This window comes from Sinohyriopsis cumingii, chromosome 6 (assembly GCF_028554795.1).
Source record: "Sinohyriopsis cumingii isolate HCF-2022 chromosome 6, ASM2855479v2, whole genome shotgun sequence".
Classification (NCBI taxonomy): domain Eukaryota; kingdom Metazoa; phylum Mollusca; class Bivalvia; order Unionida; family Unionidae; genus Sinohyriopsis; species Sinohyriopsis cumingii.
Window position 1 is genome coordinate 95,254,547 of NC_142966.1, and position 121,896 is coordinate 95,376,442.

The window sequence follows — 121,896 nt, forward strand, 5'->3', positions numbered from 1 at the left end:
TTCTTCTTGTTTTTTTCTTACCTCTTCTTCTTGCTGCTGTTGCTGTAGGAGAAAAGCTTGTTCCGCTTCCTTTTGTCGTTGTATAAATTTCTCCAATTCTTCTTTCTGTCTCTGTCTAAAATTCTCCACTTGCGGTAATGAAGAAGGTGACGAAGGTTCCGGAACAAATTCTTGCGAGGTAAGAAAATCCACAAAATCCCAATTTACCTCTTCTGAAAGTAAGTCCGGGTTCCCTTGGGCGGTCTCCACTGCTGGTGCACCCCAATGGATCGTTTTCTGAGTTTCCGTCATGTTGAATCACTGTCGCATAGATTAACTGCACACAGGCGCTAGCGAATCTATATAGACCACGTGACGTCACAGACTGCTCTCTTCGGATTGGATGCGGGCTGACTGAATTTTGTAACGCGTGTTTGGATTGGTCAACAAACTCAATCCGTTTCAATCCTACCTCTACCTATAAATAAGTGCAGTTCACTGCATTGATTCACCTGTTCTCGGTGCCTCAAGATGTGGACCGATGTGCAGTCTTCTGCGCTTGTGTCTTCAATGATGTTCCGGACGGATATACCCATGTATGTCCGATCCAAGTGGACAGTTGTCCACAGGACAGACACCAGTCTGTGGATACGTAGGATCTACGTAGAAAGACAAGGATGCCTCAAAAGAGTCCTGATTTACGGTCCTACAGTGAGACGCAGCCTAAGGACAAGAAGAAGACCAACGCGGTGCCCTTTATGTTAATGGATACATAAACCTTTTCAGGGCCACTCATAGGTCTCGAAAAGAGAATGACTTTCCATTGCCAACCCTTTTTTTTATTTTTAATTTTAAAAAAAAAATCCCATGTTCATTTCCCATTGTCGCTATATAGTCCCACCCTGTTTAAATTCCCTTGACGCTATACAGTCCCATATTCCCATGTTCAATTCCCCTTGTCGCTCAACAGTCCCAAAATCTATTTCCCATGTTAATTTCCCTTGTCGCTAAACAGTCCCACGATTTTTCTCCATGTTAAATTTACATAGTCGCTAAACAGTCCCGGGGGTGGTGGTCTGTAATGCTAATTCCCATTGTCGCTAGGGTATTCCTATTCACTACTAACGTATTATTCATCAACATACCCTAATCGTTGTGTATTTTATAAGAGTAGGCTTTGATCTGAAACCTTTGCAAATCTGATGAATTTTTAAATAATCATTCGGCCATTACTTAATTACTTTACACAATGGCAGTGTTTCTGTCCACATTTTTCTGTTCAGTGTCCAAACTTGGGGTAGATGTTCAGAAGAATAGCATAAGAAAATGCAGCCCGAATCTGTTCATACTTTTCCGTACTTTTCTACGATGACCAAGCTTGGTGATAGATGTTCAACAATGAGTATCATGAAAAAATGCACGTCAACCTGTTCATACCGATAACAGCCATCTCACTTCTCTCGTGCTTAGCCAATGTGGGTACCGGTATGTGAGAAAGCTGCCAATAGCATTTTGTGTGTCGGTGGTTCTTACAGAGACTTTTCCGGGTTCTAACTCCACTAGTTTTTCCTGCCGCCATGTATAACCTGTCTTGAGCTGAGAAATGCGTTGACCCATCACCCCCAACAACAATAAAACAGCAACCAACCGTTACATATTTTCTATACTTGATTAAGATGGCCAATACTTGTGGATAGATATTCAACAAAGCGAAGCATAAGAAAAATGCACATGAACCTAAGACATTTTTTGTAGCAATTTTGGGTTGCTTGGACCTTTAGCTTAGTAAAATATATATTCTTTGCAATAAGTATCTCTCTTATGTTTGGTCTTTCTTTCGAACCGCTACCTACAGTATGGCCAAGTCGTATCCGAAGGAACCTGTCTGAGACATTTAGTAGAAATGTGAAACTGAGTTTAAGGATGCCTCTTCATAGACATTATATCCTTTGTTACGGCTCTGGTGGCCTAGTGGTTAGGGAGTCCGCCTCGAACGCCGTAGGTCGTGGGTTCAAACCCGGGCCGTGTCATACCAAAGACTTACATAAATGGTAGTAACAGCTGCCTCTCATGGCGCTGAGCATTAAGAGGTTAGTGTTAGGACTGGTCGGCCTGGTGTCGGGATAATGTGACTGGGATGGACATCATGCCACATGTCCCCAATGCTAGACATCACTATAAACTGCCACGCTGCAGACATCGCAGCGATATGACTGATTTTTTAAAATAAAAGTTACGTTAAAATGCAAATTACACACACATCCTTTTTGCAAATGGAGGTCTTTGTGATCTTTATTGCATGCTACAGTGACTTTGTTGCAATTTTGTGTTCAAAATTAAGTTATTAAGTGAGTTTTATGTTCAAATCCGGTAACTGGATTGTAAGATGTATATTTGCTATTATAATGCCTTTAAAACCAAATGTTTGTGACCCTGATTTGTATGTTTGATAACATAGGATTGTGTTTATGGTCACGTCGTTTCGTCCGTGCTAGACCTATATACGTTATAGTCTACTCAGAAGGTCCATTCTGACTAATGCAGTTGCAAGCAGAAATAAATATGTTTATTCAGAGGTAAATGTTGCATACCAAATTCCATATATTATATAGTGTGAAAATCTACCCTCAACAGGTAGAATGTCTTGTACATGTGAATGAGTATACTAATTAGATGAATAGACTGAATGCTGCATGATTTTCGTGTGAATAATCACCTATAATGTTTAATCAAGGTAATTATTGATGCATGAACAGTGTTTGTGCTACTGGCTGTCACTTCAATTCTTCAAAACATGAGAGTTTCATCCAGCAAAATCTGGTTTCTAGATGTGGATAAGATTAATAATTGGTCTTGCAGATATTAAGAACAATAATTTAAAAATGTACTAAAACAACATCAATTTCTTTTTTTTTAAAATTAACTTATTATAATGCTTCTCCTTTGATAGTAGTGTGTTCTTTATATGTTGTATGTATTTTATACCTTGTTACGATAATTAGGAAAGAGGTTGATAGGTAGGTGGTTCTACGATGTCAGCAGATATAGTTCGTAGAACTTTGAAAAACCATTGGCAAGAGGATTGCCCTGAAAACTCCTTAAATAGCAAAACGTTGGTTTTGTCCTTTTAAATGTAGAACATGTTATTTATATGTTGTCCCAAAATAATGAATAAAAATATAAAATTGGATCAAATCTGCTGGATCGAAAATGGCATAAGAATGCCATGGAGAGGGTTTAATTTCCATAGACAGAATATGCCTTGAAAACATTCTGAAGCATTAGAAAATACATTAAAATTGAACTATCCAGAGATATAAGAACTATGGCAAAATACTGGCTAAATAGAACTAATTAAAAGCTTTAGTTTGATGTTTTAAAATAATTTATGTAAATATATAGAAAAGGGTTAAGATCACTTTAATTTGAATTTATTTTCCGCATGAAAATGTTTACCGTACTGGAGACTAACAGAAGTAGAGGTGGACTATGTAATTGCTGATAACACTTTCTTTCTTCTCAAATACCACTGGACCATTTTAAAACAAATTTTGAAGATAGAGTCTGGACATAAAGGCCTTTTAAAGTTTGTGCAAATGATACCAAGCTGCTATCAGATATGGATGCCATTACTAAGAATAGAAAACATTGAAACCGACTTTTTCTCAAAAATGAATGAACAGAGATATCGATCAAATTTAACAGAAAGCTTCCTTGAGTGAAATCCATCCAAGTTTTACTAAAGATTGAGATGCCTTAAAATATGAATGCCATCACTGACAAAAGAAGAAAAAAAGCAAATCTTGAAAATAATCTTTAAATTTCAACAAAAACATCTTTGCATTAAGGCTTTTCAAGTTTATGCAGTTGATACTAATCTGCCATCAAATATAGCCACCATTACTACAAATAGGCAAATATTGAAATGACGACTCGATAACTGATGAACCACAACTGACAGAAGATATCATGGAATGAAGTACATTACAGTTTGTTCAAATGATACCAATATGCCATCAAATATAGCCACCATTACTGAAAATAGGCAAATATTTAAATGACTACTCGGTAACTGATGAACAGAATTTGATAGAAGATATCATGGCATGAATTCTATTACAGTTTGTTCATTTGATACCATTCTGCTATCATTAATGTTTGGAAAACCATTTAACTTTTCTGGGAAAACATTGAAAATAATTTGACTAAATTGGACATGTAGAATGCTGACGAGAAGTCATTAAAGGTTTTACACTAATACATATGTCAAGTATGGCTGCTTTAACAAAAAATTAAGAAAAACCTTGTAGGGACTTATTCTCGAAAGAATCTGGTCGAGCTTGGAGATGTCATTTTTGCAAGAAAGCTCTTACAATTTACATAAATGATGTGATATGGTATTTAAATATGGTCACTGTAACTAAACACAGAAAAACTTTTCTATAACTTTTCAAACACTGCCTTTTGAAATTTAATCAAATGTGACAGAAAATTTCCCAGTACTAAGGCTGTTTGATGCAGATCCAGTATACAGTATCCATGCCCTTTCTTAAAAAATCCTTGAGTGACTTCTCAAAGGTTTGACCAGAATTTGACCAAACTTTAAAGAAAGCATTATGGCAAAACGCCTTTCAAATATGCATGGCTGATCCCAAACCCTGACATCAAAACAATATCATCACACATTCAAATGCATATATAAATACACGCGCTCTAATAATTACAACACACGCAGACATTACATGAACAGTATATTAGGTTTCTCTCTTTAAGATCCGCTGGACAGTAGGAAGTAGATGCACACATTGCTGATCTCGTTAAATCAGGGAGGGTTAAAAGGTGTGATGCATATAGTACGTTTGTAATAATTGCACTCATTTAGAGACTGATTGGTTAATACGATATTGCTGAATGGCTGCTGGATGGTGTTACTGAATGGTTGCTTGGTTGTGTTACTGAATAGTTACTGAGTATTACTGAATGATTGCTTGGTGGTGTTACTGAGTGGTTGCTGGAAGGTGTTACTAAATGGTTGCTGTGGTGTTACTGATTGGTTGCTTGGTGGTGTTACTGAATGGTTGCTGCATGGTGTTACTGAATGCATGATTGGTTGTGTTATTGAATGGTTGCTAAGATATAACTGAACAGTTGCTGAGGTGTTACTGAATGATTACTTGGTGGTGTTAGTGAAAGGTTGCTGAGGTGTTACTGAATGATTACTTGATTGTATTACTGAATGGTTGCTGGATGGTGTTACTGACTGGTTGCCGAGGTGTTACTGAATGAATGGTTGCTGAGATGGTACTGAATGTTGCTGTGGTGTTACTGAATGTTGCTGTGGTGTTATTGAATGATTACTTAGTGGTCTTGCCGAATGGTTGCTGATGTGTTACTGAATGATTACTTGGTTGTGTTACAGAATGGTTGCTGTGTTGTTACTGAATATTCACTTCGTGGTGTTACCAAATGGCTGCTGAGGTGTTACTGAATGATTACTTGGTGGTGTTACTGAATGGTTGATGTTGTGTTACTGAATGATTACTTGTTGGTGTTACTGAATGGTTACTTAGTCGTGTTACCGAGTGCTTGCTGTTGTGTTACTGAATGATCGCTTGGTGGTGTTACTGAAAGGTTGATGGATCTTGTTGGCAGATATCATATACTCCAGAAAGACTTAGGTCAAAATGATGTTTTTTAATCCTCTACAGTTTCTTGTCGTACTGTCATAGATCTTTAATAAACATTTTGAATCATATCCTTTACAAGGTCTTTGTTATTTATGGGGTTTAATTTAATGCTAAATTAGTTTTTGCATTGCTGTTAATTGCTTTTGCGTCCAGTTATGATACTCATTTCATTCGGTAAAACAACATGTAGTTTAATTTTACATTTGAATTTGAGTAGTAATCTAAACTCAATAGCTTGATGAACGTTGTAGTATCAAAACCGACTGTGTAATAGAAGATCAGTTTCGTACCTGCGCATTTACAATAAGGTTATATAAGACGTTGTACCTTGAGCTAACTTTACACTACCTTCGGCTATTAGATCCTTACTCTTTATCGCCTTGTCTGCGCAACTGTTCTCTTTAGAATAGTTGTAAGTTTACAACCATTGATATTTTTGTTTTAGCAATCAGAGATGTTTTTATAAATTTTCCAGTAGAACCTATCATCTATTACTTTGTTTCTTGATGTATGTCCAGTCATGAATCGATGGACATTGTAGTTGGTCAAGTTACCTTGTTGTATGAATGTGTTTATTGTTGGTCAGAGACAAATTCCTTGCCTGGTAAATGTATTTAGCTTTCTTTTAAAAATAATTATTTCTTCTTGAAAGCAAACATTAAACCTCTAAACAGATTTGACAAATTGTTTAACATTTTGATATATTAAATATCAGTGGTAAATCCACAACCTGCTGTTGCCTTCCTCATGCCCAAGTTTAGTTGGCTATGCTAAAGTTTCATATCACCCTGTTCTCAGTATCTGTTAAAGAATCTTCACGTTCTCTTCACTATAAGAGTTTAAAGTATAATTGATTTATTAGTATGTATTTGAAAATTTCGTCTAATAATTAAAAATAAGCAACAAAGTTTCGTATGTTACCTTGTTTAAGGAGAGTTAAATAATAAATTGCATTATATTAAACTACAAAAGAAGGTGCAGCATGTATTTTCATTTAAATCTAATATCCATCATGCTTTACACATATGACAGAACCACAGTCAGACTAGAAGTAGAATCCATTATAAAATAGATCTTGTTGCGATAATAATGCTGTCTTTAGATGGCTTCACTGTAGTATAGATTTAAAACATTTGCACCCTGTCTTGTGCAATTAAACTGGTACAAGTTTGACATGTAATTCTTTGCCGATACGTCCTACTTTTTCATTTCCTGCATTGTAATGCCATTTTAGTCTCATTGATAATACAGATTCGTTGCATCTCTGGTGTTTTAATTTTGTTTTTCCATTTAATTTTCTTATTGCCTTTGTAAAATTTGTACAACTCATCTTATCTACGATACACAGCACAAGGGGTCAGTTTTATCAAAAGAGATCATATATAGTTTGCGAAGTTTAACAGAACAAAATGTTTATTCATTGTCAAAATCATCCATTATGAATGCTGCAACAACTGAGTTTTGTAAACCATATGTGAATTCTTTATTCAGAAATAACCATGAAGACAAAATACTGCTTACAATCAGCACATGTAGATATTAAACTAAAGACAAAATACTACTTACAATCATCACATGTAGATATTGAAGTAAGACACAATACTGCTTATAATCAGCACATGTATATATTGAAGTAAGACAAAATACTGCTTACAATCAGCACATGTAGATATTGAACTATGATGTTTAAAATTAGTAAACGGCACACACTTATAAAGCAGTTTAAACTGGCTAGATTATACAGTTCATTAATATCTTAATTAGCGGATAGATGGTCATTGTTTTGCAAAAGACTCGTCTAGTGATATCAAACATGGCGGAATAAATAAAATGCTTTTCATGTAGGTGAAACAATTGCCTTTTAGCTTAGCTACTAGTTATTTTTAATACAATTACATATTTATAAAAAAATCCGTTCTGTACATGAGCATTTTAAATAACTACATTGAAGTAGCTTTAATCCGGATATCTATTACTATATTAAACTTCATTGCTGTAATTTTAAACCCGTCTACCAGCAGCCTCCCTGTTCAGTCCGTACATATGGAAGTTTTTGAGTGTTAAGGCCGTACTGGTCAGCAAAGGCCAGAAGTTGTCTCTCTATTTCTGGTTCCATCGATGGTTTGCGGGACAAGAGATGGACACAGTAGTTGATGATCCACAACACCTGAGAACAGTCATACTCAATGGCATAATTATCATCCAGGTAGATCACAGTATAAGAAGCCTGTACGGTAAGATGGACAAAAATGATAAACATCCAAGAAAAAGAAATAAAACCTGAACAAAGATGACATCAGATGGTCAATGTAATTAAAAAGCCACTGTAACACACACAGTCTGCACGTTCATAACATAAATACATTAAATGGAGGTGGTTGATACTGTTTGGTTATTCTATTTTTATTTTCGTTTGCAAAATTTTGTTCCCTTGGCTATTTGAACATTTATCAAATCAGGTAGAGTATGACGTCATTTGTTTATTTCATATTTTCAATAGCCGTGTATTAGAAGCAATAATAAACTAAATGAATTTCACACCAGTCTTAAAACATCATTATTATTAAATTATCATCAAAACTGGACATGACATTATAACTAATGAAACTGAAAGGTAACGAAAAAGCATTTTGATATGAAAATAATTTAAGTAATAGATTGGAAGTGATCGTGTCGTTAAAAATTTTTAAGAACAAAGAATTAAAAAAAATTTCAGGATCTATAACTTATGAAATACTTTTTATGGAAAAAATTGCGAACGTTGCAATAATCATAGGGATATCAAAATCATTGACATTATTTCTTTTATTTACGAAATACAATGTATTACTTTAACAAATCATCTTATTTTGAATCATATTACATCCTGTTTTGAATTGTACTGCACCTTGTTATGAATTACAGTACATGATGTTGAATTACAGCATATCTTGGATACCAAGGATAGCCGAGTGGTCTGCTCACCCTTACCTATCACTGTCTTCTTACCTCTGTCTGCGTAGGTTCTAGTCTCGGGCTCGGCCAATGTGGACATGTGAGAAAGCTTCCAGTAGCTTCCCATGGGTCAGTGGTTCTTACTGGAGGTTTCCTCGGGGTTTTCCTCCACCAGTTATACTGGACACTTTTATAGCCTATCATGGACTGAGTAATTGCGTTAAATCCCAAAACAATCACAAAATGTATTTATTTGAATTACATTAAACCTTGTTTTAAGTTACACCACACCTTGTTGCAAAGTCACTTGTTGTTACAAGGTATCAATAACTAAATGTGGATACTCACCTTTGGTGCTAATGGAAAAAATCCTTCTTTCCAGTGCCCCTGGGGTCCTTCTTGCGTGAGGTTTCCTATAACGGAACGTGTGTGGTATTGAATATCATGGAGAATAAATATGTTTGCATGTAACATGCATTTGAACGAACCACGAATTTCTGGATGACAAATTATATCTTGCAATGTTTAGCTTGGTCCAGATCACTGACCATTGATTAGAATGTTGTAACCAAGCCAAATAAACAAAAATAAAACAGGAAAAAAGTACTCAAATAAAAAGTGCTGGTTTTATAATGTATATGATGCATAGGATATCATTACTGAGTCAAAGTCCATTTTAGGACCGCATTTCTTTCAATCTCAATAAAACAATATCTTCTTATTAATAAGTACAGACGAAAGTAATCGATAATAGTCCATATTATAGTGTCAATTAGGAATTTCCTATCCATCTACTTTTAGTGGTCTATCTGATAAAGCGTTTCATTTCGGTGCTAGGGAGAATTATCTTTTGCAACGATATGTTCGGATTTTTGTTTCTCTCACTTTCATCAGTATAAAAGTTATAATTTGTTTGTTGCGAGATTTACATATTGACACACACCGAATCTTTGCTTCACTTTTGGCATTACGCTCTTTGTGCCTCTTTTCCCATAAAAAATGAAGACACAAATCTGCAGATAAAAGTATCAGAATATTTATTAATTACCCTTTCCCTTTATATACCACCCAAACTCCTCGACTGAGTTGAATTATCTAAAATCCATCATCATCGTATATATATATATATATATATATATATATATATATATATATATATATATATATATATATATATATATATATATACTATCTCATTATTAACTGAAACCGCCATGAAGTACATGGCATAAGTCAATGGATCCACTTTTAATCAGATCGATATGTAGACCAACCTAAATGGAATAGCAAGGGGTTGGTCTCTATCTTACACGATATTCTTCGGTATATTTCCAGACAAGATACACGTACCCATCAACGTAAACACCTATATAATTGATGATACGTTCTTTCGCTTCCTTCGAAATGTACTGGACAATTATTACGAAAGGTGTACCAATATATCATTATCATTATGTTAAAGCCCCATTTAGAACCCTATCAGATCGAAAACCGGACCTGTAGCATTAAGAAACTGCCCAGCAGGACTCAACTTTCTACAACTATTGATCGCCTTGGCGTCACCATTAGTTGCTCCTGGAACGGGCTGTATATCGATGGTTGTGCAAACACAGTCCTTCTCAAAGGCGGCACCCCCAGCTGTCTGGTATTTCCCCACCTCATACCACAATCCAGTGTATCTCATGTTGGTAAAATTGCCGGAAGGTGGCGGGCTCTTGCAACCTTCACTATTCACAAGGAAATCATGACTAATACACGTCAACATTATCTAGAAAAAAATGATAAGAAAGGACATTTATTATATATTATCACATAGAAAGTTTCATTCTAGTGCTGTGGTATTTCGTCAATTTAAGTTTATCCACGCGGTATGTAATACAGGGCATATATTTATCGCTATGTTTTTCTGTCTGTCAGTAAGCATTTTTGTTTCCGGAGAATAACACATAAACCACTGTGTGTATTTGAACCAAACATGGTCCACACGTGAATACATTTGTATGCTGTGATTGAAACAAAGGATAGATGTGAAAGGCTAGTTTAAGAGCAGTTCCTTCTTCCACCTATGTCACAGTGACTTGGCCAAACGGCCAGCTATGGCTCACGAAGCTGTCAAATTACTGACTTGCAAATGCTTACCATGCATACTATTTACCCAGCCAGCAGTTCTCTTGAAAAGGGAACTCAAACTGGGAATTTTGTATTAAAGGCAGAGACGCTTGATAATTAGTTGGTTTGTACTGAGACGCTATGCATGCTATTATTTAGATAAATATGTGCAAAAGGGTTTAATGCTTTGCTCAGGTATGTAGGTTAGACGTAAGAAAGTGTGCCTTACTGGAACTTGGGAAATATTTCTGTTTGAGAAGCCTACTCGGGCCTATACTGTGACATGCATATTTCAGAAATGACGACTCGGTGTTGTCGCCGATTATCCGGTCTGCCCGAGATGTGGAGACAATACCGCGGCAAGAAATCTAAAACAAACAGGAACGTATGCAAAAGGGGCACTTTAACGAGTTTTTTTTTTTGTGAACTATGGGCGACGCAACAAACGCGATTATAATGTTGAATGAATGATGAGAAGACTTACCTTTTACATAATTGAAGGATTAAGGTGTTTAACTTTGAAGCCATAGCAATGGTTACTGCCGCCTGCTTAAACAAACTGCTCCTGAGAGGTCCAAAACTCCAAAGTATATAATGACACGCTGCAAGCACTAATGGCGATCAGGGCGTATCAGCCAGTTCCGGCTCCCAGGTGCAGGGTTGAGACTCTAGCCTAACGACCAGTTCCGGATCTAAGACGCAAGGCTGAACCTCCCAGTTGCAAGGTTAAGCCTCTGGCTCTATCAGCTTTTGTAAAGCGACCAAGAAAAGCGATGCTTAGCTTTGTGATGAGGGTGCAGATGGAGAAAGTCGCACCAGGCCAGCAAAGATGTGATCTTTGATCTCAAAGGCGCAAAGTTCGAGCTGATGACAGATATAGAAATGCACATCTACTTCAAAAAGCCAAAGCGTGCAGATATATTTTGATAGCGAGCGAGCTGCAATCGAAATCTAACAAACCGATGTACCGAAGCTATGACTTCAAGCAGCCAAACATCTGGGTAATGTACATCAGAGCGCATAACATTTTGGGTGGCGATGTAGAGCTTGCCAACCAAGGGATTAAAGTGGAACGTCATCCCGAAATGGGAATTTGTCCCTTTATGAAAACTTTGGCGCCAAACACACGAAAAAAGGTTCTTCCATGACGCCGACCTTCATTACCTGGATGAGTTGTAAGACACGCTCAGCGACTACCCGCTTGTGGGGCAGGCGGGTTTGCGCACTGTACTATCGATATGAATGGGTTTTACTGCAGCCGCATCATGGCGCTCTACGAAGAAAAAGCTAGCCTGTCGTTCAAGGACGTTGATAGCCTTCTGCTCAGTAGAGAGACGCATTAACACAGATAGCCAGCAGAAGAATATCCATAAACATCCGGCCGGGTTCAAGCTGCGTCAGATTAGGTCACTAAAGCGGTTTCAGCTTGTAGATACGTGCCAAAGCATCTTCGACCTTGGAGGCCTTGTTTGTTGTCAATGATGATCTAAACCACGACTAGGACATCTATGATGACGGGATTGGGTTAACAAAATAAACCAATGGATCCTTTTCAGCTGACTGTTGCAAAAGAACGCCGAAGTGACGTTCTTGGCTCAGTGCTAACCCCATATACAGAAGGTGATTCAAAAGAACGATAATATAGACCTATCCGTGGAACTCGCATCAACGGTCTGTGGACGGTGTATAAGATATAGTGTGCCGCCAAATAGGACTGACATCATTTTCCTTTGTTTCCTTGGCAAAGCAATCTCTATACACAACATCTTTGCCACCGTAGGCATTACCAGCACCGGCACATATTAGTTTCGAACGGGCGTTACATTATTGCAAAACTTTCAAACCCACTGACATGAGTTCCAAAAAAATGGCAAGTTCTAAAGACAAGATGGGGGAATATTTAGCCCGCCGCAACGCGTTCCACAACTTGCTAAACACTCATCAGTTCGGACAGAATAAAACATCTAGGAGTTTGAGAAAATCATTTGGCTGTTCAAACAGGCATCCAAGGCCACCGTCAAAGCTTGCACCACAAAGGCTGCTCAGGAGATCCTAAATAAAGTCAAATGCATAAAGCGAGTCCTCTGAGAAAGCAGAAGCAAAACCTCATTGGTGTTGGAAAGTCTGTTAGAAGATATCAGTACTGCCATGTCAAAGCTCAAGTTTACGCCAATCATGCTCATATGACGCAGGAAGTTTAATGAACAAGGACTTCAGCTTCTTTTGAATAGAAGCGACGTAGTTGCTCTGATTGCGTAGATCTAAAACCACTCCTCTTGTCGTCGGAAAACCGACTGAAAAGTTTAAAAAAAGTATAATGTTTATGTTGGTATTCCTTTAAATATTTGTAAACAGCATGGATGCAGTCAAGAGTATGCGTGGTCTATGAGTGCAACGTTAAGACCCACACTGGTGAACAACAGTCAGTTTAGGGCAATCCCCATATCTAAGAAGGGTGCGTGAAAGAAAAACCGACGCAGCGTAACATAAGCTGAGGGGTAAACACAACATACAGCAATGATAAAGGCGACTAGAGCATTTGCTGCTCAAATGCAAACAATCAAGTAGGGCAAATCCCTCGCCCCACAGACCTCCAGTAGCTCAAGTGCAATTTCTTTCGCGAAGGGGCTTGCCCTACAGTCATACTGCTACTTGGGCTTGATCCACTAATTCATATTTGGGGACGAGTTGGACGACCGTCAAGAAATGCAAATAGGAGCTTACCGGACCAGAAAGATGTACCTCAAGCTAGTCAACGAGGCAAGTGCCATCTGCTAGAGGCTGATATCATGAATGAGTTACATTTAAAGCGTTAATGCATGGCGAGGGATAGGCTGCTTACTAACTCAAGAGCGAGTCGAAGTGGGTACCCGCAAAAATGACACAGTTGCAAAAATACTTAAGCAGATATGTGAGTAGGTTTTGACCCGCCTGCATTCCATTCAAAAGCATGCACACTCACATGGTGTCGGCAATGTAAATAAAGCCCATGTTTGATGTTATCACTGTATATGTGTTCCATGCGATGCCTGTGGTCGGCTCCTACTTAGAATCAGCTAGTTCCGGCTCCATGCATTATAACTTTACCACTGAACCAGTCTAATAGCCTTGCTAAAGTCATCTCATTTCAAAATTTAGCTTCACATTGGCTTATATGTCCTAGACCATCCCCTCCTTAAATGCATCAAAGTGTAAAGAGTCCCGCTGACGCAGTCCTTGGGTACAGTTAGGTTTCTAGTACGAGTCGACTGCACCCGTTTTCCTGAATTGCATTTACAATGTGGCGGCATAGAGATTGATATTTGTCAGGCTTTAGTCCAGACAGCTTCTGCAGACACTAGATCACTTGCCCGTCGTTTTGCGCTCTGTCCATGCTGTTAAAACAGTCATCGTTAATATAGCACAGGAGGCCCAGATTGCGGCGGTAGAAAGGCAGTGGCCAGTACTATAACTCCCGAGGTGACCTGCTAAAAAGTGCCTGTTCTGGTTCAGGTTGTCGAAGTAAACTTAGTTCAAAGTGCGTGATGCTGTCGTTGCAAAAGCGGTCATGGGCAAAACCGACATTCCACTGCCCTTTGGTCAGCCTTATTAGACGATGACGAAAGGACAACTTTTGCAATGGCATCATTATAAGACATGCATGACCCTGCTATCTGTATGGGGACCCCGAATCAAAGGAGCCGCATGGAGCTAAATGTGCAAGATACCTCGAGCTTCTATCTACCCTTCGTAGACCTTATTGAGGTTGTCTGTAAATTAAAAAAAAAACAGACGGTATAGATTACGCGTCATGGGACAAGTTGGCTCTTCTTAACGACGTTGTGATGCTGCTGTTGGATTACACGCTCTCATCAATAACATAGAAGTTCAGTCCTTCCTTTATAACGTCAATGTTGACAAGAACGTTTTAGACTTTGAAAGGTACAGCGACGACTACACCTGCAACGCTGTACCATTGATGATGTTAACAATTGGCGCAACAGACCATCCTTAAGGTGTCTAGTATACATCGGAAAGCTTACAACAGCTTGGGAGCTGATCGCGTCGAGGCAGTAACCAGAAACTGCCCCATCTTCACCGGAGATTTCAAATTGCAGAAGGCACATGTGGACGCTGGTCTTGACTTGTCCTGCGCTATACAGTTTTCCAACATTTCGACTTCAGCTGGGATATTCCCAAGGCTATCTTTGGCGCCCAGTACATGATCGCGCCAATGTGTAAAAATACAGACGATGTCACCAACGTATACGCTGTTGTTATGATTTCATTAAAAATATTACTACCTGCATGTTCGTTAAAATGTTTAACCACACTTGCTATTTAAATATTTACTGTGCTTTTTATTACATAGCAGACAGCATAAATTGCACAATGTTGCACAATGTTGAAATAGTATACATTGCTAGTTCGGTTTATATGCTTATTCTCTATTTATTGCAAATGAGCTTGCTTGTATCGGTCATAAGTTTCATGGAATAAGGTGGGCTTTCTGGTCCAAAAGCAACAGCTTTAAAGGCATGGCAAAGAACGGGAGTGAAAAATAACAATATTTTAAAGGGCCCTCTGAGAGTTTATCGGGGAGGGGACGGCTAGTTGAGTAAAAAGCGTTTTAGATTGGCCCATGAAGAGGGTCGTTGTCTGATGCAAGGGAGCTCTTAAAATTCCCTATAGGAGTTCTGGACAGCTGCTGATTAGGCGACGTGGGTGGTATGGCCACAAACTCCCAGTTTGAGGACGGGTCTCTTGAGCAAGACAACACTTTTAAGACTCACTGAGCTTTGGCTGGGCTTCACCAAGAAACCAGAGCTTACAAAAAAGTAACCTTTGCAAGAGAATTGCATTTCTTCGAAGTAGGAAAAAATCCTGCACATCGTTTGCTCATCTTGCAGTTTTATTCTGAGATTTAAACCAAACGTACGGTCAATTAGGGAGTTTGACATAGGGCAAATATGTGTAAGAAGCGTAATTATTTCCGTAGTCAGAATTTCTTCTGACATTCCTACCTCGTATTAGATAATGGGACAGTTATGTTTGAGTATGAGGTCAGAGTGCATCCCTATTTAAATTTTTTAATTTGCTCAAGCTTCGCTGTTGTGGCATAGGGTAGCCGCAGGAGTTTCCATACTTACTCAATGTTATGTCTATTGTGACGTTTTCTCCTTTCGCCGCGATATTGTTTTCATACGAACAAATGTTGTCCCGAATATAGTTTTCAATGGTGGCGAATTACACGAGAGGTGTTATGCTCCACTTGACGGAAAAGACCAAGGATATTCCGATAGTGTAATTTGGGTAAGAGTGTTGGCTTATGAAAGAGACGACATATTTATTGTTATTCTGAGAAAAAAACCATCTTCACGTCGATTATGTTCGATGTATGTCCGCTCAAGTTGGCTTGGCCTGGTAGTAAGCGGCTACCCGATGTGACCACCTCGTGGTTTCGACTTATTCCAACTATTCAATAGCGATGCGCTCTGACCTCTCACACCAATATTATTGTCCGAATGTCCAACACGGTTGGGAAATGACAGATATAACTCGGGCTGCTATTTCCCTACTGTAATAGAAAAACCTGTGTAGCCGGATGATTAAATTCCAACCTTGATATGTCATCACTGATAAGACGTAGCTTTACATTGAATGGTTATGTATATCTCAGTGACCTTTGACTTATTAAGAGATACGTTTCGAATTCCATGTTGTACGTGGCATTGGGTTGTATTATCATAATCATCCCATGTGTAAGAAATAATTTGTATCCTCCCGTGTGTAAGAGGTCTCGTATCCTCCCACTTGTAAAAATTGTCAGAGATCTCTTGAGAGAAAAGTGTTACTACAAAACCGCTTGAAAAGGTCATATAATAAAAGAATACATACCAGAAGTTTGCATGATCCCCTGAAAATCGTTAAATTCAAACGAAAACAGAGATTACAATCTTGTTGCAATTGTGTTGTGAAATCTTTAATATGCCCCAAAAACTGCAAGTCTTTGATTTGTACCTTTTACATGCTTATCTTTTGGGGGTGGGAGTGGGTGTAGGTGTATTCTCGAACTTCTATTAAAAAAGTTCGAAAATAAATCCAACTTTCAGAAAACACGGTCGTGACCCAGTTTTGATTCATGAAGAATTCTATTTTCAGAAAACATGGTCATAACCCATTTTGGAATCACGTGGAATTCTAGTTTTAGAAAATGCAGCCATGACCCGGTTTTAAATCCTGTTTAAAACGTGTGTGCGTTAGTAAAATATTATAAGTCACAAGTTGTATTTGGGATAAGTTACATTTACTTGTATAGGATCACTCCATTCGAAACTGAAATCGTTGGTGTTGGTTTTTATGATCTAACAAGCGCAATGAAGTAAACTACGAAATACACTGTAATCCTATAGAACGTTGGGCCGATAAATCAACCCCTATCCGTGATGATATTGATTTCACTTCAGGGGCTAATATCACATATTCATTAAAACATGCATAAATCTGCAGACACTTCTGGCTACACACATCAGTCTACATTTTATACACTTACCAGTATTTCTCGCGGTTGTAGAGCTACCGTCCGCTGAAGGGTTCTTATGGTGGCATGTGCATTATATTTCCCGAGCAAATCGATTTTTGGTGACTTATAAATCCACGTGGAAAACCAAAACCCTCTGTGCTGTGGCCATTTTGAATTTCGCGCTCGATATGGTTGTTACCAATTAACGGTATGTGACTAAAGTGTACTCTGGTTTGTTCTGGAAAGATTTGCAGGCAGAAAAATGGTACATTTAATGAACAGGTCACATCAGACCCATATATTCCATCAGGATCAACACAGATTTGGAGGATTGATTTATCGGATTAATAGACGTCACCTCTGCGGTCTAGTGTTTAAAGAAGCCATCATCTGTATCACTGGAGCACTAAAAATAATTATTCTACTCGAAATAAAATTGAGATACACCAGTCTTAGCGGTATTCCAACTGATAAGGGTAATTTTTAAAAAATTAATTGTTAGTAAACAAAATTTAGGAATTGTACAATTCTATCATTCTCAGATTCAACTAAGAATTCTTACATTTTGATGGTTGATGTCCAAATATAGACCAATTAAACGTCCTGAAGTTTTATTTAGTCTGTGTCTAAGAATGCAACTGTTAAGTCCAGGATTAATTTTAAACTTTACTGAAGGGTACCAGAGTTTTTTTGGTGGTTTTTCTTTTACTGAACATCTCCATTTGCTTTAGTGATGAATGTTGTGACATTACACATGGGCAGTTGAATATAATTTGATCTTTGTATGACTGAATTTCACATAATTGAAAAAATTAATTTTTTATTTTTTCTGTCTTAATCATTGTACAGATTACCTAGAATTTTTACCACAGGGTTTACATTGTAAGACGGTGCTAACTGTCAATGACTGTTCCCTCTTGGAGGATAACAGTTGTTATAAATAGATAGAAGGGTATTTGGAGGGCTAAGAATGTTTGGTTAAAACTTTTTTGGTTACTTTAGACCTATTAATAAACTTAATGCCGATTGAAAGATAAAATAGCACTTTATAAAATGACCTGCAGTTGCGCGTACAGAAGGTAAGACGTATGTACGTATGTTGTTGTTGTTGTGGGGTTTAACGCCATTTTTCAGCACACGATAGGCTATGCATGGCGGCTAGTATTAATGGTCGAGATAGAACCCGGAAAACCCCGGGAAGAACCACCGACCCACGAGAAGCTACTGGAAGCTTTCTCACATACCCACATTGGCTGAATCCTGGACTCGAACACATGCAGACAGAGGTGAGATGGCAATGATCTGTAACGGAGTGCTCTGTATGTATGTATGTATGTATGTATGTATGTATGTATGTACCGCCCAGGTGGCCGGTGGTTAGAGCATCCGCCTCGGATGCGGGAAGTCGTGGGTTCGATCCCTCGGCCGAGTCATACCAAAGACTTACAAAATTGGTACCTACAGCTGCCTCGCTTGGCGCTCAGCATTAAGAGGCTAGTCTTTAGGACTGGTTGGCCTGGATAATGTGACTGGGTGGGACATCGTGCTACATGTCTGCGGCATGATGCCCCAGTGCAAGACATCACTATAAATTGTCACACTGCAGGCATCGTAGCGTTATGATGTATGTATGTATGTATGTATGTATGTGTGTGTGTGTGTGTGTGTGTGTGTGTGTGTGTGTGTGTGTAGGTATGCTTGAGTGAGCGTGTGTGTGTGTCCAGTTTAACAGAGCACACAAGACCTTTGTAACACAATGTATTGCCCAATTTCCAAGCAACAATGTTAGACACAGTGTTTATCCCACGATGGACGCCAGTGAAGAGGGGATGAGCACGTGCGAGATAACATGAATGACTCCATTATCAGCTTCAATATCGGTCTGTAAAAGTTCAGCAATGTTGTTCAGCTTCGCGTTGCCACCTGAAAGAAATAAGAATACTAGTTATAATACACAAAATATGTACATGTTAGTCTGCATTTTCCCAAACAATTTTAGATGTGTGTGTGTGTGTGTGTGTGTGTGTGTGTGTGTGTGTGATTTGGATTTTAACGTAGCTTTAAAAATATTAAGTCATATCACTACGATGTCTGCAATGTGGCAGTTTATAGTGATGTCTAGCAATGAGGCATCCTGCCGCAGATATGTAGCAGGATGTCCCACCCAGTCACATTATCCTGACACCAGGCCGCCAGTCCTGACACAAACCTCTTAATGCTGAGCGTCTAGCGAGGCAGCTGTTAGTACCATTTTTGTAAGTCTTTGGTATGACTAGAACATGGTTCGAACACACGACCTCCCGCTTCCGATGCGGAAGCTTCGATGCGGAAGTTCTAATCACTAGGCCACCGGAGCGGTCCCAAACAATCTTAGATGTTTGTGTTGAAGGAGCAGTTCTTTTAATAGAATGAACAAATATATTCATTGATTACTATATATTCATAGTTGTAATATACACCATTTTTTGCACTATAATTTAAAGATAAATAAGTGGATGAGTCACAAACCGACTCAAAAGTGAGAGTAAAAACATGAAACTTATATTTTAAAGATGATTGAGAGAATTTCAGTCGATTGTCGTGACATTCTGCCAAGTGAAATCATAGTTCTTGTGCAATTTCAGTCGTTATCAAACTACTGTAAAAGAAAATTGCATTGGTACCAGTGAACGAACAACGTTTGTAATATAAACAACAGACGTCCTGGAAATCAAATGTCTTGGAAACTTACTGTCTTTGACTAATAGGGAATGATGAATCTGTGTTGGAAACACTTATTTTGGACCGACACACACATAAGCACGTAATCACAAGTAAATTTCAAAGAAAGTGCAACTATAATCAAACAATTTTTATTTCGAAGCCCAAACGATTTTTATGTTACATACTTCTCACTGTTGCCTTGAGAAAGATCATGAACTAAAATCACCAACATATACTGCATTCTTGTAAATCCGTTCTTCTTACCAGAAGTATAACTGATGTTGAATGGAAACTATTTTCATCAGGAGGTTCAGCTCCATAGGAAATAGAGGCACGCGCATATTACGATAACTAAACACACCAGCATCTAATAGGCTTTTTTATTTACAGTTTATGGAATGATTGCTGAATCATGATATTTTAAATCATGATTGTTTAATTCGCAACTTCTCGGTCAGTCCCTCTGTCAATCCAATCAGAGAAATCGCCGAGGTACTTCGAATAGATGGCGGTTTCTTTGTCGTGAAGAGATTTCCGGCGAAGAAAATGAAATGTATAATTTATTTCTTTCATTTATTCTTGTATCGTTGAAGTCAGGATAGGTGGTCCTGATTTCAGTATTATCTTTTGACAACTTTGTCAAATTTCAAATTTCTTCTGATAGGTTATACATGGAAGCCAGTATATTAAGTAAAGAAAAACCCAGGAAGAGCCAACGAAACACGGAAGCTAACGGCACGCTTTCTCAAACACCCACGTTGGTCAAGCCGAGACTCGAACTCACGATGACACGTGAGATGTGTACGTGATCTGGAAAGACCAGAGCTTCAGACTACTCGCCCACACTGGGTCACCTCTTTCTATTTGAAAGATCTACAGTTAAACAAGATATATACAAAATGAAAATCTACTAAGGCTGAACGGAAGGGGTAAAGAAGAATCCACGAAAAATTGCACGCTTACTTGAATCCATTTTAATTCCAATTATATGTCCCGGATATCGGGTTGTCAGAGTGCCATCTTTGGTTATACTTGAGGCGTGTAGCGTGCCTGGGTGCACGTGGTAGTCAATCAACACTGAAATAAATAATCAAAATGAACAGGTAAGAAGTGAAAACTTTGACCATTTCTCATGGTTGTTCTAATGTAATGTTGACTCACTAATATTTTTCATGTTCATTTTAATTTTGTTCTCTCTCATTTTAATTTTCTTTGTTGTCAAAGCTTATTTTCCCCAAAAATTGCCCTTTCCTATGAGATGAACAGCTTACCTCCTAAGTTGACATAATATTTAAAATAAAAACTTAACATAGATAAAGATTTGTAACAACTTTCTTGATATGGATTTCTCAGAGAGAGAGAGAGAGAGAGAGAGAGAGAGACTCACTTCTTAGGTAACTTATACTATTCGTAATTGTGCTCTTCACATTATCTGGAAGACTGTTGAAGGCAGCATTTGATGGCACGAATACTGTGTTTCTCTCAGAAGTGGCTGAAAGACGATTCATACTCAACTAACGTCAACGATTTCATAGAGAGATCATATTATTGTTTACATGCAAGTATTTTTGGCAGAGAATGCCGATTTTTGGCATGCAGAAAAATTTGAAATAAATTCAAAGCCAATTTGCATATCTTAGCGATCATGATTATTTTCGAAAAATTTGAAGCTTCTTACAAACCATGGCTATGTCTGCCTGCATTTTTCGGCAACGCTTCGAAGTTATTTGTCTCAATTTTGATACGAGGTTAGAAACAGTAAATAATCAGGCAACGTACGTGTATGACGTCAAGCATCTATTTCAACAACACTATTGTCTATGAAAACTTGCAAACTGACTCCAGGGGTATTATATGCGACGTTTTAGCAGATATACTATTTGTTATTGCTATAAAGATGACTGGTTTGTTTGCAGCTTGAGAACAATTTTGCATTCTTCAGTACACAAGGTCTGAAATGTCTATAATGTTAACGGTCGCTAAAAGTGGCTCTGGTCCCATAGGTATTTAAAATAAAACAAACAATCAAACATTATAGTGTTTGAAAATTGGGTTTTTCAAGATTTGATTTAGTTATGTTGATAATATTTAGTGGAAAATAATAGGCAAAAAACTCTGGTGTGAATTTCACTAAGCTGATTGGCAATCTTATATATATATATATATATATATATATATATATATATATATATATATATATATATATATATATATATATAGCGAGAGAGAGAGAGAGTAGTAAGATGGCTCCTGTCCAATGTCTTCACGTACGAATTTCTAAGGATATTCTTAACTTCTAGTGTTTCATATTTAGAGAAAAGTAAAATTTCTGCATAATAGGTGTTTGATTCCTGGTTTGTAATATATGGCATACTGGTGCACTGATATATCTTGAGCAGTAAGTAAATACGTGGAAGTGCAAGCTTAAAGGCTCGTGAATGTGTGGTCCTTTCACTGAAGGAAAACGATTATTTGTGGTGCTAGCGTGTTTTCTAGAACCATTCAGTGACAGCAATTGCTATGTCTTTAGGCCCTTGGAAATACAGAGAAAACAAAGATCTCAGGTCATATGTATTTCTTCTTTTGTGTCAAACAAGCATCTGGTGTGTATTAGGAACTACCGCGTCCCCCAAAAGCATCTGGCGTGTTTTAAGCACCACCGCATCCCCCAATCAATTCGCTTCACAATTAACGCCTAGTTTCTATGTGCTCATTCAATCCTTGAGCTATTATTTGCGTTTAATATATTTACGTGATGTGTTATTGAAGTAACTGACGAGATGTGCTTTCACGAGAAGACTCAAGAACTCTGATGTATTGTAATCTGGATTTGCTAGAACTTGGGCAATCATGCCCTCAGGAACGTTTAGGACCTCGTCTATCAGGTACAACACTCCGTTAGAAGCTTGAAGCTCCTCCTTGACCGCGGCTGCTTGGTTGAAATAGTGATTCTGAAAAAAGGAAACCTATGAAATCAAATGTCAATTTTCAAGTCTTCAAGTCTCAGTACTGATCGATCAAACAAACCAATGAAGTGCCACCCGGTCTTTTCCATCACACAACTTATTTGGACAAAAATTATCAGGATAACAAGATAAAATCATTGGTTCCCGAATGCATTATATTATATTTTGTTATGTCAAATTCTAAGCATCTGCTAATTTTTAGTTACGGTTCATCAGGGAAGTATGTAAAGTAAGTTCACTCTCCCCGTTTATTTGTTACAGTGCTATTTGCGGGTAATCAAAATAAAAGTGACCTGAAGACGTGATGTTTGGCAACATGACTTCCATACTCAGAAATAAACTGTTATGTCACACGTAGTCACTGCTTAAAACAAAGCTTCACCATCCAAGGCACCGTGCAGACATTTTGATACAGACTGAAGCATTATGAAATAGTTTCGAATTGGCTGTCGTTCGATTAGCTGTCGTTTGATTTTTAAACCCATGGTTGTCATTCCAGCTAGATAATTAATATCTGCGAAGCTCTTCTCGCCTACAAATAGCATTATGAACAATGTTTCCAATCCATCTTTAAAAAACGAAACCACGAACTCTTTAAAAATTGCATTCCCCAGCTCCAGAAATGATAGTGTACCTTTCAATCTGCAGACGAGACGAAATAAATATGTTATATTGTCCCTTAGGTAAAACTCACATTCCCTGTCGTGTAGACCCTGATCACGTGACCATTCAAACTCTGAAGATGTTCTGACGTAGCGAGATCCCACGTGAATACATCTCCCTTGACAATATGGTACTGTAGCATATCGGCGAGTTTGCCTGGATCTGACTCGACTACGTCAAGGTCGCGCTGGGGTATCTTCGCAAAGGCGGCATCTGTTGGTACCAGCACCGTAAAGGGTCCTAAAACATAAAACACCATTTCGTAAGGAAAGTCTCTATGGTTTGAATCTTGTTGTGTCAGAAGTTTTGCTGTTGTCTTTTCAAGCTGTATGTTGCTAAAAATCGTTATGTGCACAATGTCCTAAAGGAAATGTATTATCGGTGTCATCAATTTCTTTGCTTGATGGATGAAGGTAATTTAGTTTTCAGCTTGACCCTCTTTTGAACTCTTCATTTTATACTGGAACCATAAATAATGCAGAACCTTCATACCGAGATAACTAGTTTTAGGGAATTTCAAAGTCTTTTCTGTCTCTCTCTCTCTCTCTCTCTCTCACACACACACACATTATATATATGTGTGTGTGTTTATATATATATATATATATATATATATATATATATATATATATAAGAAAAGGATAAAGAAAATTCAAATATGTGAGGAGATATTCCAACTTGAGCTATGTGGTTAGCAAGTCGTTGTTCAACAAAGGAAGGATAGCCTTGGATTTATCAATCAGTTAACTATCATTAAATTATGGATAAATTAAAATCAAAGGTGTGATAAAAATGTTTCAAGAATTGATTCTTTCAAGATCATTTTCCTCAAAATTTCACGCAAAATTAAATTTATATCGTTCTGCTTATGAGATAAACTGGGTTTTGTTGATGGGAAGACGAAAGATTAGAAGATATTAGAAAAAAGTAGTTCCTTTTGAAATTGTACACATGAGAATGTCAAAGGGGTTACGGATTTCCTTAAATCTGAGGAGATGATCAAACTTTCCTTGAAAATAAAACATGACTCGTTTGAGAAGAATTTCAGATATTATGAATATTTAAATCTTTAAAGACTGTTTTATGTTTAGCGAAATAATTACTGCTAACAATTAAGCAATACAATATATTCTAAAACTGTAACTCGTGTATGTAGAAGATTAGTGATGCTAAGCGAAACTGGTCTACCTTGGTCCGTAAGAACATCTGCAAGTCCGGCTTTATTGATGAGGCCGAGAAAAATGGAAGCGTTGGTGCTGGCAATGAGGTCCATGAGGTTTGGGAGGCAGTTGGCCCATCCAAGGAGGCACAAAATAGAACTTGACGACAAGGCTCTCATTTTCAATGCTCGCTATTCAAATTAAAAATTAGTTAAAGGCTTAATAGATAGCTCAGTTTAAAGCACGTGTCACGTGTCATTTTACCCCTTTTCCTGCCAGATGTGTCCTTCCTTTCAATATTAATTACAATGAATGTCTTTAAAGATAAAAACACCAAAAATCGTAAAGGTTTCGACTGTAAAAATGTTGTTACAGTATGCTTTTGTATTCTATTGCAGACAAGAGATGTGTTTTGACTAATATTTTGTCTCTTTTTCCATCTGCATGGTACATCAACACACTATGAGCTAAATAATTGAATATATTGAGGCGATAGTTTCTTGCCCTAAGTGCTATATACTGTCCTTTACAAAGAGTTTGAATGTTACCAATGTAAACGGCGTAGTTAGCCTGCAAAATCAGTCTTCTACGACTTTATTTTTTTCTTCTTCTTAAAAAGCAAACTTTTGATGTAAAAACGTGACTTATAGTATCCAATTTAGAGCTTTACACGCGTAATGGCAGTCTGAGGAGCAACCGATAGTGATAGGTCCCTAAGTCATGAACTTAAGCCGTTCTTAGGATGATAAGAAGGGGAGACCCTTTTGAAACTGATCATGATTTGGGCATAATGTCATCATGCAGAAATGCTATCATAAATGGATATATATATGTAGTGCTTACACTAATTGATATGCATCTTATCTGAAGTCGTTGGCACAATTGTCGTTGCTCACGTTAGTCTTCATCAAAATCGTTGGCACAATTGTCGTTGCTCACGAAACTCTTCATCATTTAACACGGGACACAACTGACGTGGATAAGTCTAGTCAATTAGTTTTTCCTCCATCTTCATTTTAATTTTTCTCTATCTTGTGGGACTGGACAGTAACGAATTTTCTTCAACTGTATTAATTCTACTGAATGTGTTTTAATTCCATGGTTCTTTAAAAAAAAACTAACGGAAATCTCACTCCTTTTTCTTTTTCGAACCTTTCGCTACTACTGTATCGCACTTGTGAAATTACTTAAAACATGAATTGTTCTTTTATAAAAAAGTTTTGCTGCATATTCACTGATTAATACACAATGTGTAGATTTGTCGACAAATTATTTTTTTCTCCTTTAAATCAAATTGTATCGGTTACCAGAATGACAATATCAAATGATCCCTGATCTGGTCGGATTCTTGCACTATGTTGAAAAATATATCCCGATAAGACACATTATTATTGCTACAGTGATTCTTTCAGAAGTTATCTCCATATTTAGGGCGATTGTTTTACAAAGGAATGTCTGCATATCAATCATCTTAATACTTTATTCTACCGAGTCACAGTTATTTGGCCATTCTTTATTCTACCGAGTCACAGTTATTTGGCCATATTTTATTCTACCGAGTCACAGTTATTTGGCCATACTTTATTCTACCGAGTCAGTTATTTGGCCATACTTTATTCTACCGAGTCACAGTTATTTGGCCGAAATATCCTATAAGAATTTATATTAGACACTGACTCAGTACTATATTGTGTTTTAAAAACATGATTGGGTGATGCACATAAACAAATTTCGGTACTGCTTTTCTGTTCTTTGCTAGAGGAACATATTTTTTCAGCAGATGTGTCCCAGTACTTACTGGACAAATTTATATACTATTACTAATACAACATAAAAACGCCATTCTTTGACCTGTTTCAAGATATTCGAGTGGATACTCACACAATTTTTGTGTTTAATTTAAAGGTCTGGCCAGTCTCTGACAAAATATTTTCCACACGTTTAGCTGAGTACATATGAACTTTCAAACACTGCGTTCGATCTAAACTGATATATTGATATATTGATATATTTATGATGGAAATTTTGAAATATATTGGACAATAGATGAAGGAAACATAAAATCTAATTATCTAAGGGTCTTGCCATATGGTATCTAAGCAGTCTATGTGGAGGCGCCGCTTTGTTTACAAAATAATTTATTTTTCTCACGATGCGCACAAACCAATGAAGCATATACGAAATAAAAGGCATGTATTTTTTTTGTACGCTGGCAGTTATTTACCATGATACTAATCACTGTTCTGACGATGTACAAAGACTGTTTGGTAATTATAAACAAGGAAGTATGTCAGGAATGAAGGAGAAACATTGTAATGTCACAACTGGCGAAGCCTTGAGTGTGAATACAAAATATTTCCCATTCACGAGCTTTCTTTCGTTTCATTTATATATTTTTTCAAGCTAAAAACAGTATATTTGCATTATTTTTTTTCTCCCCATTCTATGCCAGTGTGATCGATAGTTGCATTACTAGACTGATAAAAAGAAGTTTCAAAATGTTACGATAATGTTAACACAACGACTCTTTACAAATGTAGCTTATGTAATGTGTATTTTCCCAAGTGAATGACTGCTTTTAAGCGAAAATGAAGAGAGAGATTTGGTTTTCGTTAACACGCTTCTTGCGCAGGTTGATAGTGAGTACTATTGAGGTGAGGGTGCTGTGGAAAGATTACAGAGTGGTCGTATCCGAGAGACTTCAGAGCGAAATATTTTTAAACAAAAGATTTTAATGATTGAGACTTTGCAAAGAGCAATTTTTTAATTTAATTTCTTTAATTTTTCATTCAAGCATAAATCACATGGCATTGACAAGCTTGCAGTCAATTTGGGTAAATGACACGGCAGCCAAAGCACGATATTGACAGTAAAATTCGGTTTACTATCAATACCTATACATTCCCGAATTCTCCATCATTTTCATTCATATATAGTATTCAATACATTTTATACATCATATAACTGACATAAGAGGATGTATGTGTATCAGGAAATTCGGCGGCACAGATACGCTACACGCACGGTACAGATACGGTATACATACGGTACAAATAAGGTACACGCACGGTACAGATACGGTATACATACGGTACAGATACGGTACACGCACGGTACAGATACGGTATACATAAGGTACAGATACGGTACACGCAAGGTACAGATACGGTACTCTTACGGTCACCTGCTGCTATTTTATAGTGCATCCACTTTCAATCATAAAAATAAAACATCTAAATCGTGCAGTTACATATCTGAGCTTAAATGAATCTTTCTATCCAGATTATACAATTTAAATTGCAGGATCGTATAAATTTCATTTTTCTCCTAGATTAGTTTTGAACTATGCAAGCAAGAAAAGCAGTAATTACCATTGATAATATCCAAGGAAAACTTCAGCCTCTAACAGTTTCAGAATCATTTAAGTTTTTCGACAGTATAATCTCTCCAAATATATGTTTGGAGCATAATTTTTGTTATAAGAATAGGTAAACCAGACTAAAATTTCCCGATACAATTACATTTTGCACCAATTATTTGAAGCTGTTACTAAAAACGGTTTCTGTATTCTCTATAGGTGATAGTGGAACACATCCTCTATGCAGTCAGTAATTTAAAAATGTATTAAAGTACTTGATAAAACTGACCATGACGAATCATCATGTATGTCGTACATAGCGATACACTGTGGTAGTCAAGCTTGAGAAATCTGTTAGGGTTAACTGCGTCACAAAAGTCGAACATTTACTTCAGACATGAATTTGTCCTTTAAGTGATTCTTGCAATGTAGCTTATTCAAAACATCGATTTCTGACATATTAGATTATAAGAAGGTTCATCCTTGCTGACACTGTATGTCCCATTTAAATGTCGACGTTACCTCTACGTTCCCTTTCAAGCACAGACATATTTTAAATATACTGTAAATAACACGTGCAAAGGCGTGCAGCTGGATATTCCCGATACCATTGTGGGAATTACTAGCTAATTATGCTATCATTTCATGACACGTAGTATTGTTTTTCACCACTGAGAAATCAGGCTCATTTGATTATGAGGCGCCTTAGCGGACAAAAATTTGTCCAGTGAGAAAGTAGCAGTGGAAATTTAAATGCCATATGTCAAGAAATCCTATGACAGGTGTTGAAAGTTTCATTTCATATGTCAAGTTTTTAAATAATTTGTCTCTTAAAGTATACAGTCGCAGCTGAATATATCAGATTTTATCTGTCAAGTTAAACAGCACTGGTTGAGATTTCAACCACAAAGTTTTTACTGGACCAACGTCTGTTCGTTACGGTGCCTCATGGTGAAACCATATGCAGCTCTGAGATGCTCTTGTCAAAAATACAGTATTTGTTGGCAAAAATGGTTAAAAGTAATTTCTCGATAACTCCAGAGAACTTAATATTTGAGTAACTTATATAATATCACACCACAGAAGAGGACAAACCAATTACATCTGTCGTCATGGGAACCACACCAGCTGTCAGGCAAGTCAAAGCGATCCAGGTCAAGTCAGATAGCTCATGTACGTCTTTCCAAAGTACCTTCATTCGAAGAGCTGGAAGACAGCAAACAATATGGCTACTCTCTGTGTGCTTTTCGTGACCTATCTGTTTACTTCAGTTTATGGGTCTTTACCCACACAGTCTATCCTGGGGATTATAGGACGCCAATATGTACTCACCGATCTTTTCGAAACGGCTGGCCTAGATGCCACCATAAATACAGGAGGTATGTATTCGTTGAAGCATTTTGCCTTTGATTTTAGTGACAATTATGGATGTTAGCTTCCTTTAGTGTGGAATCGAAAATATATACATTATTATCTTCATAGGTATTATTAGATTGATGATGATATATAAATAATTAGAAATATTATATCCTTAGGATTTGCCAAAATTACTTTGGTCAACAGGTTAATAGAATAAGAAAATATGGCAACACGTGTAGAAAGATTCAGTTATATACAACAAAGTCACCAGGTTGTTAAGAATGAATTTCGCTTCCACCAATGTCTGAATACACCGAATGTTGAGGTAGTTTGTTTTTCCTTTGTTTCTGTTTGCCATTGCACATATTAATGTTATCCTCCCTTTCCAATTTGCAATATGACAAGTTAATGTATTGTGTTTAAGTATTTAAATTTCTATTACCTTACGCTTCTCAAGAAAATATTAAGCTTCTGCGATCCATGCCTTCTCGCAGTTTTGAAGGTGTTCAATCTTTTAAAATTACCTCTCGATGGAAGCATACTTTTAAGTTCAACATATTCAATAATTTGTTAATTTCACGGTTCAAAGGGCCTTTCACGCTGTTTGCTCCACCCGACTACAGCATTCCCTCCAAAACCATTGCTGCTCTGAAGAATGATACCCAAGCCCTTGGGAATTTCCTCAAGAACCACGTGGTCAGTGGCAAGTACATGATGGATGACCTGAGAGTCAACGAAATGATGCTGGACAATTTGGCTGGAGGCAAGATAAGGATTAACAACTATCTCTTTAACGACGTAAGCCACAAAGCCCCCTCCCTCCCTTTCTCTCTCTCTCTCTCTCTCTCTCTCTCTCTCTCTCTCTCTCTCTCTGTATATAACTACCGTATTTAAAGAACTCTCCAATTCGCCTTCTTGAAAGTCTAGATTGAAAAAAATAAAAACACAGACGCGTCGTGAAAAGAGGCAAAGGAAGCGCACCATTTAAACCGGCGCTGATTTTATCTGTTTTTTTTTTATTTTTTTCTACTGGTTTGCAATTGTTGTTGTGAGGATTATCTGTGCTACTTCATGTGTAACAAGAAACTTACAGTAGTGTGTCAACAAGAGTTTACACTAGAAATCAACTATCAATGGTTAATATTGAATAAATTAAGTTAGTTGCAATAAATTGAAAGGTCAAAACGAATTTACGTTTCCTTTCTAAATCTCACGCTGAACAACTCACAGGTGACATGAATTGTTTAATAAATATTATATAATATAATTTTATGTATCGTATTAAATATTTAATTCCTCGACAGGAAGATTGTCAAGTAAGGATATGTGTGCAAGAAGTTCAGCACCAATTAGTTTGTCAGTGTCACAAATACCAGCCACAAGCATGATCCTAAAATAGGTAAAAATCACGAAAATTAAATTATATGTTCAGATTAAAGACAGCGGGTTTAAAAGCTTTCTAATTCTTGGCTTCTGTGAGAAATATATAAGGACGATTTGTCACTCGAGAAGATGCGGTTTGAGACCCTGCTCTCGATTTCGATGTGGCCTTTACTGTGTCAGTTTTCAGTCATCTGTGTCATAAAATGCGGATAAAATCTTTTTAAAGAGCTATCTTAAATTTGAAGTTAAAAGCCCGAACATTTCAGCATCTTGTATGTCACGTTCGCTCCTTGTCACCGTTTTTCTTAACACTTTTTATACATACAATAGCTATTTGTACATCCTATGCAAAAAAAAAAAAGTTGTAACCGATTCGTTTGAATTCAAAGAGAAGATCTGAGTTTGCGTCAGGAACATTTATATCTTTATGAACCTGGTTCAGGCACTAAAAGAGTATATTTGTGTGAACTATTTATGCTTGAAATGTTATTAGTGAAATAAAAAAGCCGATGAATGTGATGGATTGGTGATCATAAACTCAAACAAACTTAATTTTTTATCTTCTCCCTGATAGGGAGTAAAGCCCCAATGTCGCAAGTGAGGTGGAGCTAAATACAGTATATTAAAGAATGCTCACCAGGAATGGAGATAAACCGAAATGAGAGCAAACTGGGTCCGGCTTCACGCGGCACTGCATGCTGTCAACTTAACGTAATTGTTTAATTACAAATACACGAAAATCAGGCGTGATAACTTTATTTTTCCAACTTCAATGTTTGGGACAATGTTTTAGAGCGAAATGGAAATTTGAGGTGCTTGCGTCTAGTAGGAGAAGGGACACGGAAGACAAACTTGGGAACCTCAGTATTTTAGGGATGGACAATGGAACGCACCCACACCCGTGTACCATAGATATTCTGATTCGATGTTTTACCTGTTCATTCATAGAGTTACGTATAGAACTCAGTCTAGAAATTCACTGTTATCTTGCACCTTATAGCAACAGTCAAGCAATTTGCATGTTAGTGTTGTCGATCAACTGTAAAGATTCCATTATGTTTCACCATGGCTTTCTCACCGATAAACATGTAATGAAAACTTGTACAGAGTTAGTAACAGACTTACAGACTTTCTTTCTCATGCTAATATCGGCATAATTTAATATCCATCATATCTATAGATCTACTGCATATTATGAAGATGAAAGAAAACTCGGAGATTTGCAATCGATGTTTGACTATATTTAGCCAAGCGCTAGGTACTACGTCGAATACATTAAGTTGTAACATTTTCATTTGTCATGATCCTAAGTTTGAACCGTGGCGTATGACTTTTGCTGCATTACCTGTTACTGTCGGTCAAGTAGAAAGAACGATATATTTTTTAATCATAAAATAGAAATTCTAATACGCTTTGTGTGTTATCCTTTCCATTATTAAGTATTTGCAAATCTCTTGGCATGTTTTATCTTTAATCTAAGAATTGACCGTAACCTTATTTTATGGAACAGTGTGTAAATATGCTTGTTAGACTCTTTCTTGCATACTTTGCATACTTTGAAATCAGCCGTATGTGCTATATCTGGAAAGAAATGAATGATATACATTTTGAAAATAACTGAGATGACGACTAAAAAATGTATAATTCACAAACTAAATTTCATGTCATACCATTTCAGGTTATTACAGTCGAGGGGTCACAAATCGTCCGCCCTGACCAACTCGCCTCTAATGGCGTGGTGCACATTATTTCCAGACCCATACTCCTGCCAAACGGCACAATCACTGACATTATCAGCACCAATACCAACTTTACAACCCTGAAGACAGTTGTGGAGACGGCGGGACTATCGAATTCCTTGACTGGTATGAGATCTGCTGTATGTCTTTGATTTTGCCTCTTGAATAAGTGAATAAAATGACAATCCAATACGTCGCCATCGTACGATTCATTTGAGCAGCAGACGTTATACTTTTGTACAATGAGCAAGGAAGACTGTCATCTTACTTTTTTTCTGATGAATTGATGCACATTTATTAAATATTTTTTATCCAGAGATGTGTGCATATGTAATCAATGCTATATAACGCAGCTTCCCTCTGTTTACCAGAATAAGGTTGGAAAAGGTACATCATTGTTAGCCAAGGCAATGTGAACATTCCCTGTCTAGATGATAGATCGAAATACTGAGATAGCAGTGTGAATACTCCCTATCGAAATAATGGGTTAAATTACTTAAATATTAACGTGAGCGTTCCCTGTTCAGAAGACAAGTTTAAATGCTCAAATAATAATGTGAACATTCCCTATGTAGAAGACAAGCTGAAATACTCAGTAATGTGAATATTCCAAACGACAGGCTCAAATAGCAATGCGAACATTTCAGAAGACAGGTTGAAATACTCAAATAGTAATGCAAACATTCCGTATCTGTATGATTTGTTAAATGATGACGCAGATAGTAATGCGAATATTGCTCAGTTCAATGATCAGGGTTTATTGATCATTACATTATCACTCCTTATATAAGCACAAATGCTTCCTTGTTCTTGCTTAGGCAAAACAGAATGTATTGAACAATCTCCCAGACATATGGCGACGAAATCCATGTGTCCACCAGTCACCAGGCACATGGAGACATATGGGGACAAACGCAGTGGATATATTATTCTCCCAAACATTTGGAGAGGAAACCCATGGGTTGACTAATTCCTCAGACAAACTGAGACGGAAGCAATGGGTAACCTCCTATACAGATGGAGGCGAATTCCATGAGTTCACTAATCTCCCATACGTATGAAGACTAATGCCATGGTTGACTAATGTCCGAGACAAATGGATACAAAAACCACAGGTCTGCTAATCTCCAAGACATATGGAGATGAAATTCATGGTTCGACCAATCTTCCAGACATGGAGGTAAAATACATGGGTCTACTAATCCCCCAGATATATGAGACGAAAGCTATGGGTCACACAATATACCAGACAGATGAAGACGAAAGCTATGGGTCACACAATATACCAGACAGATGAAGACGAAAGCTATGGGTCACACAATATACCAGACAGATGAAGACGAAAGCCATGGGTCACACAATATACCAGACAGATGAAGACGAAAGCTATGGGTCACACAATCTACCAGACAGATGAAGACGAAAGCTATGGGTCACACAATCTACCAGACAGATGAAGACGAAAGCCATGGGTCACACAATCTACCAGACAGATGAAGACGAAAGCTATGGGTCACACAATCTACCAGACAGATGAAGACGAAAGCTATGGGTCACACAATCTACCAGACAGATGAAGACGAAAGCCATGGGTCGATCAATCTCGCAGACATATGGAGACAAAAACATGGGTCGACTAATGTTCCAGACATATGGACCTTTGTATAAGGCATATAGAGACAAACGCCATGGGCCGATTAATCCCCCCAGACGAAGACGAAGCTATGGGTCACTAATGTCCCAGACATATGGAGACGAAACCAATAGGCCCTCTAATCTACCAGACATATGGAGACGAAAGCTATAGATCGACCAATCGCCCAGACATAAAGAGACAAAAACCATGGTCCACATTATCGCCCTTATATATAGAGGCGTTACTATCCAGACATACGGAGACAAACGCCATGTATCTAACAATTTCTTATACATACGGAGTCGAAAACCATGGGTCCAGTAGTGCCCCAGACATAAGGAGAAGACAGCCATGGGTGCGGTAATGTCCCAGACATATACAGATGAAAGCTATGGGTCCACTAATCTCCAAGACATGTTGAGAGGACAGCCATGTATTCAGCCATCTTATATCTCATGTTCCATAAATGCCAAATGTTTCAATTCTTGCTACATGTGATGTGGTCGGTCTGTTTACTAGTATCTCGAGAGTCGCGCGCAGGCAAGTCTTGTGGTATTTTGTGTGGAGGTGGGTGGTGATAATAAAGTTAAAAGAGGATTTCAAAGCCTTGTCATTGTTTTGTTTCTTGCATTTTTTTATACATTGAAGTATCTACTGGAGACAAAGTCAGTAGGGATTGTTGGAATGAGCAACAGCAACAGGTTCATTGTAACATTGTTTTCCTGCCGTATAAAAGGCCAGTGATATCTGATAGCCAAGGTACAGGACAATAATTTCCTTTCAGATGGATTTCCTCTGGATAAATGCTTTTTGCATCAAGCTTCTGTATTTAGGACTCCTCTTAAAGTGTGATTTATATGGCGGTTCCTTGATACTGAGGCAGGTTTTATATGATTATTCAACCATATGATCAATCAGATGCTACATATTTTCTGGCAAACGACGCCAGTAATGATGAGCACACCAGTAATGAAATTATAAGAATAATGTATTATTCCGAGGTTCGGGAGTCGCAGTGGTTAGTGAGTGGGACTTGAAAGCGGGTTCTTATCCCTCTCAGATAAGTCTGGGACTGCTGCTGTTGCGTGTATCTGTGCAGTTCGCTTTATCTCATAACTAAATAGCATTTCTTGTACTGTTGTGCCTGTAAACACAAACAAAACGAACATTTCTTCGTGTCATTTCAGAGGGACCATACACATTAATGGCACCAAACAATGATGCTTTCAACGCTCTCGGATCAGCCACAGTGCAGAAACTGCTCGCCAGACCAGATCTTTTGAAACGTAAGTGTAGTCTACTTTTTGTACGTCTGCCATTGCTGATGATTGACGCAGTGGTCACTTTGACGTCTTTGTGCATGTCGGTTGGTGTGTCCTTCTGTCCGTTCACACACTGTTTGCTAGCCCATTTTTGTCCCTATCTTCGATCTGATCTGGTAGAAAATATGTCTTTAAAAGGGTATATAAAAAGTCTTCTGGAAGAATAATCCATGCTCCCAATCCTTTTTCAAAGCTAAATTGTTCAGTGCCTTTAACCGTTTACATAAGTCAATTTTGTACTCAGTATTTCATGAATTAATACTAATAGTTACATGATTGTGGCATCTTGCTGCAGGTAATTACAATGACCAGTAAAAACAATCGAAAAAGTGAAATGGATAATTATTCAGAGATATACTAGTATACAATTACTCCCCGTAATGTAGCTATTGTACACATGGAACATAGTAAAGAAAATGGGCATTATTCACGCATTGTATGTTGCTTGCGTGCCTCGTAGTGAAAATGAACTAATATGTTTTTGTACATTTTAGAAATTCTGATGTACCATGTGCTTCATGGGACTCTGTATACAGCTGGAATGCATTCGGGATCTTTCCACACACTGGAGGAAGTTGACAGAGAGAGATTTTCACAGTTTTTCTTGGGTAAATTGCGTGTTTCGTTGTCAGGAATTAGAATCCTTATCCCAGTTAGTAATAGAAGACTTAAAGTTAGGTCTAGATTTAGAACATTCATTGAGTAAATATTTAGTCAGAATAAATATTAGCCCACGAAATATCTATATTCTACGCTTAGGTTTAAGCCCATACTCAAATTTGTCGGTGAAATATGATAACCTGATTTGGCTCCGTATAATCGAAACCTTACGAATGGCATTCAAGCTCCAGAAATTTTGTCCGTTTGCAATTTTTCTTATATTAAATTTAAGATCACGACTTTATTAAAACTTGGGCCCCTTATTCATTCACCTGTACACGGATTAAATTGGCAAGCCAAAATCATATTTCGTCTTTTCAATAAGACGAACTATGCTTGTTATCTGCGGTTTAACGAGTACCGCCAATTTCAAAGACATAGCTATCCTACAAATATCATGTCTGATTATTAGATTTTGACCCGAGAAAAATGATTTTTACTGAAAACATTTCGAGAATGTAACCTTGTTCTCTTTGTTGCAGAAATTCTGTTAGTTTTTTTACAATTCGAAATGACCAACTCTCTCTCTCTCTCTCTCTCTCTCTCACACACACACACACACACACACACACACACTCATCCCCATGCAGTTCGAGAAATTACAATTTTACCAGTACAAAAAGCTAGAGTTGAAAGCTAAATGGTATTACCTTCAATACTTCACGAAAAAAAACATTTCTCAAAGTTTCAAGTACATTCCCTGTCTTGAAAATTAAGACTTCACATATTTATTTTTGTATTATACTCATCGCATTATTGTCTAATATTTATAAAATATGAAACATTATAAAACATGAACTTCATTTCGACACCGGTACGTAACGAAACGCTTTTCTGATATACAACATACATCAAGTCAATGCATTTGGTTTGAATCAAAAGGCTGAGACATGGAACTGTCATCTTTTTTCTCTTTCTTGAACAGTGATAACTCAGATAATGTTCTGAAAGTGCCATTAGTACCAGTAAATCAAAGCAAACTTCTTTTCGTTTTTTTAAAAAAATACATTTTCTGATGATCAAAATATTTATTAGTAAGACTGTGGATCGAAGATAGCTGATTCAGTTAGTAAATCGTCAGTCAACCAGTCAGCTAAATATTCGTCTTAGCGAGCGAGGTGGTTTCTTAGTTCACGAGATACTATTATTTATTTAGCGTAGTACTAAGTTCGTATGGTACGTCAGTTAGAAGATTTGTTATCGAGTCAGTTGATTAGTTGCTGAGTTTAGTACTTAACCGTTTCCTTAGTTGCTTAGTTAATTATTTAGTTAGCTATATGTAATTAGCTCGTTTGTTGTTAGAATTTTCGCTCACATGTTCGTGAGACAAGTAGATGGATGATCAGATATACAATTGTTTATTTCAGGCTCTGTTCTTGTTGACGGAAGCCATATTCTGAAGAGAGACATAAGTGCCACCAACGGAGTGGTTCATATGATCGACCACGTTCTAATCCCATCCTCCCTGAAAATCGAGATAAATGCTCTTTAAACTGGGCCGCTGTACTAATTTATCAATAAATCCAAAATAGTTATCAACACAAAACAGCCCGATATGGAAATCAGTTGCATGTTAGAGTTATCCCTCTTGAAATTATTTCTCTTATTTAACAGAAAAAGCACCCTAAAACATTTCTAAATAGTAATACATTTTATGCTTGGGCTTGATCCAAGCACAATAAATAAAATTACAAAATAATCCACTGATAAATCCTAATTAACTAATCCATGTTACTTGCTGTAGTGGCAATGTATACGGACAGATTGAGCACACATGCTGTACTGTCGGTGTATGCTGACGGAGTGAGCATATTTGTTGTACTGGCTATGTACATTGACAGTGAGGACACATGCTGTACTGTCTGTGTATACTGACAGAGTGAGTATGCTTGTAAATTTTAAGTCAATACAATCTCGTGTTAGGGTACGACAAAACCCTTAGCAGAGTTGTAAATTTTAAATTATTTCGACCTTCAACACGATGATGAACAAAGTATAATTTTATTTTTAATGCAATATAAATGTTTAAAGGGAGATAAATATATTTGTGTGGTGTCATGTTGTTACGAGTTACATCCATTGTTATTGATATAAATGATGAGGAATTAGGTCCACCTGACATTGGGTTATTGTCTCTAACAAGAATTTCTTTTAAAAACAAGAAAGGACTAAAACAATGAAAAAGTAACATTCGAAACATAATAAAGGGTTAAATTGCTCCTTTCGTTTAAAATATTCCAAACTAATAACTGCGAACCGCCTCGATATCCATAGAAGATCACTAAAAGAAGCAGATGAAATTAATATGCGTTGATATCATAAAACTGGTGTAACATTTCGGCACAACATGCAAATTCAAAAGTTGGCACGTGAACGCATGAAACAAGCTACAAATCAGATCAATCTCGGAAGAGGCAAGTCTCAAACTTACGCATAATGTGCAGCGTCACACGATAGCAATAATAGAAAATACGACGCTAAAAGTCCGATTACAAAGTGAAGACAAAGCCCGATTGCGTAGTGGAGAAATATAATCTACCGTAAGAAAGTGACGTCTCCCTGGAGTGGAAAGTGCTACACTTTCCACATAACTACTCCCATGGGCCCAGGGCAGAGATCAATATACATTGAGGCGGCCATTGTGAACAAAGTTATGACAAGTTCAATAAACAATAAGTAGTAAAATACATATTGAAATATCGGTGTTTTAAAAAGTGTATTAATAAAGATCAAGCTATTCAAAAGCAAGTCAGAACATATTTTATAAATGCCGTAAGTATGTCTTTCAAGACGAATAGAATTAATACGTATGGATAAGCAAAATTTAAAACCAAAACAAAAATGTATTGAGGTTATTTTATCAAAAATTTAAATAAGTACAGTTTTACGATGTTTATAATGCAGATTTATGTGAATTTTTAAAAGGCATTGAAGCGTACTTGACGAAAATTAATCATTCGAAATTCGGCAGTTTGGGGATGTAAAAGTTACATTTAGAGTAAACGACTTAGGAAACGGTATATTGAAGAAGTAGGAAAAAAATTGAGTACAGATAATTTTACCATGGAATATAACCTATCCCAATGAAAAGAGAAAATCTTTATCGTTTCATTGAATGTTCCGTTGACATTATATGTATCATATTTGTGACACAAATTGAACAAATTTGCAAAATGGACGATGGACAATGTTGCAGTTTAACACTGGACATTGTTAGTTATCAACAACTCGTAGTAAACACAAAGACGTGAATGAATTCCTGGAACCTTATTTCAGTGCCAAAATACGGATGAGACACCAAAATACGGATGAGGCACCAAAATACGGATGACACGCCAAAATACGGATGACACCAAAATACGGATGACACATCAAAATACGGATGAGACACCAAAATACGGATAAGACACCAAAATACGGATGACACGCTAAAATACGGATGACACCAAAATACGGATGACACGCCAAAATACGGATGACACCAAAATACGGATGAGACACCAAAATACGGATGACACGCCAAAAAACGGATGACACCAAAATACGGATGACACGCGCTTCAGTTTTGCTACAGACTGAATTTTAGATACCCCCCTCCGAGTAGAAAGAGAATTATTTAAGAAATAACATAAATAAACATAAAACGTCCAAAGGTCATCAAAATGCAAGTTGGATAGACACAGAAATTGGTTTAACATATATCTAGTGAAAATAAACATTATTGGGAAAAGTGAAATTGAATTTTATATATCTGTAAATATGCATGAAATATTGGCAGGAAGAGAAAGTGCAGTTGGTGTCAACTACATTAAACCAATTGGAGAAAAAAAGTCAGATATATTGATCATATTTGAATTAAACCATCATAATAACCAGGAGGATGGCATGTATCATTATGATGGAATATTAGATTCATCACAGTTGGTGTCAGCACAAATAACAACAAAAATCTAAATGGGCAGAAATATATATGCAAAAAGGCCCTAACATTTATAAACCCAGAAAACCCCGAGAAACAGAACACAGAAGACAGAAGACTATGTTTCGATCTAGAGAACTCTAGTCTAGAGATACAATGCTCGAAAAAGGCTTATTTGTGATTTATAAACTATCGTCACCAGTTAAATGTTTAATAGGTGTTTTGTTGTGATGTTGAAAATGTATCATCGGACGGTACACGAAAAGTTTGTACTACAAACAATTCAATGTTAATAACGCTACGCAGCAACGATATATATATATATATATATATATATATATATATATATATATATATATATATATATATATATATATATATATATATATATATATATATATGAGGATTGCAAAAAGCTATACACACTCGATCAGTGCCTCAAGTCAATATCCATGGTCTTCGCGTATGAATACGACATACGACATTCACTTTAACTGAATAAATACGAGCCTTATCTCTGAGAGAGAAATATTTAAAGACAAATTCGTAGCTGTGGTCACTTGCCTGAAATCTATAGAGGTCCGGTTCATAACGACTGTACTTCTAATTTCATGCAACCAATATTGATTCCACCAATCTTTCATAACTTGTAAGTCTATGATAGTAATGTGTTCATCAAGACGCTTGTAAATATTAATGTGTTCATCAAGACGCTTGTAAATAGCAATGTGTTCATCAAGACGCTTGTAAATAGTAATGTGTTCATCAAGACGTTTGTAAACATGGTCCAGATGATGATTTGAAAATAATTTCAAATATAGACGAGATCCATATTTCATTTTGCAAGTATTTAAGAGTTGTAAGCTTAATGAAGCATATTAAGGAACTAACAGTATATGGCAGTTAAGTTCGTAGATAGCTATCCTTTCATTAAACAACCCCTAGAGCAGTTGGCTAATAGTTAAAAAGATGACAAGCTGGCTCACACAATTAAATATCTGAACCCAAGTTTCTGAAAAAGGACATCGACCCATTCAAATTCCCGATATGTTTCAATAGATTTGTTGAAATATGTACACCACCCAAACAGGGCCGTAATATCCAATAGGTACAGAAGGCAAGAGGGCCTACGAAAACACCACGTTATTGAAAAGTATATACACAAAGAGTCCGGTCAGTGCCAATGGTTTTATTAAAGAAGTGCCTAGGGACTACAAGGACCTTGATCCTACACACAAATAAGTATTTTACTCTTCACGTCAGGATTCATAAATAGCAAATAACATTAAGAATGCGTATGAATTGTTGTTATACTTTACTCTTTATACAGTATATATGACTAGTACGTAAATACTGATTAACATTACAGTAACTTTACTCTGGTGACTGTATCGTGCAAAGTTTGATAGCGGAAGGACATTGGATCGCGAGACCCGAAGGATCGAGCATGATTTGAATTTCTTCTATTATAAAACGAGAGGCGATATAAGTACCTAGATCAAGTTAGTGTACTGATGAGGAGTTTGTTGTATATCCTGAACAATTATTTCATAATAAAAAGACAACTTGTTAAGGTGTTATTGGTCTTGTACATTCATTTCATCCATCTACTCACATGCTTCTAAAATGACAGTTTGTTAAGGTGTTGTTCTTCTTGTACATTGATTTCATCAATCTACTCACATGGTACTAAAAAGGCAACTTGTTAAGGTGTTGTTGGTCTTGTACATTGATTCCATCCATCTACTCACATGCTACTAAAATGACAACTTGTTACAGTGTTGTTGTTCTTGTACTTTAATTCCATCAATATACCCACATTGGACTAAGAAGACAACTTTTTATGGTGTTGTTCTTTTACTTTGATTCCACACATTTCCTCTCATTGTACATTGCGTGTAAACATGATGTAACTGTAATCGTTCCTTCACGCGACCAGTTTTAGGTGACAGCTAGGAGTCTCGGTCTGAATCAGATCTCTATCTGATACAATGTGTCACACCATACTCGGAAAACGTAGTCTTTAGCATGAGTAGTATAATGATAGAAATGTAATTAACAAAGACATTTAATTGTTGTATGACAATTTTGAGGGCACATGGGTAGCAATATGAAAAACAAATGATGGCTAATTTGCAACGTCAAAATCATTTTCGTTGATTATGTACCCATATCCCATTAATTTATAAGGCTGTACCATGAGTCAATACATGCCAGCGACAGAAACTTAAGATGGACAAATAATAACTACATTAGAAGTGTAACATAGATCTAATTGAAACATCTGACAATAGTGGTGTTGGATGCCTATGAAAAGTAGAATTGGGGATTCCAAAGCAACTGCATGCCCATTTCATTGAGTACATATTAGTTCCAGATAAATTAATTCCAAATAAATATTACTTATTTCTATTGCAAAAGAAATTCATACATGATTGCAAGGGTAAAACCCCGACTGTACACATATTTGGTCTCCACAAAGGAAAATGAAAACAAGTTTATCATTCGTGACAGAAATGTTAATCTTTAAGTCCAGTTTGTTTTAAAACTGAAAAAGATACAGAGACTATCTATGTTTGATCAGCAAGCATATATCAAGAAAAAATACTCGGCCGATTAAATCAACCCCATACCTTAATGATATTGACTGAAGTTTAAATGGCTGATACAGCATATTCATTAAACGTTGCAATTATTTGCAGACGTCTGCACACATCGGTGTACATTTTATACACTTACCAGTATTTCTCATGGCTGTTGAACTACCGTCGTTGAAGGGTTATTTTGGTGATATTTACATACAATTTCGGGATCAATACCTATGTTTCACAAATAATAAATCCAAGTGGAATAGCACAGTTCTCTGTCCTGTGGCCATTTTGAATTTCGCTCTGGATATGGTTATTACCAACTACCGATACGTGTCTGCACTGTTCGCTGGTATGTTCCGGAAATATATGCATGCAGCAAAATTACACATCAATAAAAAAAATGATGACATTATACCAAAAAATTGTTCATCAATACCAACATAGGTTTGTGGGGATGATCTATCGGACTAGTAAATACCACTTTGAGAAAAAAGGTAGCTACGACTTTGGACAGAAATTCTCGAAACTAATGAACAATGTCTTGCTTGAGAAGTAAATACAAAATTTGAGAAAGAAAAGGAGACTGAAAAACTGTCCCCAAGTAATAAAACTAACAAAATCAATTATGGTGGAGTTCCTATGTTAGAGCTATCAGACTATTTTATGTGCTAATTTTACTTCAAAAAGCTGGGAAACGAAAAACCATGATATAATCAAGCTCTGTTTCACTTTTACGGTTTTTTTTATGTATCTATCTTGAGACAGAAAATCTGTACAATGACATGAAATAAAAGAAAGAGTTCTATGACACTAGTTGTCTAAACGAACAAGGTGTTTAACATGCAATAGAGTTATAAAACAAAACATTACTGACACAATTAAAAGATAAACTAACTGGTGTGATAATCAGAGACTGTGCTGGATAAGGTCAAACTTTATTTTTTAAGAGGGACAAAGACGTCAAGAAAGTTTGCACAGGCAATGAAAATTTGTCACCTAAAAGAATTACAATTTTGAAATATAAACATATTATTGATTGTGAGCAATAAGAATAAGTCTAGAGAACGTTGCTTTCGATTGCTTTACTTGAAGGTGACCAGAATGGTATTTGTCTAACATCTTTGCTTAAAGAGTTCTCACCTTCGTCCCATGACCCTTACTGATATTCCAGAATGTCTATTACTAAAAAAAACTGGTGCAGCTAAGTTTGTTGTTTTGTTTTTAACGTTATCTAAATTTCCACAATTATTAAAGAGAAACATTGTTTGCTCTATATTAACAGTAACTCTAACCAGATGTCTATACTTAACTGTTGGGTATATCAGGATTGTGTTGTAATAACCACTTTTTATCGTAAGTCTTGTTGCACGGCAAAGTTGGACATACCACAACGATGCAATTGAAAACGTTTTGTATATAGTCTCTGTGATTTAATGCAAACAATATTTTCCCACAAGGAGTATTTCAATAAAATATAATGTTTTACAGTTCTTTCAAATACATTTATCCTTCGGTAATTGTGTTCTCCATGTGTGCGTAAAACTGTTAAGTCATTTGTTGATACATGACAAATTGTTGCTTTGAGTTAATTGTTTGGAATGTTAACATGACTATATACAATCTGTGGGCACAACATCTTCTTTTCTCTTGATTCGAATGTGTATACCTTACTTTACATTAGTTACTTCAAGACCTCTACCATGCAATCTGTTATTGTGTACACTCTCAAATCTGTTATCATACTTGTTTTCAAATCATTCCATATTCAGTAATTGTGGGTGAAAATATAGTTAACAATTTCGATGCTAATTTGTCTGTGGTTTGTGTGTTTGTGTTGCCCTTCAAATGAATACCTTGTGACAGCTGTCAACCATTGTATTTGAAGACTCTAAATACACCGAGTTACAAACTTTTCCAGGATCAGTTTTTTTTTCTCACCCTTTAACCGAGTATTACACCATCCTTCTGGCTCGTTTTGGGAGTATCAAGAGTCATGGTCTTTACATTTTATTGGCTGCTATATGCAGATGAAATGTACAAAAAGAAAACAATTAATTCAATTTCTATATTTGGCATTAACCGATTGCGCAGTCATATCGTACAGGAAACGAATATATTCGACCTTGCAATCACGATTACCAACTTCAATTACTTGACCTATCTTAAACATACAAGGTTTGTAACACACCACAGAATAATAATAGATTCCTATACTAATGTTCCATTTGAAATTGCGCGGAAGGGCTAAAATGAGGGCAATTGTCCGTATACATCTGAAGATCAAGCGGTATTCAAATTTCTTTCCTTACAACATAAACTTTACAGCTTCTGCACCAATGTTACCTGTCCCTAATCGCTTTCTCAATTTTCACTTGAAACACTTTCTTCAATCCTTTTTATTCTAACCAATACATTCCACAACAAATCTTTGCAGTTCATGAACATATTGTAGTCATTTAGCTTCCAAATGATATGGTAATGTTTTTCACAAACATTCTACCTACATTATTTATTAAATGCATTCTTAGAAACCCCGTTTGCCTCTAATTAAAAAACGTGTACACAATTTCTTTTTGGGCTTAGCTTTACTATACAAGCTTGCCAAGTTTGTTCCGATTTGCTGCGTGATGGAAAGATGTGTGGGACTGAATTATTTAATTCCTTACAGTAAATTCCTCTGTTTGTTAGGAGTTACAAATTTTACTGTCCGGACCTTTAATAACAACGTGTAACAATTTTTGTTGTTGTTTTGTTTCTCGGTAGTGAGTGTTATTTCCTAATTTCTTATGCCTTGAAAGTATATAAAATGGCTATTATTCCCCAAACTTTACTTTTGTGACCAGGACAGTGATATTTTGAAATTTACCTATTTTCCAGAATATTCCAGATAGATTCAGTGCTGAGTAACTCTAGAACTTTCTAGAACGTTCCGGTAATATAAATAGTATTATAAATGCATGGGCCTTAAGCAGCCCAACAGTGCAGTTAGTTCCAGCTGCCTAAGTGGATACATATATCTACTTCGTGGAAGCATCTGCTAACATGTGTGAGGCCCACAAGGCATATTTCGGCATGCCTGTCGGGGATCAAGACAATCCCTGGAAACGTCATTTCACCTGCGAGCAGTGCAAAAAAAGTGTCTTCATCGGACCACAGATAAAGAAGATTCTGTAGTACAACGAATTCCCCAAGAAGCTCATTAAAACGGAGAAAGCGGCTTGGAACAGCTTTGTCGCAGTGGTTTGGGGATTCCTGGGCAATCACAAGGCCGAACACTATCTGGAGCTGTTTGAGACTCTGGTGAAGAACTACGGCACAATGGGCAGCAGGATGTCCCTCAAAGTCCACATCCTTGATGATCATCTTGATAAATTCAAGGAGAACATGGGAGCGTACTCGGACGAACAAGGCGAGCGCTTCCACCAGGATATACTGGACATCGAACGCCGCTACCAAGGACAGTTTAACGAGACTACATTTGGGAGCTGATTCGTGAAAGTGATTTACAGTAAAATCGTAAATCTTGAAAAACTACTCATTTCTAAATCTTTTGTAGTCAGTTTTGTATTACTTTAGTATCAATACATGTTAATTTTGATTCATATGTTGTTTTATTTTACTTTATGTGAACGAAAAGACACAAATACGCCCGTTTTTTTCATTGGAAATAGGTAAATTTCAAAATATCACTGTCCTGGTCACAAAAGCAAAGTTTGTGGAGAATAATAACCATTTTCTATACTTTTTAGGCATAAGCAATTAGGAAATAACACTTACTACCCAGGAACAAAAATTGTGTTACATAGCGTTATTTGTCAAGCCAAAAGTAAAAATAAACGTGTGTTCCGAAGGTGTACCCAACAATGGACAGGAAGTTCTCGGCACACGATGTTATCACTTGGGAACAAGGCTGCAACAAAGGTGCACGACATCTTTACTATTGTCTACCTTTACTTCAACCACAAAACCGGTGAATGCGGTCTTCTTTTTTTTTAATCAAAGCTTGCAAGCAACATAAAGATACACTCGGACATCCCTCCCAAGTGCCAAGCCGTATAATGTTATCCACATTACTCTGTGACTCTTCTGCTCTAGAACTATGGCATTCACATGATTTTTTTCTCTCTATGTCACTTTACAAGGTATCTGTTTCAGTGTTTATCCTCAGCTCGATCTGCTTTATACATTTTCTAACGTTAGGCAAACCACGCGCTCTTTCTGTTGCTTGTTTCAAGGTTTCTATGGCAGGAGATAAAGTACAGAATCTCTGCCTAAAAATGCGTGTGCATCCAAAACATTTGTCGTGTTCTCATCAATCTGTTTATTTTTATATGTGATATTTGTTTTAGCTCTTTTAATACCACTCTATTTAATTACAGTTATTTATTGTCGATATATTTCCAAATAGTTTCACTTCTTGTGCTTTGTATTTGTTCATTTACTAGCTTTTTTTGCAATTCTTGTAAGAGCTGCGTTAAATTTTTATGTACGAACATCTAGATTGGTGACACGGTTGTTGTTGAGTTTCTGTGAGTTGTTTGACGCAGTAATTTTTCTCTCTATCCTTTAAAGACAAGAACCTTCTGGAACCTCTAAGAGATGTTTTCACAAACACAAGATGTTCAAGGGATTCAATGACATCACACACGAACATACATATATATCACCGCATGAACTGTATCACAATATCCATGCGATTTTAAAAATGTGCACGGATAATAATTATGGTTTAGTTAAATGTACTACACGTGTTATATTTTGACAGTATAAGAGACATAATATTAATTGTATAACCAGAGCGGTTCAAGGTCAAAAGTCTTAACTAAATTCTATACACTACGCTTTTAATGTAAACAGTCGAAGCCTTTTCTTTAGTCTGAATTTGGCTGTACTCTAACAAAATACAGGACTCCATATGTTTTCTGATTGATTCTTAGACACTGACAAATATTATGTCATGGTGATTGACAGGTGAAGCTGCATACGCAATTGACCACCCGTCAATGTAAAGTGCCGCTATAGAAGGCTATTAATCAGTACACCATATGAATTACCAGTATGTGTCATCGTATTATATACCCTGTTTCTCAAGGTTAGGTAACGAAGTTCCACCGACTCTACCAATCATAATTCATACGTAGGATATAGTTCATACCTCTTTCTTGAGATTGACCTATCTCGAGCTTTTGTATTGAAGTCAAACATATATATAATCTCAACTTAATTTAATGTTTACACTTTCTTAACTTTTTTTAACAATATCTCGTTTGGTTTTAATGCTCAGCGATTATCGTGGATTCCTACAAATTCCTTTCAGACAGTAGTACGTCGGTCTGTTCAGGAATTGTTTTGTGATAAATGCGCTGTTTAAAGGACTACAATGTAAATCTTGGCATCAAAAGAGCATACGTGAAACACGCTATTTTTAAATAACATCAAATTCTTAATGTTTGAAACCTACTAATGTTACAAATTTGGAAGCTTCTAGCGTTTTAAAATAGCCTGCGTAAATAATAATCAGGTCATGGTTGACCGCTCCTTTCAGAGAGTTGGGGACGGAGGGAAAGATCCGGTATTGCAATAGATGCATTAAAAAAACAGCATACATTTGTATAATGAAATGATATATTTCACCAGGAAATTTTATTAAATTGAAGATCACTTCTGATCTAGAGGTAAGATCAATGCTGATCTAAATGCCATATATGTTAGAAGGTATAAGAATGTCGTTTATCACGTGCACAACACCATTGGTTGCCTGGATGTCAGCTTCAATGATCGTGATGTTGTTAATCCAAGTTTGACCTGCGGACAAAGAGCAAATATTCAGATGAGACCACATAAAGGTCTGATATTTGTATTACAAGTATATAATTTGATAGAAAAATCTAAAAACGTCGTTTAGGATGGTAAAGAAATCCTTTTAGATAAAAAGACGAACACATCCAATATGATTAAATTCTCAGTGCGAATGGTACTGAGTTTCTGAGATAGTAAGCTGAAGCAAACGTTTATGACTTGACGTTGAATTGTGTACGTGGCATAAGAGTACAGTTGTTTACGTTCATAATCCATTTCTAATAGAGAACTCGCCCATATTCTTTTGGAAATTTATAGAAACTTCGTTATTGAGACCTAACATATATATGACGCCCTTCCTTTCAACCTTTCGAGCTATTAATACTTATTTGCGAAACAGTTTGTTGTTTCTCTGCATATGAATTTTACTTGTTTTTTGTTTGATCCATTTGTATTATTCAATAACGTGTGACAATCATAGTGATAGTAATAAAAGCAACATCAATTATAGATAAAAAAGTACAATGATTTATATGATATCAGGAAATGAATACCAATCTTGTATTAATAAGTGAATTTCATGCAGACCTGTTGGATTTCACTTGACATCCAAAGTTAAAATTTTCTTTTTAAATAGTGCGCAAAAATTGGAAAGGATTATAAAGCCTAGTGGCAGGATTACTTAGACTCAGTGTCAAAATGAATTACCATTGCTCCAGTTTATCAAATTCAATGAAATTATCAAGGCTAGAATTCAGAGTAAATACTCGTAGAGCTATCATGGCTGGAATACAAAGCCAATGCTCTTGGAGCTATCAAGTCTGGGATCCAGAGCCGATACTCATAGAGCTATCATGGCTGGAATCCAGAGCCAATACTCGTAGATCTATCAAGGCTGGAATCCAGAACCAAAACTTGTAGAGATATCAAGGCTGGAATCAAGCGCTAATATTTTTAAGTCTATCAAGGCTGAAATCCACAGCCAGTACTCTTGTGATGCTCAAGGCTGGAATCCAGAGACAAAACTCGTACGACTATCAAGGCTAGAATTCATAACTAATACTCGTAGAGATATCAAGGCTGGAATCCAGGGACAAATCGTCCACTTATTGCGTGCACATGGAAGTATTTAAGGGAGGCAATATTGGATTTCTGGAATTGAACATTAGGGTAAATACTGGAAAGCATGGGGCTTATGGCAATTTAAAATGAATCATTTTCGGGAGAGTATAATAGGTTGATTAAAATTTAATACTAGCCGATTTTGAGACTATACTGGCCTTATGAGAATGGCACTCTGATCCCTTTGAAAAAATTTATATTTTTTAAAACAGAATCCCTCTCCCCACGGAACTTAGCATTAAGGGACACTGTCGAGCTTACGGAACCTTTAACTAGACGTTTGACACAAGGGAACTTATTTATTTAATGTTATATTTCCCGAAGCCCTATAGTCTCTATACCTGTTAATGCTAAATTACAATATGTCACATATACTGTTCCCAAAACCATTAATGTTAAATACTCAAGTCAGCGTGGCTTCGACCAACGTGTGTATGTGAGAAAGCTTGCCATTAGCGGCTCTGCTTTGGGTCTTCCCCGGTACTTCCTCCACTAAATATAATAACCACAATGTATAGTCTATCATTTTGTTGTAAATTCCCATAAGCCCCACAGATCCCCTTAACTACTCACTTAAGAGCCAATAAGTTTGTTGCTAAGTAATATGACCTCAAAGTTGGTGTATAATGATATGACAGTAATGACCTCAAAGTAGGTCTATAATGATGTGATGGTTCGTAAAATCAAGCTAAACTATATTTATGCGCAATTCAGTCATGATGAAAACAACACTTGCATTCCAATATATTTGCAGAAACGTTTTTATATTATGTGAAGCAATTAAAGTTTTGTTTATTATTTAAAAAATCGGGTATACAATAAATACATTATAGTGTTCTATGGGGTGTACATTAAATACATTATATTGTTGTACTGGTGGATGTTGTGGTTATGGGGAATATAGTAAATAAACTGCAGTGTTTGTATTGGCTGATGTTTTGGTTTCGCCTGAAGTAAATAGGGCTTGGAAGGTTGTAGTTCGCCCTCACCCACAATATCCAACAATAAAATACCATCTTACTCAAAACATGTATAAACAAAAAAAAGAAAACTGTGTCGCCAAAATACTACAGGGCACAAATGAACGCCATTAGATTATGTCGGATTTAACTGCGATATTCTCTTTAGACCTTACCTCTCGCATCTTTGGTCACGTGAAGAACTGCGCCGTCCAAGGTGAAAAGGGACTCCCCATCACGGAGCTGTGACGTCATGCGTCCACCGGGAACCACATGATACTTGAAAATCCCTTGTTAAAATTAATGGATAGATAAATATACATTTGTACAACAAGAATTGGATGTCGCAGCGGTATCACTTTGTACCTACGAGGTCCTTGACTTAAACCTGTGCGAGGATAAATGATTCAGTATCCAAGATTGGTGATTTTCTTAAGGCCACAATATTTATCGACATTAAGTCTTAAAGTTAAATATATTTGATTAATTTTAGACAGCAGTGCAATTCTTCATGAAAATTGTTATGGCCCACCCTTTTCTTGCTATAGCCCGAGCTTTGCTTCCTTTTTAAGTATACAATATGAATTTCTGACAGTGGAGTAACTACCGCTTCCATGACCCATACTATGCGAGGTGGGGGTGGGGGTGGCAGCCCATTTCTATGGGGTTTTTTTGCTGCGGGGGGAACATAAAATTTGAAGCTACGCCAATGATTGCTAATTTCATTTACAAAGATGACAAAATCAACTAAACTCTTTCAAATATTTAATGGCTACTCAATGTCATATGTATGTCTTGCATAAAGATATAGATATAGAACATAATGTGCTTTAAGTATCAGGGCTGGATCGGGGGCGAGAGGGGTCCCAGGGTCTAAAAGCCCCAGCCCCGGCAAAGAAATCCCAATACGCACACACACAAACTTATTCATTTGAAATTTGACCATCATTTTATTCTTGCGTACGTCTATGCACACTCTGAGTAAATAAACGCATTGAATTTTGCTTTAGTGCTCTTTCGAGGAAAGTTAATGCTCTTTTGAAATTTTGGAAACTCCACCTCCATCACCCAACACCTGACCTTATCCGGTCCTGAGTAATGTCACACATGGAGACATTATCGTATGCTACACTGTGGCGTCACCCCTAGAAATCTTAACTCATGTGCGTACCTAAAGTATTTGGCACCTGGGACTGATCCTTCCTTTGGCACCCTCTCAAATAATTTTAAAATGCAAAAACACACAAAAATATATTATGTTTGCATGTAGATTTCTAAACAGTAATAAGCAAATTGGAAATAACTTTGACTTTGGCGAATTTTTCATTTGATTTGAAAACTTGTATTGGTATTTCAACAATCCCGATGCCCCCCCCCCACACACACATACACACCTTTTGGCTGTCACCCGGGGCGGACCGCCCCCCTCGCATTCCCCTTAGTACTCCACTGACTTAACTATACCATTGAGTGAAAGAAAGTCTGTGTGGCTCGGTAAATATTAAAAACAAACAAACAAAACAACAAAACAACAAAAAATAAATAAAACCCACACAAACAACCTTGAATGATTTTGAATGATTTTGTTCATGTCATAGTCATCAAGTAATCTAGTCTCCTGGTTTCGTCTGTCATATACGCAGATTTCTAGAGAACTTACTTTTGTATATGGGAGTAATTTGCCCATAAGGTGTCCTCAGTAAGTTGTCGAGATACTGGCCAAAAGCAGAATCAATCGGTGCAAACAGAGTGAAGTCGCCACCTGTGAGAAAATGTTAGTGAAACAAATCTTTAAAAGTGATAAAACATTTTCAGTCTAAAGGATTATACTAGACCCATGGACTATTAAGGATATACTTCGGGTATTTCAAATGAAGGCAACCGACAAGTAACGTTGCGAGATTTTAATCAAGAAAACAAAAATAAAACTTCGATTCTGATAAATAAATTTAGTCCATGAATGAATACAATGTCGATTGGCCCTAGTGTATATATATGCAATAAACTGACAACAAACAATGGAAAACTAGTACTTAGCTGGACTGAGTTCTTTCCACTCTTAATGATTCTTTTTTTTTTCAAAGGCAAATACAAAACAGAGACATGACAAACAAATAAAACAGGAAAATCGTTGTGTTTGCAAAACTTTACACGGCTGTTTCTACAGGAATTAAACCTTTAAATGTATTATGTGTCATCACACACACACACACACACACACACACACACACACACACATTCTTGTAAAACCTACAAAACGGGGACATATTATTTTTACCATCCAAATGGGGACATTTTTATTTTAACAAATTATGAGCGATAAAGATCTAATTGAATATGCATTTGATACATACATGTCATTTCTAATTGATTTGTGGTTGATTTCCAAGAAACACTGCATCATAATCTTTACCATCAGAATGGGGACACACACATATACACAGTGCTAGAAATTATACAGTCAAATAGGGGATATTCAATAAGTACGTATTTTGATTCTAAATAGAAATCAGTTCAGTCTAAATACTGCAGTAATCTCACCTGATACACATATTTCCCATCCATATTAATAAACTAAATTAAAATTATCATGTTGAATCTTTATATAATTTTTGTTGTATATATAAGTAAAAATGGTGTCCATGTGTTTGAAGAAGTTGAATTTTCAGAATTGTGTGAAAATACAGAGAATGTGTCCCTTTTTCTAAAATGAAATAATCAAAGATCTGCATGCCAATCTTCAGTTAATATAATTTTATTGGCAAGACTGCGGTTAAGAATTTAAAATGTCCCACATTTTTAACTTTGGTGTACAAAAATTTGCCACTTTAGTGCAATCCCCTTCATTAATAAGCCAATGCATGATAAGATCTCTTCAATACGAAACACACCAAAAGTTTATTTTGTATGATGGCATGGTTTAGTTTTAGTGAGCTCAGGTCAGAGCCGCATAAGCGTCCCTTTCGCCAAATAGTCCCTATTAAAATCTAATTGTGTGGATTGATTGTGTGACGCCATGTGCAGTATTCATGATAGAGACTGGTAAATCGTACAATTGAATGATCGAGAAGAGACTGTCCCGTTATCTGGAGACGACTTTTATTCTTACTATGATGGTAAATATGGTGTAGAGTAACAGGCGAAATAAGGCTTAAAATCATGATTTGACTGACTTAAGTTAGCGTAGGAAAAATAGTTCCTGGTATTTGGTGTTTGTGTTGTGATTTGTATTTTATGGTAGTTAAGTACCGGCGCTACGTTCCGGAAATGTATTAAGGAGAAACAATGCATTTGTGAGGTAGGCAGGCAAATGTGAAGTTGTGATGTAAATGTGTAGTTGTGATATTGGTGGTCATGCATTACTTAGAGGAAAATTATTATAGTTTGTTTCATTCGTTTACTAAAGAGACATCTTGCTTGTAACATTATTAATGTTCTGCCATCTCTTAGTGAAGTCAGTTGTAAATTTAATGTTGCGTGTTTGTGGTCATTGATTGATTAGAGAAAAATGACGACTGCTATCATCGGGTCCATAGAAAAAGGGGAAAACAAGGGACTTACGGCCAGAAAGAAATGAAGCTAGCAAGAAGGAAGAACAACAGACAGAAGTAACGAAGCCGAGAGGCCGCAGAGAGAGAGAGAGAGAGAGAGAGAGAGAGAGAGAGAATATAAAAAGGTAATGACTTAACGAGAACAGAATGTGAAACAGTTGATAATTTACCTCTGAGTCAAACAAAATGTATCTGATTGTTTTCTTTCACATTATTTAGACTTCAGCCAGCACGAACATTTATATGATACATCGAGAAACACTAAATTTGAGTATAAAATCTCATATTTTCAGCGTCGTGACTGGTGCCATGTATAAGCACTTACAAAAGTTATTTTTATTTCCTATTGGCTCAATCTTAACTTGTCGGATTTACCTCTAATGCGGTTAATTGGAGGAAAGAAATGGTATTATGTTTTGGTTACCATGTCGACTGTTCGTTATTATGCTTCTAACCACATTTGAATGAACAAAAATCAATGTTGATATATTTTCCAGTGTATTTCTTATCCAAATGTGCATGGCTCAGAGTTAAAAGGAGATAAAATATACAAGCACAGATGAATTGCTAGAATGTCTTGTCCATCGTAAAAACAATGCATAATATCTGCATGAAACCTTTTATTTAGTTTTCTTGGTTCCCGGTCTAATTTGGCGAAATGTGTTATGAACGTTGGACTACCCATTAATAAACATGTATATTGATATTGCTCTCTGTGATAAAATAGAAAATATATCGTATATAATTGACTATGTTTATGTAAATGATTTAAATCCTGTTAGCTCTCCGTGATGTCGTCTTCGGTCAGTAATTCGGAAGCAAAGTGAGCAAGCCGACAGCACAACAGTGTGAATTTTTACCGCGTAAACGGGGACCCAGTTTTCCGACTGATACACACGAGGTTTTGACTCGAGTGGGACGTGTGTATTGTTGCGTATAGCATGTTGTGAAAAAATACCAACAAAATAAGGACATGCTCAGATACGCTTATTTTAAAGTTTGTATCATTAAATAAGGCCTTGGCATTCCATTTAAGCCGACCTTACAAAACGGGGTCGTCCCCATTTCGAGGTGTGTCCCCGGTCTGTTGGTGTGTATCCACACTGATGTCCCCGTTTCGCGCCTTTTACACACACACACACACACACACACACACACACACACACATATATATATATATATATATATATATATATATATATATATATATATATATATATATATATATATATAACATACATACATACATACAAACACCTTTTGATGCATTTACGAATATTATACTTGCTGTGCTGGGGAGGGGCGTCCCTTGAATTATTGAATTTGTAATTATTGCATACAAAAATCCCCCAAATAAGAGATGTCCTCATTGTTATTGCAGCTTTTTCTGCTATTGTGCCGAAACTGGATTTCTTATTGTTACTAAGCTGTTGACATCACTCGAACGAAATAAGCAACCTAAATTCTAAAGCTTCAAGAAAACTAACGGTTATTTTTCAATCAATTTTTTTTAACTCTAGAAACGAAGAATCAAACGTATATTATATACCAAATATACTTGAAGAAAATTGAAATTCGTTGTTAAACAAATAAATTATAGTCATCAATCAAAATGATTAATATTTGCGTTCTATTATTACATTAGTCATACACCTAATATCAAGAACAGTAAAATGTCTTACTTATCATTTCTCTTTCGATCATTAGAATTAGTGTCTTTTGATAATTTGTAAGCTTCAACACCGAGTCTTTCATCTGCAATAAAACTTCAAGCCATACAATTTAACTAGTTTTTTTATTTTTATTGCCCCCTTATCAGGTCCAATTATGAGCCAACTGACGGACAGACAGGCACAAACAGTTTGATACAGTGAGCCAATCATCCAATTTTTCAGGGAAATTAAATTAGCGTAGTGGACAGGTTTAACACTGATGACCATTCGTGTTATGTGCCACGTTTACTTACTACCGAGTACCGTGAGAAGATCTGTCAGAATGAGAGCCATAACTAGATCTCTAAATCTGTGGTCATCCTTGATAATGATCTGTGCAATGCTTTCGGTCGCCGGAATATGTGGGATTAAAACTTCGTCTATCGGTTGTATTACTCCATTGGCAACGACAATATCACCACCATGCACTGCTGCAAACCCATTCACTAACAGCTGTAAGAGTGTAAAGTGAGAGTTTTAGATAAGCAGGTAATATAGACCTCGATTCAGTTATAAGTAGCTTAAACAAGAAATATATTAAAATAGAAGATTGAAAACGAAGCTATAAATAGCTGAGTAGTAATGATGCCATACCTAGTATTGTTGTTGTTGTTGTTTTAGGGTTTACGGCCATTTACATGCTATACATACATGGCGGCCAGTATAAGTGGTGGAGGAAGAACCCGGGAAAATCCCGGTAAGAACCACACATCCACAGGAGGTTACTGGCAAGCTTTTACACATACTCACATCGGTAAAGCCCGAGACTTGAACACACACGGACAGAGATAAAATAGCAACAATCTGTAAGACGAATGCTTTGGACCACTCGGCCACCAGGGGCCACATCTGTGAGTAGCGATAAACACCATTTATAAAGTGTACCAGCTTTACGGTGCGTAATAAAACAACGGTATGTCAGTCGTATGTTTACCCTAAATATGCTAAATAGATGTGAGTGACCATCGCTTATCCCCTTTCCCTCCTGTGATGGACTTTCTTTTTGATTTTTTTTAACGTAGTTTAAATTTTTTTCAGTCATATCGCTACGATGTCTGCAGTGTGGCAGTTTATAGTGACATATAGCACTGGGGCATCATGTCGCAGACATGTAACATGATGTCCCACCCAGTCACATTATCCTGACACCAGGCCGACCAGTCCTAACACTAACCTATTAATGCTGAGCGCCAAGCGAGGCAGCTGTTAGAACCATTTTTGTAAGTCTTTGGTATCACTCGGCTGGGGATCGAACCCACGACCTCCCGCATCCGAGGCGGACGCTCTAACCACTAGGCCATCCTGTGATGGATGAGACCCCATCTAGAGAGCGGATAGAATTAGCCGATTTTCAGGCTCAAATTTATGTTTTACTTCCATACGAGAGTATTTATCATGAAGAGTTTGTGTCATGACCATTTGATATCCACTACTGTCCCTTAGTTTATTTCTACGTCTTAGTGTTGGATTGCAAAAATAAGTCATTTTCTTAGATGCGATTTTGTCGGTTTCTCCATCCTATTTGTAAATCTTTATTCAAATATACATTCCTCAGTGTCCTCTTGTGTGCGCGCGCTCTTATGTGTGTGTGTGTGTGTGAACAAATATTCCTTAGCCATTTCCTTTGCATATGTGATATTGGATAGTAAGTCTAAATATATGAGCCTACACCTCCCATCCCTCTGTATGTATGATAGTTTGTTCGATAGTAAATATAAATGCACGAGCTACCCATGTTCTGTTCCCCTAGAGTCCATACTTTTTTATAATTGCGATTAAATGCAGAATCAAAACAGAACTAAAAAATACCCCACATTCAATCTGCACTGGACAGTAACTATAATGCGTATGAACTATTTTCTTCTGTTTAATTGTTTGTAATGGTATATAGGTATGTATACGTGCGTGTGTATGCTAGTAAATTTTCCTCAAACATGCTTTTCATTTTTCAAATTGTTCATTTACTCTGTTCAAATCTTTCATTGCTTTTTCTTTTTTATTTCTATATTTACTTTTGTTTTGAAATATGTTGTATTTCAATTTTATTTTATTTAGAATATCCTTATGTTCTAAATTTCCTTCGAAATGTAGTGCATTTATGTCGGTTTTGGATTTTTGTTTCTTTTCTAGGTCACAGCGACTATACTCCATGATGTTTTCTTTTTTAGCAAGCAATCCACACACGATGTGAAACCCGTAAACTATTAGCATCAATAATCCACGAAAGTTAAGTGGCCTAGTCATGCAGATAGTGGTATAAAGTGACGCAGAGCAGTGATCGGCAAAACCGCCTATGACAATTTGGTTTTTACTCGACTTTTGTTATATGTAAATCCGCACTCGCAGGGTTCATTATCTGTTCTAGAAACTGTCGGTGATTTTCCATTTTCGCCAACACAGTAGAGAACTGCTAATTATTTTATCTTCAGTAGCTACCGAATATAGTTTACTAACAGTGTTGAGGCTACTTTGTGCTGTTGCAAGCAGTTCTGAATAAACACGTATTCGTGAATGTAATTGTTTCCAAATAAATTGGCTAGCACCACCATCGACACCGGTTATTATCGATAAAGCCATGATAATACTTCCAACTGGTGCACACGCACTTTATGCAATTACCCTTTCTTTACTGCTACAACTGTCATAGAATTAGAGAAAGTATCTTTCTGCGGAGTATTTAAATGGGAGTCTAATGATCTGTTCATTTAAGACCACACCGATTACGTCTGTACCTTTTACCTCTAACGAACGTCTTTCCCCAATAACTGCTACCCGAACAATTGCGTTCTTGTTGAAAAACAGTAGAGATCATTTTTGTCTCGATTGAGTCAATGTTGGTGTAAAATATTCATTGGTGAACTTAACCGGGGTGGATACTGCGGTGAATACCACTTCAACCTTATGACACGTGGCGATTTAGTCAACTTTTGGGCATTTGCCTGTGCGATGATTCCAAGTGGACCTTGATTTGATTGTGGTACATCATGGTGGTTCCAGTGGTTGATTTCTATTTGATCCTTAACAAGATTATATTTGAGTGCGTACGAGGATTTGGTAACACCATTTTAAAGTAGATATTCGTCGACAAGTAGGACGAATTTGCTATCGACATTTACATGCGTTGTCATTTGGTCTAATACTCGGTCAGTAAATTCTACAACCTCATCACCGCGGCCAGAATCAATCATGTTAATAATGATGAGTCTAATTTTAAACAGAAACTCAAAAACGTTGGAGTATCTGATAGGAGTGATGTTGAGTCCTTCGTATTGTATTTCATCTCCGGCGACCAACGATACTGACATGATGCGAGATTTAGGTTTATCAAAGCTATTCACGTTAGGGAAAATAAGTCAACCACTTGTTGTGGTGGCATTTGTTTCCTTTCTTCTTTCGCTGATCAAAATGTTTAAGTATGCTGTAACTATAGTTACTACACGTGGTGGTTCGGGCAAATTTGTGATCTTTTCATCCACGTATTTCTAAATCACATTATTGGCTGTATCATCATACTCTTTGATAAACTCTACCGACACGCCGGTGTCTCTGATTCCCCAATTTTTCAGTGGCCTTAGTCAGGGCTTTTTCCCGTTCAGCGTTTTTCAGTTTGACAATAATATATTTAATGTCTACGTTGGACGTTTGCGATTTATCTTTAGTTTTATCTTCAAAAAGTCATAAGCTCTCCTGGATCAACATCTACATCATATATGTGTATTTAATTGGTATTGTTCGTTGGCTTTTTTTAATGACTGTATGTTATGTATATCTGTATTTTGTTCTTGACTTTGTCCAAAATTAAGGTCATAGTGTACCTTACCAATTACGTTTATTTGGTAAACAACATAATACACAGTTAATATTTCTCTATTAGTGTGGTTTACATATTCAGATCATTATTATTGGTAAACATGTTTATAGTCTTGATACTGACCGTAGAAACTTCTAGAATGGAAACTTTCATTAAGTTGACAAGGTATTTCCAGAAAATGGTACGTGTTTCACAAAGGTCAAATAGAGGGGTATATAATCTTGTTTACTTAAAAAAATATATATATTCTTGCATTAACATCTGATGCAGAATCAATCTTTTTGTTGTGTTCAGTTTTTCATTGAGTGGATTTATTTATTCAAAGTATTATTCACTGGACTTGCAAAGTACAGAATAATATTCTTGGACAGAATCATTGATTTGAATTATAGTGAATTCAGACAAAGGCATTTTGGATTATATTATTGCGATACATCAGAAGTCTGTTAGTATTTCATAAACATCACTGGCACGTTAGCATAATCGAGATTACAGGCACATCAGCACATCCAATATTGAATTTTAATTGGAATACCACTTGAATTCACTTGAAACTTCATACATTAGGACTTGTGATAGAACGTTTAGGACCGTTTCGGATTTAATTCACCAGACTGTAAGTTCATTTGAAATTTTCACTTTATATTCTAGGGAAATATATTATTTGTTGCATTTTTACAAAACTTGTTGGTTTCCGTTCTTTTCTTTTAGTTGGTTCACTTAAAGTCGTAGCAAACAAGGCGATTAGTAAACTCAGTCAAATCCGCCTTGGTGGCAAACCTGCTCAGATCCACATCAGCACCGTTTGTCGGGCTAAGTAACGTCCGTAAATGTTAATAGACATTTTGTATAATATTAAACGTACTTAAATGTAAAATGTGTTTGTGGGGTAGGTGAACGCCCACGTGCCCGCAATACTTTAACAACAAGATGAGTACATATTGGTCCATCCCAACGTGTTGTACTGGTATAGTTGCTTGTCGTCCAGGCCAACTGCGTAGGAAGGTAGTGCCATTCCTTAAATAATTAACAACTTCAACTGGTGGTGCAGGACAATACGAGTCAAAATGCAAACGATGTTGAGGTACCACAACTGTTGCAACCCAATGAGTGCCAGGTCCTGAAGTAAAATTCAGGTTGACAATACCGGTTCACGTATGGGTGACACCATCGATGCAAGTTCATTTCGCATAAAGATGTCACAAAAATGCTTGACTGGTTTTGCTATCGTGAGTAAATTTAGATTGGTCACTGGACGCGTGACCTGCGTGGATAATCGAAGATCTCTTTCCTATGACTTGTTCCTGGGAATCTAAGGCTTCTTCCTGATTTTGATAGACTTACCAGGTCCATGATGCACTATGCGACCGCCAACCACCTTTATTAGCGTCATCCCAGATGCAGTTCCAACAGTCCATAACTTCTCAGCGTTTGTAACTACGGGAGCCGTTGCTGATAACAACGCACCAATTGCTCAAAGGATTGGAAATATTCCACCGGTTGTTTCCATATGTGTCACCGTTGACTTGAAGAATTTTAATGTCGTTTGGGTCTATTGTGTTCGGCCGCATTAAGCTAAGCAAGTTGTGTTTGGGTCTACCACACGGGGATATATCCATTTAATTTTGCCGGAGAAAGTTTCGTGGTGACCACACAATTTTTTTTTGTATTATGTTAGTTATTGTCCCAGCTGATTTTCATTAGGGCCGATCTTGACTTCGTGATAGGACAGTATTGTTTCAATACGTAACTCATTCAGTTATGTAATATCCACATGTACATCACTGACCCTCATTCAGCCACCAGTTCCATCCAGCAACATAATATTGTCAGAGAGTATCACAGCATAACAATCATAACCACCACCAGCCGCACCCACAAGTGCATTAAAATGTATGGCAAGAACAGATTGTCAGATTGTTGCAGGTGTTCCAATGAAATGTAATAAATCGGATACAACGTCAGAAAGTCTTGTTCGGAAATTTGCAGGCACGTGTCAACGTTTTGATGCCAGTCCATATACGCCCACAAAATGTGATATGCACGTGCAATATTAGGAGTGGCATCTCTTTAATCAGGCTGAATTTCTTCAGAAGGTTCCTGATAACCGTTTAACCGGAAGGAAACTTCAGTTACTTGTAAGTCGTCAAATACCACTTTGTTACGCTCTTTGTCATTATCTCACTCTGTATTTTGAAACGCAAAGGACGCATTTTTTGGTACAGTAAAGCCACGTTGGGTACTTATTTGACAAGGAAACTGCCCCGTAATAACACTTAGTGGGTGCACATCTGTGATATGTACGAGAAACGACAGCTCTGACGCTGTACCAGATTGCATGAAAGATAACAAACGTGATTCTGAAATCAGTGAAGAGGCTAGAAAAGGTATCCACAAAGTCAATGTTGACAACTCAACTCTAATATCAGTGACACCTCCATCACCCCATATTTCAATTTCATCGTTGGAGTTGTTCTTGCGAAACAAGGTGACTGTGTTTAGCTCCAAAAACAACCATGTAAATTTCTCTAAAAGAGCCAGATATGTGACTGAGGGCAATCACACACACACACACACACACACACACACACACACACAAAACGTTCATGAAGCACCAAGGATTTGTGATCGACGTTGTGCAAATCCAAGATTAAAATGTGGGTTCGTACCTGTCACCAATGCGGTGTGAGCAGTGGCGTATGGCTCAGGAGAGTCATGATGAACAACAAGGGTTGTATACGGTCAATAATCTGCACGATTAGTTGCATCTTTGACAAGCATCATTGTTGGACAAACTGTTTTCGTGTAATCATCGCTGTATCTGGCAAGCTCGAGAACCGTCGTGGCTACGTCAACGTTGTCAATAATTGGTTAAATTTTCTTTCAATCGATGCAATAACGTGCACTCTTAAATAACGTCATGATTCCATTGTTGACAAATCCAAATTAGACATTGGCATCGTATTTTCTATCGTTGTCGGCAATTGAAAGTTTTTCCTCAATTTCCAAGAATGCCTCACATGCAAGAAAAGAAAACCTGGACGTGTCCTGCACTTTAAATTTTGTTTATAATTGCGTGGGGTCTCTGGCCGCGTATGGATGATACGGAAAATCTCTTTTACTTCGATTCACAAACTCAGGCGCGCCCATGTTAAATTCTGGATCAGATACATCTTTAAAATGAGACAGTATATATTCATTGTTTATTTTGTCTTATATCTTTGCGCATATACCAGGTATTCATTTTTCCTCTTCAGCGAGAGCATTACATACAGTGTGGGCTGGAAATTTCCCCATAATAGGCAAATTATACAGTGTGAGAATATGTTTTATAGCAGTAAAATAAACTGCTGGCAGAAACTATATTTTATATTGAAGAATTTCCGCGGCATATATAGTGTAATGGCGAAAAATACTCAGGTGATCGACACTATAAATATTTTGCAGGAATTCTCTAAAAATAATATCGTTCTTTCCGATCAGTGCCATGTAAAACACGTGACAGAAAAACTTAAATAGCTGCTTCGTTTGAATACATCAGTTTTATCAAAGCAGCTCAAAAGATGTATATGTGTTTTCAGACGCATAATTCGTACACACTGATTACTTGATTATCGTATGATTGATCTAAGAACTTGAATGGAATAAACTAGACCAAGCAGAAAAAACCTATCTGTATTATACTGTGCAAGAAACAACATGGATTCTTGAAGTTGAGTAAATTACCCGTTACATCTGATGCGATCGAGGATTGATATTTCAAATGAATCCTATGATGATTTTAGCGAATGTTATAGCCATAATTATGAAGATATCCGACAGCAAATTAATTAAGTGATTTTGGGTATAAATATAACAATGTAATCTGAACTCGCCAAACGTTAGTATATCCATGAAAAATAGTACAACGACGCAGAAGAGGAGGGACGGAAACACCAAAAACAATTTTCAGAAGCTATTACTAAAAGCAACCAAACAAAAACGATTGAGGAAATTTACCAACGCTCGGAGACATTTAATGTTATTGCATTCAAACGCACAAAGGCTGGTAGTACTCGAGTTGGCGTAATACTCAGTGATGGATCATTTGATTTACTTTGGGCTGATTGTAAGTTGGACTTCACCGCGTCTGTAAATTAATTTTTAACTACGTTTGCGAAATTGTATATTGACTCCAAAAAAATCTTTTTGGAGATAGCCTGATTTAAATTTCGGATTACCACACGATCACGTAATGGACTGTGTAAAGTTCTCCGTTCGCCTAGCCTCAATATTGTGTACTATTTGAAGTTGATGAGGAGATCAAAGACGTGTATCTGTGTTCAAGGAAATTAAAAAAATGAAAATATTTATGAGTCCAGCGATGTGGCTCTTCCAGTTGGATAAACTTTAACATATATAAAAGGCTCAATGGCATTGGGAGGCAACAAATGCAAAGGCGTATGCCATGGAAAATATTAACTCTTCGGCAGAACATGTCATTGTGAATACTACATTACCCTTAAGGATCGATACTGGGACGTTCTAGATCTGCGGAGTTAAACATTGACGACAAAAACTGTACATTGTACATCGATTTGATATTTAATATAATGACAGCCGTACGTGGACATGTGAAATTCGTGCGCGTTGTAAACCCTAGAAAACCCGTTTACGCGACATATTATGGAACTGGTCTCTCTGGCGTTGTTGGTGGATTGTTCACAGGTAAAGCAAATGTGCTTGCGGGATTGTCTTCTCGGTTGCACCACTTGCAAAACAAGGTGCAAGTCGTTGATGGTATCAAAAACGTTGCTATCGGTCGGATGAAAAAAAAATGGGATCACAAGCCAATCAGTCGCTTCGAGATCAACTACATTAGTGACTTGAGCACCACCAAAAGCGGTCATGTGTCCATCAACCGGAACTGTGCTGGCTGCGGTTGATGAAATTATTAACGACTGTATAATTCAGTGACTGCAAATTTTGCCTGTTACGACTTTGCGTCACTGTATGAGTCTAGCAGCTTCTTTGAGCCACTTCACATCTGTGTACGATTAATAGTCCACCGGTTGCACAACGTGTGTGGTTTGCTTGGTAAAAAGTGGAGGACAGAAGCTCTGGCTTAGAAGCTTAGAAAAAGTAATCAAAATCCAATATTGACATAGTGATACTATTAAAAATGCTAAATTGAACAATTTTAAATTTGAAAAAGTTTACATTTCTTGAGCGTTTTCAATTGAATAAAAAGTAAAAATTTTTATATCTTCCCTTTACAGTTTTATTTGTTATTTTTTTATATTTCTGTAGTACAAATGTTACGTTTCTAAAGATTTGTTCGTTTGTGACGTTTCCAGTTTAATAAACCTTACGCATGTTAGTGACTAGTTTGCACAAGTTTCAAATTTTGTTTAAATATTTTAATTATTGTTGTACTTTTTCAATACTTTATAACTTATTAGTATTTTTTCTTTTCCTGTGCAATTTTATTATTGTTTTTCATTTGATTTGGACAATTTTTAAATGTTGTATTATAAGACGTTTTAAATTTGTTGAAAATTTGTAAACGTAATTTTTTTATGTAGAATCGTTGAAGTTAGTAATTTTGTACAATTTTAAGAGTTTCTTTCATGAAAATTCCTTTTTATTTAATAATACATTGTTTCTAGAATGTTTTACAATTATTCAAATTTCATTTACAATTTATTTTTCATTTTCTTGTTAATGGCAATTTTGTTCCTGATTGTTTCAGCCAGTTCACAACTTCATGTCAATTTCTTAATTTTAGAACTACTTTTACTCTGCGCCCTTTTAATTCAATAGGCAACATTTTTTTATATCTGTTAAGTTCCGTTTCCGTTTCAGAATTTTAGCATCAGAGTTGGTCTAAGTCGTATTTCTGATGATACTATTCAGAAACGTTTAGTCTGAGGTAAATTCTGTGTCTATTTCAGAATTTCATATACAGAACAATTCTCTTGCAAATCTTGTCATATCGACATTTGGATTTTTCGAGGGATAAATATAAATATACATATGAGTGTGTGTGTGTGTGTGTGTGTGTGAACAAAGCAAACACTTGCCCCATTCGTTGCTTTTGCGACTTCCACAGACTGTCCTAGTAACGTTGTACGATTCTCTACTCCTGAGATAAGTGGAACGATAACGATTTCCTGTACGATGTGATATTTCAGCACATCAGCCAAGTTCTGGGTATGTGATGTCAAATAGTTTGCTGTAGTGGTAGGTAGACGAGCAAATGCTACATCTGATGGGGCAAACACCGTAAATGGTCCTGTTGGGGTAAGAATTAGTATAGAAAATTAATATAAAAAAGATAAAATATGCTGTAAGCCAACACTACTTCCCTCATCTCTAATTTTCATATCACCTTTCCTCTAACCACATTTTCCTTAGCCTCACACACAAAGAGTGGAACAATATTCTAAGACTGTACTCTCAGTCTGTGAACAATGCTCCGTCCACTGTTAAGGGTACCTGATAACGGGTACTGGTGTGTGACTGCTTTGACGGCTGAAAAGGTTACATAAAAAGCGTGGCTCTTCTGTAAGCTGGAAAGGTTCCATAAACAGCGTAGCTCTTCTGTCAGCTGGAAAGGTTATATAAAAAACGTGGCTATTCTGTCAGCTGGAAAGGTTACAGAAAAAGCGTGGCTATTCTGTCAGCTGGAAAGGGTACATAAAGAGCGTGTCTATTCTGTCAGCTGGAAAGGACACATAAAGGCGTGGCTCTTCTGACAGATGGAAAGGTTACATAAAAGCGTGGTTCTTCTGTCAGCTGGAGAGGTTCCATAAAAAGCGTGGCTTTTATGTCAGCTGGAGAGGGTACATAAAAGCGTGGCTATTCTGTCAGCTGGAAAGGGTACAGAAAAAGCGTGGCTATTCTGTCAGCTGGAAACGCTACATGAAAATCGTGGCTCTTCTGTCAGCTGGAAAGGTTACATAGAAAGCGTGACTATTCTGTCAGCTGGAAAGGGTACATAAAAAGCGTGGCTCTTCTGTCAGATGGAAAGGGTACATAAAAAGCGTGGCTCTTCTATCAGCTGGGAAGATTGCAGAAAAAGCGTGGCTATTCTGTCAGCTGGAAAGGTTACAGAAAAATCGTAATTGTTCTGTCGGGTGGAAAGGTTACAGAAAAAGCGTGGCTATTCTGTCAGCTGGAAAAATTACATAAAAAGCGTGGCTCTTCTGTCAGCTGGAAAGGTTACATAAAAAGCGTGGCTTTTCTGTCAGCTGGAATGGTTATATATATATATATATATATATATATATATATATATATATATATATAGAGAGAGAGAGAGAGAGAGAGAGAGAGAGAGAGGCTCTGAAATTTATTATTTATTTCTTTTGTTGCTTTTAATATGTTCGTCATATATTGATAATAATTCCATTATTGAAAAAGAAGAGGTATGGTTTAACATTTCGAGGTATCTTCTGATCATTTATGTTCTCCTCTATTTCGGTCCATATATTACAATATATTTGCCCTAGTTCCTGGTTTACATTTATTTATAATAATACTTTATAAGCCTTACTGAGTGGCTATTTCTGTTCATATCTTTCACTTCCAATAGCTTCTGTTGTTTTTAAACTAGCCTTCTTCAATAATATCTCCACAACCCTCTTTCGATAATTCATTTGAATCTTCCTTACCATGTTCTCCCTGCGATAGTATATTGTATTTCCACCGGCCTCTTTTATATATCTGAGTACTGGGTCGTTTTTAACTTAGAGTAAAAATGCTTTTGTTTTGCCATTGCATAAAATACTCCATTATCGTCTATTCATAATCCAGCAAAATTCTATCAAGTTTCGATGTACCAAGAGAAAATGTAAAAATTTTATATTTGGTTTTCTAATTAGGTTAATTCTAAATTTTAATAAAGTGGTAATCATCGTTTCTTCTATGCCCTTAATCTAATTATGCTATGTTTTTTATCCATTGTTTCTAATGTTCCAAAACAGAGTTTTTCGCCAGTATAATATCTCGTTCTACAATTTCTCGATTTTTATGTTTCGTTTCTTCTATTTTTGAATTTCTCGATTTTTATGTTTCGTTTCTTCTATTTTTGGATGATAACTCAAACATGTTTTAAAACTTTATTTTGTGTTTGTGTTTCTTCTAGACTGTAGATTAGCATGACAGGTTTCTGTTGGTGGTAAACGTTGTTAGTCGTATAAATTGAGTATATTTTATGTTATGTTTTGTCAGGTTGGTACGTTGGGAGTTGGTAATGTCAACTTTTGCCAATGCTCATTATTCGAAATTGTTATCTTTCGTCTCTACATTATATATATATATATATATATATATATATATATATATATATATATATATATATATATATATATATATATATATATATATATATATATATTATACGGTATAAAGCGATCGAACAAAATCTTTATGCTTATCTCTTTCTTCGTTACAGTTATATAGTAATGCATATTCTACTCATACAATTTTACCTGTGTCGGAATTGGCCTGATTAAAAAACGCATACTTTTTCTAGTCCTACTGTAGACCAGTCAAGAGTTTGTAATTGAACTAGTTGTTTTTGGACAGATGCCGCGCTGAATATGCTATCTTGATTATTTCTCCACTGTGTTTTTAAAATTATTTAGCTTGTTTATAATGTGTTTATGTTCTTTCTAATCCAGTTGTATCTATATTCTCTTTCTACGAGATTCGAAAATGCAGATGGTAGTCTTTAATCTGGACAATATCGGTACCAGTTTCGTTATTATTATCAAATTTATCAACCAACAAACCGTGCTTGCTTAATATCATTATCACAACATGACGACGTAGTGACACTATAGCAAAACATGACTTTTTCAAAGAAATAGGCGTGGGCGTCTATTGGTCACACATTATTATATTGATAAGCACGCGAAACATTGATGTTTACACTGTTGTATAGCATATATTGGAAACTAATAATCTTATGTACAATACTGTTGGGGCCAGGGGTGGGGGTGGGGCGAGTGATCTTATGCTTTCACCTTTGTTGGTAGTCTCAGTTGTTACAAAGATTAGTGGTTGGAGCTAGTCACGGAATAAATCATTATATATAATGATATTGAATTGTGAAAAAAAGCATTTCCCGGTCTTCATGTTCGAGTAATTTAAATGGAATGGTATAATGTGTGTGTGTGTGTGTGTGTGTGTGTGCGTGTGTGTGTGTATGTGATGAGAAATATTTACCAGCAGACATTAGTAAAGAGCTCAGTTTTGTATCCGTAAGGAACTTGACCAATGTCGTGTATCCATGGTTCATCAAATATTGCAGAACGCTGATGTTTTCATAACTACAACTGGGCGCGAGGAGACTGAGAAACAAAAACAAGTATACGTGTTTCATGGCAGCTCTATTCTTTACTGAGTAACCCAAAGTTCTTATCAACGAAGCAGCGACGTCTCCTGCTCAGACAAGGTAATCTAAGGTGAACACGCGATACAAGAGTGGTGGTGGGTTTGGTGTTTACGGCACCGCAACATATGCATTTTTTAGCGCTGAAACAATCGGAGTAGATTGCCTTCCCATAAACACACCCTTGTAGCCGACCCGTGCTGTTATTAAAATTCCATCCGGTTCCGAATCCAGCACACAAACCACTGAGCCGCCGCGACGCCTCCAACGTAAGTGATATGTACATGTCGGCATTGATTTAAAGTGAAGAAAAATTGTTTAGGTGAAAAAATTACCGTCTCTTCATTACATTTTTATTTTGTAAAAGCAGAGTAGATTGCTGGGATTAAATTTCCCAAGAAATGTTTATGTTCGGTCAGAATAGTAAACATTATATTGATGACTTGGCAGGTGGCATTCATCAAAATAGGACAATCTTTTTGTTTTACATCCGGTGACTTGAAAGTAATTCGGTTGAGATGAAAACTCGGCATTTATCCTTGATATATTTATCACCTTTAGGACTTTTTTTGGCAGTACTGAGAGTACTTATTGGTTACCTCATTTGTATCGGAAAATATGAACGAGTTTGTTTTCTTCTGAGTAATACTGCAGGGCTTGGGAGTGTAGTTTTAGTCCGAATAAATGAGTTCATATTTTCCCATGCAAATGCAGTAACCTTTTTATTATATACTCATTTCTTTTTCCTACCTAAGGCTTAATAATAAAGGAATGCAATACAAGAAGAATACATTACAAGAAACAAAGTAATTTAATTTATGACGTATTTCAGAATAAATGTACAACCGTAGATCCATCAATATACAGTTACAATATCTTTTTAGAGAATGAGTACATTCCCTATCACTTTTGGAATGCAATTTGCAAAATAGGAGTATAGTATATATTGCATTTGCATACGAACCCGATGACGGTCGAAGATAAACGGATTGGTGTGAACGATACAATTATTTGTAACCTTTGGTTGCACTACACCATGTAACACTCAGCCAAACTTTTGCCTATTGCTAACAGACATAATGAAGATTAACTATCGTTAACATATTGTGATTCAATACAAATATTGAATGCTAATAATATTATTACACTGTTAATTACAAAAATATGACCAAACACTACAATCATTGTCAGGCATATAACAGTAAACATTGGCCTCCAGCTATGTTGGTGGTGTGGACAAATTAGAGAATGCACAATGCGGATGTGCCATATTTGCTGGAGATGGTAAGTGCATTGTTTTATTGTTTAGCAGAACTTATTCTACGTCAAATTCCTTTATATTGCTGTTGTTGTAGGGTTTAACGCCATTTTACAGCACAAGATAGGGTGCACATGGCGGCCAGTATTAATGGTGGAGGAAGAACCCGGAAAAACCCGAAATGAACCACCCACCCACGAGAAGCTACTGGCAAGCTTTCACACATACCCATATAGGCCGAACCAGAGACTCGAACCCACGCAGACAGAGGTGAGATGGCAGTGATCCGTAGACCACTCGGCCACTCGAGGCCCCTCCGTTATATAAACTGTTTTTAATGTTCAATTATACTTCCATATACCACATAGTGAAAACTGGAGGTGCTGCCAATATATAAATTGCCTCCAAAACAAAGATGCCGGACATGGTAAAAATACATCAAACATTCTTATGACAAAACATCGTGCCAGAAATGACAAGTAAGTGCAAAGTTATCTTGTATCATGGCTTAACGATAGTAAGGGAAGCACAAGTGCAGTGAAGAAAATTTCATACATTTTTATAATGCTGATTAACATGACTTCTGCATATGTAACTAGTGCTGAGATGATATGACTTTATTTAAGCATTACAATTTTGTTTTAATTTGCAGGTGCCTGAGCAGAAGAAGTAATAGATAAACTTTACAGTGGAGTTGGAGACTGATTCTGATTCATAATCTTAATTAAATCTAGAAAATAAACATTAAAGTCATATTAAAATATCTGTTGTATTGTTTCCTTCTTTCATTTTTCTCTTAAAAACAAATGTCTGAACCTTTAGTCTGTAAATTCAGTGGATTCCTTATCAGCCCATCTACTTTTTACTTTTACTTTACACCATGCTACTTTAAAAAAAAAATGAATTATCCCCATTGGGGTAGGTCCCCCCAACCCCCCACCCTACTTTGTCAACTTACCTGCCACATTTAAATCTAATGGAAGGCCCTGCTGTAAAGCCTGTTAGTAAAACTACCCAACAAGAGGATTTCATACATTTGAAACTCCTAGATGGATGGTAATGTTTTCATTTTTGTAATGTAGATTTGGACATTCTTGCCACCAGTATGGAATATGTGTTTCAGAAACACAAGCAGCTTTCATCAGATTTGCATATAGGTTTTATATGTTGTGAGTATGTTGTAGGAAGTTTTTTTAAATAACATCATATGAGATGATGCCAGTGGAAATGGCAGAAAAGTGTCTGTATTGTTCACCAACTACACCTTGTTCTTACAAAATGTGGCTGTTACACATTCCCATGATGATGTCACTGACAGCCATCAGTGAGGAATGCCCCAACAAGCATAATACAAATTGCTTCCATTGTAATTGTTACAATTCCATTCTGACCACTCCGGTGTCCTAGTGGTTAGAGCGTCTGCCTCAGAAGCGGGAGGTCATGGGTTCAAACCCCAGCCAAGTCATACCAAAGACTTACAAAAATGGTATTAACAGCTACCTCGCTAGACGCTCAGCATTAAGAGGTTAGTGTTAGGACTGATCGGCCTGGTGTCAGGATAATGTGACTGGGTGCAACATCATACTACATGTTTGCAGCATGATGCCCCAGTGCTATACATCACTATAAACTGCCACACTGCAGACATCGTAGCAATATGACTGAAAAATTATTCAAACTACGTTAAAAATCCAATCACACACACACAATTCCATTCTACGATCCAGAACCAACACTAATTCCGTACTACAGTTCTTGCATTTCAATCCAATTTTGCTTTTGAAATGTAGTGCCACTCAATTCATAATGAACCCATTCATTTCAAACACTCGCAAATACTTATTATTCCTGTCTACAACTGAAAAATATCTATATAAAAAAACGTGTAACTGTGTTTTATGCAAGGGCATGGAGATGCACAAAAACTTGCACCTGAAGCTTGAATAAAACCCCGACTGTGGATAAGACTTTACCCATCGATTACCCCAGCTTGGGGATAAATTCCGACCGTGGCGATTTATTATATATCCTATGACTGCTCCAGCTTGAGGGCAAAATCCAAGCACATCCCTAAAAAGATAACAAGTATAGCGGCTCTTTACCTTCTGTAAATGCCACTTGAGCTTCCTGATGCTGTTGTATCTGCCATTTGACAGAATCACGAATGTGGATATATTTCTTAATTGCCTCTAGTTGTTGAGTTAGTTTAGCTGTATGAAATTCCTTTGTGCAGACTCACTCATTATTAATATTACAACAGTGATTTAATTACACATCACCTGTCAGCACACCGATGATAAGTCAGTTATTTTATAACACACCAACAAGCTTGCCCCTTGCACCCCACCCCTTTTTTTTTATTTGGGCACCTGTGGACATGAATCTGCAAGGCTCAAATTGTCATTTTTAATATAAGATCTCAACATTTTTAAGGCCTTAATTTTAAAGACATCCTTAAAACCCCCAAAAGGTTATCAACTGGATCACCAGCCTTCGTTTAGAGTAACAGCAAGTATATATATATATTTAGGTCTAAGGAAACACAATAAAAATGTTTGATTTAACAATGACATATTTGCCTCAGGTCTGTGATCCTGAAGTGAATATTAACTGTCCATTTATTTTCTTGGCTTTTCTTTACTAGGAAATTGATTATAGAGATTTCTGCAATGGTGAAGGCAATGTAAAAATTGGTTACTATAACATACTTTTTACGCCATGTTTGAAAAAATAAATCCAATGGAAAGGTTATAGTCTGAAAATCTTCATTAAATTAAGTTAATATAGGGAAAAAACTTTAAGAGTTCATAAATATTTTTCAGTGCTGAATAAAGATATAACATAACACTTTCTGCTGTGATTTTAATAGTTTCTGAGAGCATGAAAAATTTCTAGAACTATAATGTATAAATGTTTTCAAAAGATTATATTAATATGAGGGAAAAATCTGTTGTGAAATAAACTGACAAGATCTTGTATGAATTCATGTTATCTTTAAATATGATATTTGTGTGAAAATATCTGGAAGAAAAAACAAGATGGTGCCACTCACACATACAATGTGGTTGCCACAGTAGCCATATTAAGAAACTTTTTATCGCTACTTCTGAATGGATAATTGTGTCAGCGTGTCAACATGTGTACAAAATACTTATGTTGATGTCTAGCAGGTCCTGAATGAGAATTATGGTGCTGTACAGACATCCTATAAGGCCACCAATGTGGCCATCCTGAAAATCTTGGTATAACTACTTCTCCTGAATGAATCGTCATATCAGTGAAAGACTTCTTATGTCTAGTTGGACGTAAATGAAAATAGTGCCAATCTAACCTCCAATATGGCTGTTTTAATGGGCATCTGGAAAACCCCTTCCTTGCTACTTCTCCTAGATGGCTGGTCATTTTGACATTGTGCTTTCACTAGATGACCTATTTGATGTCTGGTTGGCCGTAAATGGAACTATGCATATGGTTTTGATGTCTAGTTGGTCCTAAATGTGGTTTTTGCTGCTCATAAACTTCTAATGGTATTATAGTTGGTTCCTTAATGAAACTGCTGTACAAAATTAAAAGGCCTTCTCACTTTCTGTCAAGTTGGATACAATTATCTTTACCAGCTAGGATTTCTTGATCCTCTTTTTTATACATCAACCCTTCGCATATGTAGTTAGCTAAAACAGTATTTTGAACAATTAATTGCCCTCTTGCAAATACAATCCCAACTGCATGCTTTTACCAGTGTGAGAGCTCCTTATATAAGTAGCTAAGTATTCAGTAACTGAATTTCCACATCCACATGCATCAACTCAGAATTAAAAGTTGCAAAACATATACAAATTTGAAAATCTTGAGACATGTGTCACTTTGCATGGTGGGTGTTATGATTTAAATGCAACAAGGAAATTGAATTAGGGTTAATTTCTTTAAGCTGTATTCAATCATGGGGCCCTGGATTATAGAATGGTCTAGGCATACACATCACTAATCAACTCTCTCTAGTCCAACCAATGTGTGTATATGAGAAAGCTTGCCAGTAGCGTTATGTGTGTTGATTTCTTCCAATAAATATGTTGGCTGCCATGTAAAGTCTATGATGTCCTGAAAAATGGTGTTAAGCTCCATACAAGCAAGCTAAACAATCAATGATATAATGGAACAGTAGACACCATTTTAGCTAAATATGCCAAGAATTGATTTAGAGACTTGGTTAGTGATGATGACTTAAAATTGGCAAGGGATTAAAAAGATAAAAGAAATGACCTTTCATGGCACTGTAATATAACAAATGAGGAAAAACAAAAGTTTATTGCATTTGAACCTTTTGTTTTTTCACAGTTTCAATTTAAGTCATAAGGCCCCTTATTTTGCCTTACCAAACATATAGCAAGTTATTACCTCAAGCCCTAGCACTAATAATGCCTCACAAGTAAGCAGTCTTTTATGAAGTCTCAGGTCTGAGTATATGTCTAGCAATACTTATGTCCAGTTTGTTTATAAAATTCTTTCTCACATGGTACAGTTTTCAGAGAGACACGATAAATTCAACAAGTGTGGTAATGAAGGGACAGGCATTCTTTATTTATGCACACATCCCAAAGGGACATTGCTATGTTTGAATCAACACTGAACTGAAGAATGGAGCATCAGCTGCATCAATTAAAATATTGTGGCCCACACAAAATACTGCAAGGACTATAATCAATTTATGAGTGCAATGGGCATGAATTACTGTAGCAGACTGGAGGAAGTAATCCGAATTTATTAATATCTTGAAGCTAAATATAGTAAAGTTTTCATCTATAATCTGTGGAATCATTTTTGCACACAGTTTGCAGGATTTGTCTTTGGGTCATCGTTTTTCTTTTTCTTCATCTTTCTAGCTTATGGTATCTTGATAAGTCTTATGGTGCCGTGCAACTGCACTTGATGATTACCACAGCCAGTGACATTGTATCAAATCTTCTGGGATCAGATGATTCAATGCAAATTCCACATAACCTATCACCATCCTCATGTTTGCCATCTGACTTACTAAGTTATTTTGCCTAAATAATAATAAAAACAATCTGGTCTGATGTATTGATAGCGTTCTGAATGACCATAATATATTCTCTGTATCTATCCTAGAAAATCCTGAGTGGATTGCTGTTTGGTTTTAATAAACCAAAGTAATCCAATGAAAGGCATTTTACAGACACAAGTGTCTGTTTCCTGTATGCAGTGATTAAATGATAGTATTATGTCTTTATTTTTTTAAAACTGATGATACATATGATCACCTTCAATGTGCAATATTAGTTATGTTAATTAACGAGTGGGCAATATTTGAATTTCAAAGATAAAAGTGTATGCCATGATCACTTTAGTAGGATGATTTGTCAAGTGAGGTTATCTTTTCTGTTTGAATAAATATTGTTAACTAAACTATTTTCGCAAGTTATGACATAAGAATGATTCAAAGAAAGAAAATTCATTAAATTGAACATATAAAATGTAATACTGCAACAGAGTCTAGATGAACTATTTCTTCAGAGACACAATCCAGACTCTGTGGCAGCAAAATTATCAAATAGAACACAACTAAGAGACAATCACATTTTCAGTCACAATGGTTTGACAATTATCAATGGCTTGAATTCATTGACTGTGAAGGCAAAGTGATTTGCAGTTACTGCAAAAAAAGTTCCCAAACTGTCACAGATTTTAAATTCTACCAGTGGACTTGTAAGTGTAACTGACAAATTCAGGATTTAATCAAGCAAGTCTCATGATAGTATTATACCTAATAAAGCAAAATGTAGCACAGTATATTCATGACACTTAGGCCAGCATGTACAAAATATTCCTCAAGTTACAGTTGCTAGCACTCCACTAAGAAATGTCATTTTATAATAAATAAAAATGTAATGGAAAAAAAAATCGATAAAGTGATTGCACTCTTTAACATAGCCTACTACCTAACTCAATAATGAAAATGATTTGGTTCATTATATCTTTGTGTTTTATGGAATAAATGCATACATCTGATTGAATTTTAGGCAAGAGACTGAACTTTTGGGTTAAGTTAAAATGTATGTGGAACAAATGCATTTTCTAAAACTACTTGTATCAGTGTGCATTGTGACTTTTCTTTAAGATAACTCTAAATGGTACTGGGTATATATCATTTTCTTCAACTGCACACTGTTGTCTTCCATTTGATTTGATGACTTACAGCTATACTGTCTACACAGTAGGCCTCAACGTCAGGAAAAATTCTGTATACTTCAGTTACAGCTGAAATAAGTTTTGCATTAGTACCTGAATCAGACAAAAAAGGTTGTGTTCTGGTGTGTGAATAGAAATGGCTAAAAGTAATATAGACAAAAGCCATAAGAGTACACAAGTTACATATGAAAACCACCAATTCACTTGCATGTGTGGCATACAAGTTCAAAGATTTGCTTCATGTTTATTTCTGTACACACATTGTTCAACTCATAAGATATTTTAAGAGCTATTTCTCTATTGTATGCATAATTCATTTACAAATGTGATTAGTGGGCCACACCGAAGGCCATACTATTAGTTCACTTGGCAATATGGTAACGTCAGCTGAAAAGCATAATCATCCATTAAAAGAGCATTATGATATGAACATTAGGTATTTAGGACATATAGATTTTTCTTTTCCAAATGGAGTCCAAGTAATTATTGCCCAATCCAGGTATAATTTTGTACACAAGTAAAGAACAAAATAAGATAAATCTTCATTTATTTGCAATTGACAATACACTTCTTAATGAATATACACTTTTGCATTTATTTTGTATCACTTGAATAAACAATATTTCTTTCAGTTCATTTTAAACTTTTATTTTATATCACTTGAGTAAACAATATCTCTTTCGTTTCATTTAACACTTAGAAACAGGTTCTTCCAGTTACAATAATCAACTCTGGAAACAATAAACAAACTGGAACTTTTGACCTAATTATATTACATTTACTAGGGTTAAAACAATAAATTCCTTAACATAATAAATTAACAGTTCCAGTTAATCAAACACAAAATCACCTTTTATACAGGGTGTGAACTGTTAATATTTACAGGATAAAGCTTATAGTTTCCAAATTGATTGAAGCTTACATGTTGCAGTTGCTGGCACATATCTATTTCCAGCATGGTTTGCATACATTCCACCTTTAATAATTTTGTTACTTCCCTACCCCACCCCATTCAGTAACAAGTATCAAAAATCAGGCTCATTCTAAGGCAAAGTCTGTAACTTGTGTACCACAGTCATCAGAGAGACAAAGATGCAAAACTTTATGATGCCTGTCAAAGGAAGAAAACAGTTTGTTGTTTACCCAAGTTTTGAACCAGTTAACTTGAATTCTCAGACCATCAATTGCTACAGCCCCACTAATTACAATTGTTAGGGAATAATGAGAACTCACCTTCAGTTATCTGTGTATATATATAATTTTAATAACCAAGAATACCGGATGTCTGGGAACATTATAGCATTCAATGGTAACGTCAGAACTGAGATGAGAGAATTAAACAAGCATAGTACATGACATAATATATCCATAAACTATTGACTGGGAAAAATACTACAGAACACCATTTCTGCTGGCAGTAAGATGTTGAACCTATATGTCATAAATATCAGGTTGGACATCTAGGACCAGTAATATTCATAATGGGCAGTACCCACCCCCCACCCCCCCAAGTGAGAAGGGCCTGATTTGTAATCTAAGCCACCCAACCTATCACAGCCTTTATAGTACTTGAAACAAATATTGAGTAATAGTAAAACAAACTCTGAAAGTTATTAAAACCAATTTGTTATATTTCCATAACTCTGCATAGTTAACTGTGCAAGCAGACTTAAACATATCAGTGTATGACAGTTAAATTGAGCTATAGCATCGATTAACAGAAGCTACGAATTCATCAACAAGCAGTGAACAATCATCTTCACAATAAATGTCAAACATTAGCATCCATAAGCTGTCAAGACAAGTTGTTACACTGGATATATAATCATCCATTTATTTCAAACAAGCTGTGAAAAACGAACCTCACGTCCGCTATATGTACGCTGGCCATTGCAAAGGATGCTTTAATAGATTAATGTTTATCGTCGTGTCTTGACAACCATTTTGCGCGCGCACACCGGAAAGTCATGCTATATATTTGTTACTTGTGAACGTATTCGTGGGCAGTACGCTATATATTGTTCCCGTGACCGTATTCACGGGCAGAATGCTATATGTTTGTTCTTCGTGAACGTATTTTTGGGCAGTTACTTTGTCATCTTCAACCTAAAGGTCAAAACTGCCCATGAAATATATATATCTGCCCACGAACCGAAAACATGAATAGGACTATAACATAAGTGTATATACTTATTTTCAACATATACATAATTACTATGTAAGAAATACAACCTATGTATATGTATTTTGATTTGAAATGTAAACTATATCATGTCCTTCCCGTAAACCCACTTTCGGGATGACTGCCCACAACGCACCTAAAACGTGTATATATATATATATATATATATATATATATATATATATATATATATATATATATATATAGAGAGAGAGAGAGAGAGAGAGAGGCTCTGAAATTTATTATTTATTTCTTTTGTTGCTTTTAATATGTTCGTCATATATTGATAATAATTCCATTATTGAAAAAGAAGAGGTATGGTTTAACATTTCGAGGTATCTTCTGATCATTTATGTTCTCCTCTATTTCGGTCCATATATTACAATATATTTGCCCTAGTTCCTGGTTTACATTTATTTATAATAATACTTTATAAGCCTTACTGAGTGGCTATTTCTGTTCATATCTTTCACTTCCAATAGCTTCTGTTGTTTTTAAACTAGCCTTCTTCAATAATATCTCCACAACCCTCTTTCGATAATTCATTTGAATCTTCCTTACCATGTTCTCCCTGCGATAGTATATTGTATTTCCACCGGCCTCTTTTATATATCTGAGTACTGGGTCGTTTTTAACTTAGAGTAAAAATGCTTTTGTTTTGCCATTGCATAAAATACTCCATTATCGTCTATTCATAATCCAGCAAAATTCTATCAAGTTTCGATGTACCAAGAGAAAATGTAAAAATTTTATATTTGGTTTTCTAATTAGGTTAATTCTAAATTTTAATAAAGTGGTAATCATCGTTTCTTCTATGCCCTTAATCTAATTATGCTATGTTTTTTATCCATTGTTTCTAATGTTCCAAAACAGAGTTTTTCGCCAGTATAATATCTCGTTCTACAATTTCTCGATTTTTATGTTTCGTTTCTTCTATTTTTGAATTTCTCGATTTTTATGTTTCGTTTCTTCTATTTTTGGATGATAACTCAAACATGTTTTAAAACTTTATTTTGTGTTTGTGTTTCTTCTAGACTGTAGATTAGCATGACAGGTTTCTGTTGGTGGTAAACGTTGTTAGTCGTATAAATTGAGTATATTTTATGTTATGTTTTGTCAGGTTGGTACGTTGGGAGTTGGTAATGTCAACTTTTGCCAATGCTCATTACACTGGACAACAAATTTTTACAAAAGTCATGTTACTGAAATAAAATTAGTCAATTCTTATCAATTTTTATGTGCTGAACACGAATATGACAGTCAAATTGCAAAATTGGCTCTAGTTTTTTTGTAATCTGCAAGAAATTAATGTTTACATAACGAAATGCATTCCAATAGTAAAAGGTCAACTGTAATAGCCTACCTATAAAAAATCAAGTCATTGACTACATCTTAGATTTCTTCGCCTGCCTCTTGTACAGCTGTTCGGGAGCATCTCTGAGGAGTGTCCAGCAGTAGTCAGCCAGCATTGTAGTGGACCATTTTCCCTGGTATCTTTGTTCCATTGTTGCGATATCTTGATGAAAACGTTCGCCGTGTTCATCACTAACAATACCACAGTTGCTAGGAAAGAAATCCAAATGGGAATGAAGGAAGTGAATCTTTAGAGACATATTGCAGCCAAGTTTCTTATACTTCATCAACATGTCTTCTACTAGTTCCTTATAGTTTTCTGCCCTAACATTTCCGAGGAAGTTTGTAGAAACTAGGCGAAAGGCATTCCATGCTTGTTTCGCGTCACCTTCCAGCAAGTTGTTGAACCGGTCATCTTTGAAAAGCTCTCGAATCTGAGGACCCACAAAAACTCCCTCTTTAATCTTTGCTTCGCTGAGTCGAGGGAATTTTTCATGCAGGTATCGGAATGCTGGCAAAGTCCGGTCAATGGCTTTCACGAAGTTCTTCATCAAACCTAGTTTGATGTGAAGGGGTGGTAGCAAGATTTTCTGAGCCTCAACCAGAGCTGGGTGTTGGATATTCTTCTCTCCAATGGCTACATTCTGCCTGTGAGTCCATTCCTTCCTCATGTAGTGCATTTCCCTTGCTCGGCTATCCCACTCGCATAAGAAACACATGTATTTTGCATATCCTTGCTGCAGTCCCATTAAAAGGGCAACTACCTTCAAATCGCCACAGAGGTGCCAGCTGTACTTGTTATACTCAATGGAATTCAGTAGCTGCCTTAAGTTATCGTATGTCTCTTTCATGTGGACAGCATACGCTACTGGAATAGATGGAAGAATGTTTCCATTGTGCAAAAGCACAGCCTTGAGACTCAGTTTCGAAGAGTCCACAAATAGTCTCCATTCTTGTGGGTCATGAGTGATTTTTAAAGCATTCATGAGGCCCTCAATATCGGAACAGAATATCAGATTACTTTCCTTTCTGAAGAAAGGCTCCAATTGCTGGTGGCGCTTTCGATATGCAGTAATTGTGACATCTTCTTCTAGAAGATTCCATTGTTGGAGTCTTGATCCTAGCAATTCTGCCTTGTTCTTTGATAAGTCCAAATCACGAATCAGGTCATTTAGTTCTTCCTGTGTTATTCTGTGTGGGGTTGATGATGCACCACAGTGAAAATCTGGATCACTGCATGCTGATGGACCAGGAGAAGAACAGGTCGACTCACCTTTGTCTTCGTCAGATGAATCAAGAGAATATTCTGCTGGAGGTTCTGGAATAGGAAGTCCCTCACCATGTGGAACTGGTCTCAATGCAGACGGAATGTTTGGGTAGACTATTCTCGACTTCTTTCGCTTCTTGCTTGGCTCTCTCCACACCATTGGGACTGCAAACGGCATTGATGACCTTTTGCAATTCAACCACTGTGAAAGCTGTGTTGTACATGTAGCACAGCATATATGCGGAGCCCAAGGCTTGTCTTGTTCACCAACCTTGCATCCGAAGTAAAGATGATATGCCTTCTTCACTTGAGAATTGATACTTTTCTTCTGGTTGGCAAATGTCACTTCCCCACAAATATAGCAAAAATTGTCCGCGGTATTAACACACTTTCGAGGCATTACTGTTCTTTATTGTACGTAAATGGATAAAATAATAAGTTTTATGTAACAGTAGCTTGAACTGTCTCGCACAACGTCTAAAATATTTTAAATGCTGAACCTATCTGATTGGGCTTTATATAGTACACTGCTTACGTCAGCTTCAGCAGCCGCCTGGCATTAGTATAATAGGCCTACACATGTATAGTACACTGCTGACGTCAACTTACTTCAGCAGCCGCATGGCATTAGTATTGCATTGCATCAGAAAATGATGCAATCAACTGTGGATGATGTGAGCATGATGGTATTATGCAATGTTACATCATTATTCCGGATGTTGCTGCAGTCCTACTGGAGAAATTTACACAGTGAAACATAGAAAATGAGGTATATGAATATCTTCAAAACGAGAGCCAATACAAATTTTTCACGGTTATATTCGTGTTCGGCACACCAAAATACTACAGATTAGGGCCTTTTCAAGTCAGTAATGATTTCACTGTTGACCAGTGTTATTCGAAATTGTTATCTTTCGTCTCTACATTATATATATATATATATATATATATATATATATATATATATATATATATATATATATATATATATATATATATATATATATATATATATATATATATATATATATATTATACGGTATAAAGCGATCGAACAAAATCTTTATGCTTATCTCTTTCTTCGTTACAGTTATATAGTAATGCATATTCTACTCATACAATTTTACCTGTGTCGGAATTGGCCTGATTAAAAAACGCATACTTTTTCTAGTCCTACTGTAGACCAGTCAAGAGTTTGTAATTGAACTAGTTGTTTTTGGACAGATGCCGCGCTGAATATGCTATCTTGATTATTTCTCCACTGTGTTTTTAAAATTATTTAGCTTGTTTATAATGTGTTTATGTTCTTTCTAATCCAGTTGTATCTATATTCTCTTTCTACGAGATTCGAAAATGCAGATGGTAGTCTTTAATCTGGACAATATCGGTACCAGTTTCGTTATTATTATCAAATTTATCAACCAACAAACCGTGCTTGCTTAATATCATTATCACAACATGACGACGTAGTGACACTATAGCAAAACATGACTTTTTCAATGAAATAGGCGTGGGCGTCTATTGGTCACACATTATTATATTGATAAGCACGCGAAACATTGATGTTTACACTGTTGTATAGCATATATTGGAAACTAATAATCTTATGTACAATACTGTTGGGGCCAGGGGTGGGGGTGGGGCGAGTGATCTTATGCTTTCACCTTTGTTGGTAGTCTCAGTTGTTACAAAGATTAGTGGTTGGAGCTAGTCACGGAATAAATCATTATATATAATGATATTGAATTGTGAAAAAAAGCATTTCCCGGTCTTCATGTTCGAGTAATTTAAATGGAATGGTATAATGTGTGTGTGTGTGTGTGTGTGTGTGTGCGTGTGTGTGTGTATGTGATGAGAAATATTTACCAGCAGACATTAGTAAAGAGCTCAGTTTTGTATCCGTAAGGAACTTGACCAATGTCGTGTATCCATGGTTCATCAAATATTGCAGAACGCTGATGTTTTCATAACTACAACTGGGCGCGAGGAGACTGAGAAACAAAAACAAGTATACGTGTTTCATGGCAGCTCTATTCTTTACTGAGTAACCCAAAGTTCTTATCAACGAAGCAGCGACGTCTCCTGCTCAGACAAGGTAATCTAAGGTGAACACGCGATACAAGAGTGGTGGTGGGTTTGGTGTTTACGGCACCGCAACATATGCATTTTTTAGCGCTGAAACAATCGGAGTAGATTGCCTTCCCATAAACACACCCTTGTAGCCGACCCGTGCTGTTATTAAAATTCCATCCGGTTCCGAATCCAGCACACAAACCACTGAGCCGCCGCGACGCCTCCAACGTAAGTGATATGTACATGTCGGCATTGATTTAAAGTGAAGAAAAATTGTTTAGGTGAAAAAATTACCGTCTCTTCATTACATTTTTATTTTGTAAAAGCAGAGTAGATTGCTGGGATTAAATTTCCCAAGAAATGTTTATGTTCGGTCAGAATAGTAAACATTATATTGATGACTTGGCAGGTGGCATTCATCAAAATAGGACAATCTTTTTGTTTTACATCCGGTGACTTGAAAGTAATTCGGTTGAGATGAAAACTCGGCATTTATCCTTGATATATTTATCACCTTTAGGACTTTTTTTGGCAGTACTGAGAGTACTTATTGGTTACCTCATTTGTATCGGAAAATATGAACGAGTTTGTTTTCTTCTGAGTAATACTGCAGGGCTTGGGAGTGTAGTTTTAGTCCGAATAAATGAGTTCATATTTTCCCATGCAAATGCAGTAACCTTTTTATTATATACTCATTTCTTTTTCCTACCTAAGGCTTAATAATAAAGGAATGCAATACAAGAAGAATACATTACAAGAAACAAAGTAATTTAATTTATGACGTATTTCAGAATAAATGTACAACCGTAGATCCATCAATATACAGTTACAATATCTTTTTAGAGAATGAGTACATTCCCTATCACTTTTGGAATGCAATTTGCAAAATAGGAGTATAGTATATATTGCATTTGCATACGAACCCGATGACGGTCGAAGATAAACGGATTGGTGTGAACGATACAATTATTTGTAACCTTTGGTTGCACTACACCATGTAACACTCAGCCAAACTTTTGCCTATTGCTAACAGACATAATGAAGATTAACTATCGTTAACATATTGTGATTCAATACAAATATTGAATGCTAAGAATATTATTACACTGTTAATTACAAAAATATGACCAAACACTACAATCATTGTCAGGCATATAACAAGAAACATTGGCCTCCAGCTATGTTGGTGGTGTGGACAAATTAGAGAATGCACAATGCGGATGTGCCATATTTGCTGGAGATGGTAAGTGCATTGTTTTATTGTTTAGCAGAACTTATTCTACGTCAAATTCCTTTATATTGCTGTTGTTGTAGGGTTTAACGCCATTTTACAGCACAAGATAGGGTGCACATGGCGGCCAGTATTAATGGTGGAGGAAGAACCCGGAAAAACCCGAAATGAACCACCCACCCACGAGAAGCTACTGGCAAGCTTTCACACATACCCATATAGGCCGAACCAGAGACTCGAACCCACGCAGACAGAGGTGAGATGGCAGTGATCCGTAGACCACTCGGCCACTCGAGGCCCCTCCGTTATATAAACTGTTTTTAATGTTCAATTATACTTCCATATACCACATAGTGAAAACTGGAGGTGCTGCCAATATATAAATTGCCTCCAAAACAAAGATGCCGGACATGGTAAAAATACATCAAACATTCTTATGACAAAACATCGTACTTAATATAATCTCAAAATACCCATGTAAACAAATGATGTGAAGATGTTATACTAAATGCTTACCACGCTTTACATATACGCATGCGACTAGAGAATGATACATTGACCTATACATTGGATTAGCTGTAAATTGCTTTTTACATTGGATTAGCGGTAGATTGATTTTTACATTGGATTAGCGGTAGGTTGATTTTTAAATTGATTTTTACATTGGATTAGCGGTAGGTTGATTTTTAAATTATATTAGTGGCAGGTGATTTATGCAGTGAATTAAAACTCGATTTTTACATTGGATTTGCAGTAGGTCGATTTTTACATTGGATTAGTGGTATTCTGATGTTTTAGATTGGATTAGTGGTAGCTTGATTTTTACATTGGATTAGTGGCACGTTGATTTTTTACATTGGATTAGTGGTATACCGATTTTTACATTGGATTAGTGGTAGGTTGATTTTTACATTGAATTAGTGGTATACTGATTTTTACACTGGATTAGTAGTAGGTTGACTTTTACGTTGGATTAGTGGTAGGTTGATTTTTACATTGGGTTAGCGGTAGGTTGATTTTTCATTGGATTAGTGGTAGGTTGATTTACAAATTATATTAGTGGTATGTGATTTAAAGACTGAATTAGCGAAAACTTTTACAATGGATTAGTGGTAAGTGATTTACCATGCTTTTACATATACGCATGCATTGGATTAGTGTTAGGTTGATTTTTACATTGGATTAACGGTAGGATGCTTTTATATTTGATTAGTAATATGTTTCTTTTTACAGGTTGATTTTTACATTGGATTAGTGGTACGTTGATTTTAGCATTGAATTAGTGGTACGTTGATTTTTACATTGAATTAGTGGTGCGTTAATTTTTACACTGAATTAGTGGTAAGTTGATTTTTTACATTGAATTAGTAGTACATTGATTTTTACATTGAATTAGTGGCACTTTGACTTTTTCATTAGGTAGTGATAGGCTCATTTTTACATTGGATTAGTAGTACGTTGATTTTTACATTGAATTAGTGGTAGGTTGATGTTTAGATTGAATTAGTGGTACATTGATTTTTGCACTGAATTAGTGTTACGTTGATTTTTACATTGAATTAGTGGTACGTTGATGTTTACATTGAATTAGTGGTAAGTTGATTTTTGACATTGAATTAGTGGTACGTTGATTTTTGAACTGAATTAGTGGTACGTTGATTTTTACATTGAATTAGTGGTACGCTGATTTGTACATTGAATTAGTGGTAAATTGATTTTTGCATTGAATTAGTGGTACTTTGACTTTTTCATTAGGTAGTGATAGGCTCATTTTAACATTGGATTAGTGGTACGTTGATTTTTACATTGGATTAGTGGTAGGTTGATGTTTACATTGGATTAGTGGTACGGTGAATTTTACATTGAATTAGTGATAGGTTGATGTTTACATTGAGTTAGTGGTACGTTGATTTTTGAACTGAATTAGTGGTACGTTGATTTTTACATTGAATTAGTGGTACGTTGATTTGTACATTGAATTAGTGGTAAATTGAGTTTTACATTGAATTAGTGGTACTTTGACTTTTTCAGTAGGTAGTGATAGGCTCATTTTAACATTGGATTAGTGGTACGTTGATTTGTACATTGAATTAGTGGTAGGTTGATGTTTACATTGAATTTGTGGTACGTTGAGTGTTACATTGAATGAGTGGTACGTTGATTTTTACATTGAATTAGTGGTACGTGGATTTGTACATTGAATTAGTGATACGTTGATTTGCACATTGAATTAGTGGTACATTGATTTTTACATTGAATTATTGGTACTTTGACTTTTTCATTAGGTAGTGATAGGCTCATTTTAACATTGGATTAGTGGTACGTTGATTTTTACACTGAATTAGTGGTAGGTTGATGTTTATATTGAATTAGTGGTACGTTGATTTTTACATTCAATTAGTGGTACGTTGATGTTTACATTAAATTAATGGTGCTTTGATTTTTACATTGGATTAGAGGTAGGTTGATTTTTACATTCGATTATTGGTAAGTTGATTATTACATTGAATTAGTGGTACGTTGATTTTAACATTGAATTAGTGGTAGGTTGATTTTTACATTGAGTTAGTTGTACGTTGATGTTTACATTGAATTAGTGGTGCTTTGATTTTTACATTGGATTAGAGGTAGGTTGATTTTTACATTCCATTAATGGTAAGCTGATTATTACATTGAATTAGTGTTACGTTGATTTTTACATTGAATTAGTGGTACGTCGATTTTTACATTGAATTAGTGGTAGGTTGATTTTTACATTGGATAGTGATAGACTGAATTTTGCATTGGATTAGTGGTAGGTTGACTTTTACATTGGATTAGTGGTACGTTGATTTTTACATTGAATTAGTGGGCCTTGGAATTTTACATTGAATTAGTGGCACGTTTATTTTTGCATTGAATTCGTGGGACGTTGATTTTTCCATTGGATTAGTGGTGTGTTGATGTTTACATTAAATTAGTGGTGCTTTGAATTGTGCATTGAATTAGTGGTACGTTGATTTTTGCATTGAATTAGTGGTACCTTGATTTTTACATTGGATTAGTTTTATGTTGATGTTTACATTGAATTAGTGGTTTGTTGATCTTTGCATTGAATTATTGGTACGTTGATTTTTATATTGAATTAGTGGTACGTTGATTTTTACATCGAATTAGTTGTAGGTTGATTTTTATATTGGATTAGTGCATAGCTGATTTTCACATTGGACACTATGGTGGTGGACTGCGTTTTACATTGGATTAGTGGTAGACCGATTTTTACATTGGATTAGTTGTAGTTATAAATATTTAATTTAATTTAATTTGTTTGTTAGTTTTTAATATAGTTTTACTTTTAGTTTTTATTTTTGTTATATGCTATGAGTAATGAAACATTGTATCTAGTTGCTGACCTTGTTCCAAAAGCAGCGCCAGTTTTGGTAAACAACTTTTTTTTTTCATCTTTTTCAGAGTAAGAAACATTAAGTTCAGTCAAGGTCATACCAGGACTACGAGATATTTATCATGTCCCAATTAGTATCAGACTTCTATTTTTTTCCCCCAGAAGAATGAACTTTTGACCATCTTCCGGAAATCTGTTTTGCATTTTAGTTTGTCGTATAACTGATGTTTTGATAAATGTTTTTCAGTTGGGCTAAGGAGGCAGCGAGTGTCCGAGTGGTCTAAAGCGCTCACCATTCCGGATCACTGCCATCTCACCTCTGTCTGCATGGGGTCGAGTCCACGGCTCGGATAGCGTGGGTACGTGGGAAAGCCTGCCAGTGGCTTCTCGTAGGTCGGTGGTTCTTCCCTGGGTTTTCCAGGGTTCTTCCTCCACCAGTTATACTGGCCGCCATGTATAGCCCATGACTTGAACAACATGCATGGTGGTTTTGATTGATAGTCTTCTTCACATCCAGAAAATAATGTAAATCTGGACAAACAAAGCCAACATATACCATGTAATTGCTACCATCTGCTAATGATCAAGAACAATACGAATACATACTAGTACGACTATATGGTCTTAAACTAAGTAATAGAAAAGAGAAACAAACTCAAGTTTTGTAATAATCAACAAAATAATATATTTCCCAGAACACAAAGTGAAAATTAAAAATACCTTACAGTATGATGTTTGAAATCTTACAGTCCTAAAAGTACTACCACAAATTCAAAAGTATCGAGTATTACAAATGAGTTCCAATGGTGTTCCGATTAAAATCAAATACATAGTACTGATGTAGAATACACTGCAATCGTTTGATGTGCTAGCCGTCTTGATGTATCACAGGGAAACGCTCAAACAGTGGAACTTGTTGGATGAAAGTGGACAAGTTGCAGATCAGAGGAAGCGTCACCAAGCTTTTTTCAGCTTCTTCACCCGTCAAGATGGGCTCTGCTTCTACCACAATGTGACCGGTCTGTTCGAGGCAATCGGAATCGCATGCAATAGTGGCGCCTCTTAATTGACAGCTCATCCAGGAGAATCAAAGCCGTGCTGCTCCTTAATGGCAACAAGTACCCGTTTCTTCCCCTGGCTCACTCGGTGCACCTCAAAGAGGATTACAACAGCACCAAGATCTTGCTGGACGCCTTGAAGTATGATGAGGACGGCTGGGAGGTCATCGGAGACTTCAAAATGGTAACATTCCTGATGGGTCTCTAAGGCAGTTTTACCAAGTGTTTCCCTGCTATATTTGCCTTTGGGACAGCAGGGACACCAAGGCGCACTACCAGAGCGGGAACGTACTACAGCGGACCGAGTTCTTTGTGGGGACGAACAGCGTGAAGTGGGAGCCATTGGTGGACCTCCGGAAGGTGCTGATGCCACCACTGCATATCAAAATGGGCCTTATGAAACAATTTATAAGAGCTCTAGATAAAGAATCGGCAGCCTTCAAGTACATTCAGAACTTCTTCCCTAAGCTGCCTGATGAAAAGGTCAAAGCTGGTGTCTTCGTCGGACCACAGATAACGAAGATCCTGGAGTACAATGAATTCTCCAAGACAATCATTAAAACGGAGAAAGTGGCTTGTCACAGCTTTGTCGCAGTGGTTTGGGGATTCCTGGGCAATCACAAGGACGAAAACTATGTGGAGCTATTTCAGACTCTGGTGAAGAACTACGGCACAATGGGCTGCAGGATGTCCCTGTAAGTCCATATCCTTGATGATCATCTTGATAAATTCAAGGAGAACATGAGAGCGTACTCGGACGAACAAGGCGAGCGATTCCACCAGGATATACTGGACTTCGAACGCCACTACCAAGGACACTATAACAAGACTACATTTGGGGGCTGATTCGTGAAAGTGATTTACAGTAAAATCGTAAATCTTGAAAAACTACTCACTTCTAAATCTTTTGTAATCATTTTTGTATTACTTTAGTATAAATACATGTTAATTTTGATTCAGATGTTGTTTTATTTTACTTTATGTGAACGAAAAGACACAAATAACCCCGTTTTTTCATTGGAAATAGGTAAATTTCAAAATATCACTGTCCTGGTCACAAAAGAAAAGTTTGTGGGGAATAATAGCCATTTTCTATACTTTTTAGGCATAAGCAATTAGGAAATAACACTTACTACCCAGGAACAAAAATTGTGTTACATAGCGTTATTTGTCAAGCCAAAAGTAAAAGTAAACGTGTGTTCCGAAGATGTACCCAACAGTGGACAGGAAGTGCTCGGCACACGATGTTATCACTTGGGAACAAGGCTGCAACAAAGGTGCACGACATCTTTGCTGTTTACTTTTACTTCAACCACAACACCGGTGAATGCGGTCTTCTTTTTTATGAAAGCTTGCAAGCAACATAAAGATACACTCAGGCATCCCTCCCAAGTGCCAAGCCGTATAATGTTCTCCACATTACTCTGTGACTCTTCTGCTCTAGAACTGCAGCATTCACAAGATTTCTTTTCTCCATGTCACTATACAAGGTATCTATTTCAGTGTTTATCCTCAGCTCGATCTGCTGTATACATTTTCTAACGTTAGGCAAACCACGCGCTCTTTCTGTTGCTTGTTTCAAGGTTTCTATAGCAGGAGATAAAGTACAGAATCTGTGCCTAACAATGCGTGTGCGTCCAAAACATTTGTCGTGTTCTCATCCATCTGTTTATTTTTATATGTAATATTTGTTTTAGCTCTTTTAATACCACTCTATTTAATTACAGTTATTTATTGTCGATATGTTTCCAAATAGTTTCACTAGTTGTGCTTTGTATTTGTTCATTTACTAGCTTTTTTTGCAATTCTTGTAAGAGCTGTGTTAAATTTTTATGTACGATCATCTAGATTGGTGACACGGTTATTGTTGAGTTTCTGTGAGTTGTTTGACGCAGTAATTTTTCTCTCTATCCTTTAAAGACAAGAACCTTCTGGAACCTCTAAGAGATGTTTTCACAAACACAAGATGTTCAAGGGATTCAATGACATTACACACGAACATACATATATATCACCACATGAACTGTATCACAATATCCATGCGATTTTAAAAATGTGCACGGATAATAATTATGGTTTAGTTAAATGTACCACACGTGTTATATTTTGACAGTATAAAAGACATAATATTAATTGTATAACCAGAGCGGTTCAAGGTCAAAAGACTTTACTAAATTCTCTACACTACTCTTTTTATGTAAACAGTCGAAGCCTTTACTTTAGTCTAAATTTAGCTGCACTCTAACAAAATACAGGGCTCCATATGTTTTCTGATTGATTCTTAGACACTGACAACTATTATGACATGGTGATTGACAGGTGAAGCTGCATACGCAATTGATCACCCGTCAATGTAAAGTACCACTATAGAAGGCTACTAATCGGTACACCATATGAATTACCAGCATATATTATCGTATTATACCCTGTTTCTCAAGGTTAGGTAACGACGTTCCACCGACTCTACCAATCATAAATCATACGTAGGATATCGTACATACCCCTTTCTTGCGTTTGACTTATCTCGAGTTTTTATATAATCTATATAAACATTTATATAATCTCAATCTAATTTAATGTTTAAACGTTCTTAACTTTCTTAACAATATCTCGTCTGGTTTTAATGATCAGCGATTATCGTGGATTCCTACAAATTCCTTTCAGACAAGTAGTACGTCAGTCTGTTCAGGAACTGTTTTGTGATAAATGCGCTGTTTAAAGGACTACAATGTAAATCTTGGCATTAAAAGAGCATACGTGAAACACGCTATTTTTAAATAACATCAAATTCTTAATGTTTGAAACCTACTAATGTTACAAATTTGGAAGCTTCTAGCGTTTTAAAATAGCCTGCGTAAATAATAATGGTTGACCGCTCCTTTCAGAGAGTGGGGGACGGAGGGAAAGATCCGGTATTGCAATAGATGCATGAAAAACACAGCATACATTTTTGTAATGAAATGATATATTTCACCAGGAAATTTTATTAAATTGAAGATCAATTCTGATCTAGAGATAAGATCAATGCTGATCTAAATGCCATATATGTTAGAAGGTATAAGAATATCGTTTATCACGTGCACAACACCATTGGTTGCCTGGATGTCAGCTTCAATGATCGTGATGTTGTTAATCCAAGTTTGACCTGCGGACAAAAAGCAAATATTCAGAAAAGACCACATAAAGGTCTGATATTTGTATTAAAAGTATATAATTTGATAGAAAGAATCTAAAAACGTCGTTTAGGATGGTAAAGAAATCCTTTTAGATAAAAAGACAAACATATCCAAAAGAATTAAATTCTCAGTGCGAATAGTACTGAGTTATTGAGATAGTGATCAGAAGCAAACATTTATGACTTGACGTTTAATTGTGTTCGTGGCATAAGAATACAGTTGTTTACGTTGATAATCCATTTCTAATGGAGAACTCGCCCATATTCTTTTTGAAATTTACAGAAACTTCGTTATTGAGACGTAACATATGTATGACTCTCTCCCTTTCGAGCCACTAATACTGATTTGCGAAACAGTTTGTTTGTTTATCTGCATATGAATTTTACTTATTATTCGTTTGATCCATTTGTAGTATTCAATAATTTGTGACAATAATAGTGATAGTAATAAAAGCAACACAAGTTGTAGATTAAAAAACTTACAATGATTTATATGATATCAGTAAATAAATACCAGTCTGGTATTAATAAGTGGATTGGATGCAGACCTGTTGGATTTCACTTGACATCCAAAGTTAAAACTTTCTTTTTAAATAGTGCGCAGAAATTGGAAAGGATTATAAAGCCTAGTGGCAGGATTACTTAGACTCAGTGTCAAAATGAATTACTATTGCTCCAGTTTATCAAAATCAATGAAATTATCAAAGCTGGAATTCAGAGCCAATACTCGTAGAGCTATCAAGGCTGGAATCCAGAGCCAATACTCATAGGACTATCAAGGCTGGAATCCAGAGCCAATACTCCTAGAGCTATCATGGCTGGAATCCAGAGCCAATACTCGTAGGTCTATCAAGGCTGGAATCCAGAACCAATACTCGTAGGTCTGTCAAGGCTGGAATCCAGAGCCAATACTCGTAGGTCTATCAAGGCTGGAATCCAGAGCCAGTGCTCATGGAGCTATCAAGTCTGGGATCCAGAGCCAATACTCATAGACCTACCAAGTCTGGGATCCACAGGCAATACTCATAGAGCTATCATGGCTGGAATCCAGAGCCAATACTCGTAGACCTATCAAGGCTGGAATCCAGAGGCAATGCTCTTGGAGCTATCAAGGCTGGAATCTAGAACCAAAAACTTGTAAAGATCAAGGCTGGAATCAAGAGTTAATATTCTTAAGTCTATCGTGACTGAAATCCACAACCAACACTCTTCTGATGTTCAGGGCTGGAATTCATAGCCAAAACTCGTATGACTTTCAAGGCTGGAACCCAGAGCGAAAACTCGTATGCCTATCAAAGGTGGAATCCAGAGCCAATACTCGTACGACTATCAAGGCTAGAATTCATAGCGAATACTCGTAGAGATATCAAGGCTGGAATCCAGGGACAAATCGTCCACTTATTGGGTGCACATGGAAGTATTTAAGGGAGGCAATATTGGGCTTCTGGAATTGAACATTAGGGTAAATATTTGAAAGCATGGGGCTTATGGCAATTTAAAATAATTCATTTTTGGGAGAGTATAAGAGGTTGATTAAAATTTAATATTAGCCGATTTTGAGGCTATGCTGGTCTTATGAGAATGGCACTATGACCCCTTTGAAAAAAATTGATATTTTCAAAATAGGATCTTTCTCCCCACGGAACTTAGCTTTAAGGGACACTATGGGGCTTACGGAACCTATAACGAAACGTTTGACACAGGGAACTTATTTATTTAATGTTATATTCCCCGAAGCCCGATAGTCTATATACCTGTTAATGCTAAATTACAGTATGCCACATATACTGTTCCCAAAACCACTAATGTTAAATACCCATTAGCCACATATCCGGTAGTAATGTTAAAGGATATCGGACATCTCACCTCTGTCAGCGTGGCTTCGTGTATCGGGTCGATCAACGTGTGTATGTAAGATAGCTTGCCATTAGTGGCTCTGCCTCGGGTCTTCCCCGGTACTTCCTCCACTAAATATAATAACCGCTATGTATAGTCTATCATGTGTTGTAAAATGGCGTTAAACCCACACAACTTTGTTTCTAATGTATTTCCTATAAGGCCAAATATCTGTTCAAATGTGTCTTATTGTTAATTCCCATAAGCCCTACAGATCCCCTTATCTACTCACTTAAGAACCAGTAAGTTTGTTGCTAAGTAACATGACTCAATGTAGGTCGATAATGACGCGACAGTAGTGACTTTAAAGTAGTCCTATAATGGCGCGACATCAAGTGACCTTAAAGTAGGTCTCTAATGAGGCGACAATACGTGACGTCAGAGTAGGTCTATAACGAAGCGACAGCAATGACCTCAAGGGAGGTCTATAATGACGCAACAGTACGTGACCTCAAAGTAGATGTAGAATGACATGACAGTAATGACCTCAAAGTAGGTCTATAATGACGCGATGGTTCGTAAAATCAAGTTAAACTACATTTTATGCGCAATTCAGTCATAATGGAATACACTCCAGCCCAGTTGATCTATGCTGTGGTGTTCCACAGGGGTCTGTTCTTGGACCCGTTCTCTTCATTCTGTACACTCAGTCGCTCTCAAGTGTCATAGATCATCATCCAGTGTCTGACCAATTGCACGCTGATGACACCCAAATATACAAATTTAGCCACCCAACTGAAGTTGATGCATCCATCCAAGGTGTAGAGAGGTGCATTTCTGATGTGAAATCATGGATGACATGTAACAAGCTGCAGATGAATGATGATAAAACTGAGGCCATTCTGATCACAACAAAAATACTTTTTCATTCATATCCTTTACCTCAGACAATAAATATCAGCAACACCAACATTAAATTCACACAATCAGTATGAAACCTAGGTGTTATTCTGGACAGTACTCTCACATTGCACCAACATGTCATGAACATATGCAAGGCTACATATCTTGAGCTGAGACGCATCAGCTCAGTTCGCAAATATGATTCAGTTGATGCCACTAAAACACTTGTGTGTTCATTAGTACTTTCAAGACTGGACTATTGGAACTCAATTCTGTCTGGTTCATCTCAATATCTGCTCCAGAAACTTCAAAAAGTTCAAAACACAGCTGCTCGGATCATACTTAGAGTACCACGATCAGAGCACACCTCCCCGCTGCTCTGTACCCTACTCTGGCTATCTATTCGATCCAGAATCAAACACAAAATTTGTTCTCTGTGCTACGTTTCACTGTCGGACTCTAGTCCAACATACCTATCCGAATTCACCCATGTGTACACACCAGCAAGATACTTAAGCTCCTCTTCTGACAATCGTATACTCATTATTCCCACTATGAAAACAAAGTCATATGGACAGCGCTCTTTTGCATACCAGTGCCCAGCAACATGGAATGAATTGCCCACTGAACTTAGACACAAAGACACAATGATCCCATTCAAGAGTGCTCTCAAAACTCACTTATTTCGACTGCAAAAACAAACTTCAAGACCTAATAATGTTTCCTACCTTAAATATTCTCAGCATGTTTTTTAATGTTTTCTAATTTCATGGTGCTTGTTTTTGTAATCATATCATTATATGTTTTTATCTTATAGGTGTTGTCTAATATTGTAAAGCACTTAGAGCTTCTAAAGATTAGGTGTAATACAAAGTCCTCATTATTATTATTATTATTATGAAAACAATATTTGCATTCCAATATATTTGCAGGAACGTTTTTTTAATTATAAGAAGCAATTAAAGTTTTGTTTATTATTTACCAAATCGGGTATACAAAAAATAGATTATAGTGTTGTATTGGGCATACAGTAAGTACATTATATTGTTGTACTGGTGGATGTTGTGGTTATGGGGTATACAATAAATACATGATTATGTTGTACTGGTGGATGTTATTGTTATAGGGAATTGTGACGTTTGCACGCATTGGGGTGGGGTTCTTCCAATATATATTAATTAAATTATGATGAAAAATAAACCCCGGCTTGTGGGGTTAGAAAGTTAAATTAGTGACGAGGTAGATTTATAGCTCTAAGCCTCCAGTCAGCAAGGCCGACGGTTAAATTATAGAGAACACGAAGATGAAGTTCAATTAATAACAATTCAATAAATTCGATAATTTAAAACGATAACTCTCAATCACCCGTCTTTCCTTCGACCAAGTGACAGCCTAATTCATCCCATGATTTACAGTGTGAGTTCGATTTTCCCCCGTCCTTGCGTCTACTCATCTCTTTCTTTCCCGCCAATTCCTTCCTTCCTTCCGTTCCTCCAACACCTCCTTCTAAGACACTCCCACTTCTTCGGGCAACTTCTTTGATCTGGACAAACGTTTCCACATCTAGGTGATAACTGACCATCTGGCGGGCTCGTAGCCCCTAGGTCTGGCTCTCCACTTCTAGCCACGGAATCTTACGTAAGGGATTAATGCTAGCCTAACATCAAACAATGGTTTGTCAGAATTACCTTGATTATAACGTTTCAAACTGGAGCTACTCTGGGTCGGGGTAAACGTGACAGGAATATAGTAAATAAACTTCAGTGTTTGTATTGGCTTATGTTTTGGTTTCGCCCAAGTAAATAGGGCTTGGAAGCTCTACCGGTTGTAGTTCGTCCTCACCCACAATATCCAACAATAAAATACCATCTTACTCAAAATATGTATAAATAAAAAAAGAAAACTGTGTCGCCAAAATACTACAGGGCACAAATGAACGCCATTAGATTATGTCGGATTTAACTGCGATATTCTCTTTAGACCTTACCTCTCGCATCTTTGGTCACGTGAAGAACTGCGCCGTCCAAGGTGAAAAGGGACTCCCCATCATGGAGCTGTGACGTCGTGCGTCCACCGGGAACCACATGATACTTGAAAATCCCTTGTTAAAATGAACGGATACATAAATATACATTTGTACAACAAGAATTGGATATCGCAGCGGTATCACTTTGTACCTACGAGGTCCTTGACTTAAACCTGTGCGAGGATAAATGATTCAGTATCCAAAATTGGCGGTTTTCTTAAGGACACAATACTTATCGACATTAAGTCTTAAAGTTAAATATATTTTATTAATTTTAGACAGCAATGCAATTCTTCATGAAAATTGTTATGGCCCAACCTTTTCTTGTTATAGCCAGAGCTTTGCTTCCTTTTTAAGTATACAATATGAATTTCTGACAGTGGAGTAACTACCTCTTCCATGACCCCTACTATGCAGGGTGGAGGTGGGGATAGCAGCTACGCCAATGATTGCTAATTTCATTTACAAAGATGACAAAATCAACCAGACTCTTTCAAATATTTAATGGCTACTCGATGTCACATGTATGTCTTGCATAAATATATAGATACAGAACACAGTGTGCTTTTAAGTATCAGGGCTAGATAGGGGCGAGAGAGGTTCCAGGGTTTTAGAGCCCCCGCTCTGGCAAACAAAATCACAATACACACACACACACACAAGTAGTCACTTGAAATTTGACCATCATTTTATTCTTGCGTACGTCTATGCACACTTTGAGTAATTAAACACATTGAAGTTTGATTTAGTGCTCTTTTGAGGAAAGTTTACGTCCTTTTGAAATTTTGGAAACTCCACCTCCTCTACCCGAAACCTGACCTATCCGGCCCTGAGTAATGCCCCAAATGGAGAATCATCGTATGCTACACTGTTACGTCACTCCTAGAAATATTAACTTTATGTGCGTACCTAAAGTATTTGGTTCCCGGGACCGATCCTTCCTTTGGCACCATCACAAATAATTTTAAAATGCAAAAACACACAAAAATATATTATGTTTTCAAATAGACTTTTAAACAGTAATAAGCAAATTGGAAATAACTTTGACTTTGGCGAAGTTATCATTTTATTTGAAAACTTGTACAGGTATTTCATCTCTTGCGATGCCTCCATCCCCCACATACACACACACCTTTTAGCTATCACCACTCGCATTCCCCTTAGTACGCCACTGACTTAACTATACCAATGAGTGAAAGAAAGTATGTGTGGTTCGGTAAATATTAAAAACAAACATAAAAACAAAACAACAAAAAATAAATAAAACCCACACAAACAACCTTGAATGATTTTGTTCATGTCATAGTCATCAAGTAATCTAGTCTCCTGGTTTCGTCTACCATATACGGAGATTTCTAGAGAACTTACTTTTGTATATGGGAGGAATTTGCCCATTAGATGTGCTCAGTAGGTTGTCAAGATATTGGCCAAAAGCAGAATCAATCGGTGCAAACAGAGTGAAGTCGCCACCTGTGAGAAAATGTTAGTGAAACAAATCTTTAAAAGTGATAAAAAAATTTTCAACCTAAAAGATCATTCTAGACCCATGGACTATTAAGGATATACTTCGGGTATTTCAAATGAAGGCAACCGACAAGTAACGTTGCGAGATTTTAATCAAGAAAACAAAAATAAAACTTCGATTCTGATAAATAAATTTAGTCCATGAATGAATACAATGTCGATTGGCCCTAGTGTATATATATGCAATAAACTGACAACAAACAATGGAAAACTAGTACTTAGCTGGACTGAGTTCTTTCCACTCTTAATGATTCTTTTTTTTTTCAAAGGCAAATACAAAACAGAGACATGACAAACAAATAAAACAGGAAAATCGTTGTGTTTGCAAAACTTTACACGGCTGTTTCTACAGGAATTAAACCTTTAAATGTATTATGTGTCATCTAGTTTATTTCAGCATGCTGAGGATGCTGGAAAATATTTGTATTGACCTAGAAATGGATGAGCCATAACGACGTATGTTATTTTATGTAAATTTATTTAAGCGCAAATTATGCCTCAGATATTTCGTTGTTATAGTAGTGATTATAGACTACTAAGCAAATTTAGAGAATTATCTAAAAGAAAATGTGTTGGCTGCAAAAGATAATTTTATTTGTGCATGGTTGTCTCTTTCCTGTCTTATTGGTTTAAACTGCTTGGTTTCAATGTTCTAAGGCGGCGATTCCAGTATGATTCCTTTTGTTTCCTGGTTTGGGAACTCCAGCTGAGTTGTGAGCAATTGCAACAAGTGTTATATCACTGTTATATCACTGAAGGTGTGGCCAGAGGAGGAGAAATATTCTGTGATCAGGCTTCTGTACAGTTTCTTTTGTCATCCAATCAGATCTATGAAGGTTGATCCTTTTGTGTAGCCTTTCAGTTTCTCCGACATACTGAAGGCTACCGATCTTACATGTGATGAGATAAATTACATTCTCTGTTTTGCACGTTTTGTTTGGACCATGTATGTTTAGCATTTCTCTAGTCACAGTGCTAGAAAATGTTCAGATCTCTGTCATATGTTGACAGGTTTTGTACCTTTTAGCGCCACAGGGGCCAGGGTTGTCTTGATTAGTGATTGGCGTTAGCTTCGCCCTGACTATGATGTCCTTGAGATGTTTTGGTCTCCGGTAGGCTACTACAGTTTTGTTCGGGAGGATTAACATTAGTGCGTCCGACGATTCCACGATGGGCCAGTGTTTCCCGATAATTTTACCTACTTTGGGGTTGTTTGGATGGTGGGTCAGGATAAATGGTATCAGCCTTTTCCTTCTTTCCATATTTTAGTAGGTCATCGCGGTTTGTTTGTTTAGCTCTTTGCGTTGCCTCCGTAATCTGATCTTTGTCGTAGCCTCGGTAAATTAAATGTTTAGATAGCTCTTCAGACCTTTTTAGGAATGTTTCATCGCCGGAGCAAATTCTGCGTATCCTCAGTGCCTGGCTACATGGGATGTTCCTAATGCATTGTTTTGGATGGCAGCTGGTTGGGAGGAGATACCGGTGTTTGTCGGTTGTTTTCCAGTAGATGTCTGTATGGAGTTTGCTTTTTACCAGTCTGGTTGCTGTGTCCAGAAAAATGTTGTTTGAGTTGGAGACTTCTGCCGTGAATTTTATTGAAGGATGAAAGTTATTTGTCATTGGTATGAAACCATCTAGACTTTGTCTTCCATGTTGTCACTTCATTTCTATCTCATCGATAAAGCGTACCCACTGGCATGGTGTAAGTGCATCCTCCAGTTTTCTGATAACAATATTAGCATACAAAGGAGCGATGTGTGTAACCAATGCAGTTCCATTGATTTGAAGGTAGTTTTCTTCATTGAATTCAAAGTTATTTAGTTTTAGGACAAGCTCCAGGAGTTGGACTAGGAAGTGTGTGGGTGGATTGTTTACAGTTCTTGTTTCCCATGCATGTTTCTACACGCATGTATCCCTTCGTTGTGTGATATGTTAGTATACAAAGATGTGACGTCCAAGGAAACAAGCAATGTTTCTGGTTGTAATGGTTCGCTTGCTTTGCAATTTAATATGATAATCCGTCGTGTCCTGAAGATATGATGGTAATTTGTTGACATGTGGTCTCATAAAATGATCCAAATATTCTGATATCCTTTCCGTGGGATGCACGTTACCAGAAATTATAGGTCTGCCCGGGTTTCCTTGTTTGTGGATTTAACAATCTACCTGCCCTTTGGTTTTCTGGACTTAAGCAGTTTCTCGTCTGCTGGTCTATTTGCCCGATTTGGTACGACTCATCAATAATATTAGTGATGGTCTTTGCATATTCCAGTGTTGGATCCTGGTCTAATTTTTGGTAGAACATAGCATCACTAAGTTGTCTATTTACTTCACTAATGTAGTCTTCCCTATTCATAATGACCACAACGGAACCCTTATCTGCAGGCTTAATTATGATGTCTGTTCTTCTTTTTAGTGAGTGTAAGGTATCTGTTTTTTCTTTTCTCAAATTAGAGTATATGTTAATATGATTGATGTGTCTGGAAGTGTCGTTTTCAAATGAGTTGATAAAGGCTTCTAGATTTGGAATTGGACTTTTTGGTGGGGTCCAATTACTTTTCTTTCTGAATATGGGTTGTTCGCAGCTTATATTTTCCTGATTTATTTATTGGCTGCAGGGCAAAAGGGGCCTTGAGTCCTAGTCGGCGGCTAAAATGTTCGTTGTCATTCTATTACTTTTATCTTAATCAACCTCTGACACACGTGATCCCTTGATGGATCCAGTGCACTTGAAAGTGCACTTGAAAGGATTTTTATTCGCCATACATACATACATACATACATACATACATACATGCATGCATGCATGCATGCATGCATACATACATACATACATACATACATACACCTTTTGGTTCATTTACGATTATTATACTTGTTGTGCTGGGGGGGGGGAGGTTTCCGTTGAATTTTTGAAATTGTAATTATTACATACAAAAATCTCCCAAATAAAAGATGTCCTCATTGTCATTGCAGCTTTTTCTACCATTGTGCCGAAACTAGATTTCTTATTGTTACTAAGCTGTTGACATCACTCGAACGAAGTAAGCAACCTAAATTCTAAAGCTGCAAGAAACGTAACGGTTATTTTTAAATCAATTTTGTTAACTGTGGAAAGGAAGCATCAAACGTATATCGTATACAAACGTATATCATATACAAAATATACATGAAGAAAATTGAAATTCGTTGGTAAACAAATAAAATATAGTCATCTACAAAAATGATTAATACTTGTGTTCTATTATTACATTAGTCATACACCTTATACCAAAACAGTAATATGTCTTACTTGCCCTTTCTCTTTCGATCATTAGAATTAGTGTCTTTTGATAATTTGTAAGCTTCTACACCGACTCTTTCATTTGCAATAAAACTTCAAGCCATCCAATTTAACTCGTTTTTATTTTCTTTATTCCACCTTATCAGGTAAAATTATAAGCCAACTGACGGACAGATAGGCACAGGCAGTCTGATACAGTGAGCCAATCATCCCATTTTTCAGGGAAATTAAATTAGCGTAGTGGACAGGTTTAACACTAATGACCATTCGTGTTATGTACCACGTTTACTTACTACCGAGTACCGTGAGAAGATCTGTCAGAATGAGGGCCGCAACTAGATCTCTAAATCTGTGGTCATCCTTGATAATGATCTGTGCAATGCTTTCGGTCGTCGGAATATGTGGGATTAAAACTTCGTCTATCGGTTGTATTACTCCATTGGCTACGACAATATCACCACCATGCACTGCTGCAAACCCATTCACTAACAGCTGTAAGAGTGTAAAGTGAGATTTTTAGATAAGCAGGTAATATAGACCTCGATTCAGTTATAAGTAGCTTAAATAAGAAATATATTAAAATAGAAGATTGAAAACGAAGGTATAAATAGCTGAGTAGTAATGGTGTCATAAATAGTGTTATTGTTGTTGTTGTTGTTTTAGGGTTTACGGCCATTTTTCAAAGCAAGACATGCTATACATACATGACGGTCAGTATAACTGGTGGAAAATCCCGGTAAGAACCACACATCCACACATTGCTACTGGCAAGCTTTTACACATACCCACATTGGCAAAGCCCGAGACTTGAACACAGGTGGACAGAGATGAAATAGCAACAGTCTGTAAGACGAATGCTTTGGACCACTCGGCCACCAGGGGCCACATCTGTAAGTAGCGATAAACACTGTTTATAAAGTGTACCAGCTTTACAATGTGTAATAAAATAACGGTATGTCTTTACCATAAATATGCTAAATAGATGTGAGTGACCATCGTCTATCCCCTTTCCCTCCTGTGATGGACTTTCCTTTTGACATTTTTTAACATAGCTTTAAAAAACTTTCAGTCATATGGCTACAATGTCTGCAGTGTGGCAGTTTATAGTGATGTCTAGCACTGGGGTATCATGTCGCAGACATGTAACGTGATGTCCCACCCAGTCACATTATCCTGACACCAGGCCGACCAGTCCTAACACTAACTTCATAATGCTGAGCGCCAAGCGAGGCAGCTGTAAGAACCATTTTTGTAAGTCTTTGGTATCACTCGGCCGGCGATCGAACCCACGACCTCCCGCATCAGAGGCGGACGCTCTAACCACTAGACCATCCTGTGATGGATGAGACCCCCTTTAGAGAGCGGATAGAATTAGCCGATTTTCAGGCTCAAATTTATGTTTTACTTCCATACGAGAGTATTTATCATGAAGAGTTTGTGTTATGACTATTTGATATTTACTACTCCATTACTGTACCTTCTTAGTTTCTTTCTAAGTCTTAGTGTTGGATTTTAAAAATAAGTCATTGTCTTAGATGCGATTTTGTCGGTCTCTCCATCCTATTTGTAAACCTGTCTTAAAATATACATTCCTCAGTGTCCTCTCGTGCGTGTGCGCTCTTATGTGTGTGTGTGGACAAATACTCCTTAGCCATTTCCTTTGCATATGTTATATTGGATAGTAAGTCAAAGTATATGAGCCTACCCCTCCCATCGCTCTCTATGTATGATAGTATGTTCGATAGTAAATATAAATACACGAGCTACCCATGTTCTGTTCCTGTAGAGTCCATACTTTCTTTTTTTGCGATTAAATGCAGAATCACAACAGAACTTAAAAATACCCCACATTCAATCTGCACTGGGCTGTAACTATAATGCGTATGAACTATTTCCTTCTGTTTAATTGTTTGTAATGGTATATAGGTATGTATATGTGCGTGTGTATGCTAGTAAATTTTCCTCAAACATGCTTTTGATTTTTCCAAATTGTTCATTTACTCTGTTCAAATCTTTCATTGCTTTCTATTTTTTCCTTCTATATTTACTTTTGTTTCGAAATACGTTGTATTTAAATTTTATTTTATTTAGAATGTCCTTATGTTCTAAATTTCCTTCGAGAAGTAGTGCATGTATGTCGGTTTTGGGATTTTGTTTCTTTTCTAGGAAACAGCAACTATACTTCGTGATGTTTTCTTATTTAGCAAGCATCCACACACGATGTGTAACCCGTGAACTATAAGTATCAAAAGTTCACGAAAGTTAAGTGGCCTAGTCAAGCAGATAGAGGTATGAAGTGATGCAGAGCAGTGATCGGCAAAACCGCCTGTGACAATTTGGTTTAAATAGGCACTCGCACGGTTCATTATCTGTTCTAGAAACTGTTGGTGATTTTCCATTTTCGCCAACATAGTAGAGAACTCGGCCATGCTAATTATTTTATCCTCAGTAGCTACCGAATGTAGTTTACTAACAGTGTTGAGGCTACATTGTGCTGCTGCAAGCAGTTCTGAATAGACACGCATTCGTGAATGTAATCGTTTCCAAATAAATTGGCTAGCACCACTATCGACACCGGTTGCTATCGATATAGCGATGATAATACTTCCAACTAGTGTACACGGACTTTAATCCAATTACATTTCCTTCACTGCTACAACTGTCACATAATTATAGAAAGTATCTTTCTGAGGAGTATTCAGATGGAAGTGTAGTGATCTGTTCATTTAAGACCACATCGATTACGTCTGTACCTTTTACATCTAACGATCGTCTTTGCCCAATAACTGCTACCCGAACAATTGCGTTCTTGTTAAAAACAGTCAAGATCATTTTGGTCTCCATTGAGTCAATGTTGGTGTAAAATATTCATTGGTGAACTTAACCGGGGTGGCAACTGCGGTAAATACCATTTCAACCTTATGACACGTGGTGATATAGTCAACTTTTGGGCATTTGCCTGTGCGATGATTCCAAGTGGACCTAGAGTTGATTGTGGTACATCAGGGCGGTTCCAGTGGTTGATTTCTATTTGATCCTTAACAAGATTATATTTGAGTGTATACGAGGATTTGGTAACACCATTTTAAAGTAGATATTCGTGGACAAGTAGGACAAATTTGCTATCGACATTACATGCGTTGTCAGTTGATCTAATACTCGGTCAGTAAATTCTACAACCTCATCACCGCGGTCAGAATCAATCATGTTAATAAAGATGAGTCTAATTTTAAACAGAAACGTCAAAAAACGTTGAAGTATCTGATAGGAGTGATGCTGCGTCCTTCGTATTGTATTTCATCTCCGGCGACCAACGATACTGACATGATGCGAGATTTAGGTTTATCAAAGCTATTCACGTTAGGGAAAATAAGTCAACCACTTGTTGTGGTGGCATTTGTTTCCTTTCTTCTTTCGCTGGTCAAAATGTTTAAGTATGCTGTAACTATAGTTACTACACGTGGTGGTTCGGGCAAATTTGTGATCTTTTCATCCACGGATTTCTAAATCACATTATTGGCTGTATCATCATACTCTTTGATAAACTCTACCGACACTCCGGTGTCTCTGATTACCCAATTTTTCAGTGGCCTCAGTCAGGAATTCTTTCCCCCTCAGCGTTTTTCAGTTTGACAATGATTTATTTAATGTCTACGTTGGACGTTTGCAATTTATCTTTAGTTTTATCTTCCAAAAGTCATAAGCTCTCCTGGATCAACATCTACATCATATATGTGTATTTAATTGGTATTGTTCGTTGGCTTTTCTTAATGATTGTATGTTATGTATATCTGTATTGTGTTCTTGACTTTGTCCAAAATTAAGGTCATAGTGTACCTTACCAATTACGTTTAATTTGTAAACAACATAATACACAGTTAATATCTTTCTATTAGTCTCGATTAAATATTCATATCAGTATTATTGGTAAACATGTTTATAGTCTTGATACTGACCGTAGAAAGTTCTAGAATGGAAACTTTCATTAAGTTGACAAGGTATTTCCAGAAAATGGTACGTGTTTCACAAAGGTCAAATAGAGGGGTATATAATCTTGTTTACTTAAAAAAATTATATATTCTTGCATTAACATCTGATGCAGAATCAATCTTATTTTTGTGTTCAGTTTTTCATTGAGTGGATTTATTTATTCAAAGTATTATTCACTGTACTTACAAAGTGCTGAATAATATTCTTGGACAGAAGCATTAATTTGAATTATAGTGAATTCAGACAAAGGCATTTTGGATTATATTATTGCGATACATCAGAAGACTGTTAGTATTTCATAAACATCACTGGCACGTTAGCATAATCGAGATTACAGGCACATCAGCACATCCAATATTGGATTTTAATTGGAATACCACTTGAATTCACTTGAAACTTCATACATTAGGACTTGTGATAGAACGTTTAGGACCGTTTCGGATTTAGTTCACTAGACTGTAAGTTCATTTGAAATTTTCACTTTATATTCTAGGGAAATACATTATTTGTTGCATTTTTACAAAACTTGTTGGTTTCCGTTCTTTTCTTTTAGTTGGTTCACTTAAAGTCGTAGCAAACAAGGCGATTAGTAAACTCAGTCAAATCCGCCTTGGTGGCAAACCTGCTCAGATCCACATCAGTACCGTTTGTCGGGCTAAGTAACGTCCGTAAATGTTAATATACATTTTGTATAATATTAAACGTCTTAAATGTAAAATGTGTTTGCGGGGTAGGTGAACGCCCACGTGCCCGCAACACTTTAACAAAAAGATGGGTACATATTGGTCCATCCAAACGTGTTGTACTGGTATAGTTGCTTGTCGTCCAGGCCAACTGCGTAGGAAGGTAGTGCCATTCCTTAAATAATTAACAACCTCAACTGGTGGTGCAGGGCAATACGAGTCCAAATACATACGATGTTGAGGTATCACCACATTTGCAACCCAATGAGTGCCAGGTCCTGAAGTAAAATTCAGGTTGACAATACCGGTTCACGTATGGGTGACACCATCGATGCAAGTTCATTTCGCATAAAGAGGTCACAAAAATGCTTGACTGATTTTGCTATCTTGAGTAAATCTAGATTGGTCACTGGACGCGTGACCTGCGTGGATAATCGAAGACCTCTTCCCTATGATATTAGCGACTTGTTCCTGGTAATTGAAGGCTTCTTCCTGTTTTGATAGACTTACCAGGTCCATGATGCACTATGCGACCGCCAACCACCTCTATTAGCGCCATCCCAGATGCAGTTCCTACAGTTCATAACTGCTCAGCGTTTGCAACTACGGGATTGGAAATATTCCACTGGTTCTTTGCATATGTGTCACCGTTGACTTGAAGAATTTTAATGTCGTTTGGGTCTATTGTGTTTGGCCGCATTAAGCTAAGCAAGTTGTGTTTGGGTCTACCACACGGGGGCATTTCCATTTAATTTTGCCGGAGAAAGTTTCATGGTGACCACACAATTGTTTTTTGTATTATGTTAGTTATTTTCCCAGCTGATTTTCATTAAGGCCGATCTTGACTTCGTGATAGGACAGTATTGTTTCAATACGTAACTCATTCAGTTATGTAATATCCACATGTACATCACTGACTCTCATTCAGCCACCAGTTCCATCCAACAACATAATCTTGTCAGAGAGCATCACAGCATAACAATCATAACCACCACCAGCCGCACCCACAAGTGCATTAAAATGTATGGCAAGAACAGATTGTCAGATTGTTGCAGGTGTTCCAATGAAAAGTAATAAATCGGATACAACGTCAGAAAGTCTTGGGAAATTTTCAGCCACGTGTCAACGTTTATAAGCCAGTCCATATACGCCCACAAAATGTGATATGCACGTGCAATATTAGGAGTGGCATCTCTGTAATCAGGCTGAATTTCTTCAGAAGGTTCCTGATAACCGTTTAACCGGAAGGAAACTTCAGTCACTTGTAAGTCGTCAAATACCACTTTGTTACGCTCTTTGTCATTATCTCACTCTTTATTTTGAAACGCAACGAACACATTTTTTGGTACAGTAAAGCCACGTTGGGTACTTATTTGACAAGGAAACTGCCCCGTAATAACACTTAGTGGGTGCACATCTGTGATATGTACGAGAAACGACAGCTCTGACGCTGTACCAGATTGCATGAAAGATAACAAACGTGATTCTGAAATCAGTGAAGAGGCTAGAAAAGGAATCCACAAAGTCAATGTTGACAACTCAACTCTAATATCAGTGACACCTCCATCATCCCATATTTCATCGTTGGAGTTGTTCTTGTGAAACAAAGTGACTGTGTTTAGCTCCAAAAACAACCATGTAAATTTCTCTAAAAGAGCCAGATATGTGACTGAGGGCAATCACACATACACACACACACACAAACGTTAATGAAGTACCAAGGATTTGTGATCGACGTTGTGCAAATCCGAGATTAAAATGTGGGTTGGTTCCTGTCACCAATGTGGTGTAAGCAGTGGCGTATGGCTCAATAGAGTCATGATGAACAACAAGGGTTGTATACGGTGAATAATCTGCACGATTAGTTGCATCTTTGACAAGCATCATTGTTGGACAAACTGTTTTCGTTTAATCATCGCTGTATCTGGCAAGCTCGAGAACCGTCTTGGCTATGTCAACGTTGTCAATAATTGGTTAAATTTCCTTTCAATCGATGCAATAACGTGTACTGTTAAATAACGTCATGATTCCATTGTTGACAAAGCCAAATTAGACATTGGCATCGTATTTTCTATCGTTGTCGGCAACTGAAAGTTTTTCCTCAATTTCCAAGAATGCCTCACATGCAAGAAAAAAACCCTGGACGTGTCCTCACTTTAAATTTTGTTTATAATTGCGTGGGGTCTCTGGCCGCGTATGGATGATGCGGAAAATCTCTTTTACTTCGATTCACAAACACAGGCGCGCCCATGTTAAATTCTGGATCAGATACATCTTTAAAATGAGACAGTATATATTCATTATTTATTTTGTCTTATATCTTTGCGCATATAACAGGTATTCGTTTTGCCTCTTCAGCGAGAGCATTACATATAGTGTGGGCTGGAAATTGCCCCATAATAGGCAAATTATACAGTGTGAGAATATGTTTTATAGCAGTAAAATAAACTGCTGGCAGAAACCATATTTTATATTGAAGAATTTCCGCGGCATATATAGTATAATGGCGAAAAATACTCAGGTGATCGACACTATGAATACTTTGCAGGAATTCTCTATAAATAATATCGTTCTCTTGCGATGAGTGCCATGTAAAACACGTGACAGAAAAACTTAAATAGCTGCTTCGTTTGAATACATCAGTTTTATCAAAGCAGCTCAAAAGATGTTATATGTGTTTTCAGACGCATAATTCGAACACAATGATTACTTGATTACCGTATGAATGATCTTAGAACTTGAATGGAATAAACTAGACCAAGCAGAAAAAACCTATTTATATAATACTGTGCAAGAAACAACATGGATTCTTGAAGTTGAGGAAATTACCAGCTTCATCTGATGCGATCGAGGATTGATATTTCAAATGAATCCAATGATGATATTAGCGAATGTTATAGCTATAATAATGAAGATATCCGACAGCAAATTAATTAAGTGATTTTGGGTATAAATATAACAATGTAATCTGAACTCGCCAAACGTTAGTATATCCATGAAAAATTGTACAACGACGCAGAAGAGGAGGGACGCAAACACCAAAAACAATTTTCAGAAGCTATTACTAAAAGCAACCAAACAAAAACGATTGAGGAAATTTACCAACGCTCGTAGACATTTATGTTATTGCATTCAAACGCACAAAGGCTGGTAGTACTCGAGTTGGCGTAATACTCAGTGATGGATCATTTGATTTACTTTGGGCTGATTGTAAGTTGGACTTCACCGCGTTTGTAAATGAATTTTTAACTACGTTTGCGAAATTGTATATTGACTCAACAAAAAATCTTTTTGGAGATAGCCTGATTTAAATTTCGGATTAACACACGATCACGTAATGGACTGTGTAAAGTTCTCCGTTCGCCTAGCCTCAATATTGTGTACTATTTGAAGTTGATGAGGAGATCAAAGACGTGTATCTATGTTCAAGGAAATTAAAAAATGAAAATATTTATGAGTCCAGCGATGTGGCTCTTCCAATTGGATAAACTTTAACATATATAAAAGGCTCAGTGGCATTGGGAGGCAACAAATGCAAAGGCGTATGCCATGGAAAATATTAACTCTTCGGCAGAACATGTCATTGTGAATACTACATTACCCTTAAGGATCGATACTGGGACGTTCTAGACCTGCGGAGTTAAACATTGACGACAAAACTGTACATTGTATATCGATTTGATATTTAATATAATGACAGCCGTACGTGGACATGTGAAATTCGTGCGCGTTGTAAACCCTAGAAAACCCGTTTACGCGACATATTATGGAACTGGTCTCTCTCGCGTTTTTCATGGATTGTTCACAGGTAAAGCAAATGTGCTTGCGGGATTGTCTTCTCGGGTTGCACCACTTGCAAAAACAAGGTGCAAGTCGTTGATGGTATCAAAAACGTTACTATGGATCGGATGAAAAAAACTGGGATCACAAGCCAATCAGTCGCTTCGAGATCAACTACATTAGGTGGCGCTCACCAGATAATATGTACTTTTGAGAGAGTGACGTATGTAAGGTGAAGTAGTTCGCATTTAAAACATGCACAGTGGAGAGAATGTTTGCATACCTCTATGCTACATTAATGTAATGTGGATGATATTTCTTTTGGATATTGTACTTTTGGAAATTTTACATGATTTAAGCACACTGCTAACTAAAATGACTGCTCCCTTGTGTTAAAAAATCAGTCTGAATTAGTCTAAAGTACACTATACATAGCAGCTATTAAAATAGGGAAAATGAATTTTGCCAGACTAGACAATACCAGCGTCTGAAAGTGCAATGAATGAATTACCAAATATATAAAATGTAAAAAAAAGTTATCGGCTCTTTTTTATACAATTGACCTCTGAAGTTCAGGAAGTGAAAATGACCAAGTAGAGCTAGCACTTTTTTGAAAGGTGCACATTTGAAGTAAGGCCAAGCTGTATACTCTATAACCCATAGTACACCCATCAATCATACACCAAAATAAAGGGAATTAAAGGTTCTTTGCATTATACCTAAGATATACAAGGTCTTTTTTAAATAGCCAGTATAACCAGTGAGGAAAGCCGGGGACATTCTTTTTCTTTAAATTCCTAACCCTATGCAAAATGCGAAACTGTATAGCGCCACCTTAAAGAAAATAAAAAAATGTTTGCAATTATTTTTTTTTATTTTCATATAATTATGTATGATGTTCTGAATAAAATGGTACATTCATATTGCATTTAAGCATGAAAATAAGCTAATTATGATCATTTTTCTCTTGCTTACATAATTTGCCATGAGGTATTTTTGTGTGAGTAGTGACCTTAATTATGGGGAAATTAGAAGACTTAGAATATAGGAATAGAGTCAACTTAAATTTAAAACTGTTGCAATAAGTGACAGAAATATATGGTGAAAATGTTTCTTTTCATTTATTTGCAATGAAATAAAGAAATAAATGATGAGAAAGTGAATTCGCTTCTTCCATATTAAACAATAGGCAAATATTTTACACTTTGACCTTTGACCTTTATGAAGCTGATGAGTTACCTCCCTTTTCTAATTGTAAAATTCATTGTTGATATCTCAGAAATAATTCTGGCTAGTTTCATGTTCCTATCATGCAGCATAACATTGGTTGCTATGTTTACAAAATGTAATGTGCATTCTAAAAATAGCTCACTTTTATCATGGGGGGGGGGGTAGGCTGGACTTGTTAGAGACTCTGACACTCATAAATACTGTTCTGTGGGGAAAAAGGCAGGAGAATTATTCATAAGGATTGTTTTGATGCTTGCGACTTAAATGTTTCAGCCATATAAACATAATTAAATCATAAAAAAATAATACCTACATCTTCTTTATGGTGGCGCTCACCAGATAATATGTACTTTTGAGAGAGTGACGTATGTAAGGTGAAGTAGTTCGCATTTAAAACATGCACAGTGGAGAGAATGTTTGCATACCTCTATGCTACATTAATGTAATGTGGATGATATTTCTTTTGGATATTGTACTTTTGGAAATTTTACATGATTTAAGCACACTGCTAACTAAAATGACTGCTCCCTTGTGTTAAAAAATCAGTCTGAATTAGTCTAAAGTACACTATACATAGCAGCTATTAAAATAGGGAAAATGAATTTTGCCAGACTAGACAATACCAGCGTCTGAAAGTGCAATGAATGAATTACCAAATATATAAAATGTAAAAAAAAGTTATCGGCTCTTTTTTATACAATTGACCTCTGAAGTTCAGGAAGTGAAAATGACCAAGTAGAGCTAGCACTTTTTTGAAAGGTGCACATTTGAAGTAAGGCCAAGCTGTATACTCTATAACCCATAGTACACCCATCAATCATACACCAAAATAAAGGGAATTAAAGGTTCTTTGCATTATACCTAAGATATACAAGGTCTTTTTTAAATAGCCAGTATAACCAGTGAGGAAAGCCGGGGACATTCTTTTTCTTTAAATTCCTAACCCTATGCAAAATGCGAAACTGTATAGCGCCACCTTAAAGAAAATAAAAAAATGTTTGCAATTATTTTTTTTTATTTTCATATAATTATGTATGATGTTCTGAATAAAATGGTACATTCATATTGCATTTAAGCATGAAAATAAGCTAATTATGATCATTTTTCTCTTGCTTACATAATTTGCCATGAGGTATTTTTGTGTGAGTAGTGACCTTAATTATGGGGAAATTAGAAGACTTAGAATATAGGAATAGAGTCAACTTAAATTTAAAACTGTTGCAATAAGTGACAGAAATATATGGTGAAAATGTTTCTTTTCATTTATTTGCAATGAAATAAAGAAATAAATGATGAGAAAGTGAATTCGCTTCTTCCATATTAAACAATAGGCAAATATTTTACACTTTGACCTTTGACCTTTATGAAGCTGATGAGTTACCTCCCTTTTCTAATTGTAAAATTCATTGTTGATATCTCAGAAATAATTCTGGCTAGTTTCATGTTCCTATCATGCAGCATAACATTGGTTGCTATGTTTACAAAATGTAATGTGCATTCTAAAAATAGCTCACTTTTATCATGGGGGGGGTAGGCTGGACTTGTTAGAGACTCTGACACTCATAAATACTGTTCTGTGGGGAAAAAGGCAGGAGAATTATTCATAAGGATTGTTTTGATGCTTGCGACTTAAATGTTTCAGCCATATAAACATAATTAAATCATAAAAAAATAATACCTACATCTTCTTTATGGTGGCGCTCACCAGATAATATGTACTTTTGAGAGAGTGACGTATGTAAGGTGAAGTAGTTCGCATTTAAAACATGCACAGTGGAGAGAATGTTTGCATACCTCTATGCTACATTAATGTAATGTGGATGATATTTCTTTTGGATATTGTACTTTTGGAAATTTTACATGATTTAAGCACACTGCTAACTAAAATGACTGCTCCCTTGTGTTAAAAAATCAGTCTGAATTAGTCTAAAGTACACTATACATAGCAGCTATTAAAATAGGGAAAATGAATTTTGCCAGACTAGACAATACCAGCGTCTGAAAGTGCAATGAATGAATTACCAAATATATAAAATGTAAAAAAAAGTTATCGGCTCTTTTTTATACAATTGACCTCTGAAGTTCAGGAAGTGAAAATGACCAAGTAGAGCTAGCACTTTTTTGAAAGGTGCACATTTGAAGTAAGGCCAAGCTGTATACTCTATAACCCATAGTACACCCATCAATCATACACCAAAATAAAGGGAATTAAAGGTTCTTTGCATTATACCTAAGATATACAAGGTCTTTTTTAAATAGCCAGTATAACCAGTGAGGAAAGCCGGGGACATTCTTTTTCTTTAAATTCCTAACCCTATGCAAAATGCGAAACTGTATAGCGCCACCTTAAAGAAAATAAAAAAATGTTTGCAATTATTTTTTTTTATTTTCATATAATTATGTATGATGTTCTGAATAAAATGGTACATTCATATTGCATTTAAGCATGAAAATAAGCTAATTATGATCATTTTTCTCTTGCTTACATAATTTGCCATGAGGTATTTTTGTGTGAGTAGTGACCTTAATTATGGGGAAATTAGAAGACTTAGAATATAGGAATAGAGTCAACTTAAATTTAAAACTGTTGCAATAAGTGACAGAAATATATGGTGAAAATGTTTCTTTTCATTTATTTGCAATGAAATAAAGAAATAAATGATGAGAAAGTGAATTCGCTTCTTCCATATTAAACAATAGGCAAATATTTTACACTTTGACCTTTGACCTTTATGAAGCTGATGAGTTACCTCCCTTTTCTAATTGTAAAATTCATTGTTGATATCTCAGAAATAATTCTGGCTAGTTTCATGTTCCTATCATGCAGCATAACATTGGTTGCTATGTTTACAAAATGTAATGTGCATTCTAAAAATAGCTCACTTTTATCATGGGGGGGGGTAGGCTGGACTTGTTAGAGACTCTGACACTCATAAATACTGTTCTGTGGGGAAAAAGGCAGGAGAATTATTCATAAGGATTGTTTTGATGCTTGCGACTTAAATGTTTCAGCCATATAAACATAATTAAATCATAAAAAAATAATACCTACATCTTCTTTATGGTGGCGCTCACCAGATAATATGTACTTTTGAGAGAGTGACGTATGTAAGGTGAAGTAGTTCGCATTTAAAACATGCACAGTGGAGAGAATGTTTGCATACCTCTATGCTACATTAATGTAATGTGGATGATATTTCTTTTGGATATTGTACTTTTGGAAATTTTACATGATTTAAGCACACTGCTAACTAAAATGACTGCTCCCTTGTGTTAAAAAATCAGTCTGAATTAGTCTAAAGTACACTATACATAGCAGCTATTAAAATAGGGAAAATGAATTTTGCCAGACTAGACAATACCAGCGTCTGAAAGTGCAATGAATGAATTACCAAATATATAAAATGTAAAAAAAAGTTATCGGCTCTTTTTTATACAATTGACCTCTGAAGTTCAGGAAGTGAAAATGACCAAGTAGAGCTAGCACTTTTTTGAAAGGTGCACATTTGAAGTAAGGCCAAGCTGTATACTCTATAACCCATAGTACACCCATCAATCATACACCAAAATAAAGGGAATTAAAGGTTCTTTGCATTATACCTAAGATATACAAGGTCTTTTTTAAATAGCCAGTATAACCAGTGAGGAAAGCCGGGGACATTCTTTTTCTTTAAATTCCTAACCCTATGCAAAATGCGAAACTGTATAGCGCCACCTTAGTGACTTGAGCACCACCAAAAGCGGTCATGTGTCCATCAGCCGGGAACTGTGCTGGCTGCGGTTGATGAAATTATTAACGACTGTATAATTCAGTGACTGCAAATCTAGCAATCGGAAGTGGATCACGTTGAGTGAAGTAGAGAGACAATGTTGGTGTTTGCCTGTTATGACTTTGCGTCACTGTATGAGTCTAGCAGCTTCTTTGAGTCACTTCACATCTGTGTACGATTAATAGTCCACCGGTTGCACAACGTTTGTGGTTTGCTTGTTAAAAAATGCAGGACAGAAGCTGTGGCTTAGAAGCTTAGAAAAAGTAATAAAAATCCAATAATGACATAGTGATACTATTAAAAATGTTAAATTGAACAATTTTAAATTTGAAAAAGTTTACATTTCTTGAGCGTTTTCACTTGAATAAAAAGTAACAATTTTTATATCTTCCCTTTACAGTTTTATTTGTTATTTTTTTATATTTCTGCAGTACAAATGTTACGTTTCTAAAGATTTTTTCGTTTGTGACTTTTCCAGTTTAATAAACCTTACGCATGTTAGTGACTAGTTTGCACAATTTTCAAATTTTGTTTAAATATTTTAATTATTGTTATACTTTTTCAATACTTTATAACTTATTAGTATTTTTTCTTTTCCTGTGCAAATTTATTATTGTTTTTCATCTGATTTGGACAATTTTTAAATCTTGTATTATAAGACGTTTTAAATTTGTTGAAAATCTTTAAACGTAATCTTTTCTGTAGAATCGTTGAAGTTAGTAATTTTGTACAACTTTAAGAGTTTCTTTTATGAAAATTCCTTTTTATTTAATAATACATTGTTTCTAGAATGTTTTAAAATTATTCAGATTTCATTTACAATTTATTTTTCATTTTTTTGTTAATGGTAATTTTGTTCCTGATTGTTTCAGCCAGTTCACAACTTCATGTCAATTTCTTAATGTTAGAATTACTTTTACTCTGCGCCCTTTTAATTCAATAGTCAACATCATTTTTATGTCTGTTAAGTTCCTTTTCCGTTTCAGAATTTTAGCATCAGTGTTAGTCTAAGTCGTATTTCTTATGATAATATTCAGAAACGTTTAGTCTGAGGTAAATTCTGTGTCTATTTCAGAATTTTGTAATCAGTTTTATTCTCGGCCATTTTAATCCAATATTCTTAGTTTGTTTTCGGTGTCTTGTATATTTTATTGCAGCCTAGGAATTTTAATAGGAATTTGCATACATGCTACATATATGATCCCCACCTTGTTAAAACAAACCCTGTAAAACAATCCTCCTTCATATACGTAACCTCGATGCAACTGCCATTTCGAATGTCACATTGTCTCGGAATGGGCACCATAAGTGGTTCAATATCACCAGGTGAGTAAGGATGTGTATTGGACCGTCAGTAAGTATCTTAGGTCACCATGGTGACTTAGATGTTAAACAATGTTAAATTCGAATTCCCCCTTCCCTCCCCATTTCTTGTTTCCATAGTATCGTTCCAATTATTACTGATTTTTATTTTACTAAATGGCACACTATAATCGGCTTAAACCATTTAAACACTACTACTACTACTAATAATAATAATAATAATTGTTATTATTATTATTATTATGATTATGATTATGATTATTATTATTATTATTATTATTATTAATATAACAGTTAAACGCTCTACATGAAGTAATTTTTTTTTTGTTGAACCTGTTGTAGTACAGTGCTTATCATGCCAAGGTCCTGACCGAATTAATGTTAGTTCGAATCTTATCATTGGATAAGCCCTGGTTGGCATCCATGGTGTGTCCATGCGCAGGACACTTTAATAGCATATGCACAAAATAATATAATTTTGATTCTATGCTGTAAAACAACAAAAAAGCTCCCCTTTGTTCAAGATCCATTCTTTCAGCTCGATTAATTGAATGCGATCAAGCGTTTCGTAAAATATTTTTCGGTCCTGTCATAAAAATAGGAATTAAACTATTCAGCATAATTGGTATGGTTAACTGAGACAATCGTGATTTTGTAATTTTATGTGTTCCTTGGTATGTTTATGCCGTGTCCAGGCTCAAATACTGACCATCTAACTTATGCAAAACCTTCTCATATCCAATAAAAGTCCGATATTTTCTTTTTTTTCCTCCATGTTGTACATGAAAGCACACATATTTGCCGCTTTTTCAATATTTTGAGTAGTTTCACTGAAAGTTTGATGTTTAAATTCTCATGTGGACAGGTATTGTATTCTTTGTTAAGTTTAATTTTCTTCCGGTCCGTTTCTTACTCACCATTTCATATACAGAATAATTCTCTTGCAAATCTTGTCATATGGACATTTTGATTTTTCGGGGGATAAATATAAATATACGTGTGTGTGTGTGTGTGTGTGTGTGTGTGTGTGTGTGTGTGTGAACAAAGCAAACACTTGCCCCATTCGTTGCTATTGCGACTTCCACAGACTGTCCCAGTAACGTTGTACGATTCTCTACTCCTGAGATAAGTGGAACGATAACGATTTCCTGTACGATGTGATATTTCAGCACATCAGCCAAGTTCTGGGGATGTGATGTCAAATAGTTTGCTGTAGGGGTAGGTAGACGAGCAAATGCTACATCTGATGGGGCAAACACCGTAAATGGTCCTGTTGGGGTAAGAATTAGTATAGAAAATTAATATAAAAAAGATAAAATATGCTGTAAGCCAACACTACTTCCCTCATCTCTAATTTTCATATCACCTTTCCTCTAACCACATTTTCCTTAGCCTCACACACAAAGAGTGGAACAATATTCTAAGACTGTACTCTCAGTCTGTGAACAATGCTCCGTCCACTGTTAAGGGTACCTGATAACGGGTACTGGTATGTGACTGCTTTGACGGCTGAAAAGGTTACATAAAAGCGTGGCTATTCTGTCAGCTGGAAAGGGTACATAAAGAGTGTGGCTATTCTGTCAGCTGGAAAGGGTACACAAAAAGCATGGCTATTTTGTCAGATGGAAAGGTTGCATGAAAATCGTGGCTCTTCTGTGATTTGGAAAGCTTACATAAACAGCGTGGCTCCTCTGTCAGCTGGAAAGGGTACATAAAAGCGTGGCTATTCTGTCAGCTGAAAAGTGTACAGAAAAAGCGTGGCTATTCTGTCAGCTGGAAAGGTTACATGAAAATCGTGGCTCTTCTGTCAGCTGGAAAGGTTACATAGAAAGCGTGGCTATTCTGTCAGCTGGAAAGGGTACATAAAAAGCGTGGCTCTTCTGTCAGCCGGAAAGGGTACATAAAAAGCGTGGCTCTTCTGTCAGCTGGAAAGGGTGCATAAAAGCGTGGCTATTCTGTCAGCTGGAAATAGTACAGAAAAAGCGTGGTTATTCTGTCAGCTGGAAAGGTTACATGAAAATCGTGGCTCTTCTGTCAGCTGGAAAGGTTGCAGAAAAAGCGTGGCTATTCTGTCAGCTGGGAAGGTTACATAAAAAGCCTAGCTCTTCTGTCAGCTGGAAAGGGTACAGAAAAAGCGTGGCTATTCTGTCAGCTGGAAAGGTTACATAAAAGCGTGACTATTCTGTCAGCTGGGTGGCTATTTCTGTTCATATCTTTCACTTCCATTAGTTGTTGTTGTTTTTAAAACTAGCCTTCTTCAATAATACCTCCACAACCTTCTTTCGATAATTCATCTGAATCTTCCTTACCGTGTTCTTCCTGCGCTAATATATTGTATTTCCACCGGCCTCTTTTATATATCTGAGTACTGGGTCGTTTTTAACATAAAGGCATGGCTATTCTGTCAGCTGGAAAGGGTACAGAAAAAGAGTGGCTATTGTGACAGCTGGAAAGGTCACATAAAAAAGCATGGCTATTCTGTCAGCTGGAAAGGTTACATAAAAGCGTGACTATTCTGTCAGCTGGAAAGGTTACAGAAAAAGCATGGCTATTCTGTCAGCTGGAAAGGTTACATAAAAAGCATGGCTATTCTGTCAGCTGGAAAGGGTACATAAAAAGCGTGGTTCTTCTGTCAGCTGGAAAGGGTACATAAAAGCGTGGCTATTCTGTCAGCTGGAAAGGGTACAGAAAAAGCGTGGCTATTCTGTCAGCTGGAAAGGTTACATCAAAGCGTGACTATTCTGTCAGCTGGAAAGGTTACAGAAAAAGCGTGGCTATTCTGTCAGCTGGAAAGGTTACATAAAAAGCATGGCTATTCTGTCAGCTGGAAAGGGTAGAGAAAAAGCGTGGCTATTCTGACAGCTGGAAAGGTCACATAAAGAAGCATGGCTATTCTGACAGCTGAAAAGGTTCCTCGTCTGTTGATAATAATTCCATTACTGAAAAAGAAGAGGTACGGTTTAACATTTCGAGGTATCTTCTGAAAATTTATATTTTCCTCTATTTCTGTCCATAGGTTACAATCTATTTGCCCTAGTTCCTGGTTTACATTTTTTTATAATAATACTTTATAAGCCTTACTGGGTGGCTATTTCTGTTCATATCTTTCACTTCCATTAGTTTTTGTTGTTTTTAAAACTAGCCTTCTTCAATAATACCTCCACAACCTTCTTTCGATAATTCATTTGAATCTTCTTTACTGTGTTCTTCCTGCGATAATATATTGTATTTCCAGCGGCCTCTTTTATATATCTGAGTACTGGGTCGTTTTTAACTTGGAATAAAAATGCTTTTGTTTTGCCATTGCATAAAATACTCCATTATCGTCTATTCATAATCCAACAAAATTCTATCAAGTTTCGATGTACCAAGAGAAAATGTTAAAATTTTATATTTGGTTTTCCAATTAGCTTAATTCTAAATTTTAATAAAGTGATAATCATCATTTCTTCTATGCCCTTTATCCAATTATGCTATGTTCTTTATCCATTGTTTCTAATGTTCCAAAACAGAGTTTTTCGCCAGTATAATATCTTGTTCTACAATTTCTCGATTTTTATGTTTCGTTTCTTCTATTTTTGAATTTCTCGATTTTTGTTTCGTTTCTTCTATTTTTGAATGATAACTCAAACATGTTTTGAAACTTTATTTTGTGTTTGTGTTTCTTCTAGACTGTAGATTAGCATGACATGTTTGCTATCTGTTGGTGGTAAACGTTGTTAGTCGTATAAATGGAGCATATTTTATATTATGTTTTGTCACGTTGGTAGTTGGTAATGTCAACTTTTGCCAATGCTCATTATTCGAAATTGTTATCTTTCGTCTCTCTCTCTCTCTCTCTCTCTCTCTCTCTCTCTCTCTCTCTCTATATATATATATATATATATATATATATATATATATATATATATATATATATATATATATAATACGGTATAAAGCGATCGAAGAAAATCTTTATGCTTATCTCTTTCTTCTATTCTACTCATAGAATTTTACCTGTGTCGGAATTGGCCTGATTAAAAAGCGCAAAAGCGCATACTTTTTCTAGTCCTACTGTAGACCAGTCAAGAGTTTGTAATTGAACTAGTTGTTTTTGGATAGATGCCGCGCTGAATATGCTATCTTGATTATTTCTCCATTGTGTTTTTAAAATTATTTAGCTTGTTTATAATGTGTTTATGTTCTTTCTGATCCAGTTGTATCTATATTCTCTTTCTACGAGATTCGAAAATGCAGATGGTAGTCTTTAATCTTGACAATATCGGTACCAGTTTCGTTATTATTATCAAATTTACCAACCAACAAACCGTGCTTGCTTAATATCATTATCACAACATGACGACGTAGTGACACTATAGCAAAACATGACTTTTTCAAAGAAATAGGCGTGCGCGTCTATTGGTCACACATTATTATATTGATAAGCACGCGAAACATTGATGTTTACACTGTTGTATAGCATATATTGGAAACTAATAATCTTACGTACAATACTGTTGGGGCCAGGGGTGGGGGTGGGGCGAGTGATCTTATGCTTTCGCCTTTGTTGGTAGTCTCAGTTGTTACAAAGATTAGTGGTTGGAGCTAGTAACGGAATAAATCATTATATATAATGATATTGAATTGTGAAAAAAAGCATTTCCCGGTCTTCATGTTCGAGTAATTTAAATGGAATGGTATAATGTGTGTGTGTGTGTGTGTGTGTGTGTGTGTGCGTGTGTGTGTGTATGTGATGAGAAATATTTACCAGCAGACGTTAGTAAAGAGCTCAGTTTTGTATCCGTAAGGAACTTGACCAATGTCGTGTATCCATGGTTCATCAAATATTGCAGAACGCTGATGTTTTCATAACTACAACCGGGCGCGAGGAGACTGAGAAACAAACACAAGTATACGTGTTTCATGGCAGCTGTATTCTTTACTGAGTAACCCAAAGTTCTTATCAACGAAGCAGCGACGTCTCCTGCTCAGACAAGGTAATCTAAGGTGAACACGCGATACAAGAGTGGTGGTGGGTTTGGTGTTTACGGCACCGCAACATATGCATATTTTTTGCGCTGAGACAATCGGAGTAGATTGCCTTGCCCATAAACACACCCTTGTAGCCGACCCGTGCTGTTATTAAAATTCCATCCGGTTCCGAATCCAGCACACAAACCACTGAGCCGCCGCGACGCCTCCAACGTAAGTGATATGTACATGTCGGCATTGATTTAAAGTGAAGAAAAACTGTTTAGGTGAAAAGTATTACCGTCTCCTCATTACATTTTTATTTTGTAAAAGCAGAGTAGATTGCAGGGATTAAATTTCCCAAGAAATGTTTATGTTCGGTCAGAATAGTAAACATTATATTGAT

At 36.5% G+C, this 121,896-nt stretch overlaps 6 protein-coding genes across 6 annotated transcripts; 1 reads left to right on the forward strand and 5 right to left on the reverse strand.

The window, feature by feature from the left end:
• Positions 1–7,223: 7,223 nt before the first annotated feature.
• LOC149797476 (apolipoprotein D-like) lies at positions 7,224–16,683 on the reverse strand. The gene is made up of 4 exons (XM_089962287.1): positions 16,587–16,683; positions 10,098–10,368; positions 8,949–9,013; positions 7,224–7,893 (listed from the first exon to the last, which is right to left on the reverse strand). Exons 2-4 carry the CDS (start codon positions 10,363–10,365, stop codon positions 7,678–7,680), a joined length of 549 nt encoding a protein of 182 aa, XP_089818413.1. The 5' UTR covers positions 10,366–10,368; positions 16,587–16,683; the 3' UTR covers positions 7,224–7,677.
• Positions 16,684–18,955: 2,272 nt separating this feature from the next.
• On the reverse strand, positions 18,956–24,920 carry LOC149797477 (periostin-like). Its single transcript, XM_089962286.1, has 6 exons — positions 24,732–24,920; positions 23,575–23,783; positions 22,667–22,865; positions 21,302–21,406; positions 20,878–20,991; positions 18,956–19,134 (listed from the first exon to the last, which is right to left on the reverse strand). Exons 1-6 carry the CDS (start codon positions 24,880–24,882, stop codon positions 19,010–19,012), a joined length of 903 nt encoding a protein of 300 aa, XP_089818412.1. The 5' UTR covers positions 24,883–24,920; the 3' UTR covers positions 18,956–19,009.
• A 4,317-nt stretch (positions 24,921–29,237) lies between these two features.
• Positions 29,238–37,656, forward strand: LOC149797478 (transforming growth factor-beta-induced protein ig-h3-like). Its single transcript, XM_089960422.1, has 6 exons — positions 29,238–29,440; positions 30,010–30,218; positions 32,482–32,668; positions 35,366–35,464; positions 35,995–36,108; positions 37,528–37,656. The coding sequence occupies exons 1-6, from the start codon at positions 29,287–29,289 to the stop codon at positions 37,650–37,652; spliced, it is 888 nt and encodes a 295-aa protein (XP_089816548.1). The 5' UTR covers positions 29,238–29,286; the 3' UTR covers positions 37,653–37,656.
• Positions 37,657–48,303: 10,647 nt separating this feature from the next.
• LOC149797479 (transforming growth factor-beta-induced protein ig-h3-like) lies at positions 48,304–69,026 on the reverse strand. The gene is made up of 6 exons (XM_089960423.1): positions 68,838–69,026; positions 65,687–65,898; positions 56,068–56,266; positions 52,211–52,312; positions 50,727–50,840; positions 48,304–48,475 (listed from the first exon to the last, which is right to left on the reverse strand). The coding sequence occupies exons 1-6, from the start codon at positions 68,992–68,994 to the stop codon at positions 48,363–48,365; spliced, it is 897 nt and encodes a 298-aa protein (XP_089816549.1). The 5' UTR covers positions 68,995–69,026; the 3' UTR covers positions 48,304–48,362.
• An 8,167-nt stretch (positions 69,027–77,193) lies between these two features.
• Positions 77,194–81,448, reverse strand: LOC149797480 (uncharacterized). Its single transcript, XM_089960765.1, has 2 exons — positions 79,820–81,448; positions 77,194–78,002 (listed from the first exon to the last, which is right to left on the reverse strand). The coding sequence occupies exon 1, from the start codon at positions 81,446–81,448 to the stop codon at positions 80,036–80,038; it is 1,413 nt and encodes a 470-aa protein (XP_089816891.1). The 3' UTR covers positions 77,194–78,002; positions 79,820–80,035.
• A 10,542-nt stretch (positions 81,449–91,990) lies between these two features.
• Positions 91,991–121,530, reverse strand: LOC149797481 (periostin-like). The gene is made up of 6 exons (XM_089962289.1): positions 121,288–121,530; positions 117,596–117,807; positions 102,055–102,253; positions 98,323–98,424; positions 96,916–97,029; positions 91,991–92,159 (listed from the first exon to the last, which is right to left on the reverse strand). Exons 1-6 carry the CDS (start codon positions 121,442–121,444, stop codon positions 92,047–92,049), a joined length of 897 nt encoding a protein of 298 aa, XP_089818415.1. The 5' UTR covers positions 121,445–121,530; the 3' UTR covers positions 91,991–92,046.
• Positions 121,531–121,896: the final 366 nt, after the last annotated feature.

Bases quoted from the DNA above. Each gene is read 5' to 3' on its own strand.
- LOC149797476 (XM_089962287.1), bottom strand. From the start codon at position 10,365: ATGTTGACGTGTATTAGTCATGATTTCCTTGTGAATAGTGAAGGTTGC. The intron at 9,014-10,097 runs GTCCGGTTTTCG...GTTCCGTTATAG, and splicing joins GCAGTTTCTTAATGCTACAG to GAAACCTCACGCAAGAAGGA. The intron at 7,894-8,948 runs GTGAGTATCCAC...CTTACCGTACAG, and splicing joins TTTTTCCATTAGCACCAAAG to GCTTCTTATACTGTGATCTA.
- LOC149797477 (XM_089962286.1), bottom strand. From the start codon at position 24,882: ATGAGAGCCTTGTCGTCAAGTTCTATTTTGTGCCTCCTTGGATGGGCC. The intron at 23,784-24,731 runs GTAGACCAGTTT...TTTATGTTTTAG, and splicing joins AGATGTTCTTACGGACCAAG to GACCCTTTACGGTGCTGGTA. The intron at 19,135-20,877 runs GTAAGCGTGCAA...TATTTCTTTCAG, and splicing joins TGGAATTAAAATGGATTCAA to GTGGCAACGCGAAGCTGAAC.
- LOC149797478 (XM_089960422.1), top strand. From the start codon at position 29,287: ATGGCTACTCTCTGTGTGCTTTTCGTGACCTATCTGTTTACTTCAGTT. The intron at 30,219-32,481 runs GTAAGCCACAAA...ATACCATTTCAG, and splicing joins ACAACTATCTCTTTAACGAC to GTTATTACAGTCGAGGGGTC. The intron at 36,109-37,527 runs GTAAATTGCGTG...TGTTTATTTCAG, and splicing joins ATTTTCACAGTTTTTCTTGG to GCTCTGTTCTTGTTGACGGA.
- LOC149797479 (XM_089960423.1), bottom strand. From the start codon at position 68,994: ATGAAACACGTATACTTGTTTTTGTTTCTCAGTCTCCTCGCGCCCAGT. The intron at 56,267-65,686 runs GCAAGTGTTTGC...ACACTCTTACAG, and splicing joins TCGCAAAAGCAACGAATGGG to CTGTTAGTGAATGGGTTTGC. The intron at 52,313-56,067 runs GTAAGTAAACGT...ATTTTCTCACAG, and splicing joins TCTTCTCACGGTACTCGGTA to GTGGCGACTTCACTCTGTTT.
- LOC149797480 (XM_089960765.1), bottom strand. From the start codon at position 81,448: ATGCCGTTTGCAGTCCCAATGGTGTGGAGAGAGCCAAGCAAGAAGCGA.
- LOC149797481 (XM_089962289.1), bottom strand. From the start codon at position 121,444: ATGAAACACGTATACTTGTGTTTGTTTCTCAGTCTCCTCGCGCCCGGT. The intron at 102,254-117,595 runs GCAAGTGTTTGC...ACACTCTTACAG, and splicing joins TCGCAATAGCAACGAATGGG to CTGTTAGTGAATGGGTTTGC. The intron at 97,030-98,322 runs GTAAGTTCTCTA...CATTTTAACAAG, and splicing joins AATTCCTCCCATATACAAAA to GGATTTTCAAGTATCATGTG.